This window comes from Budorcas taxicolor, chromosome 4 (assembly GCF_023091745.1).
Source record: "Budorcas taxicolor isolate Tak-1 chromosome 4, Takin1.1, whole genome shotgun sequence".
Lineage (NCBI taxonomy): Eukaryota > Metazoa > Chordata > Mammalia > Artiodactyla > Bovidae > Budorcas > Budorcas taxicolor.
Genome location: NC_068913.1, coordinates 103,800,584 through 103,929,656, shown reverse-complemented (window position 1 = coordinate 103,929,656; position 129,073 = coordinate 103,800,584). Strand labels below are relative to the sequence as shown.

The following is a 129,073-nucleotide window of genomic DNA, read 5'->3' as shown; positions in this document are numbered from 1 at the left end:
AAAAAAAGGTAAGTATAATGTGATTTTTTTCCCTAAATGATATCTGTAGTTGAATTATAAAAGTACTATTGCACTGTCAGGTACACAATGCAATAGTGTACCTGTCAGACCCTTAATTCCTTATTAAAGCTTTTAGTGCCAGATAGCTGAATGTGAAGACTTAAATGTATTATCTATTCTTTCTCCAGCAAATTAAATGAAGATCTGCAAATCTGTGTTTACCAAAGAAGAAAAATGTATTTTCATCTTCACAAAGAACTGTGGCACACTTAAGAACACCTGGTTTAATTTTGGTATACTACTTGGTAGTTAAGAAATTGATCATGTATTTTTGAAAAACAAGAGGATGAAATAAGTTAGCTGTATATATAGTCTCTTAGGGAAGACATCAATACAGAAGTTTCATAAAATATACATTAAGGTAGGGGAGGGAGAAGCTGGCTTTCATTGCTTGGCATCAAGTCTGTTCATGTTTATATGTATAAGTAATAAGTATCAGACAAAACCTATACTTGATATTCTCCCTGAGGTATACAGCGAAAGCTGTATTAAAATTTTGTAGCTAACAGTGTCAGACTTTATTTTTCTGGGCTCCAAAATCACTGCAGATGGTGACTGCAGCCATGAAATTAAAAGACACTTACTCCTTGGAAGAAAAGTTATGACCAACCTAGATAGCATATTAAAAAGCAGAGACATTACTTTGCCAACAAAGGTCCGTCTAGTCAAGGCTATGGTTTTCCCAGTAGTCATGTATGGATGTGAGAGTTGGACTGTGAAGAAGGCTGAGTGCCGAAGAATTGATGCTTTTGAACTGTGGTGTTGGAGAAGACTCTTGAGAGTCCCTTGGACTGCAAGGAGATCCAACCAGTCCATTCTAAAGGAGATCAGTCCTGGGTGTTCACTGGAAGGACTAATGCTAAAGCTGAAACTCCAGTACTTTGGCCACCTCATGCAAAGAGTTGACTCATTGGAAAAGACCCTGATGCTGGGAGGGATAGGGGACGACAGAGGATGAGATGGCTGGATGGCATCATGGACTCGATGGACGTGAGTCTGAGTGAACTCCGGGAGTTGGTGATGGACAGGGAGGCCTGGCGTGCTGCGATTCATGGGGTCGCAAAGAGTCGGACACGACTGAGCGACTGAACTGAAGACATGAGTTTGAGGTGGTATCATTAAGCCTTTCAAAACAAATAGAAGTCATCAAATTTACAATTAGCATACTTAAATTGTGACCTCCATACTTTATAATGAAAATTACTTATTCATAAAAGAATGTGCTTTAATTCATTGCAGTCTTGTGTATATAATAACCAAAGTCGCTGGGAATAAACTTTTTCCCAGACATTCTATTTTGACTCTAATTTCATTACAGTATAGCAAGCTTTTCTACATGATGTAATTATATGCCATTTGGAGAACACTCACTTGCATGCATATCATACCTGTGCACACAGGTATGCTGTGGAAGAAAAACACCCATGTTTTTACATTTAGTCTTTTGTTGCTCTTTGGATTTATGGTAGACTTCTTAAAAGAGGAATCGATACCCAATGACTTGACTGCCCTACTCCTTCCACCTCCATTTTGCAATGGAAAAAAGAAAAAAGAATTTCTTGCTACAATGATGAAGTGTCCCTGCACTAGCGAACTATGTATATGCAAATCATTCCTATTTGAACTACAGGCACAAATGGCTTGAAGTCAGGAAACTGACTATAAAGGGCCAGAGAATAAACATTTCAGACTCTGAGCTACATATGGTCTCTGTCAACAGCCCTCGCCAGCCTTTAAAAATGTTAACATTATCAGCTCTCAGGCTGTATAAAAGGAGGCCATAGGCTGAATTTGGCTAACAGGCCATAGTGGTTTTTTTGAAGTAAGTTTGAAGGCTCAAGATGGAGCCACTCCTGCCCAGGTGCCATGTCAGCAAACCAAAACTTAAATAGCCTTCATGTCCCTGTAAATGGTCTGCTTGACCAGAAACATGGTACAGCCAGTTGGCCAGACACCAAGCCAAGTGTGGCTCTCTACTTACCTCCTTATTCCTTAATTTTATCCTCCTGCCTTCAGCTTCCCTTTGCAGTATTTTGGGCCCCTGCAAGTGGAGAGTGCCTGCTTCAAGTGTCAAAGTTTGTTTGGATTGCCTAAATCGTCTTCTTTGATCATCTCTAACGGTCTTTGGAGGGGAGGATGGAATCCCAAGCTGACTTCCAATGGCCTGTGGGGCAAGATGCATAGGCAAAGAGCCCACTGAACCCTTTGTGTTGTTTTTCTCATCATAACCAAGGGCAAGCCACTTAGGGATTTGAGCTCCGACCCCTTGTACACAGTTCTGATCCAAACAAACTTTATGTAAGGGGAAAAAGAAATGTGTGTGTGTATACTTCTCAGAAAAGTTCCAAGACAGCTATATTGGGAACCTACAATGGGTGGCAGCAGTTAGGGAATGCATAAAGAGAAGTCCACAGCAAAAAGTGTGGGGAGACTTGGAAAATAAGAAATTACAACTGTTTGAACTAATGGCACATCATCATCTAAGCAGCACAAGTCATACTATTAAAAGTCATTAGGGCGACTGCTGCTTTTATAAAGAAATCTTCTCATTTAAAGATTAAATAGATCAATTGTTAAGGGGAATCTTGAATCCAAAGATGTAAAACTGGTAAGCATGGATCAGCACTTAAAAGATTTTAGAGTGCTTCCCACCTAAATCTAAGACTCATGTGCTAAGATGGTCATAGACTGGGTTAGATTGACACTGGGCCACCTGACAACCTCAAAAAAATTTCTGTGCAACAAAGTACACTGTAAAATACCACCAGATCCCCAACCTAGCAGAGTACATCCCTCTTAAGTAGTAATTTGGTTCCCAAAGACCCAAGGCTTACCTAAGACTCCTTGAGATCCTTGAGTTTCAAATAACTGAGCAGTCCACCTTCTGGCACACCTGCTTATTCTGTCATAATAATTGTGGTCCTGGAAACTGCAGACAGCTACAGAAAAGGCAAAATCTAAGACAACCTAGCATTGCAATGGCCATCATCAGGGACATTCCAGTTAGACACATTGTTTATTTAAGAACCACCTGTGAAAATATTCCCAAATCAACCAGAATGGGATATATTTTAATTGCTATGCAGAAGACTCCAAAATGCTGCAAAATTCCAAAACAGCTTCATTGAAAGATTCAATGCTAAAGGCTATTGAAAAATCAGAGAAAACAAGACAAATGTGGCTCCAACAACTATTTTTCTTTACCTGAATACTGTCTCCTAATCCTAACTGAACTGCCTTTCCACTTTGAAGAGCCAAGACCAAAAACATTCACCAAGTTGGTTTTAAAACTGCAACAGCTCCAAGGCCAGATAACTAAGGTAATAAAACCCCCTCCCTCCTGAACTTGAATACCCCCTTATCTACTCTCAAAGGCCGGCCCTTCCAGGGTGAATAGGACTCTGAGGGATTTTCTGATAAACTCTTAACAGTTATTCCCTTAAACAGCCAAGGGGAAACTAAAACAAATGGAAAACCTTGTAAAATCCTAGTAGGTGAGAACTTACATTCTTTACTGTAAATTCTGTTCACTGGAATCTGTAGATGGGGATCTTGGGAAAACCCACAGAAGCTAGCCAAAAGTGAGAATTCTTACCAAAGTCTGCTCTTGCTGGTCCCTGGTTTCTGGTCCAGAGAGAAATTTCACATCCTTCCCTTTCCAAATGAAGACTTTTGGGAGTCTGGTTTGGGGAACTCATTGGTTATTGATCCTTTCTCTCCCAGGAATAGCTATTGCCTTCTTGTGTCCTGAGAACTTGGCTGGCCTTTCTGCCTGCTGACACATGGGAGTTGTTTGTTCTTGTGTATGGAGGCAGTTCAACTATCAGGCCACAAAATATGGCTGGACAGAAATGTGGGTTCCATCCCATTTGCAGCTTACCAACTGTTGCCAGCTTCTTTGGAAACTGTCCAAGTACTTCCTTCTTTTGGCTCTCTTTGGGAGTGACTCTGGATCTAGGGAGGGTAGTAGCTCTTGGTGTTTGTTCAGTACAGCCAGGAACAGTCACTGTCCAGTCTGAAATTTGATGTTGGGTGGATGGTCCCCTTCGTATCTTTCAGGTTATAATCCTGTATTCCAATCCTATTTCACAAATTGAGTCTTTGTAAGAGCAGAAAAAGTTCACCTATCCTTTTTACTAATCAGAACCTCTCCCCTATCTCACAAGGTTTGTGAAAGTGAAAAGTGAAAGTGAAAGTCGCTCAGTCATGTCCGATCCTTAGTCCATGGAATTCTCCAGGCCAGAATACTGGAGTGGGTAGCCCTTCTCTTCTCCAGGGGATCATTCCAACCCAGGATTGAACTCAGGTCTGCCGCATTGCAGATGGATTCTTTACCAGCTGAGCCTCTAGGGAAGCTCCAAGGCTTGTAGGTATTGTAAAAATGCAGGCTTCAGGTAACATCTTTCTTGGAGGAAGCTGCATCTTTGTTGATGCCTGTGAGATAGATGTTTAAGTGTCTTTGCTAGAACTGAGGTTTGTCTCTTTGGAATGCAAACTTCAGGGAGGAAATTTTTTTACAAAAAAACGGGGGTGGGCAGTATTTGGAAACTAGGTAAATGAAAAAAATCTTAAGTCTTCTCCACAGATACTAGTAAAAAAGTTTAAACTATCTGAGCAAGTAACCTTAATTCATTCCATCTGCCAGAAACACAATTTGGATCCAACTGTTTTTATAAACTAGTGAGTTTTGAATTATCATACCCATCTCGTGGCTAAAACTGTAAAACAAGCTGTAAGATCAGTATACAGATCTTATGTCTACATGTATGTCACAGGTGTGTGATTTTGTTCTTCTGGATGGTGTGGTCAAAATTTGTGAAGAGCTCCATTAAACTGACTTAAAGACAAATAGAAGTTTATATAAATCAAATAAACTCTCAGAAATATAGAAACTAAGCCAAATATTTTTCAAGTTCATGTGATCTAGGATAATCTTAGGTTAAAAAAATTAGTTTAAGTTGTGTCTGTTTAATTAAAATAGACACATCTTTAAAGTTATCAACATTAATGTAATGTGGACATACAACTTTTATTCTATCTAGGCTTACTAAGTGGCTTCCTTCGTAGCTCATTTGGTAAAGAATCTGCCTGCAATGCAGAAGACCTGGGTTCGATTTCCTGGGTTGGGGAGATCCCCTGGAGAAGGAAATGGCAACCCACTCCAGTATTCTTGCCTGTAGATTCCCATGGTCAGAGGAGCCTGGCAGGTTATAGTTTGTGGGCATGCAAGAGTCAGACATGACTTAGTGACTAAACTACCAGGATTACTAAAAGTCAAATAAGTTCATGTTATTTCTTTTACAGAATTTGTCAGCAAGAAATTAGATGAAGATAAGTGGTTTAAAGTCTCATGAAATTTTCATGAGTAATCCAAACATAATTGTTAACAAACATAAATAAATTTATAAAGGAGCTTTTCAACAATAATCATGTTTTATGGTATATCTGCTTAAAAATTGTTTCCAAAATATTTTTGGCACTTGAAACCTTAAAGTCATACTGAGATTAAATGATGGATATTTATTGAATCATTTACAAGTAAGAGAAAATTCTGAAATATTAATTACTGAGCATAGACTTACAGAAAAACTGAAAGATATTTGGAACATCTTTTGTGTAATGCTGAAAAGTTTCCTGCGAGGAAGAATATACTTCCAGAAATTATTGCAAAAGCATTATCTGATAAGAAGTGATACTTAATTCTGTTAGGTTATTTGTGTGGGCATATGTTATTAATATGTTATCAAGAAATTATATTAAATTTCAGATAATCTGACATTCTAGTACAATGGTATCAGTCATAATTCCAATTATCTTAAAATGTTAGATATCTATTTGTAGCTCATAGAAATAACCACATTTTTATTGTCAATTCCATAACTGAACTCTTGTCAGCTCTCTAACCACTAGTATTTTAAAGTCTTGTCATTTATAGACAGTTATTATTTTACTCTGATCCTTTTACAAAAATGAGATTCATGCAAAGTACCCTATCAAGTACTCTTGACCACCAACACTGCTGTTAACGTGTCAAACCTTTTGTCCTTATTTCATAACTGTGTAAACATGGAAGACCTCAAAAACTGAGGAGGAGGAGAAGTAGCCCACATCAAGACAGACTGCTTTCTCCCAAGAATGCTATTACTCATATACCTCAGGCCATTTCAAATTGAACATAATCCAACTTCCAACTGTTAGATTTGTGGTGATGCTGGTGATCCTGTAGTTAGTTATTTTTGCCCATCATAAACTTCCCCCCTGTTTTCCAATGACTGTCTTTGGAACAATCTCACTTGATAAATACTTCTGGAGAAGTATAGACCAATTATATGAAACACATAAATAGACCAACTGGCTTTGAGAAGTATCCCCCACATCCATATTTCTTGACTTATTTGATTCTAGTTAGTTTTGGACATGGAAACCCTGGTTCAGGAATACTTTCCAAACCATGGGTATTATTTTGATGCTAATAATTTTTGCCTCCCTACTAGGCTGTGTACTCACGAAAGCTTTAAATGCATGTGGGGTAGCCACTGACCAGCTAACAACTGTCTGACCAAGACGACCAAAGAGAACAGAACATAACGAGTTCCAAGAATACAAGCCTGACATCTCTTCTGAACATTACACTAAGACTCAAAGTGGAAACAGTAACTGAAAATCATACTAGGACTGATATTTTTAATTGAAACTCTCAACTGGTCAAGAGAATGATCCAAAGGTGGTACCAGGCCTATTCTAGGACCAACATGAAGCCACTTCTGGTGGGGGTGCTATGTACACAAACTAAAACTTACTAACTTTCATTTCCCAATAAATGCTCTACTTGACCAGAAATGCCATACATCCAGTCAGCCAATCATCAAATGCCAAGCAGTTTCTGGTCTCTGTACTAAATTTCTGGTTCTTTATTCTTTACCCGATAAAACTTCCTGCCTTCCATACCATTTTGTTGTTCTCTGAACCATTGCCTTCTTCATGAAGTGTTGAATAAAAGTTTGTTTGGATTACCTAAATTGTCATCTTTAATACTTTTAAATAGTTTGTAGACCTTAGTCTAGTTATTAGAAAATTTTAGACCAAAATATTTTTGATGCAACTGTGTCTTGGCTACACATGTAGGGTTAGCCAAATAACCCTAAGTGGTTCAGTGGTTAAGACTCCATTGGCCAATGCAGGGAATGTGGGTTTGATCCCTGGTTGGGGAAGATTCCACAACTAGGGCAGTTAAGCCTGCACGCCACATCATGAGGCAGCCAAAAAAAAGAACAACCCATGACAAACTGTAACTCAAAACCCTAACGCTGACCTTAGCAGTAAATAATACTTAAAATCAAAGAATAGCAGTGACTGAAAACCAGTGACAAAACTGATGCTTAAGCACCTTCCCAAGGATTTCAGGAACTTTCAATGTGGTGGTATCCAAGCTTAAGATACTATACAATGTTGTCTAGAACTGTCTAGTACTCAAGCTTCCTAGAAGACACTAAATTAGTCTACAGCAAACCCTGTCAACATAATTTCAATTCAAATACTGAATTTCAGAAATCTTTTATAAACTCATAAATATTGCTTACCTTAATCGTTTCAGGCACTAGTAGAAATGGAAGTCAACAAAGGTCAAGTCATTTAAAACTTTTAAAACTTTTGGATTGGTTTCACAGTCCACTAAAAGATAATACTAGTTGAGGTATTAACAATAGTAACATAACTCTAGTCTCTGTACAAGCATATTTTGCTTTATGCAATGAGACAGAGGTTGAATTTCTGGATCTATAGTTTTATGTATAGCAGAGAATTTGATTTTTTAAAATCTCTTCAAAGCACAGTTTACAGTGGCCAAAAAATCCTCCTGTAATATGAATGTCAATGCCTTTATTTGGGATCTATTATATCTTGAGCTTTCTTAACATACACCCTCATCAGTAAATGCTTTCAACGACTAGATTAGAGAAACAGCATCATTGCCAAAGCATGGCCCTTAATGGCTCACCGACACCCTCTTCTTCCGTCCCATTTGCCAAATTAATTTTGTTTATCTTTTAAAGTCGGTGAAATCCCTGTGTTAGAGTTTTGTTTTTGTTTGTTTAAAAGTCTTCCTATTGTTTATGGACTAGCAGCTATGGTCCATAGGGTTGCAAAGAGTTGGATATGACTGAAGTGACTTAGCATATACAGCTCATCCCTAAATGGACCGATTTTATAGAGGAATATACAAAGGACACAAAGGAGACCCACACTAGTTAATGTTCTACTGAATGACAAACAGTAATTTTTCCATTAAAAATTCCTTGTTGTGGTAAAATATTCACAGTAAAAATTCATCAAAGCTGATTTTTATTAAAATCAAAGCATTAGTTGACTCTCCCAAATTAAAAACAACAACAAAGACTACTGCCTCAGATATCCTTCACAATAAGCAAAACCTTCATGAGGAGAGAAACTGTGATCTGATTGGCTAGCATTATTCTCTTTCAAGAACATGAGCCATCAAATGTGAATTTTAGATAATTCACATCCAAGATGAAGAGATAATATACATAAAAAGACATGAATTCTTAACTTACATGATATTATAAAAACTTTTTAAAAATATGTATGTGCATGGTTATTTTAAAGGAGGGCTTCTTAAAGATCCCCTGGAGAAGGGAAAGGCTACCCACTCCAGTATTCTGGCCTGGAGAATTCCATGGACTGTATAATCCATGGGGTTGCAAAGAGTTGGTCGCGATTGAGCGACTTTCACTTTCTATTTCAACAAGCAATTAGATGGTTGAACTCATGGTTATGTCCATAATTTTAATGGCCAATCAGATCACTCAGTTTCTCTCATTCATAACAGATACAGATGAAAAAATAAGAACATATTCTATTTAAATTTAAAAATCTTTTGCTCCCGTGAAGCAACCTACTGCTGGGATTCACATTCATCTGTAGATCAAAAGGAGTTAGTTCCTCCTTTCACTGTCTAACTAGTCTCTCCATGTAACCTAAATTTAAAAGTTTAAGCAGTGTTAACAGCAAGAGAAAACTGAAATGCAAATTCATATACTCACCCTTTGATTGCGGAATGAATCTTTTTAGAAGCAGTCCTAAATTGTGTTATGTCTACACTATTGTGTAGTAGTAAAATGTGGAACCAATTCTTTAGCTTGGAAAAGAAAGTAAAGCTACCAAAAGAGGACATTTTCCTTCTAGGAACTTCCAATTTCCTACCCTTCAATTCAGAAAAGAAAAGCAGGGCCTGTTAATTCAAAGGGCAAGATAATTGTATTGCCAGATAGTATCTGGAATTTAGTATTGGAGAAGGAAATGGCAGCCCACTCCAGTATTCTTGCCTGGAGAATCCCATGGACCGAGGAGCCTAGTGGGCTATAGTCCACGGGGTTGCAAAGAGGTGGATACAACTTCACTTTCACTATCATGGTATACATTATCCTTGTAAGTCACTGACTGTGTATTGGGTTTTCTTATTGATGGGAAAGATCAGATGCTTGGCACCTGGGAAAACTTTTGATGAGCTGGACTGAGTCAGTTCTAGGTGCCATATGGCCTGTTCATCATGTGATCCCCCTTCAGCATTGGGAGTCCTGCAGATATGACATGAGGCTCTTGGTTCTAAATATAGAGGGCAATCTCCAGGAGTTTTTGATCAGAGGTAAAAACTGGAGTTTTCAAAGTTTAGGTCAAGGTTGCTTGAGTTGCACTGACCTTTTGAAAGAAATGCTCTCCAAGTGGCCATGAGGTATAGTCAGGCTCTTCTGATAGCTAATTTCTATTATAATTTAAGGACTACTTTGCTGGGATCTTCCTGGACACATAGGCACCTGTTAATAAGGTCAGAGGACTTTAAAGACTGTTAAGAAAATGCTATTTGGAGAGAGAAACTCTTCTAATATATGTGGTTGTCAAGTGCCTTTCATTCAGCAATATATATATATGTGTGTGTGTGTGTGTGTGTGTGTGTGTGTGTGTGTGTGTATGTGTATGTATATATATATAAAGGTGAAAGAAAAATATTGTTTTAAACGATTCATATGGCACTGAATATAACAGTGAAAGTTCTGGGTACATTAGTAGACATTCTGGCTCAGATGCATTTAGGAAATTATAATTTTTCACTCTTAAGTGCTACTTCCCTTTGTGATCATCCTCAAAATTTATCTGCAGTGCCCTCCTTTAACTAAGGAGACAAATGTGGAAGAAGAAAATGTCCTAAGGAACTATTCTAACATAAAAACAATAAACGGATTAGCAACAGCTCCATGGCTGCTGTGCTAAAGACGCTGGAGCAAAAGAAGACAATCAAGTGGTAAATGCAGTATTACCGAAATCTGTTTGTTTCTGGAGGATAAATGGCAAATACATACTCAAAACCATACAACAACAACTTCCCTGAAACACGTATTTGGAAAAGTGAATTACGGTTTCTTAACCTTTAATACATAATTGACATATGGACTAAGTCTACACAAAGTGAGATGCTCTTGCCAATAAATAATCAGTATTTTCTCATTTTATCTTCAGCAGTACCTGAAAACCCAATGACTTAGCCACAAGGCATTTTCAAATTATCCATTTGAAGAAATAATGCCATGTGGATAAAAGTAAGTCCTCTAGGTTTAATTCATGGGACCTGACACCATCCAAAGGATAAAATTCTGCCAAGTCAGCTATATTTTTATTCTTCTGGCCTAAGAGGAAAATATCCTCAGCCAACTGATGTTTTATAAATAAAGGTTTACTTTGGCAAACTAAAACATTTCATGTATTCTGTCAAATGTTAGATTAGGAAATGGCACAACAATTTTCTTCTATCTTAATCTAGTTACATTCCTTGATACTGAACAAGTAAAAGGAATACATGAAAGTCAATTAAACTAGCCAAGGCTGACCCAGGAAGAATATGCTTGCCTTCAGAAGGTAGGTTTTCTCTCTCCATCAAGAGAATGAAAATGAAGCCCAGATTAAGTCAGAAAGAATCAATTTGAGGTTCTGATTCTGAAAAATAGATGCTTTAGAAAAAATTTAAATTTCACTATAATTCCCTCTAACTGCCTGCTTCTAATGTCCACAAAAGACTTTCATTCCAATTTATAAAGACAGATGAAAACCACAAAAACTGGTCCCTTTCAGGGGAATTTGTATTTAATGTTCCAAAGGGTATAAGTTGAAGAACCTTTACATCAAATATGGCACACACTGCTGTATTTCATATTCTGGATGGCTCCACTAAAAGCCATACTGCAGACAATGAGCCTTGTTATAAAAAGGTCATCTGCACAGTTAAAATGCAAACACCAGTCCACACATAGACACACAGCAAAACCAAACAAGTACACTTACTTCCTTCCCTGGTGGAAGAAGGAGAGGTTTTAGAAACATATGAAACATGGCCTTGAAAACCTGCTATATCAAACACCTCTACAGATAAAAAAAAAAAATCAAACATTTGTTTTCCTTTTTCTTTAATACAGTTGCCATCTTACATGATATGCTTATTAGGCACCTTCTTAAACAGCATCTAGTCTACTTTCTTGGTGCACCAGTGGGCATTCTAGGATAGAACTCTTATTACCACTGACATTCATGGAGTACTGTACTTACATGCAGTACACCTAACTCATGTTGGTCCATAATTGAGTAGTGGTATTTTCTAAAAATGGATTAATGCACACATCCAGACCACATTAAATTTTCAACTTAGAGTTCATACAAAGTCCTTTCTATAGTAGCTGTCACTCGGGACTGCAGTTTGAAATCCAGGAAGTGGGAAGAGTGTCTTTTTATTTTGTTGTTGATGCTTCTTTCTTCCTTTCTCCTTCCTTCCTCCCTCTTTTCCTTTCTTTCTTAATAAGAAGGTTAAAAGAAATGGGTTATTAAGGAAATCAGAGTCTAGTAAACATTGAAAACTTAAGATGGTCACAAACTCTTCTTGGTAATGATGTTAAATTAGTGGCAAAATGTATTCTGAAAACAAACAAAAATCTAAAAACCAGCACAGGCCGGTGTGCTTATTTAAGCAACTGGCGTTCCTCTATGCTCTTGAGGCGTTTCTTCCGGGGCTGTACAAAGTCATCATCTGAGTCATCACTAAATTTATTATCTTCTGAGTCATTCCTGAATTCTAGTTTAGGAAACCTTTTTTCTGGATAAAGATTCTTCAGAAGTTCTTCAAAATAGCTTTCAAGTTTTATACCAGCATTGGCTACTTCTGAATCAGGCTGTTGAATAAAAATATGAATTAACAAAATGTTTAGTCAATAAAACTGTAGATTTCTTATATTTTGCTCCCTTTTACCTCAAGATTATGAATATCAGTGGATTGTTTAGAAAGAACTGTTTACCTATAGCTTTGATGTAAAGTAAATGATAGTCTGGGGCAAGACAAAGTCTTGAGCAGAGCAGATAAGAAGTAAATAAAGGCCTGGACTCATCTAGATTACCAAAAAGATATCAAAGAGATGCTGTAATCAGAATCCAGTAACAGGTATTTTTTAGAACAAACATAATATCTACCTCTGGAATGAGTAACCGATACAAAGGACAAACTATCATCAAAAAGCTTTAAGTCTGATAGATGTTTAGATGATAAAGTTTTTGAGAAAACTCTTAATTAAGAATTATTTAAACCACATTCTTAATATTTCAATATCACAAAGACTAAAGTCTGGAAATGCCATATTTCAAGAAATAAAGGTGAGAATGACAAAGAATGCTTCTGGGTTAGATAAAAATATTTTCTAAACTGTTTTTGTCAACAGTAATTTGCATTTCCACTCACCATATAATAAACCTTTGACTATACATGTGGATAAGTGAAATGAAGTTGTTCAGTCGTGTCTGACTCTTTGCGACCCCGTGGACTGTAGCCTACCATGCTCCTCTGTCCATGGGATTTTCCAGGCAAGAGTACTGGAGTGGGTTGCCATTTCCTTCTCCACAGGATCTTCCCGACCCAGGGATCGAACCCAGGTCTCCTGCATTGTAAGCAAGATGCTTTACCGTCTGAGCCACCACATGTGGATATCATTTTCCTAATAACCTCTTTTCATTCCTTGACATAGACTCGAACTTTTGAAAATTTATGCTACCACAGATAGATATCTTCATCTCCTTTGTTGGTAAGGTGTTTGGTTTAACATTACTTTCACATTGCTATTCCCCCGCGCCCCCTTCTCACCTCATTGAATTCAGCACAGTTCTGAAAGATCAATCTAAAATCAGCTACAAAATCTTCAGGCTTTGTATACATGCAATAATCTTCTTGTAGTCTTTTCTTGATGGTTGACAAGTCCATTGGATTTTTAATTATTTTGTAATAATCAGGCACCTTTCAAAAGAAATGTGATGTTATAATAAATAAATTCTACCTGGTCCCATATAAATTCTTTAAGTAGTATATAATTCAGATTGTCCTTACTGCTTTTCTCAGTTCTATTTTGTCACTGGTAAGGACATATATTCAGCAAAATCTGCAAGCACCTACATGTTTCCAGACATCGTGAAATGTTTTATGTCACTTTTATCAAAAATTTTCATCAGTTATTTTTAATGAAAAAAGCCTACTACATTTACCCTCTTACTATTCTCCTTTTTTCATTATTAAACAAAAAAGGTAATCATTAGAAAAAGTATTACTTCTAGTTAAGATTTGACATGTTTTTGCTGCATGTGTTATAGCAAGTGGGCTCTGAATCTGGGTTTGAACTGCAGTTCTGCTTCTCAATAACACTCTCCTGGGTATGTTACTGGGTTCAGTCATTTCACTGAAGCTGTTTCTTCAAGTTTCAAACAGAAATAATTCTACCATTCTCATAGGATTTTGGAAAGACGAAATGAGATAATATATATTAAGGGGGCCTATTTTGCTGTTGCCGTTATTCATGCCAAATGTAACAGTAGGCCAACATTAGAAAAAGCACCAAATTCTAGGTCACATTTTTAAGTGAATTAACTTTTTATTGGCATATTTTTGCCCTGCTTCTTTTGGGCACAAAGGGCCTTCCACCCCAAAGACTATAGTGGATCCTTGAACTGTGCAGGTACACTTATACACAGATTTTTTCCCATGAAATTCATACAGCAATACTATAAAATCTGTGATTGATTGATGCTGCAGATACAGAAGGCTGACTGTAAAGTCACATGAAGACTCCACTGTGCAGAAAGTTGGTGCCCTCAACCTCTGTGTTGTTCTAAGAGTCAACTGCACTTCTTTTTCCGATCTTAACTTCTCAAAACTTGTTTACAAGGAAAGAAGTTCACTGCTTCTCAGCTCAGTGTTACTTGGCTAGTTTTCTTTTCTAATGTTGCATTCATTAAAAAAATTTTTTTAACAAATCTATTAGCTTTTTAAAGGAAATTCAGACATCAGAGAATAGAACATATTTTGAGTAGCAAGTTCTTTCCAGCACCTTACAATAATGCACTAAGTGAAAGTGAAACGGAAGGTTGCAAAGTCCTGTTTGACTCTTTGCAACCCCGTGGACTATACAGTCCATGGAATTCTCCAGGCCAGAATACTGGAGTGGGTAGTCTTTCCCTTCTCCAGGGGATCTTCCCAAATCAGGGATCGAACCCCATCTCTCACAATGCAGGCGGATTCTTTACCAGCTGAGCCACTAGGGAAGCCCATAATGCACTAAAGTCACATAAACTTGAAATATGAAGCTTTTGAAGTCAATGATAAGCACACACACACCTCTTCCTCTATTGTTAATGTCTACTTCTTAAGATATACCCATTTGAATGCAGAGTTCCAAAGAATAGCAAGGAGAGATAAGAAAGCCTTCCTCAGTGATCAATGCAAAGAAATAGAGGAAAACAATAGAATGCGACCAAGGGAACATTTCATGCAAAGATGGGCTCGATAAAGGACAGAAATGGTATGGATCTAACAGAAGCAGAAGATATTAAGAAAAGGTGGCAAGAATACACAGAACTGTACAAAAAAGATCTTCACGACCCAGATAATCACGATGGTGTGATCACTCACCTAGAGCCAGACATCCTGGAATGTGAAGTCAAGTGGGCCTTAGGAAGCATCACTACGAACAAAGCTAGTGGAGGTGATGGAATTCCAGTTGAGCTATTTAAAATCCTGAAAGATGATGCTGTGAAAGTGCTGCACTCAATATGCCAGCAAATTTGGAAAACTCAGCAGTAGCCACAGGACTAGAAGAGGTCAGTTTTCATTCCGATCCCTAAGAAAGGCAATGCCAAAGAATGCTCAAACTGCCACACATTGTACTCATTTCACACGCTAGTAAAGTAATGCTCAAAATTCTCCAAGCCAGGCTCCAGCAATACATGAACTGTGAACTTCCAGATGTTCAAGCTGGATTTAGAAAAGGCAGAGGAACCAGAGATCAAATTGCTGACATCCGCTGGGTCATGGAAAAAGCAAGAGAGTTCCAGAAACACATCTATTTCTGCTTTATTGACTATGCCAAAGCCTTTGACTGTGTGGATCACAATACACTGTGGAAAATTCTGAGAGATGGGAATCCCAGACCACCTGACCTGCCTCTTGAGAAATCTGTATGCAGGTCAGGAAGCAACAGTTAGAACTGGACATGGAACAACAGACTGGTTCCAAATAGGAAAAGAAGTACGTCAAGGCTGTCTATTGTCACTCTGCTTATTTAACTTATATGCAGAGTACATCATGAGAAATGATGAGCTGGAGGAAGCACAAGCTGGAATCAAGATTGTGGGGAGAAATATCAATCACCTCAAATATTCAGATGACACCACCCTTATGGCAGAAAGTGAAGAAGAACTAAAAGGCCTCTTGATGAAAGTGAAAGAGGAGAGTGAAAAAGTTGGCTTAAAGCTCAACATTCAGAAAACTAAGATCATGGTATCCGGTCCCATCACTTCATGGCAAATAGATGGAGAAACAGTGGAAACAGTGGCTGCCTTTATTTTTGGGGGCTCCAAAATCACTGCAGATGGTGATTGCAGCCATGAAATTAAAAGACGCTTACTCCCTGGAAGGAAAGTTACGACCAAACTAGACAGCATAATAAAGCAGAGACATTACTTTGCCAATAATGGTCTCTCTAGTCAAGGCTATCGTTTTTCCAGTAGTCATGTATGGATGTGAGAGTTGGACTATAAGGAAAGCTGAGCGCTGAAAGGAGATCCAACCAGTCCATTCTAAAGGAGATCAGTCCTGGCTGTTCATTGGAGGGACTGATGTTGAAGCTGAAACTCCAATACTTTGGCCACTTGAGGCGAAGAGGTGATTCATTTGAAAAGACTCTGATGCTGTGAAAGATTGAGGGCAGGAGGAGAAGGGGACGACAGAGCATGAGATGGCTGGATGGCATCACTGACTCAATGCACATGGGTTTGGGTAGACTCCGGCAGTTGGTGATGGACAGGGAGGCTTGGTGTGCTGTGGTTCATGGGGCCGCAAAGAGTCGGACACGACTGAGCGACTGAACTGAACTGAACTTATTACTTGAAGTCTGCACCTATAAATCAAAATGTGTACAGAGATGGGGGGTGGGCATGGGGTGTCTTTACCTGAAATGGAAAGTTTCTTTCTCAATAGCTTTAGGATATATATACCTAAACTCCTGAGAGAAACAATTGATTTAAATCATCCCAGAGAATAGTAAGTAAAATACATGAGGAAAAAAGAATACATGAAAATAGAACAGAAGTTTTTGGGCAGTTAGTTACCATTAAAATGTAGTCAAGATTAAAGCATTCAGTATGTATGTATTAATAGGGCTTCCAAGGTGGCTCAGTGGTAAAGAATCTGCCTGCCAATACAGGAGATGCGTGCTTGATTCCTCGGTTGGGATGATCCCCTGGAGAAGGAAATGGCAACCCACTCCAGTATTCTTGTTGGAGGAATCCCATGGGCAGAAGAGCAAGGGGAGTGACTAAACAACAACAATGCAGTAAGTTTTAAGATTTTGATTAATTTAAGAAATTTACTGTTGAAAAATGGTACAGAAACTAGATTCTCATAAATCAAGTTTCAGAAAAACCATCCCACTGTACAAAAATGCATTTTAATACTTTAATGTACCATTAATACTTACGGTCAGAGGAACTGGGTCTTGAAAAGCCAGGCTCATTTCATGGCAGTAAAGAAATAAAAGTAGGCGTTCACACTTCTAAGCATAAATAAATAAATAAGAAATAATCAAGTCACAACTAATTTTTAGTAGCAATATTAATAGATCTAAAAGTACCAGAATGGAAATTAAAGCCAGATGAATACAAAAAACAGTGATACTTAGAGCTTTGATGTCCTTTCCAATCATCTGCTACAGTGTACTGTTTGACATTTTGGGATCCATGTAACATATGAGAGCAGTCTTCACAGAAATAAAACAGTATCACTAGAAAACTATCTGAAGTTTTTATTTCCACTTATCTCTGCAGTTTTTATACTGAATTACTCATAGTCAATAAAATGACGCATAATCAATAAAAACCATCCAGGTGTTAAGCGATCCAGAGGTGGATCTCTCCATGGGGTGTTGGGTCCTAAGGTCCCTCTCTGCATGTAGGTGTTTATATCATGCACTCTGCTATTTCTCTGCTTACAAGTCTACCCCAGTAACCACCGTGTCTCAGTGATAGTGCATGTTTCAGCCCTCTCTTGCACGACAACTTTCACACTGACTGTTCTACTTAATAAATTAGCAAAGGAGCTTCTTTAGTTATAAATAAGGTTAAATACATTAGCTGGCTTTAAGGTATAAATCCAGTACCACTGGGTGAAAGAATGAGTTATTTCCAGGAAGAGTAAATAGAAAACCCATCTTTTTGCTGCCAATTCCGAACAAATTCCAAGGAAGAAAACATATCTGTAGTAGAAAATATAACTGAAATTTATTAAAGGTAGGTTAAATTTAGAAGTCCAGACCATATAAAGGATATGTAGTCTACTGTGTTCAATTACTGTATTTTAAGCTTCTAGGAAATGTATATATAGCATTGCTATTTTACTTCATTAAAAAAGTTGTAATTGCCATTATTTAAGATTCTTGTATTCTGCGGAAGAAAAGTTCACTTCTTTGATGACGGCACAGCTGCATTACAATGATGAGGCGTCTAGCCAAAACAACTAAGTTTAACAGTCTAGGCTGGAAACTTACCCTTTTATCTATTGGTGTTAGTTTGACAAGGCCTTCAGTTTTCCTTTTTTCTGAGTTGTGAATGGGAGCATCACAATCATATTCAACTTCAGGTTTAGATAAGTCTCGGCAGAAAGTGCAGATCCATTCTCCACTGTTGGGGGAGGAAGTATCTGACTGAGTTCCTGTGGCATCACTCCTCTCCTCACCACCTCCCTTTCCCACCCTGCTCCGTGCCATCTGTAATGCAGAATTATTTATTTGGTGTAACTGTTAATCACTGAGGATTTACCACCTATCTCCTATGTACATGGCACCGTGCTGAGAGCTTATCAACAGAAATACAGTTCATGGGCCTAAGGGGTGTGTTAGTCCAGTGAAGGGGGCATGAAATATACACACAAAAGAAAACAAACAAAACACACACATTAAACTATGGCTGATGTGAGGCACGAATGGCATTTTCCCCCAAATGATTCAAGAAAAAGAAACACTCTTGGTACTATTAAGTTTGAAATTATACAGTGGTTGTTCTGTATTATTATCATCTCATAAGGTCTAAGCATTTACTGGAGATATTTATAAATAATAAAACTCAAATGCCTGGCAAATAAGATGCACTAAATTATGACAGCTGTACACAAGAACCATTGTTCTTCATGGTAATTTCCTTGTAATAATTTAAAGGGCCAGATGTTTTTTTCCTTGACATAGCAGACTAGGTTTTTGAGAGATGAGAGAAGCAAACGAAATGGGAGACAAAGTATGGAAAACCCTATGCTGAACATTTTGGCGTATAAATTTATGCCAAGTGGATTTCTATTTAAATTTTTACAAAGGTTTTGTGTTTAAAAAAAAAAAAGGTTTTGTGTTACAGGATCAAATGTCATTGCTATTATTATTTATAGTGAAAAACTGTAAGCAAGGGAAGCAAGTGCCATCTTACCTTGGAAAATTTGCCAGAGTGGGCACGTGACAAGAGAGATGGAATACTTTGGGACACTTTTCACAGCACAGGAGTTCCCCTCCATTCTGACAAACTGCACACCAGTCCTCATTGGGGTCATCCTCTTTCCTCGTCTCCCCAACATGAAGAGGTGATTTCTGGGAGGCATCTAGCCACTCAGACTTTCCATTTGAAGAGTTTTCCTGGTGAAGTCCAGGTTGATCTCCTGTGCTGTCAGGGGCATCAGATCTCAACACAGACTCCTCAGATGCAGAGCTCTGACTGCTATTTAGGAGCAGGGAGGTGAGTATGCTTCTTGGATAGTTGGTCTGCAATGGAAAGAGTTAACTATGTGTATGGATTTCTTAAACTGCCATTCTTTATCAGCACTACTGCAATTCTGGATTGCAATTTGCTTACTCATGAGCACCTGGTTATTTCAAATGAGCACATGAAACTGCAGGAGAGCAGACTGTGTTTACTGCTAACTGGCCCTAATGGTAAAGAAGACATGGGCCTCTACTGAAAAACATCTTCCAAACAGAAGATCAGCAGCAGTAAGGGGGTGTGGATAATACAGGAAAAATCTTATCAGTGGCTTCAGAAGTGGCAGAATAGGTGGTTAATGTAGAAGTCAACCATGTGAACTGTAAATACATTTTACTGGAGACGTTAATTCAAATTATACCCAAACACAAAACATTCCTACTGTAGATTTTTTAAAATCATTCATAGAAAGGTATACTGCTTTAATTCCTATCGATAATTTCACCTCTCCAAGTGCTATTAATATCATCAAGTTGAACCTAAATTTTATGTTGGAGCCTAGAATGGTGAAAATTTAAAATTAAGAACTAAATCTATTATTTCCTTTAAATGTTAAAATAAACTCTTAAGTAATAAAATGCAGATTCAGTTAAGCGCATGGTTATTCTAATATCATTCTTTGGAGGTAATTATTTTCAAATTATTTAGTTTTCTATGCTAGTTCTATATTTCTAAAGAGTATGCTTATACTGTAATTTTCCAGATTTAAATTTTAAACATTTTCTATTTTATTACACATGTATATATTTTTCATACTATGCAAGATTAGATTTTTCCTTCCTGATTCTCCATATCCTCCTTATACTTAACACACCATTTATGCCATCTTCTTAACATAGTTTTATTAAGCACTGATTTCTTTTTAGTTGGCAGGGGCAAGTACAACTGTTATAAGCAGCATTTATTCTAACTGGTCAGTATCAGTGCTGTACTAAGTATCCTGAAAAATCAATTTTTGGTCAAATGCATGTTCAGGTTATATTTTGATTATATAAAGTTCTTATTTAAATTTGTTATTTCAGTGTTTATTTATATTATTATGACTATATACTGTTCATTGCATAACCACAGTATGTACTATGATCACTTCCTCTTTTGTCTAACTTTTTGTTTTTTACTATGAGTCAGTAATTGTTGTTGGTCAGGTCAGTTAAGTCATGTCCAACTCTTTGTGACCCCATGAATGACAGCACACCAGGCTTCCCTGTCCTTCACTATCTCCCAGAGCTTACTCAAACTCATTTCCATTGAGTTGGTGATGCCATCCAACCATCTCATCCACTGTCATCCACTTCTCTTCCTGCCCTCAATCTTTCCCAGCATCAGGGTCTTTTGCAATGAGTCAACTCTTTGCATCAAGTGGCCAAAATACTGGAGCTTCAGCTTTAGCATCAGTCCTTCCAATGAATATTCAGGGTTGATTTCCTTTAGGATTGACTGGTTTGATCTCCTTGTGTCCAAGGGACTCTCAAGAATCTTCTCTAACACCACAGTACAAAAGCATCAATTCTTTGGCACTCAGCCTTCTTTGTGGTCCAACTCTCACATCCATACATGACTACTAGAAAAACCATAGCTTTGACTACACAGACCTTTTGTCAGCAAAGTGATGTCTCTGCTTTTTAATACACTGTCTAGGTTTGTTATAGCTTTAGTTTCAAGGAGCAACTGTCTTTTAATTTTGTGGTTGCAGTCACCGTCTGCAGTCATTTTGGAGCCTAAGAAAATAACATCTGTCACTGTCAATTACCTTACTCTAAAATTTAATCCATTTGCTTCTTTTTCTAGATATCTAAGTTATTCTCAGAATCTCCAACAGGGTTATAAAATGCTTCTCGATACTGTCAAAGTTTTTTTCTCCCTCTTCACACATCCCTAATGGAGTCTTCTGTTCCCCTATAGGGTATACAAGAGGAGCTGTTGAACTGGGGACTAACTATCCTTTTCTTTGCCTCTTTTCTGTGTTAGATTCTATTTCTGGAATTCTATGTCTTCCTCTTTCTGGGTTTACTTCATTTTCGATGAAGCATATCTTCCTCAGAATGAGTATATGGAATTAAATTTTTGAGACTCTGCATGCATGTCTAAAAATGTTTATTTCATCTTTATACATAATCATTTGAATGGGTACAGAATTCTCCCTACAAAATATCTTTCTTCACAATTTTGATATTTCTCTATTGGTTTCCAGCTTTGAGAGTCTGTGTGGAGGACTTGGTGACATTAAAATGTCTGATCCATTATGTAAGGTGTTTTTCTCCTCTGGAGGCTTTTAGAATCTGTTTAGAATACTGGCATTCTAAAACTGATGATGGTATATATGACTTGCATTTTTTTTTCAATTACTTGTTCTGGTACTTGCTAGGCCCTTACAACTCAGATGCTCATGCCCTTCAGTTGGGCTTCCCTGATAGCTCAGTTGGTAAAGAATCTGCCTGCAAGGCAGGAGACCCTGGTTCAATCCCTGGGGTGGGAAGATCCCCTGGAGAAGGGAACGGCTACCCACTCTAGTATTCTGGCCTGAAGAATCTCAGGTAGCAAAGAGCTGGACACGACTGAGCAGCTTTCGCAAAGAGTTGGACACGACTGAGTGACTTTCACTACTCACTAGTACTGCCCTTCAGTTATAGGAAGTTTCCATGTAGTATTGCTTTGACAGTTACCTTCCATGTAGTTTACTCCATTCTCTCTTTAAAATACCCAACCTCATTTAATAAGCCTCGTTTTGATCTACTGAGAGACTTCCTCAAAGTTTTCAACCTTTAAGTTGACTATTTTCCTGCCTTTATACTATTTAAATAAATTTCCTACAATCTATTTAAAAGTTCCTTTCATCTTATCCCTCAAGTAGGAGTAGTACTGCAATCATAATTACATTTTGAGCCCTGGATTCTTCATCTGATTCTTGTTTCACTATTACAACAGGAAAATCGTAATTTTCAGGTGGTCCACTGTTTTCTTGTTTTATTCGAATTGGCTCCAACATGACCACTGGGACTTTGTGTGTAGAATCAGCTCCTGCTGGTTTGCTGGAAGAGCCAGAGCTAGAAATATAAAAAAAAAGGAAAGAAAACAAAATCTAAGAAAGCTATCTTAAGTATCTTAAAAAGAGGTATAACAATAGCTTTATGGGAATAATGCTGTATCTTCATGGCAGTGATAACTATGTTATATCAGCAAAAATGATACAGAACTGAAATGCAACTGTTGTATGCAAAATAGTTTATGTATAAAAAATGTTCTATGTGTTAATTTACCTAAATAGTTACATTATATACCTGGAAAGATACTTAAATACATTTAAATAAATTCTGAATAAAACTGACTTCAATATTCTAAGGTTCTAAAATTAGGCAGCCAGATCTTAGAATTAGCAATTTTTTTTTTAGTCTTTCCCATTTCCTTCTCTAGTCAGTGACAAAGAACTCTAGGCTCATATTAATGATTTACTGTCACAAAGAGTGAAGATAATTAACTAGGGTCATAATTCATTTGTATGAGAGAGTTGAGCCAGACATCCTGGAATGTGAAGTCAAGTGGGCCTTAGAAAGCATCATTATGAACAAAGCTAGTCGAGGTGATGGAATTCCAGTGGAGCTATTTAAAATCCTGAAAGATGATGCTGTGAAAGTGTTGCACTCAATATGCCAGCAAATTTGGAAAACTCAGCAGTGGCCACAGGACTGGAAAAGGTCAGTTTTCATTCCAATCCCTAAGAAAGGCAATGCCAAAGAATGCTCAAACTACCACACAATTGCACTCATCTCACATGCTAGTAAAGTAATGCTCAAAATTCTTCAAGCCAGGCTTCAGCAATATGTGAACCGTTAACTTCCTGATATTCAAGCTGGTTTTAGAAAAGGCAAAGGAAGCAGAGATCACATTGCCAACATCCGCTGGATCATGGAAAAAGCAAGAGAGTTCCAGAAACACATCTATTTCTGCTTTATTGACTATGCCAAAGCCTTTGACTGTGTGGATCACAATAAACTGTGGAAAATTCTGAAAGAGATGGGAATCCCAGACCACCTGACCTGCCTCTTGAGAAATCTGTATGTAGGTCAGGAAGCAACAGTTAGAATGGACATGGAACAACAGAGTGGTTCCAAATAGGAAAAGGAGTACGTCAAGGCTGTATATTGTCACCCTGCTTATTTAACTTATATGCAGAGTACATCATGAGAAACGCTGGACTGGAGGAAGCACAAGCTGGAATCAAGATTGCTGGGAGAAATATCAATCACCTCAGATATGCAGATGACACCACCCTTATGGCAGAAAGTGAAGAGGAACTAAAAAGCCTCTTGATGAAAGTGAAAGAGGAGAGTGAAAAAGTTGGCTTAAAGCTCAACATTCAGAAAACAAAGATCATGGCATCCAGTCCCATCACTTCATGGGAAATAGATGGGGAAACAGTGGAAACAGTGACAGACTTTATTTTTTGGGGCTCCAAAATCACTGCAGATAGTGACGGCAGCCATGAAATTAAAAGACGCTTACTTCTTGGAAGAAAAGTTATGACCAACCTAGATAGCATATTCAAAAGGAGAGACATTACTTTGCCGACTAAGGTCTGTCTAGTCAAGGCTATGATTTTCCCAGTAGTCATGTATGGATTTGAGAGTTGGACTGTGAAGAAAGCTGAGTGCCGAAGAATTGATGTGTTTGAACTGTGGTGTTGGAGAAGACTCTTGAGAGTCCCTTGGACTGCAAGGAGATCCAACCAGTCCATTCTGAAGGAGATCAGCCCTGGGATTTCTTTGGAAGGAATGATGCTAAAGCTGAAACTCCAGTACTTTGGCCACCTCATGCAAAAAGTTGACTCATTGGAAAAGACTCTGATGCTGGGAGGGATTGGGGGCAGGAGGAGAAGGGGACGACAGAGGATGAGATGGCTGGATGGCATCACCGACTCGATGGATGGTGAGTCTGAGTGAACTCCGAGTGTTGGTGATGGACAGGGAGGCCTGGCGTGCTGTGATTCATGGGGTCGCAAAGAGTGGGACACGACTGAGTGACTGAAATGAAATGAATGAAAATGAATTTTTAGGTAGGTTGATAAGAAGTCTGGGGTCCTGAGGAGGAGAAAGGGGTCTGGGGCTCCTGAAAAGAAAGAAAAAGACAAATTTTTTTTTCTACATTTCTGCATCTTTGTCACAGAAAACTTTTGTGTGTGTGTGTGGTGGAGTTTTATTAAAGTATAAAAAGGGACAGAGAAAGCTTCTGATACAGACATCAGAAGGGTGAAGGACAGTGCCTCCTCACTAGACTTAGCAAGGGAGTAGTATACTTTTTCAATTGGTTATTACAGTCAAGGTTGTAAAGGTCTTACCAGACCCACTCCCACAATTAACATTTTAAGATGACAGGATTAGAACTAACAGAATACTATACAAAAAAGATCTTAATAACCCAGATAACCAAGAGGGTGTGATCACTCACCTAGAACTATTTTTTTTCTTTAAGCCCAGAGCTAATGATTATACAACAAAACAACTCATCTTGCTCAAGGTTATGTTTAAAGCATCTGCCTGCAATGTGGGAGACCTGGGTTCGATCCCTGGGTTGGGAAGATCCCCTGGAGATGGAAATGGCAACCCACTCCAGTATTCTTGCCTGGAGTATCCCATGGACAGAGGAGCCTGGTGGGCTACATTCCACGGGGTCACCAAGAGTCAGACACGACTGAGCGACTTCACTTTCACTGTACCAATAATTATATAACAGTGTATCCTACTGGAGGACATGTTTCTCCCTCTTAAGAACCTCTGACTAATCCTGTCATCTTGAAGTGTATGTTGTGGGAATGGGTCTGGTAAGATCTTTTTACTGTTAGTTCTAATCTCATTATCTTAAAATGTAAATTGTGGGAGTGGGTCTGATAAGACTTTTACAACCTTGAGTCAGTCTTTTGATTGTCTCCCCTTCAGAGTATGTTTCCGCCATTAGATTAGGAAAGTAAGAATTGGGCTCGCTATTGATGAGAAATTTGCAAGCAGTATGAGTGGTGTGTAACGGAAATTAAAACACAATTTCAACAACTGTAAATTCATTTGTTTTACAGCAAATTCAATGCAAGGTATTTAGAAAAGTCAGAACACCAATTGTAGTATAAAATTATTTTTTTTCCCTAAGTTTTTATTTGTGCATGTCCCTATACAGTGCAGTGTGTTATACATACATCATTTCTGCTTTGTCCTTGCTATTATGCTAAACTCAAATGTATTTTCTAATTTTCAATACATGCACAAATCTTTTTCTATCTTTGATTCAAAGATTCAAAATTTTGATTCAAAGATACAAAATTGATTAACCATTCATTGATTTCATTAACATGTAATATATAATTATTATACACTGGACAGTAAGTTGAGTCAGTTTACCTTCCTCGGCTCCCAACGCTGGAGGCACTAGGTGAACGTATTGGCGGATGTACACTTGTCATAGTAACAGGTCCTGAGGAGGAAGAAATTATACACATTCATAAAATGAATATCTGTATTTAATTCCTATTGAATGTTCTAGCTTAGTACTACACTGAAACTGGAAACACATAATGAAATTATATAAAACAAAACATAGTTGCTGAACTCCCAGCAGAGCTGGAGTGCCATGAAGTAGCAGGGCTGTTCAACCTCAGCACTACTGACATTTTGGGCCAGGTAATTCTTTGATGTGGGAGCTGTATGTGCATTGTAAGGATGCCAAGCAGCCCCCTTGGCCTCGACCAGTTATTAGATGCCAGTAGCATCTCTACATACACAGCATCTAGGGGTGTAAGAATCAGAAATGTCTCCAAACACAGTTCAGTGTTCCATATGAGAGTAACAAGGGTAGGAGCTTAGTGAGGACACTAATGTCAGCAAAAGCTGCAGAGACAATAAAAAGTTGGTCAGGCTGATATAAAAGCAGTCCAAGAAAGAAATCGACACAGACACTAAATAATGGAAGACACTGGAGCAATATGTAGAAGGTACGTTGCCTTGTGCTGGACACAGAGTCAGTACTGAATAAAGTTAGCTTTAGTAATGGTGCTAAAATGGCTTCCAGAAATGTGTTAAGTTATATTCCCACCAGCAATGTATCAGAGCATTCCTCCCATTATATCCTTATCAATGAGTATTTTCACTGTTGAAATCTTGCTTATTCAATAGTTAGAAATCATGTCTTTTGATTTCATAATGACTACTAGTGAGATGGAACCATGCATCTTTCTTCCTCCCGCCCCTTCACTTTAGGGAGTTATCTACTCATGGAGAAGGAAATGGCAATCCACTTCAGTATTCTTGCTGGGAAAATCCCACGGACAGAGGAACCTGGTGGGCTACAGTCCCTGGGGTCACAAAGAGTCAGACAGGACTGAGCATACACGCTGCAGGGTCCTTTGGTAACACTGTGTGCTTTCCTTATTCATTTGTATGAACTTGCTACATAATTCAGAGAAGGCAATGGCAACCCACTCCAGTACTCTTGCCTGGAAAATCCCATGGATGAAGGAACCTGGTAGGCTGCAGTCCATGGGGTCGCTAACAGTCGGGCACGACTGAGACTTCACTTTCACTTTTCACTTTCCTGCATTGGAGAAGGAAATGGCAACCCATTCCAGTGTTCTTGCCTGGAGAATCCCAGGGACAGCAGAGCCTGGTGGGCTGCCGTCTTTGGGGTCGCACAGAGTCGGACACGACTGAAGTGACTTAGCAGCAGCAGCTACATAATTAAACAGCTTTTCTGCCATCTTTTGTCAACAATTTCCTTTCAGTTTGTTTATGTTTTAAATAAGTACCTCTCTTAAAATTCTAAAACTGCTTTATTATGTGGGACTAGTGAATGGCATAAGAGAGTCTCTTCTTTCCTTATTTGGTCTAAGGCATCCAATTTGCTAAGGTCTCTGGGAGTAGCAGCATTAGTCAGAGGGCTTCTCTCTTGGAGGAAATAAGTAGTTCTGTCCAAAATTCTTAAAATACAAACACCAAACCAGGGTAGGAGCAATCAACAAAAAGAGTGATTGTTACTGAGACATTTTAACTCTAGGCAAATTCTACAAAAAAAGGGATAATACTATAGGCAACTTGTCTAAAAGAGAAAGTAAAATAGCAATTTCCTCCTACGAGTGTGTGCTATGGTGCCTCTAAGTTCTGTTGAAAGTGAAAATGTAGAAAGGCTTAACTTTTGCTTTCCACTTTGAAAGTACACTAATTTCAGAGACTACCTGAAACATAGGTCCATTTTAATCATCCGAGAGAAAGAGGGAAGGTGGAGGGTGATCCTTTTATTATTATTAAGTAAAAAACTAGTAAAATTTTTACAAGTCCACTTTACCTGCAAGGCCTGGAGATGGCACTGATGAATTCGGTGACTGGACAGTTCTGTTTGAGGGTGGTCGTGGCTGGCCATGATCGGTACTAGTATCTTTCCTCACAATGTTGTCCAGCATAATAGTACTTGAACAGTCAATCTGGTAAGAAAAGAAATTATTTCATGGCATTCTGACTTGGCAAGTTAAAAGCGACTTTAAATTTATAAGGAAACTTTAGTAGATGCAAATATCCTTTTGAGAAGTTCTGATGTGTATTTTCCCCATAAACAATCTTAGAAAAAAGCTCTCATACTTCTTAATATTTCATCATAGTAAATATACCAAGGTCACACTATTTCACAACTCATGAGCCAGGAGAAAGGAATACTGTGTGCTACGTCCTTAAAAGTGAAAACAAAATTATATTTAAAATTTTACTTAAAGATAATAGAAGTACCAATTAAAAAAAACCTTGGTGAGATGAATAGCACAATTTCACATTTTAAAAATTTCTTTAGTGTCTGGCTTAATAACAGCCAAATGGAATCTGATATATTTTCTCAGTCTGCTCAGATGTGTGACTGTGGCTAAAGAATATGAAGAAAATCTAGTCTTACACAGGGAGGACCTTGTAGAGCCTCTGAAAAGGTTGTACAGACCCTCATGTTCCTGGCCCACACTTTGAGAACTCATGCTCTGGTATGCACTAGATAGATGAAACAAGTCCACACATCACATATTTCGAGAACATTAACTTCATTTAAATACATTATTAATGTTTGGTAGGAAAAATCTGATCCCCTGTAGATTCTTGCTTTAAACATGTTTATAAGTAATTGACTGCTAAGCCAAACTACCGATAAACTTCTACTAAGACTTTAATACTTTAGATTCAAAGTTTTTAAATTTTATTTTTATTGAAGTATAATTGAATTACAATGTTTTGCTAATTTCTGCTGTACAAAAAAGTGATTTAGTTATACATATATACATTATTATTCATTCTTTTCCTTTATGGTTTATCACAGGATACTGAATATAGTTCCCTGTGCTACAGTTCTTTGTTGCTTATCCTTGTTGCTTGTGTATTCTATATACACCAGTTTGCATGAGCTAATCCCAAACTCCCAATCCAACCCTCTCCTACCTCTCTTTGGATGCAAATATTTTTAATGCTTAAATATACCATATGTTTCCTAAGAATGTCTTTGTGATTAAAATCCAGCTTAATAATAGTTCCAGTCTTTCTCAATCAAGATTCTTCAGGAAAATTAAGTCCTTCATTCCAAGGGCATAGACTGTATATAATGAATTTACTTTCTTGCCTCTGCATCTAGAATGGTACTAATTATGAACAAACCTTGGAAGGACTGAGGAAACAGTCACTCAAAGCAGTTTCTTTCTTTTGTGGTTCAGATGAGGAATCTCAGTTGAGAAAGGCTGGTACACAAAGGGTCATCTGTATTTGAGGGCTGTAGAGGAAATTTTACTTTCTGTGGGTCCTCTTTCAGTTGGGCGAGGAGGGAAGTAAATGGGGTTCTTTTCCTTTAATATTCTTTGGGCACTACCTTGGCCAATACAATGCTTATGGCCAGAGTGCAATAAGTACTGGATTGACTAGATTTGTTAGATCTTAACGTAATAAAAGTTATTTACACTGTGGAGGAATCCTAAAAGCTAAAATAAAATTATAGGAATGAACAAAAGTTTTCCTATCATCTACGCATGAAAATAAAATACATATATTCTACCCACTAAATTACATACAATTATTTAAAAAATGAAGTAACTCCAGTAAGGTTAATGATTCAACTTTTAGGAAATATGAATTGATCTCAGTAATTTGAAAAAGTAAATAATATAACATTTTAGATTTCCTTCACAATCCTACAAGATTTCTTAAAAGTTCTTAATGTTTGCATGAGTGATTACCTAAGCTTGTAGGATGAAAAAAGGTAAAACAAATATCAACTCTTGTGTAACTGATTTGTTTCTTCAATGATATATTTTCTGTCTTGAAAAAAAAAGTTTTTTTGGAGCCATGCCACAGGGCATGTGGTATCTTAGTTCCCTGACCATGGATCAAACCCACAACCCCTGCATGGGAACTGCAGAGTCTTAACCACTGGACTAGCAGGGAAGTCCCAAAACTGACTGATTAAAAAGTCATACTGACAACCAGTTTAGAGGTAAATGTATTTAATTTAAATAAAAAAGAAATCAGAGGTAATACTGCACTTGTCAGTAAAATGTTATCATTTCTCTATTAAACCTGCCTCCAGTTCTTCTGATGTCTTAAATGTTAGCCTCGCTCTCTAACCTTATTCCAGTGAACCAAGTTCCAGCAATTCTCCTCCTGTGTTTTCACTCCCCTCCTTCCCTAGCTTACATTCCATAATTAATCACCATAATCATTCATTTACTAACACATTAACTCCAGTGCCCTGAAAGACATTCTGTAGTATGTTTAAGTGTTAATACTAATCTTTTTATGATTCCTGCTGTTACAATATTTCTAAAGGATAAAAACAACTTCCAAACACAAACACACAGCCTATAATCCAACATACCCATGGCCTTTCACCAGAATCAAGTTCACTTAAAATTTCTGAAACAGATTCTTTAGTGGAAGTTTTGTGTTTACTTACATCTGGAAGAGAAGGAAGATTGTAGGGACCTCCCACCGGTGAGCTCAAATCAATCACAGGTGAGCCGAAAGCCTTTGCATCATACCCTGCTGCACTAGTAATGGTGGGGCTGGAGGGAGTGGAGGACGTGCTGTTGGCAGTCGAGGGGGCTGCATGCCCACTGCTGATCTGCCACTGCAGTAGCAAGAAGGAAGAAGAAAGGTTGCCTATCAGCAAGCCTGTTACATCAAATGTCCATCTAAGCCCTGTTCCAGGTACAAGACAAAGTAAAAGACATCTTCTACTATTTGAATTCAACTGTAATTTTCATGGAACGGGGAGAGGACACTGGTGCATATAATTTTCAGTAATTCTCTACAAACATAAATAATAAAAAGCACTGATTTCTCCCAGAAGACAACAATATACACCAAAAAACCACTGCACCCAATCTTGGAAAACGTATATATTGAAAAAGAAATCTAAACTTGTACATAGCAACTACAAATAAAGACGGAGGACTGAAAACACACATTTCCTTTTGTCCCTACCTGATATATCTGAAACTAAAATGACAGTCAGTTTTTCTTTTTTTTTTTTTTTTAAAAAAAACAACACATTGACCCTAAAGACAAAGAACTAAAAACAGGATGATCGTTGAGTCTGTTTAAGGATCAAATCTTAGTTCCTTTCGTACTCTAGCTACCCCAAAATAATAAGGACTTCCTTCACCTCCACAGAAGAAGACTGGAAATTAAGTTTCCAGAATAGGTAAAACAGTGTCTTTGGACTCATGGGCACCAGGCTCAGTCGAAGGCAGAAGTATTACACTGAAAATGAAAATTAAGAAACTGTACACACACTGAATGCTGAGCTTCAACGAGCATTAGGCCCTGCATTTCAGGCATGAAACAAAGAGATCTTTTGGGAACTGAGCCATTACCTAAAGACAGTGACATCAGTAACTCTAATAAACATGCCAAGGAGCCCTCACACAAGAGCAAAATTCAGCATTAAACATTAGCCCCATATCCCAGCTTTCAGTTTTTTTAAAAACACCCATTCCTTATATACAAACAGGCAACTAAGCATCAAGAAACATCTGAGAAAATTGTTACAGGCTGAGATAAACAAAATGAAAGTGAAGTCGCTCAGTCGTGTCCGATTCTTTGTGACCCCATGGACTGTAGCCTACCATGCTTCTCCATCCATGGGATTCTCCAGACAAGGGTACTGGAGTGGGTTGCCATTTCCTTCTCCAGAGGATCTTCCTGACCCAGGGATCGAACCCAGGTCTCTAGCATGGTAGGCAGACGCTTTACCTGAGCCACCAGGGAAGTCAGGCTGAGATAAACCTATTAAAACTAGGAATGCTATAGAATACAGAGATGAACCACCCTGCTGTCTAAAATTTACTTTGAAATCTATCAAAAGTAAGGTTTGACTGATGGATGAATGGATGAATGGATATACAGATAACAAAGGAGACAGCAAATAGAGCAATCTGTCCGCTATACAACTCTCTCAACTAAGTTTGAAAATTTTATGATAAAAAGCAACCAAGAGGTATCTTAAGACTATGCGGAGGAAAAAACTCCCAAACACAGTATCATTTATATGGGGATGACACAATACAGAGTGACAGTGACAGAAATATTCTAACTTTGAAAAACCTAAATTATATTCTCCACTGAAAAAACTAAGTAAAAAACTCTGTGAATATGAATGCCAACTTAACCACCTACCACCCACCCCTCACGCCTATCCATCCATCCATCTCTCTCTTCTTCCTTCCCATCCCAGAACAAACACAGTTACAGTTCATGTGTATCTTTCCAGGTTTCTTCTATGTATATGAAATTAAAACACACACACACACACACACACAAATTTGATGTTTCTTCCCATATATACTTACAAGATCATATATAGATTACTGCCTTTTCTTAATAGCTAGAAAGCATTTCCATTGTACCAGTATAATTTAAGCGATTCTATTAAAACAAACTCTCCCCTATATTTTCCTCCTAGTTTGTTCATTTATTCATTCATGTTTAGACTTTGACCAGAAAACATTTTTAAAAACATTCTTAGAGTGTATCTATCCATTAAAAATAACAAATCGAGGGTTTCCCTGGTGTCTCAGTGGTAAAGAATCTGCCTGCCAGTGCAGGAGACACGGGTTTGATATCTGATCTGGGAAGATCTCACATGCCGTGGAGCAACTAAGCCTAACCACAACTATTAAGCCTGTGCTCTAGAGCCCAGGAGCCACAACTGCTGAGCCTATGTGCTGCAGCTACTGAGCCCACATGCCCTGGAGCCTGTGCTCCACAGCGAGAGAAGCCACTGAAATGAGAAGCCCACGCCCTGCAGTTAGAGAGCAGCTCTCTCTCCACAATGAGAGAAAAGCCTGAGCAGCAGTGAAGACTCAGCACAGCCAAAAATAAACAAACAAGTACAATTCTACATATACAGAGGCTCAGTAGTTGTGGCTCCTGGGCTCTAGGGCACAGGCTTAATAGTTGTGGTGCGCAGGCTCAGTTGCTCCAGTGCATGTGAGATCGTCCAAATCAGGGATCAAACCCGTTACATAGCTATGAGGTAGATAAATATGAGCACCCAGAATGTGCTAGGTGTTGTTATACACACTACCATCTAAGTCTCAGCACAACTCTGCAAGGTACGAACTCGTTTTATAGTAGGGGCAAATGAGATTTGAGAGAGTAAACTTGTACAAGGCCACAAAAGTATGAGGAAAATAATCAGAATGTAAGATCTAACTGTAGCTTGGTCTCTATTTACCTCATCTCTAATGATAAAAGAGAGATAGGTATAAATTTTATTGAAAATAATTAAAATGTCATTTTAGAAAATTTATATCACAGTAATTATAAAAACACACAGACATAGCATGTGTACTTTTAGAATATTACTTTAAAATAATTGATTAAAATGAACGTTACAGAATTATGGGGAATAACATCATATTCTTTATTTTGGTCTTGGCAAAAAACTAAAATCAATCTGCTAGTTGTAAGCTGGGAAGACACAAGTACTTGGGGAAGACAAAGTGCTGGGGGAACTTTAGCTTTTTAAAACAGTAATTCCTAAAAAACATATGACCTGAAAACATTAAGAATATAAATATTAAACCTTCTAAAATATAATGTATAACCTTAAATATTAAGCTTTATCAGGTGTATATGTACTGTATCCTGTTTACTACTGAATACAATATAGTCTTATATACAGGTATATATATATATATATATATATATATATATATATATACTGTTTAATGCTTCATATTAAAACTGTGTGATACTAAGTTTGTTTCCAAGAAGTCTCTTTGAAACACTCTGAAGATTCACTCATTGGTTTCTTTTGAGGTATGCCATCTGTATTTGTTAGAATACTTCCATACTCACCTAAAAGCTACACACATTAATACTGAAAAATTCATACCCATGACTCACTGATTATTCTGGGCCTTTACTTCTGTATAAGTAGCTTGATTTTTTTTTTTTTTTTTGTTAATTACAAAGCATTGAGATCCTTTCTCCTAGCTTTGTCTCTTTAGGTCTGTATGTAATAAACTTTGTAATTCACATTTATTAAAAAAAAGAAAACAGCTTACTCTTGCTCTTCATCACTATTGCTCTATCCATAAATTCAATATGATTTGGAAGCAGAGAGAAGTAAAAGCACCTGTGGAGAAGGAGACACACATACCTGTTTTATGGCTTGTTGAGCCAAGAAAGCCATCTGCAAGGGGTTGGGCTTCATTGCTTGTCGTGGCGTATTCTGGTTTGATGGGTATCTTAGCTGTTGATGATGAGGAGGGAGAACTGGTCCATTGGGCTTGGGGCTATGATTCTGAAAATTTATCAAACGTGGAGGAGGTTGCTGGAAAAAAGACATTGTATCAATTCAGTGGCAGTCAGCTCCTGAAAGATGAATTACAGAGAACTCTATTTTATAACTTTTATAGAAAGAAAACAATTCTGCCACAGATGAATCATTTATTAATATTACAACAAGGGTATGGGGGGAGGGGACAGCTGCCCAGAATGTGAATAAGCATTTAAAGTAAAGAAATTTTACTAGGAAAAGACCCTTGGGAGAGGATTTTCCAAACAGAGTTAAATCTAGACCAAATTGGGAAATAGGGATTCCCTAAGTCCCTGATGACTATCTTCTGCAAAGAATTGCCCTCTTCAAATCTAAAATGATAGAATAATAATTACTGATAGTTACTGAGTAGTTATCACATGTCCAGTACTAGTTAAAATGCTTTACATGTGTTAACTCATTTAATCTTCACAAAGATCCTCCTCTGAGGCAGGGATTCTCTGTTTTACAGAAAAGGAAACTTGTACAAGATTACCAATGATAGGAAGGAATGGAGCTAAGATCTGAACTCAAGTCCTCTGGCTCTAAGGTCTGTGCAGACCTCTAAGGTCTGTACTCTATGCAGATATTAATAATGAAAACACATGATATTAACAACATTTAAAAATGAGTGAATTTTAGATCTTATTGAGATCAAACTACATGTCAGGCATTGCGATTGGCGTTTTATATGTTATCTCGTTATTACTCCCCTCAGTCAGTTCAGTTGCTCAGTCATGTCCAACTCTTTGTGACCCCATGGACTGCAGCACGCCAGTCCTCCCTGTTCATCACCAACTCCCAGAGACCACCCAAACCCATGTCCGTTGAGTCAGTGATGCCATCCAACCATCTCATCCTCTGTCGTCCCCTTTTCCCGCCTTCAATCTTTCCCAGCATCAGGGTCTTTTTTTCAAATGAGTCAGTTCTTTGCATCAGGTGGCCAAAGTATTGGAGTTTCAGCTTCAGCATCAGTCCTTCCAATGAATATTCAAGACTGATTTCCTTTAGGATGGACTGGTTGGATCTCCTTGCAGTCCAAGGGACTCTTAAGAGTCTTCTCCAACACCACAGTTCAAAAACATCAATTCTTTGGTGCTCAGCTTTCTTTATAGTTCAACTCTCACATCCATACATGACTACTGGAAAAACCATACCTTTGACTAGATGGACATTTGTGAGCAAAGTAATGTCTCTGCTTTTTAATATGTTGTCTAGGTTGGTCATAACTTTCCTTCTAAGGAGTAAGTGTCTTTTAATTTCATGGCTGCAGTCACCATCTGCAGTGATTTTGGAGCCCAGAAAAATAAAGTCTGTCACTGTTTCCCCATCTATTTCCCATGAAGTGATGGGACCAGATGCCATGATCTCAGTTTTCTGAATGTTGTTTTAAGCCAACTGTTTCACTCTCCTCTTTCACTTTCATCAAGAGGCTCTTTATTACTCCCCTACCCCTGCCATTTTACAAATCAGGACACTAAACATTAAAAAGCTGGGATAACCAGAAAAGAAGTCACATGACTCATTAAAGGCAGCACTATGGTTTTAATCCAACACTAGTCTGCCATTGCATTAGTCAAACATGTTCTGGTGTTTAACTGGGGGTTGAGGTACTAATCACAGTTTAGAGGATGAGTTTCTCTAAAAGAAAACAGATTTTTAAAGGAAACCCTTCAAGGACAGCATTGGTTGATTACAGGACAGGGTAAGGACAAGCTTAGTTTGCTCACAAATGCTATCCTTAGAAATTGACACCAGTGTTCCACAAAAAAGGTAACCTTGGTTACCAAAGTTCCACAAAAGGTTGGCAAATTATTGCAAAGTAAATACTTATTTTCAGGCGTTAACTGTATATGACCAGAACTTCTCAGAAAGGGAACTATTAACCCCCATATTCAAAGTGGTGGTGGTGGGGGGACAAATAATGAACTTATAAAGCTGAAGTAGCAATGTCTTAAGGCGGACAGCTATAAAGTATAGCCCTGCCCTCTTTTTGTTCTTTTCTTTCTCTCATTTTTGGAATTTATCTCCTTTCCTGGGAAAAGGCCTTCTGTTTCTCCTCTCCTGCAAATTAGCTGGCACTGGGTTCACACTTAGTAACTTACAAGAGTGACCAGCAATTACAGACCTAATGAAAAGTAGACTTAGACACTATTTCAAGATCAAAGGAAATTCTGTGGATGAAGAATAGAAAAATATGAGAAAAAGAGAAAATGCCAAAATTTCACAGAAGCGTGAAGCCATAGCAATTCTTTTTGGTTCTTCTATTAAAGTTTTTCACTGGAAGGGTTTTATATCACAGAAACACAAACAAAAAATAATTGGGGAAGTATAGTGGAAAACTTCTAAATTCATCCAAAAGACTATTTTTTAAAAAGTGGAAAAGCACTCAAAATGATCCTTAAGGGAGAACAAAGGCAGTTAAAACTTTCGCCTACCCTACTGGGATTTATATATTGATTCAGTCAAGAAATGACATTCAGGGAAAAAAGAAAAAAACGAAGTGACATTTGATGCCAGTGTACTATACTCCTGTAAGAAATCAGTGTGGAACTGGATGTTCACTCGCTCATCAAGGAATCCCAGTGTAGAAAGATCTAAGGTGATTGATTTTTATCTCCTCTCCTAAACTGTTATTGTTGACTGAGTTAATTTCTAAGAACCCCATGACAGGAAAAGTAACTTGAAAGAACAGGACTAGAAACTATTTATGAACATAAAAGAAATAGCAAAACCAATGCTATTTTAATTAAATGGAATTAACTTGCAAGAAGGAAAAAAGGGAGAGAATAGAGAAATAATTGAGAGCTTAAGTAAAGAGACATATATTCATCATTATCCTTACCCTCACTGTAAATACTTTCATTATTATAGGTGGTAATTTTATTCTAGGTCAGTATAACCATGAAGGATAGCAGATGTCCTTCTAACATCCACTCACGTTTAGGAAAATTAATATATACATATAAATGAGAGTATCTCTGCAGAACAGTAAATCTGGCCCAGCAGTGAGAACCATAAAGTATACAATAACAGACTTAGATTTAACAAACTTCGAGCTGTCTACTGCAGTACGACAGAGTATACTGTATACCACTCAACAAAGAGAGGCAGAGTGTTTATTAGTTTGTACCACACAGTCATGTAACTACGTAGTCTATCTGTGTATCACCCAGCTCTTTAATCATTCAGATTCCATGGCTACTTTCAGAGAAAGAAGAAACAGGGAACTCCTGTGTAAGTGATTTTTAGAGCAGGCGTTTAAATTGACCTGTATCTTCAGGCTACAGGTAGAGTATGACAAAGAGGCACACATATACACCTGTCTACAAACAGATATTTTACCAGATGTACGTGCAAATAAACTGCTAGAGAACTAAGAAAGCAGGTAAGCAGGGCAGTGTAAAAGTTTAAAGAAGAGGGAAAAAACTGTTGAGTGAAAAATGTAGAAGCAGATATTTGGTAGAGAGAAGATAAAAATGAGAGATGAGAGTACTAGAAGAGGGTTCAGGGGTCACTGAGAGGAGACAGAAAAAGAGCAGTGTGTGAAGTAATGACATAAAGATGAGAAAATTACAGCTGATATTCTAACAACACGGGTTTAGACTGCAGGTCCACTTAGACAAGGATTTTTCTCAATAGTGAATACTTCAGTACTGCACAATCTGTGTTTAGTTGAATCCTCAGATGCAGAGCAGTGGATGTGGAGGAACCATGGTGGGTGGCGGGGGGTGGCTGACTATAAGTCATATGTGGATTTTCAACTATATGGAGGGTCAGTGCTTCTAACCCCTGAATTAATTGTTCAAGGGTCAAATGTGTTGGTAAGTGGGAAAATTAGGCTGTATAACAAAGATTGTACATTATATATATATATATATATATATATAATACAGCAGTACACCACAGAAAGAAATAATAAGATCAAATATAAATTTCTGAGATAAGCAGGCTAAAGGCTCTATCGAGGTTACTTCTGTTTGGTTACTGTTTCTATAAACAGCTGTTTCTGAGAATGTGACTGAGTCACACAGAATCTATTAACTGCCTCAGTTCCTCACTTTTCAATGAAAAGGGAATTAATGCAAATGATGGATTTATCCTGTTTCAGGTTAGTTAAAGTAATAAAAATCACTTTACCATCTTTCAGATACTTAAGATAAATATTAATCGTGTAAATGCTTAGCACTAGTCACTCAGTAAGTATTTTCTCTCTTTTCCTCATCAAATATATGTCCAAAACAATTTGGGTGCTCTGCAGTCTATCCGCAATATGTTACTCTGCAGTCTGGGTGGGGAGTGACAAAAGAATTCCTCCATATTCTTAACAAAATTTCAACTCTGCCAGTGGCACTCCTGGGATCAAAAGTGTATACATCTTTTCTCACAGAACACTCAACAAACAAACACCTCTTAAATTGCTTGCTATTTACTTCCTTTAAAAACCTGGGTTAAAACAAAGTTCGAGAGCAATAATCAACTGGTCATACTAATTAATATTCTCTTGGATTTGACATATCTTCTTAATCAAATTACCAGACAGCCATAAATCACAAATAAAATCACCTCAGTCCTACACAGAAGCAATTTAACAAAATCAGGATTCACACAGGCCCATAAGTCTTATTCAGGGTTGAAGCAAGTCTCCTATGAAGAGTCTTGTATAACCGCTACCAAAACATGCTATTATGCCATTTAATTGCTTTTTCATAAAAGAACTGCATTATGTATGCATTCCTCTTAGTGCTAAAAAAACACTGGTAAAAAATTTCTCTAATGATATGTTTCCTTTTAATCAAGTAATAGATATTATTCCTGATTCTTTGGTTGATCAAAAACTGAGCTAAGTCCTGTTCTCAAGCATAATGAGAATTCTTAGTCTAGTTCTGCATGCTTTGAACATTACTAATACTTATTAATCCCTGTGCCATTTCATTTGAGTCACTTACTGTAAATCAGTTCAAATTCTGAGAAACAGGGAGTATAAATTAATAAATAAAAGGAACTGAAAATAAAGAGACAATTTTTGTGCATTAAAATAAGAATGGTGCATGGGGGGATAAAAAGAGACTTGCTCTAAATGGAGTGGATAGAAGCTTCTTCTATAACAACAGCAGAAATCTATACTAATATTGCAGCTGTTTGTTCTTAACTAATGCACGGTAATTAATCCACAGGATCATGATTTTGATTCATGCTCTGAACTTGTTACTGTATTGTTAGTACTGTTGAGTTTATGACTATATGAACACGTCTAGACTCCTCCACCCACTCTACATCACAAGTAGAATTTACATGCAAATGTTCTTCAAACCCTTTAGAGGGATAAGTAGAAAATAAACACATGCTTTTCCCATTTCTTCACCAGTGACTGAAATCTTTGTTAAGAATTAAGAAATAATACAAATAAAAAGATGACAAAACTGAAAAAAAAAAAAAAAAAGAATGGTGCCTGGAACATTTGCTCAGAAATAAAGTTTGAAAAAGGCAGACTTCTAACAAACCACACCCTTACCCTTTTCTATTTCATTCTGTCCTAGTTTCTAGATGCAGTGGGTTTTCTAAATGCTGCATCTTCATAGAGGACAGATACGTGAAGCATCAGTCATCCTGAAGCACTAATGTAACAATTATGAGTTACAGGTACACAACTTTCCCACCAATCATATGCATGGGTTATTCAGGAATGCAATCATTTATCCTCTGTTACAAAGATGACAAAAAGCAGATGAGACTAGATGTCCCAGCTGAATAAACCATTAATTTCTTTTTCAGAAGGGCTAAGAACTAGAGTTAAATTAGGGACCCTTGATGAGACAAATTTTTATAAATTCATATATTTAAATCATGGAGGAAGGACACCTTGGTTATTTTAGGAGCTGCTGAATACAACTGTACTATAATTATCTAAGTTAGGACAGGCCTGCTTCCAAATTTACCTGGTGAGAGATGGAAGGTTGCTGGATGGGCCCCTGCATTCTAGGGTTTGGTAAACCCACAGGTGCTGGCCTCCGTTGCACCTGTTGCCTCTGAGCCATTACCTGTTGCTGCATATGCTGGAGTCGTAACTGAGCTAGGCTGATCTGGGTTGGAAACTTGGATAACTGGTTTGAAGATAAACCACCTGGTGGCTGTGAATTCTGTTCCACGACAGGATTCTGCTTAGGCATTTGTGGTTGACTCTCTTTATCTTCAATTACTAAAGAACCTAATCAAAGAGAAAAAGTTAAGTTCTGAAGATTTTCTGATAGTAACATACCATATTTTGTAAAAGGCTATCTTTGCTCATTTTCAGGATTTCCAAGGAACTTCTTTTTGTCTTAGGAACCCTTTACACACTTAAAGATAGAAACTCCGAAGAGTTTCTGTTTATGTAGGGTCTATCAAACAAAATCTACCTTATTCAAAATTAGAAATGAGAATTAAAAAATATTTTTCCATACTAATTCATTTAAAAGTGACAACCCAGAGTAACATATTTTTCTGGAAAAAGAAAACACACACAAAAAACCTTATTTTTATTTTCAAAAAAGTTTAGTGAAGAATGGCACTATTTTACATTTTCAAACAGTTCTTTAAAATGTCTGGCTTAATAGCAGTAACTGTTTCTGCATTATCTAATATACTGTTTAAATAGAAATACATGCAGAAAACGCAGCCACGTATGGGTATGTACTTGGAAAAGGGAGACCTTTTATCACCTGAAGGAGCTTCAGACTACACTGTGAGAACTGCTATTGTATAATCAAAACAAAACACGCAAACCTGACTGTTCTCACTGGATGTGAGAACAATACCACAGAGTATTTCTGACTCAGTTATCTCTCTATGACGTAGCAATTGAATGACAACAACAGCTAGTTCTTTACACCTTCATGGCGCAAATTGTGTTAGTTCTCTGATGGCGAACACCATGCTTTATAACTACACTGTTAAAAAAGAGATTAAAGGTACCTCTTACAGGTCTGGTCCAAGAATAGGGCAAAGCTTGATTTCTTCAATAGCAGAGACTCAGTTAAAAGTTCCTGATTTACTAAGCATATGCATCCTTAAAGATATGGTTATCATTCATTAAATACTTACTCCACATTAGGTACCATGACAGGAGATCTATGTATATTGTTAAAATCCTTCGTACAGATAAGGGATCTAAGGTTCAGAGAGGCCAAACAACTTATCCAAAGTCACAAAGACACTAAACTGAATATGCGTCCAAGACACTACTTTTCCCTTGCACTCTTCTATAACATGTTTCTCAGAAGCCATAAATAAACAAGTTTGGGAAAGTTGTATCCTTCTTAGAAGATTTAAAACGTCAATCTCACTTTAAATGACAATTTATAGAGCTATATATGACAGCTCTGAAAAGTCCTACAGTAAAGGATACTGTCTTACAAATTCCTCACAAACAGGAGGTATTTTTGTTTTTGCTGATTCAGATTTACCTAAACTATATTCACTTATGTGCGTACAGTTACATATTTTCTTAATTTTACCTATGTCTGCATCATGTGGACTATGTTTTAAGTGATATGCTTATAAGTACATAAAAGTCGACATGATTGTTACTGTGGATATAAAGCTGTGATAGATTCTCTGTATAGCTACATATGTGGTGGAGGGTAGAGTAGGGTAAGAGATAGTTATATACATGCTTTGTATTAAGATGCTTCTTTTTAGTTATATAGATGAGAATATGTATGATACCAGCTGCTGGCTATGTTTATCAATCAATAAATATGTACTTCTAAACTGTGCTGAGGAGTCACCTTATCATTTCTTCAAAGGGTCACATTACCATTCTTACTGTTCTCACATATGGATGAGATTTATGTAAGCCTATTTCTTCCTTTCTTGGAGTGTTCTGAGAGCACTGGCTCTCTTTCCAGCCAGTTCTTTCTTACCCAGAATCTAGCTTAGAGAAAGAGAGAGCAACCCCATTTGATGATTTTGAAACAAAGTCAATAAGCCCCAAAACTGCCAAAAGGTGGTTAATGAAGAATGTATATGAAATTCTTATTTTTGTTTCTATAATTTCCCTGTGAGAAATTAAGAAAGGAGGCAAAAATTGAAGATTTTTTTTACTAGTACATCATGAAACAAGGACTGCCTGCAGGGATATGTGATGTTACCAAATGATACTGAAATTCCCCCTTTTTGATAACTCTAGTACTTCAAATTTGGGCAGTTATCTATATGCATGATACACTTCAATTAGGAGGTTAAAAATTATTTAATTATTACATAAAAGGAAAAACAAAAACAAAACACAGAGAGAGAATTCCTCCCTACCAAGAAAAAGCAAATAAATGAGCCATTAGTACCTGACAACTGGGTCTCAAGAGTGAGTAAGCCAAGAATTGTATGAGAAATACTGTTTTAACAGAAAACATTCTAAAAAGTACTATATTAATGGCAGACACATGTAAAGAGTTTTAACAACTATTCTGATAAATATGTCACTAACAGCACAAGCAAGATTCTACTTGCTTGAGGAAGAAAAACAACTCCTAAATCCAGAAATCTAGACACTGAGTCAATAAAAGGATGTTTCATATCACCCACATATTTATATGTGTGTTTATATTCATGCATGTGTCACAAATATACACACACTAATGAAATACCAGGAAAATTCCATGTCTTTAAAACAAGATAATAAAAATACTTAGGGGGTAGAAGGGAATACATTTTCAACAATCTCATAATCATTAAGAGTTCCAGAAACAAATGGCACTTTGAGAAAATCTACATAACAGCCTACCTAAATTGATTATATTTTGAGCCCAGAAACTAGGATCACAGTGAAACTGGATGGTATTGTTGGTCACTGGGGAAGCATCACACCTTGCTCGAAGGAGGTGCCGTAACCGGTATGTAATCTAGAAGAAAGCAGAGAGACAACTAAGCATCCAAGTCTTTCTTAGGCAAATAATTTATCAAGTTTCCAACAAATACATAAAAAATGCTCTCTATCACATATATGCCAACACAAAACAAGTGTTCATAAGTAAGTTATAAAAAGTGGACAAACAACACAGTTTTTCTTCAAAAATGCGTTAGAGGTTTAAGTACAATTAGTTTTACTGTTGAACACAAAACAAACCTTTCCTAAAGTGACAGGTTAAAGTTAGTTCACTGAATTACAGAAGTTTCACAGATGTACCAACCACATATTTGTAAAGTAAAATCACATACTGCCTAGAGATTAGGGGGCTAATGGATTACAGAAAATACAAATGAATCTCTGCTCAGGACATTAAGTGCAGCCTTGACCAGGCCTGCTAGTAGGACGGCCCTTCTTGCTCCTGTGCTGTGAATCTCAGTCATCACACCATCTCCCACCCTCCTCCACACTGCAGTCCTCAGTGAATGCTCAGTCATTCTCTCAGTCTTTGAAGAGTTCAGCTCTTGGCTCATAATCACCATCTCCAATATTATTCCTGCCATAATCCTAGATGGGCCACAGGACTGGAAAAGCTCAGTTTTTGTTCCAATTGCAAAGAAAGGCAATGCCAAAGAATGTTCAAACTACCAGACAACTGTGCTCATTTCACATGCTAGCAAGGTAATGCTCAAAATCCTTCAAGCTAGACTTCAACAGTACATGAACCGAGAACTTCCAGATGTACAAGCTGGCTTTAGAAAAGGCAGAGGAAACAGAGGTCAAATTGCCAACATCTGCTGGATCATAAAAAAAGCAAGGGAATTTCAAAAATAACATCTACTGCTGCTTCACTGACTCTGCTAAAGTCTTTGAACTGTGGAAAATTCTTAAGGAGATGGGAATACCAGACCACCTGATGTTTCTCCTGAGAAACCTGTATGCAGGATAAGAAACAATAGTTCCAACCAGTCATGGAACAACTGACTGGTTCAAAATTGGGAAAGGAGTACATCAAGGCTGTATATTGTCACCCTGCTTATTTAACTTCTATGCAGAGTACATCATGAGAAATGCCAGACTGGAGGAATCACAAGTTTGAATCAAGACTGCTACGAAAAATATCAACAACCTCAGATAAGCAGATAATACCACTCTAATGGCAGAACGTGAAGAGGAACTAAAAAGTCTCTTGATGAAGGTGAAAGAGTGAAAAAGCTGGCTTAAAACTCAACATTCAAAAAACTATGATCATGGCATTTGGTCCCATTACTTCATGGCAAATAGAAGACGAAAAAGTGGAAATGGTGGCAGACTTTATTTTCTTGTCTCCAAAATCACTGTGGACAGTGACTGCAGCCATGAAACTAAAAGACGCTTGCTCCTTGGAAGAAAAGCTATGACAAACCTAGATCACATATTAAAAAACAGAGACGTCACTTTGCCGACAAAGGTCCATATAGTCAAAGTTATGGTTTTCCAGTAGTCAAGTATGGATGTGAGAAGTGGACTATAAAGAAGGCTGAGCAATGAAGAACTGATACTTTTGAACAACGGTGCTGCAGAAGACTCTCGAAAGTCACTTAGACTGCAAGAAGATTAAAGCCAGTCAATCCAAAAAAAAATAAAATAAAGCCAGTCAATCCTAAAGGAAATCAACCCTGAATATTCATTGGAAGGACTGATGCTGAAGCTCCAATACTTTGGCCACCTGAAGTGAAGAGCCAACTCATTGGAACAGACCCTGATGCTGGGAAAGACTGAGGGCAGGAAGAGAAGGGGGCAACAGAGGATGAGATACTTGCATGGTATCACGATCGATGGACATGAGTTAGAGCAAACTGTGAGAGATAGTGAAGGTCACAGAAACCTGGTGTGCTGCAGTCCATGGGGTCACAAATAGTCAGACATGACTTAGCAACTGAACAACAAATTCTGGATGATTTTAATATACAATTAGATGACCTTTCTTTCCAGATTGTTTCCTCTAGTGCCCACATCCCAATAATCCTACAAACCCTAAAGGTCCTATGAACTTTTGCTCTTAAAATTTTTCCTGTCCTTTGAGTTTATCTTACCTCCCAATCTTACAATATCCATCTGAAGTGAAGTGTTAGTTGCTCAGTCATGTCCAACACTATCCATCAATGTCTCCTTATCCAGCTTAAATCCCAGGAGTAATTCTCATAATCATTTCCTTGCATATATCCTCAACACCTTTCTCTCACATGTCAAATTAGACACACTCCCTTCTCCTCAACCTTTCTCTGAAACAACAACCAACAAACAACACTGGTTAAATCTTTTCTAATGACTGTAATTGGACTGGTAAAGGGATTGATCGGACTTCAAAAACACAGCCTATTTACTAAGGTTGACAGGCTATCATATGACATTCTTCTGGTCCTTCACATCCGTACTCTCCTAAATGACTATTTCAAATGACTCTCTTACCAAACCTCCAGCATCTCCTGAAAAAAACACAGGGACGATCAGAGACCTTCTACAAACTTCCACCACCCACCAGTACTAGTGGTCCCTCCTGTCACAGTGGATTGACCAGCCAGGCTTCCAGCTAGAGCGAACCATGCACTCGTGCAAGTGCAAGTGTTAGTTGCTCATTCGTGTCCAACTCTCTGCAACCCCATGGACTAGAGCCCACCAGGCTCCTCTGTCCGTGGGATTTTCCAGGCAAGAAAACTGGAGTGGGTCTCCATTTCCTTCTCCAGGGATCAAACCTGGGTTTCCTACATTGCAGGCAGATTCATTACCCTCTGAGCCACCAGGGAAGCCATTACACTAGGGCAACAGGGCCTACCATCCTCGCCGATTCAAAGACGCCACTCAGCAATTTTCTCCCCTCAGGCTTTCAGTAGCTTTTCACACAGGTGATCACTTGGCCCTCATGGAAGCGAAGCATTTTCTTCACTTGGCTTCTAGCAGACTACAGTCTCATGGTTTTCCCCTTATTTCACCGGCTGCTACTTTTTAAGGTCACTGAGTATAGGTGTGAGTTCCAGTGTCACATCTCAGTCTCCGGTGTTGGTTCCTCCCTCTCTCCCACACCAGAGTGTCTTGCAACTGCTCTTTCTTCTCCTACACCCAAGTACTTTTGAGAGATCTCATCCAGTCTCATCATGTATACAACTCAAATTTGCATCTCAGTACTTACTCATCCTACCGTGTGTTCATTCACTGTGCCCCTCTTAGGCCTCCTGGTCCATGTCACAGTAGCTCCCATCTCAGTCTCTCCCTTGCCGCCTGTGCCTGTTCTCTACCTGAATACTCTCTGCGAGTATGTGCCTGCCTTGCTCTGTCACCTTCTTCAGGTGTGAGATCAAATATCGCCCTCTTTAGGCAGAATTCCCTATCTGAAACCACAATCCCACCCCAACGCTCCCAGATTCTTCCCTTAATTTACTGTTTTCCCTACAGCACTCAACACCATGCAATGGTCTATATATTTTACTTGTTTTGGTATTGTCTATCTCTCTTTATTAAAATGCAGCTTTTTAAGGGCAGATATTTTGCTTTGTTTTCTGTTCCCTTAGTATTTGGAATACTTCAATAAATGTTGAATAAATAAGTTTGCCTCCTTTAATTGCTAAATTATCTCAAATAGCTATACTAAATTCTGAGTAAAAAACATTTATTCTGGGACAATGTAGAGTACATGGCACAGTGTTTGGCAAACAGCACTCAACACAATGCTCTTTTCTCTAAGTTTTTCTTGCTTCCTTAATTCTTTGCATCTTAGCAATTCTCACTATAAAACATTCTCAATAAGATGCTAATCAAAAGAATGATGACCCCAATTTTTCCTTTATAAAGTCCTTATGCTTTATCATTTTCAAAACTGAATAATTTATTTTGAAGTAATTTTAAAATTGGAGAAAAATAAAAATAACCCTTCACTCAGATTTCCCAACTGTTAATAAGCACATTTATTTCAGGGCCCACTCAGGGATTCCTGTGCACAGACACTACTATTACCAGTCTTTTTACAAAGCTTCGGATAGCAAGCTGAAGACATATAGGTTCTGTCTCCCCTAAACACTCCAGTGACTATATTCTAAATCAAAGATCCTCTAGCATAAGCAACAAAGTACAAATTCAGAAAGCAGCTCTGTTGCAACATGACCATTCAACCCAGAGAATTCATTCTAATGCCAACTCTTCCCACAGTGACTCTTTCCAGGATGCTCACTAGGAATATAGGTTGTATTCAGTTGCCATGTCTCTTCAGTCTTTCCCTGACATGTATGTCTTTGATGATTTCAGGCTTTACATTCAGTAGGATGACTTTCAACCTGGGTTCGAGTGTATTTCCTCCAGTATAGGTAAAGTATTCTTGTCAGGAAAACCACACAAGTGATAATGTGCACTTCTCAGGGCATCATATTGAGAAGCTCAGGATATAAACTGTCCAGCCATTGATGATACTAATCTTCATCACCTAGTCATTCTGCTGCCCAGTTTCTCTACTGTAAATTCACCACTGTTTATAACTGATCAATATTTTGCAGAGAGGTATTTTAGGGTTATACGAAAACCCTATTCCTCACAATGCTCTATTCACTATGTTAGTACCCAGCGAGAACTCCTTTTGAATTTCTTCTAAGACAGTGGGTGGCTCAGCTAGTAAAAAATCTGCCTGCAATGAGGGAGTCTAAGGTTCAACCCCTAAGTTGGGAAGCTAGCCTGGAGAAGGGAGTGGTAACCCACTCTAATATTCTTGCCTGGGAAATCCCAACATAGGCAGAGGAGCCTGGCGGGCTACAGTCCATGGGGTCAAAGAGCTGGACACGACTGAGTGGCCAATGCTTTCACTAAGACAGTGACCAAATGTGCTTCTTTAATTTCACTATTCTTTCTCTACTTATTTATATTCTCACCATAAATTCTTCCCTTGTCATTTGCCTATTTTTCTCATCATGGGCTCATTTATCCCTACTTAATCCAATGTGTTGTAACTCATTGTTTATTTAGTTTCAGCCTCAAATTTGTGGGTGTGCCCAAGGTGACCCACTTAGGCTGGATCCTAATCTTTTTGACAAGTCTTCATCATTTCATCAGTTCAAGATATTCTGGGTACAACCTGCACTTTCCCTCATTTTGTTTAATATTTAGAAACCCACATCTGGAAGGACAGTGGGTTCACTGCTACTGAGCATAGCAAACATACATACATACACATACATACTTACACACCTAAAATTACTTCCAGATCTGTATATATGCATAAAACTCTGTTGTTTAGTCACTCAGTTGTGTCTGACTGTTTGTGGCCCCATTGACTGCAGCACACTGGGCTTCCCTGTCCTTCATCATCTGCCAGAGCTTGTTCAAACTCACAGCCATTCAGTCAGTGATGCCATCCAACCATCTCATCCTCTGTCGTCCCCTTCTCCTCCTGCTTTCAGTCTTTTCCAGCATCAGAGTCTTTTCTAATGAGTCAGCTCTTCACATCAGGTGGCCAAAGTATTGGAGTTTCAGCTTCAGCCTCAGTCTTTCCAATGAAAATTCAAGGTTGATTTCCTTTAGAATTGACTGGTTTCATCTTCTTGCAGTCCAAGGAGCTCTGAAGAGTCTTTTCCAACAACACAGCTCAAAAGCTTCAATCCTTTGGCACTCAGTCTTCTTTACGGTCCAACTCTCACATCCATACATGACCACTGGAAAAACCATAGCTCTGACTATACAGACCTTTATTAAACTCTGAGTTCATAATTATACCTCTATCTTAGGGATCTTTATAGCTTTATTCTTTCTTCTATGTTTCTAAATATTTTTTCTAGGAGGGAAAAAAACCCAAACAAACCAAAACTTGGCTGCCATTGCCCTCAATATATTTACTTACTTGCTCAGTCCATTTAGTGATACTCTGTTGCTTAATGTAACCAAAATCCAAATGACATTCTGCTTACTACCTCTGTGTTCCCCACTCACCACTTCATGCCTTTGGCTGGGGCTGCCTCTATGTGGTCCCCCAACCCTCTTCACTACACTGTGTCCTCATAGTCACCATGCTAAAGGCTCCATGCCAGGAAGTAGAGTTGATCATTCTTATTTTAACAATCCTTTTTGGCACACTATAGTAACTTAGCACTTCAAATTTATGAGTTTTAGTTTGGAACTTGAAAAATAAAGCTTTCTTGCCCCCCCAAAATTAAGTCAGAAACTTAAGCACTTCCTTAGATGGTAATCAGCTTTAATCAGAAGAACTATGAGGCAAATCACTTGGAAACACTATATTTTTCCTTTGAGGTACTATGCTGTAAATTCCTTCTTTTACTGATGAGAAACTAGAAGACATGGAATTTATTTTTATCTCAGATAACTAGTACCTATTCGCTAATTAAGTTGTGGCATGGTCTAAAAGTAATACTAAATTTGGCCAAACTCTGTTCCTTATCTTACTGACATTCAATGTAAATATATAAAACCTCTTGTCATATTATATTACCCATCTCAAATATAAACCATTATACTTATTGAAACCCTTGATGCATGTTTGAGATAATTCTGAGAAGTCATAAACCTTGACTAGTGTAAAAGATAAATAATGAGTCATTAAATGTATTTGTTGATGTCTTCAGATGTATCTGAACTTAAGTAAAGTCAGATTTCACACTGAAAACTTAGCTACTGTTCAAAAAGCAAAAGACAAAATTAAAAAAAAAATGAAAGATGTGTAAAAAGCTTTTGAAATGGCAATACTGTATACTGCCTTTCTACTGAAGTTAAAATAAACAAAGAAATTTAGTATTTGAGTTTCCAATCCTGTAAAATATAACAGAAAGTTTTACCTATATTTATTTATTTATTTATTTTTAATTTATTTTTTTGAACCATAGTAACTTTTTTTTTTTTTAGTTTTTTATTTTTTTAATCTTAAAATCTTTAATTTTTACATGTGTTCCCAAACATGAACCCCCCTCCCACCTCCCTTCCCATAACATCTCTGTGGGTCATCCCCATGCACCAGCCCCAAGCATCCTGTATCCTGCATCAGACATAGACTGGCGATTCAATTCTTACATGATAGTATACAAGATAGAATGTCATTCTCCCAAATCATCCCACCCTCTCCCTCTCCCTCTGAGTCCAAAAGTCCGTTATACACAGCTGTGTCTTTTTTCCTGTCTTGCATACAGGGTCGTCATTGCCATCTTTCTAAATTCCATATATATGTGTTAGTATACTGTATTGGTGTTTTTCTTTCTGGCTTACTTCACTCTGTATAATCGGCTCCAGTTTCATCCATCTCATCAGAACTGATTCAAATGAATTCTTTTTAACGGCTGAGTAATACTCCATTGTGTATATGTACCACAGCTTTCTTATCCATTCCTCTGCTGATGGACATCTAGGTTGTTTCCATGTCCTGGCTATTATAAACAGTGCTGTGATGAACATTGGGGTACATGTGTCTCTTTCAATTCTGGTTTCCTCGGTGTGTATGCCCAGCAGTGGGATTGCTGGGTCATAAGGGAGTTCTATTTGCAATTTTTTAAGGAATCTCCACACTGTTCTCCATAGTGGCTGTACTAGTTTGCATTCCCACCAAAAGTGTAGGAGGGTTCCCTTTTCTCCACATCGTCTCCAGCATTTATTGCTTGCAGATTTTTGGATCACAGCCATTCTGACTGGTGTGAAGTGGTACCTCATTGTGGTTTTGATTTGCATTTCTCTGATAATGAGTGATGTTGAGCATCTTTTCATGTGTTTGTTAGCCATCCGTATGTCTTCTTTGGAGAAATGTCTATTTAGTTCTTTGGCCCATTTTTTGATTGGGTCGTTTATTTTTCTGGAATTGAGCTGCATAAGTTGCTTGTATATTTTTGAGATTAGTTGTTTGTCAGTTGCTTCATTTGCTATTATTTTCTCCCATTCAGAAGGCTGTCTTTTCACCTTGCTGATATTTTCCTTTGTTGTGCAGAAGCTTTTAATTTTAATTAGATCCCATTTGTTTATTTTTGCTTTTTTTTCCAGAATTCTGGGAGGTGGATCATAGAGGATCCTGCTGTGATTTATGTCTGAGAGTGTTTTGCCTATGTTCTCCTCTAGGAGTTTTATAGTTTCTGGTCTTACATTTAGATCTTTAATCCATTTTGAGCTTATTTTTGTGTGTGGTGTTAGAAAGTGATCTAGTTTCATTCTTTTACAAGTGGTTGACCAGTTTTCCCAGCACCACTTGTTAAAGAGATTGTCTTCACTCCACTGTATATTCTTGCCTCCTTTGTCAAAGATAAGGTGTCCATATGTGTGTGGATTTATCTCTGGGCTTTCTATTTTGTTCCATTGATCTATATGTCTGTCTTTGTGCCAGTACCATACTGTCTTGATGACTGTGGCTTTGTAGTAGAGCCTGAAGTCAGGCAAGTTGATTCCTCCAGTTCCATTCTTCTTTCTCAAGATTGCTTTGGCAATTCGAGGTTTTTTGTATTTCCATACAAATCTTGAAATTATTTGTTCTAGTTCTGTGAAAAATATGGCTGGTAGCTTGATAGGGATTGCATTGAATTTGTAAATTGCTTTGGGTAGTATACTCATTTTCACTATATTGATTCTTCCGATCCATGAACATGGTATATTTCTCCATCTATTAGTGTCCTCTTTGATTTCTTTCATCAGTGTTTTATAGTTTTCTATATATAGGTCTTTAGTTTCTTTGGGTAGATATATTCCTAAGTATTTTATTCTTTTCATTGCAATGGTGAATGGAATTGTTTCCTTAATTTCTTTTTCTACTTTCTCATTATTAGTGTATAGGAATGCAAGGGATTTCTGAGTGTTGATTTTATATCCTGCAACTTTACTATATTCATTGATGAGCTCTAGTAATTTTCTGGTGGAGTCTTTAGGGTTTTCCATGTAGAGGATCATGTCATCTGCAAACAGTGAGAGTTTTACTTCTTCTTTTCCAATCTGGATTCCTTTTATTTCTTTTTCTGCTCTGATTGCTGTGGCCAAAACTTCCAGAACTATATTGAATAGTAGTGGTGAAAGTCGGCACCCTTGTCTTGTTCCTGACTTTAGGGGAAATGCTTTCAATTTTTCACCATTGAGGATAATGTTTGCTATGGGTTTGTCATATATAGCTTTTATTATGTTGAGGTATGTTCCTTCTATTCCTGCTTTCTGGAGAGTTTTTATCATAAATGGATGTTGAATTTTGTCAAAGGCCTTCTCTGCATCTATTGAGATAATCATATGGTTTTTATTTTTCAATTTGTTAATGTGGTGAATTACATTGATTGATTTGCGGATATTGAAGAATCCTTGCATCCCTGGGATAAAGCCCACTTGGTCATGGTGTATGATCTTTTTAATGTGTTGTTGGATTCTGATTGCTAGAATTTTGTTGAGGATTTTTGCATCTATGTTCATCAGTGATATTGGCCTGTGGTTTTCTTTTTTTGTGACATCTTTGTCAGGTTTTGGTATTAGGGTGATGGTGGCCTCATAGAATGAGTTTGGAAGTTTACCTTCCTCTGCAATTTTCTGGAAGAGTTTGAGTAGGATAGGTGTTAGCTCTTCTCGAAATTTTTGGTAGAATTCAGCTGTGAAGCTGTCTGGACCTGGGCTTTTGTTTGCTGGAAGATTTCTAATTACAGTTTCAATTTACGTGCTTGTGATGGGTCTGTTAAGATTTTCTATTTCTTCCTGGTTCAGTTTTGGAAAATTGTACTTTTCTAAGAATATGTCCATTTCTTCCACGTTGTCCATTTTATTGGCATACAACTGCTGATAGTAGTCTCTTATGATCCTTTGTATTTCTGTGTTGTCTGTTGTGATCTCTCCATTTTCATTTCTAATTTTATTGATTTGATTTTTCTTTCTTTGCTTCTTGATGAGTCTGGCTAGTGGTTTGTCAATTTTATTTATCCTTTCAAAGAACCAGCTTTTGGCTTTGTTGATTTTTGCTATGGTCTCTTTTGTTTCTTTTGCATTTATTTCTGCCCTAATTTTTAAGATTTCTTTCCTTCTACTTACTCTGGGGTTCTCCAATTCTTCCTTTTCTAGTTGCTTTAGTTGTAGAGTTAGGTTATTTATTTGACTTTTTTCTTGTTTCTTGAGGTATGCCTGTATTGCTATGAACTTTCCTCTTAGCACTGCTTTTATAGTGTCCCACAGGTTTTGGGTTGTTGTGTTTTCATTTTCATTCGTTTCTATGCATATTTTGATTTCTTTTTTGATTTCTTCTGTGATTTGTTGGTTATTCAGAAGTGTGTTGTTCAACCTCCATATGTTGGAATTTTTAGTAGTTTTTCTCCTGTAATTGAGATCTAATCTTAATGCATTATGGTCAGAAAAGACGCTTGGAATGATTTCGATTTTTTTGAATTTATCAAGTTTAGATTTATGGCCCAGGATATGATCTATCCTGGAGAAGGTTCCATGAGCACTTGAAAAAAAGGTGAAATTCATTGTTTTGGGGTGAAATGTCCTATAGATATCAATTAGGTCTAATTGATCTAATGTATCATTTAAAGTTTGCGTTTCTTTGTTAATTTTCTGTTTAGTTGATCTGTCCATAGGTGTGAGTGGGGTATTAAAGTCTCCCACTATTATTGTGTTATTGTTGATTTCCCCTTTCATACTTGTTAGCATTTGTCTTACATATTGCGGTGCTCCTATATTGGGTGCATATATATTTATAATTGTTATATCTTCTTGGATTGATCCTTTGATCATTATGTAGTGGCCTTCTTTGTCTCTTTTCACAGCCTTTGTTTTAAAGTCTATTTTATCGGATATGAGTATTGCCACTCCTGCTTTCTTTTGGTCTCTATTTGCATGGTATATCTTTTTCCAGCCCTTCACTTTCAGTCTGTATGTGTCCCTTGTTTTGAGGTGGGTCTCTTGTAAGCAGCATATAGAGGGGTCTTGTTTTTGTATCTATTCGGCCAGCCTTTGCCTTTCGGTTGGGGCGTTCAACCCATTTACGTTTAAGGTAATTATTGATAAGTATGATCCCGTTACCATTTACTTTATTGTTTTGGGTTCGGGTTTATACACCCTTTTCATGTTTCCTGTCTAGAGAATATCCTTTAGAATTTGTTGGAGAGCTGGTTTGGTGGTGCTGAATTCTTTCAGCTTTTGCTTGTCTGTAAAGCTTTTGATTTCTCCTTCGTATTTGAATGAGATCCTTGCTGGGTACAGTAATCTGGGCTGTAGGTTATTGTCTTTCTACCTATATTTATAGCTTCTGACAGTTGATATTATCTAATACCGTATTTATTTACTATCAATCTTTCACTGAATTCCTATATATCAAGCACTGGGTAACATAAAATTTCTACCCTTAAAGAAGTAAAAAGTCAGACTTCTCTGGTGGTCCAGTAGATAAAAATCTGCCTGCCAATGCAGCGGACATGGGTTTGATCCCTGGTCCAGGAAGATCCCAAATACTGTGGAGCAACTAAGCCTGTGTGCCACAACCACTGAAGGCCTGTGTGCCTGGAGCCTGTGCTCCACAAGAGAAGCCACAGCAATGAGAAGCCCACACACTGCAAAAAGAATACCCCTGCTCACTGCAACTAAAGAAAGCCCACAGCGATGGAAACCCAGTGCAATCTTAAAGAAGGGAAAAAAAAAAAAGTGAAGGAAATTCAAAGAAAAATATGCAAATATAATAACAGTAGATAAAAATAAGTAACAGTATGATGGATACATGCATAAGGGCTTTGTAAACACAGGGAAGGTTAATCCAACCCAGTGTTGATCATGGAAGGCTGCCAAAAGGAATGGAAGACAAATCTAAACTAAACCCAGTAGTCTCTAAAAAGAAACAGCATCCTAAGGAAGGGTAACAGTAATCCAGGCAAAAGAACATGATATATTCTGAGCACTGAGGACTAAAAGGAACTGCAACGAGATATTTAAGAAACATAAAGAAGGTCTTTGAAGGTTAATTATATAGGCAGACAAGGGAAAGGGAGTAAAAAAGCTTGTGGAATCCCCTTTTACTACGTATATACTCTAACCACTTTACTACTTATATATTCTAACAGTTTCTTAGTCACTAGTATTACAAAAATACCTATTGCTAGTACACTCTCTTGGTCTCTTTTGTCAGTATTTCTTACCTTTCTTCTAAATAACGTAAGGATAAACTGAATGTTTAACAGATGAGAGAAGAACCCTAGGGAAATACTGTGAAAATGTTTTCAAATATATTTAAAACTGGACTTCTGAAAGGATTCTTCTATTCCAATACATTTGGTCTTTTACTGAGTATAACTCCTATTGCAAAAAAAAAAAAAAAAAAAAAAAAAAAAAGAACTAAGAATCTCAAGTTAAGCTTGAAATTTCAGGCCAGTAAGACATTTCTTTTTAATTTTCAAGTATATAAAAGCCATTATTTAAAAAATAACCTGAGAAAACATGTCTATATTTATGAAGCATGGAAGCTCTAAAGGACAGAGTTGCATAATATAGTGATTTTCAAATTTTCTTAGGATAAAAATCCTTCTAAATGTTTACAAGTAATCACAAGCTTTAGCTCTGCATTCATCACAGGTAAGTTATTTTACTAGCTGTATCTGCTGCCAGTGATGCAGCAAGGCCCACCACAATTCAGTGAGTCAGGAAGCTGGTAATACTGGTTCCTTATGCTTCCTTGTGTCTATTTTCTCCCGTGTATAATACAGAGAACAGTCTCCCTCTCTATTTCAAGAGCTCATTGTGCAGATCAAGTAATCCTATCCTCTAACTTTACTGTTTTATTATAATCACAAACAAAATCATAGAATAAAATTACGGAAACATTATTAAACTGATAAGGAGACTATCTGTGCAAATATGTTTTCTTATGTACAAATAAAAATATTCATTATGGGTCTAGTAGAGAAGAGGACAATTCTCTCACTTTCTCCGTTAGCCGTGTTTTGTTTGACTTATAGGAAAATATAGGTAACAGAAAAAGTATGAACTGCATAGAAGCTGTTTTTCATTAGACTAATGAAGCAGTAAAAAAAGAAAAAGAGGCTCAAGAATGAGAGAACATATCATTGATAATTATAAAAGAAAAAAATCTTAAGAGTTGAATATAATTCATGGTTAGGAACAGTTTTAGATATAGTTAAAATCAGTTTTCTAGTAAGTCACTCAATATTAGAACCTAGTTTACACAAGTTTATCCTGAAATCCATTTCCTTATTTCAATATAGTCATAGAAAATTTCTTCCACAAAACAGAGTAGGTGAACAGAAAACAGATTTGGATGTCATAATTTGATTTCAAAATATAAATCTCTGTGGAATCTTTAAAATGAGTAGAGCAGGAGTTTTTAAGAATGCTTACATAGTGTGACTCCCACGGCTAAATTTCTTCTACATCCTTGCTACTAAAGATGTGGTCTATAGACCAGCAGCATTAGCATCACCTGGGAGCTTGTTAGAACTACAGATCACATATACTGAACCAGAATCCTCAGGTAATTAGTATGCAGTAAACACATTTTCTGTAGCAAGGTTCTAGACTATTCTGAAAATAGCTGGGCAAATGACAGCCACTTTTCTGTAGCAATGGGGTTGAAATATCCAGCACCACACATCACTGACGGGGTAAACAGTGCAGTGTTGACAAGAGGAACAAAGCCTCTGGGCTCCCATGTCCAAGTTAGAATTTTGGGTGGTCTTATGCTAATTCGTGCTTTGGTTTCATCACTCATACAATGGGGGTGGATAGGTACACCCATCTCATAAAAATGATGTAAATGTTTAAATAAAATATTACATGAAATGCTTAGAATTAAGTGCCTGGTACACTACAGGTAATCAGGAAATATTTACCATTATTGTTATTGTTAGTAAAAGTTCAGTTGTCATTAAGGGAAAATCTGGAAAAGAACAAAATAGAAGTGACAGTGGCAGAATAAACTGAAGATACACCTAAATCATGGGAGTTTAAAGATTTTTTTAAAACCAAAATATTTTGATTGATAATAATTAGAAAAAGGTAAAAAGCATTTAAGTATAGATTACTGAACATTTCTAAATTTTGAGCATTCTAGTAACTCCACTGTATCTCTGTATATTAAACCACACACTTGATCTTACCAGTCGCTTGCTATAAAGTAATGCTGTGCTGCTGCCACTGGAAACGGCCCATTTAGAAAAATGCATGACATGTTCCAATTGTTTAGAAAGTCCAGCCACTTCCTGCTGCTGCTGCATAAGTTTCATTCGATGATCTTTTGCAAGACTCTGAAAAAAAGTTTCAAAATTAGTTTGTTCTGCATGTAACACATTTTAATGGTCATTTTCAGATTACCAAATTAAAATACCCACCACCTCTAAGAACCAAGTGACAGTAACCTATCACTTATCCCTAGGTACAAAAGATCACTTTAACTGAAGTAAAAATCATGTCTCCAGTGTCACAGTCACCTCCCCAACTCCCTTCCGATGCTACCTCATCTCTGCTGCCCAAGGCCTTGGGTTGGGTTTCACATATTCTGGGATTTAGGTTTCTGTTCATCCATCTTCCAGTATCCAAAAAGGCACAAAACCATGGATTAGCTATCTTTGTGACCCTATGGACTACAGCCCACCAGGATCCTCTGTCATGGGATTCTCCAGGCAGGAATACTGGAGTTGGGCTACTATGCCCTCCCTCCAGGTGATGGTCTTGACTCAGGGCTCAAACCCACGTCTCTTATGTCTCCTGCATTGGCAGGGGGGTTCTTTCCCACTAGCGCCACCTGGGAAGCCCTTTAACAAAGCAAGTGCCCATTAAATTCAATACTAAAAAATAAAATAGGTGTACCACCCAGCAATCGAGTAAAGCTACCAGATCACATGATCTACTCAAACACATGATTTCCCCCTTCAGGCACTCTTATCCTGATTGCAGCTACTTAGTGCCAAGTCATGCCACATGGTAGACAACATTTATGCTTTATATGTAGTAAGTAAAAAAAGGGGGAAGCATATAATTTTTGTCTATTGAAAACTGCCATGAACCAACAGATACAGTGACTAATGTAATGAATTCACTCTCAGAAAAGCCACAGAAAAGCAGACTACAGAATTTCTCCAAAGGAAGTACACAAGCAAGAACATAGGTCAGTCCAGAGTAGAAGAAAACCCCACTAAATGTGGGCTATTTTAAAGGTCTCTATCCCCAAGGTCTCCTTTACCTGGCAAAGAAAGGAGGAGAAAACAGGACCTTCCACTAGCTCTAAGAAATATTAAGTAAAATTGCTATACTCCAATATGGAATTATATTCTCAATAGAAAAAGTGAACCTACATCTTTGCCCTAGTTGGTTTCAAATTTGGAAAACACATACATGCTAAACTGAATTAGAGGCTTCCCTGGTAGCTCAGATGGTAAAGCATTTGCCTGCAATGTGGAGGACCCGGGTTCGATCCCTGGGTCGGGAAAATCCCCTGGAGAGGCAAATGGCAACCCACTCCAGTATTCTTGCCTGGAAAATGCCATGGATGGAGGAGCCTGGTGGGCTACACAGTCCATGGGGTTGCAAAGAGTTGGACACGACTGAGACTTCAAACTGAATTAAGTCACTGTAGTGACTGATGGCTTTGTTGTGTCTAATCTTAAGTTCAGAGATGATTTGCTAGGCTCTTTCTGACCATGCAAAACATGTTTCTTTGGAGACATTCTAGAAAGAATAGAAATTCTGTTGACTTTTAGAGATGTTGCAAATTGAGAATCACAAGCCCAAATTTCTTGGTCTTCTATAGTAATAACTATTTGGCTGACTTTTTTTCAAGTTATTAGATAACACTGATTACATTTATTTGCCTTAAAGGAGGATCCTATGAAGCAGGAGAAAGGGTAGGAGAAAGGGTATGAAGACTGACAAGAATACTTAAAAGTCGTTGTAAAAATTGTAAGTCAATATATAAAGTTGATTTAAAATAATACTGATGACCAGGTTCACTTTCAGAGATTTGACAATGTGGTCATCTTGTGCTCTTTCCTGGATTTTTAAAAAACAAGCAATCCTGATTTACAGTGAAATTTGGAAACAGCTATGGCAATATGTACACTATTCACTGAGAAAGAAAATCGATGTGACATCTGATTTTAAGTAGAGCTCTGACATCTTTTAAAATAGTTTAAATGCTTCTAGCTAAACAAACCAACAACCCCCAAATGCACCCTAGAACCTTGAAAAGACAGTTACTACAAATGGGGTCTGATTCCTCCCAGCCAGAAAACTTTTTCATTATGTATTTGTTTCCAAAAGGAGAGAAAATCATTTTGGTCTCTGCTTCCTGTGTTTGATAAACCAGGGGAATGATCATGCTTTTCCAAGAGGAAGAGATCTTGCTGACAAAGACCTTATAATTTTGTCAACTATAGATAAAGAGGTTGAACTAACTTATTTCTATGAGCTTTCTTCCCCTTAATAGGATTCTTTTATTCTCTTCTTAATTTGCTTCTCTACTCTTAAATTCCTTTTGTACCAATATATTAAAAGAATACCAAAATATCATGCAATTATTATTGCATTAAGATACCACGTAGAAGTTGTAGCTTCATTTTATTTGAGTCAAACATTAACTCTGGATCTTGACCTTTTATGTGTGTAAAAAAGCTGATTAAGGCAGTAATATTTTTCTTACCTGCAGTGAGAAAAAACTATCCTAAGTGCCTTGAGCATCGTTCCCTGAGTATTGCTTTCACAAGACTGTTGAGGGGAGGAAACACATCCTTTTATCTAATTTCTCCTAAGGTTAAATGTATATATTTGAGATTTAAATATAGCTTAGGGTAACTTACTGAAAAACTTTGCTGCACTGCTTTGGGGACCCAAAGCTGTCAGTTCAATGAATCTCTAAAACAGTTCATCTTGTTTTAACATTTACTAAGCTCCTCCTTCAAGCAAAGCATTATGCTTTGTGCTATGAAGTAAACAAGAAGAATTAAGACATTCCTAGTGTATTTTAAAGTCTTAAATTGTCAGTTACAAGGTAGAGCCTAAAATATTACTGAATCATAAATGAAAACAATTATATGAAAAAGGCTGTGATTCCAAATTCACAAATACATAAGAAAACACTTAACATAATCACCACATTTCGTCCCATTAACAGTAACTTACCTCGAGCTGATGCAGTAAAGCTTTACCTTTTTTATTTATTTCTACCATCAATGTAAATATGGCAACTTTAATATCCTGTTCCACCTGCTTCTGATTCTGATTTACTTCAATTATCCTGAAAATTAAACAAAAAGGGAAAATCTAAAATCTAAGGCAGATTTGTTTTACAATATGCAATATTGATTTTTTAATGTCTAAATTAGACCAGAAAGTTTTCAGCTCTTAAAAGCTTGCCTATTCCTAAGGGTCCTTCAGTTTAAATTGACTTTCTTCAAGATGAGAGAACAAAAATAGAATTCTTTCAAAAGATAGTCACTTCAGTTCAATCTTAAAATAAAAATGTATAAAACTGTAAAAGAATGAACACATTTTAAGGAAATAATATTCAGAAAAATGATGACACCTAGAAAAATTCTCAGCCTTTAAGGATGGACCAAAAAAACTGATTTACAAACAAGATAAGGAAAATCATGACTCTGAGTTCTACTGTATTCACTGCAACTAAGAAGTAGAAAAGCTTAAATGTGTCACAATTATCTTAGTCATCTGAACTGCTGCCCACACATTATATCTGAATAAAAACCAAAAGACCATAATAATAGTTAGCAACTTTTAATAACACATTTATCTTGAAATAAGCAGCCAAATAACTACTTTATGTTTTTACAAACCACAATATCTATTTTTTCCTTTGACCAGAGAAAATGTCTTCATGGAGATCAAGATGGATGAGAAAAAAAATACACAGCATCAAGCCAGAATACCTTACAGAAGCAGATAAAAATGAGGCATCAAACATTATGAGGTAAATAAAAGGCTTCGTTTCTTCTGTCTGCTTCTCCCATAGTTATCTTCCAAAACTTAAGATCAAAGGGGCAGGCATTTTATTCTCTGTTGGAAATTCTTTTTTTTTAAAAATTATAGTTGATTTACAACATTGTATCAGTTTCAGGTGTATGGTAAAGGGATTCAGTTACACATACATATATATATATTATCCAGATTGTTTTCCCTTATACATTATTACAAAATATTGAGTATAAGTTCCCTGGGCTATTTATTCCCTGCCATGTTGGAAATTCAAGATAATTACTGAACATTAACATTGGCTATCGGATCAAGGAAGTAAACAACGTCAAAAAATAAACAAAAATCTCATGATAGAACAGAATGAAAACAGGGACAAGTCACGCCATGTTTGCACATGAATAAAAATGAATTAATAGCGAAGTCAGTCCAGTAAATTTAACCTTTTTATAATCAGATAGGCTATAAAGATATTAACAATTAGCAGCTAATTTAAATTCTTACCATTCAAAAAATAAAATCCTTCCATATCATAATGTATTATTTTTAAAAAATAGCATAAACAACTTTTAAAAAAAGTAAAACAAATTTGGAAAATTCACACTATCTGATTTTAAGATTTACTATAAAAAGCTCTAGTCATGAAGCAAGTGTGGTATTAGCAAGAAAGAAAATGGAATGAAATGGAAAGTCCAAAATAATCTCATACATATACGGCCAAATGATTTTTTACAAAGGTGACAACTGAGTTTAACAGCAACAGGATAGTCTTTTCAACAACTGAAACAAGTGTTGGAATAAATGGATATCTTTTTTTTTTTTTTAAGTAAACTTTGGCTCAGAATTCATACCATATACACAGTGAAAGAAAAAAAGTCAAAAGGGTGAAATTTTATCAAGGGTGAATAGTTTATATAAAAGTAGTTATTTTACAATTGCTACTCTTTGTCATTAGATGGGAAAAACTATCCTTATCATTCCATAAATATTCATTATATATTTTCCATTATTCAAATACAAAAATTTTAAACCCACCAGTTATGTCAATTTTGCCAAATACAGGACTTGATTGGAATATGGCAAAGAAAACAGTATTTGGTCAACTACAGTTTTTACATGAAAGAGAAAGGTAAAATGAAATGAGAGCTGATAACTTTTATTACTACAGTGTATAATAATAAATAGATATAATAACACCACCACCAGGTTATCGAGAAAAGGTTAAATCATACTTAAAGTCTCCTGTAAGAAAACCAGGTAAATCAAGGAATTTCTTGGAAAAAAGTACCAAATGCCCCATCCTAGCCATGTTGCAAAATGATCAGAGTAAGAGATTGTGACAACTGATCTTAAGGAAGATGAACTATAAGAGGGCGATATATTTTTTCCCTGTGAACAGCACTGAAAACTCCTGCAAGGCCTCTCTTATTCAGGCTCTTTCTTGATCTGTTTAAGCAGTGACATGTTACTTCTGTGTGCACAACAACAAAGGAAAGGAGACATGGAGTTTCACAGATGCTGTAAAATGTCAGTGTGGGTCCCAAATGGGATAAAAAGGGGTACCAGACAAATTCCCTCTTCCCCACAGAGGTCAGTGGTTTGCTCCCCCAGTCACTGAACTGTAAGACATGGACAGCTGATGATTTGATCCCTTGGAGGACAAAAGTATAACAGATAATATGTAGAAACTGTTTGAAGTATTATACCTGTTAAATAAAAGGTATGTGAAACAGTTTAACAAGCCCTGTCTCCTGATGTTCTATGATATGTTCTTCTTCCTCAAGGTTGCAAGCATTTATCTAATTGTTAAATATTTTATAGCTTCTATATCCTGGCATTTCTTGGGAAATTGGAAAACAGCAAATAATTAAAAATTATTATTAATACTTACCTGATAAATGAGCTGTTAATAACAGTTCTGAAATTTCATGGCTCAGAAGAATACTCTCAAACTTTCCAAAAATTCAAAGTTTCTGGACAAGTCTTATCAAACTCTGTTATTAGACCCATCTGACAACTCACTTGGATGTACTTCACCATGAGTTGAGCAAACTGTCTGTTCTTAAAATTAATATACTTAATACATTGTATATAAAGATGATTTAAATAATACCACAAATATAAATTTACCTGTTTTGGATCTGATTTCCTGTGAATTTTATATATTTTGTTTTTTCCATCAGTTTGGTGATTAGTGTATCTATGATCACTTTCTGATTCTGAAAAGCTTCTTCTATAAATTGGTATCTGAAAAAATAATAAGCAAATTATTTCACACAAATATGTCTAAAATGAGGGAAAGCCCCAAAGCAAACAAATAATAGAAGACTAAGATAAAGGGTACGCTTAGTTGCTCAGTCGTGTCTGACTCTTTGCAACCCATGGACTGCAGCCTGCCAGGCTCCTCTGTCCATGGGATTCTCCAGGTAAGAATAATGGAGTGGGTTTCCATTTCCTTCTCCAGAGGATCTTCCTGACCCAGGGATCGAACCTGAGTCTCCCATAAGGCAGGCAGATTCTTTGCCATCTGAGCCACTAGGGAAGCCCACTTGGATGATAATGGGTATAAAGGATGTAAGCAATAACTTAAAAAAAAATATCAAATATATCCATAGAAGGTAGCTTTTCCCTTCATTATCCCTTAAGAAGGAGGGATTCTTTATAGATATTACTAAATTAAAGGACTATTTTAATCCAACTTTTCACTATGACTATTTCATTAATTTCTGCATCGTATCTATCATATCCCTTTTGCTACTTACTTTGGGTTTAATTTACTGCTTTGTCTAACTTGAGATAAACGTTTAATATATTTACTTTTATCCCTAACATAGAATATATGCATTTAATGATAATTTCCTCTAATTATGGCTTTAGCAGTATACCTCAAGGATAATATTTTCATTATCATTCAGATAAAAATATTTTCTAATATCTATTGGAACTTCCTCGATGCTTTATTTAAATTGATTTCTAACTACTTGGGCTTCCCTGGTAACTCAGCTGGTAAAGAATCCGCCTGCAATTCAGGAGACCCCAGTTTGATTCCTGGGTCAGGAAGATCTCTTGGAGAAGGGAAAGGCTACCCACTCCAGTATTCTGGCCTGGAGAATTCCAGATTCTCTGCTTCCTTATTAAGCCTGGAATGTTTTAATTTGGAAACTTTTATCCATTCATGTTTATTATAACTACAAATATATTTAGAGATCTACCAACCTATCAAAGTATTATTAAATCCCACTTGCTCTTTGTTCCTTTTTTCTTTAGTCTGAGTTTAGACTAATTATTAATTTTTCCACTTCCTCTGTTATCCTGATAATCATATTGACTTTTACTACTCTTTTAGTGACTACTTTCTACATTAGAAAATGCATATTTTGACTTATCATCTAAGATTAATTTATATTTACTACCATCTTCCTAAACAATGCTAAGGACATGAACTCCATATCCTCCCCTAACATGTCTGCTGTATGATATATAACACACACCTGACACACACCAAGACATTACTGTTAAGTCAACAATTATTCTGATTTACTCATACTTATTTTAACTACTACTCTTTCAATCACTCATCACCTACTGTTTTTCTTCTGCTTAAAGTGCTTTTGTGAGTGTTTACCAAGGATATATTCTCTCAGTTTATTTTGTCTGAATATGTCTTTCTCATTAACTCTCATTTCTGAAGAATATGTTCACTGGGTATAGAATTTTAGTTTTATAGTTATTTTCTTCTTACACTTCAAAAATATTACTTTATTTTTTAATTATCCTGCTGAGGAGTTATGAGGCTTCTTGAATATGAGCTAGATATCTGCACATTACAAAGTGCTAAGCCATTATACTCTGCTCTCAAATGCTGCTTCCTTCCCATTCTCTCTCTCCTTCTTGGAGCCTAATTACACACTGTGTTACATCTTTTTGATCCATTTTACATGTTTTCTTAACTTTCTTCCAGTTCATGAATTCTCATTTACTGGCATGTCAAATCAGCTCTTAAACCCTTTACTGAGTTAATCAGTTATTGTAATGTTAAGTTCTAGACATTGTTCACATTGCCTAACATATTTGGTTATTTCTAATTGTGTGCTGAACCCATTTTGCAAAACTCATTATTAAATAGATTTGAGGTCTAGGGTGATGTCTTCTTCCAGGGAGGATTCACATTTTATTCTGCCAGGTGTCTTGAGGCACAAGCAGTATGATTTCAATTTAATCCAACTTTAGGTACTGGGAAGATCTGATTCTGTGTTTTAGTTCCAGTGAGGAACTATTTACTAACTAGTTGATGTTTATCATAATAGTGTTCACTTTCAGGATCCCAAAGTAAGGCAAGGAGAAGCCTTTAACCCTTGTGACCCCAGAACTCCAATCCCTGTCTTTCAGCTCTGAGAACTTGTTAAAAGCACCTTTCAACCTCTAGGCAAATGCTTCAAAAGGGGAAAAAAGCCTGTACCATTCTCTGTTCCCACTGCAAACCAACTCTGGTCTAGTAATTATTGTTGTTGTTCAGTTGCTAAGTTGGGACTGATTCTTTGTGACTCCATGAACAACAGCCTGCCAGGCTTCTCCTGTCCATGGGACTTCCAGGCAAGAATACTGGAGTGCATTAATAATTCTTTATTACCAACTCTAAAATATCCATGGTTTCTATATTTTGTGCATGTTTTCTAGTTACCTTCACCAATATAGTGAAAGTGAAAGTTGCTTAGTCATGTCCGACTCTTTGCGACCCCATGGACAATACAGTCCATGGAATTCTCCAGGCCAGATACTGCAGTGGATAGCCTTTCCCTTCTCCAGGCGATCTTCCCAACCCAGGGATAGAACCCAGGTGTCCCACATTGCAGGTGGATTCTTTACCTGCTGAGCCACCAGGGAAGCCCCTGAGCTACACTGGTATTGAGCTCACTGGTATGGTTGGTCCAAATTACCTAGTCTGACACTACTGGAAGACTAGACTTTTTTAAGCCAATTGTATTTGTATCAGTGTATCATAATCTTACTGTTTAATTCAGTTGTTGCTAGCTCAAATGCCGATGGAGGACAGATGTAAAAGTTAGCTGTAGTAGGAACTATGATGAATTAGAGAAGTATGACCATTTTGAAGAGGACTAAAGTCACCAACCTAGATTCACTTCAGTTCAGTTCAGTTCAGTCACTCAGTCGTGTCCAACCTAGATAGCATATTCAAAAGCAGAGACATTACTTTGCTGACTAAGGTCCGTCTAGTCACGGCTATGGTTTTTCCTGTGGTCATGTATAGATGTGAGAGTTGGACTGTGAAGAAGGCTGAGTGCCGAAGTATTGATGCTTTTGAACTGTGGTGTTGGAGAAGACTCTTGAGAGTCCCTTGGACTGCAAGGAGATCCAACCAGTCCATTCTGAAGGAGATCCTGGGATTTCTTTGGAAGGAATGATGCTAAAGCTGAAACTCCAGTACTTTGGCCATCTCACACGAAGAGTTGACTCATTGGAAAAGACTTTGATGCTGGGAGGGATTGGGGGCAGGAGGAGAAGGGGACGACAGAGGATGAGATAGCTGGATGGCATCACGGACTCGATGGACGTGAGTCTGAGTGAGCTCTGGGAGTTGATGATGGACACGGAGGCCTGGTGTGCTACGATTCATGGGGTCGCAAAGAGTCAGACACGACTGAGTGACTGCACTGAACTGAACTGAAAGTCAATTCCAGTCAAACGCTGACGTGAAAATATATGGCACCAAGGGCTACAACAGGTTCAATTTTCTTTAAAAACAAAACAAAAAACCAAAATGAAAGACCTACAAATTTTTTAAAAGTAAAATCTCATCTACAATGCTGGCAACGAATTCTCTATATTTTTAAAGTGTGCAGGCCAGTGGTTTTCAACTGGCGTGATTTTCCTCACCAGGGCATTTGGCAGTGTCTGGAGACATTTTTAATTGTCACGGTTGGGAGAATGCTACTGGAATCTAGTAAATAGAGGTAAAACATCATACCATTAAACACCATATAATGCACCAGATAGGCCCTACAACAAAGAATCACTTGACTCCAAAGTCAATAACATCAAAAGTTGAAAAATCCTTTAATAGGTCAGCATACTACTAGCCGAACAAAACATTTACAGACTGCCATTTTGCTATGATGCCAGCAGTCATCTAGTCCTCCTAAAGCTATATTATAAATCTATGTATATAACCAAAGATGCAAGTACCTATGTTCTTTATGTTCTAGTAACTGGCAATCCCGACACGTCAGTTTGTCACATGTTTCACAGTAAAGCTTCAGCTGCTCCTTCTTATGAAAAGGACAAAATACTGGTCGTTGACTGGTCACACCAACTGCCTCTGTAGAGACAAGGGGGAGGGAGCAAAAAGAAGAAAATTAACATAATTAAACAGTAAATAATTATTAGAGTGTTCGTTTAAATTCAAATCCACAGAGATGTAAAGGAGGTACAGCTTCATCCACATCACCATTACTACTAGGTTTTACAGATAGTAAAATATCAAGTATTTTTTCATTTCTAGAGGAAAAGATAAATAAACTTTTCACTTTAGAATGTTAACATTAAAATTAATTCATGAGAAAAAGAAAGTGTGTAGCTTAAAAGATGCTTTATGAAAAGTTACGACCAACCTAGACAGTATATTAAAAGGTAGAGACATTATTTTGCTAACAAAGGTCTGTCTATTAAAAGCTATGGTTTTTCCAGTAGTCAAGCATGGATGTGAGAGTTGGACTCTATAGAAAGCTGAATGCCAAAGAATTGATGCTTTTGAACTGTGATATTGGAGAAGACTCTTGAGAGTCCCTTGGACTGCAAGGAGATTCAACCAGTCCATTCTAAAGGAAATCAGTACTGAATATTTGTTGGAAGCTGAAACACCAATATTTTGGCCATCTGATGTGAAGAACTGACTCATTTGAAAAGATCCTGATGCTGGGAAAGACTGAAGGCAGGAGGAGAAGGGGACAACAGAGGATGAGAGGATGATGGCATCACCAACTCAATGGACATGAGTTTGAGTAAACTCCGGGAGTTGGTGATGGACAGACAGGGAGGCCTGGTGTGCTGCGGTCCATGGGGTAGCAAAGAGTCAGACATGACTGAGTGACTGAACTGAACTGATGAAATAAAAGAAAAAAATCTTAGGAAAATAGCCCAGATAAATGAATGAAACCAACTGGAATTCTCCTTATTGCAAATGTAGGGTTTTTTTAATGTGCAATGCAGAAAAATCTAATAAAAATGTATAAAAGAGGTGATGGAAAAATTATTTCCCCACTTTTGCAAAACTCCTAACAGAGGATACCCATTGACACAGAGATAATCATAAAATGCATGTTATTACATTGCAGTCATCCACATAACTTCTTAATTAGTTATCTAGGGTGGAGATAAGACCAGTTAATGCTTATGTTACAATATTAAATGGAAACGCAGAATACAAATAAATAGAATGACTGATTAAACAATACTAAGGTAAGCTGAGTGGAATTAAAAATAAAATTAATGAACTACAAATATGTGGAGGGCAATTAGATAAATTTAGGGATAAACACAAAAAGGTAAACTACTGTCTAGTTTACTGTCTAGTTTAAAATTCTGGGGGGGGGGCGGAAAAAGGAAATTAAATAACCAGATAGAGAAAGTTAGCAATGTATTAAAAGAATTTTAAAAGCACACACAACAAGACCAAATGGAATGAATCCCAGCAAAGCAAAGATGGCTCAATAGTGTCATAGCTTCCCCACTCCCGTCTCCTTGAGGTTCAAGTCATCTGGGCACCACAGTAGATGATGGGTAGTCAGACATTCTTGCTTGGCTTGGGACATCCTGGTTTGTGCCTGCTCTTCAGGAATAATTATATTATTATAATACCTGATTTAGATAATTAACATGTCACCCATTTATAGACTTCTTTTATTTATGAGGAATTTCGATTCTGACCCACAGTCATCCTCCAAGCCCTAAGTCTCATCATGATCATCCTGGATGATTGAGAAGTCTGCACAGAGCACCACATAAAGACAAGCCTCTAAGACTTTTTCATCTCTAGAGACCTATACTTCATTTTAGCTGCTTATTCTGTTTCATATACATCATGGTCTCACCCTAGATTTTCTACTGTCTGTTACTATTCCATTTCTGTAATCATAAATTCAAATATCCCACTCTTAATAACTTCTACTTTCTAACTTTCCAATTCTTCAACTATTCTCATTATACCTCACTGATATCTCCAGTCACTAACTGCTTCTTCTATCCTAACAACTTCACTTTATTTCTACAGTTAAAACCCCAAATCCTTCATGTCAACACATGCCATTATCTGTATCATTTACCCCTAAACCCCAACCATAAATAGTTCAATTCTTCTCTATAACCACCAGACTCTGGAGGACTGACAGAGGAAGTTTTAAGTGCTATATCAAATGCAACCTTGATGTTACCAAGTAATTTTATTTCCAAAGCTAGAGCTCTCTTTGAACTGAAGTTATTTCAAGTATCCTCCATGTCCCTTACCTTTTAAGTCCTTAATGCTTCTAATCTCTTTTTCAATAGACATTGGACTTCACAGAAAAACAAGTCTTTCTAGTACTAATCTATTAAATTTATCTGAGACTATTTTCTCTTTTTTCTTCATTGGTGTTCTTGGAAATTATATCCCTTTTCCCGTGTCTCAGCACTCCTAGCTCCATCCCTTACTACTCTTCTTGCATCTTACTCTCAGGTACAATCAATGTTCTCCCTCTGGAAATTTGTGCATGTGCTACGGTTTTCCCCACCCTTCTCATTTATGTGATGAACTTCTATTTACCCTTGAAGTCCCAGATGTGGCTTTCAATGTAAATCCCCAAGTCTGCGTTTGGTACTCCTTTCATGTGCTCTTACAGAACTTATGAAGTTAAACTATGATTGCTAATCTGTTCATAGTCTTCATCATACTGACACCTCCTGGAGGGTGGGAAGTACCTGTTTTACTCGTTCATCTCTTTAATCTAGCAAAGTTCCTGGAATATAGAATAGACATTCAAACCCTTGTTGACTGAGTGAATAAAAAGCAGTGAATTAATTTTTAAACAAAAATATATTAATGAGCCATAAAGATGAATGAAGAGCTGATAAATACTGCAACACAGATAAAACCTGAAAACACTGAGGTAAGTGAAATAAGCCAGACATCAAAGGACAAACACCATATAATTTCACTTGTATGAGATATCTAGAGTAAGCAAATTCATAGAGATAAATCATAGTTGAGAGGTTAAAAGGGGCTGGAGAGGGGAATGGGCAATTATTATTTATTGGGTACAAGTTATTTTGGGGGTGCTAGGAAAGTTTTCGAAATAGTGGTGATGGTTGCATAACACTTTGGATACAATTAATGCCACCAACTGGTACACTTAAAAATGGTTAGAATGTCAATTTTTAAGTTACATATTTTACTATAATAAAAATGTATTAGTCAAGTTTACATTACAAGCAACACAACAAAAATGCAGAAACCATCATTACATTTTAAAGAGCAAAGCTTCTTTAGTTACCTACATAATAAATATCATGAAACAGGTTTACTACAAGAATATCAGTGAGAAAAAGAGTTGTAAAACTTCTTTTAACTTACCCCTTATCATCTTAAAAAGAAAGAGATAGAGAAATTTTAAAAGCAATTTTTTTTTCAGTTGTACATTCATTCCAAATCAAGGCATTTATAGGAGGGTTATGAGTATAAATAACGCAGAAGAATTCTAAATCTACTCAATAGTTACTTACCAACATTTACAAGTATTAAAATTCAATTACAATAGACTTTCTTGTATTAAAAGACAAGAGTATATTTAATGTTTACAACTGTATCAAAACAAGTTAATATGGGAAGGGAAGAATGACCTGGGAAGAACAGAGAAAAAATGAGATTTAGAAACTATTACCTGGAGATACTTCCTCTTTTTGTCTCACAGTGTGGTCTTTTGTGAATTTCACCCTTTGATGAGCTCTGATGCATGTCTTGCAGAGCCATTCAACACATTCTACACAAAACCCATTAGCTTCTGCATTGTCCTCACAGCTTGTACATACCTAATAAAAAGAAACATGTCCCATCGATTTTTAAGAATAAAGAAAAGGTGGTCTCACAATTAACCACACATAAATGAACCCACAGTTACTAGTTGAGTAGTCTTAGGCAGGTTACTTAGAAGGCTCATCTTAAAATAATGGCAATAACATGAATTTTACTAAGTGGTTATGAAGAATAACATGGGGGAAGTCAAACATTATTGGAATAATCACTCTAATATGAAACTAGACATTGAAAAGTGCCATAAAGGAAAGGTATGAGAAGCTACAAAAACATATGATGGGAGAAAGTCATCTTTGAGTAGGGTTGAAGTGTTGGGAAAAGTGAGGAGAGATCACCCAGGCAAGGCTTTCTCTAAAGAGATCATATTTGCACCACGATAAGAAAGCTGAGTCATCAATTACTGGTGACAGTCTTCTAGACAGAGAGAACAGCATGTACCAAAGCCTCCAGTAAGAACACGGCAGGTTCAAAGAACTGACAGAAAGCCAGTACACTGAAGTGGAGAGATCAAGAGGAAGACTGGCAAGAGAAGGAGCTGATGGCAAGGCAGGCAGAGGCCAGACGATCACATGACACTGTTGGTCTTTGTCTGAAGAAGTCTCCTAAAAGCTTTTGAGTAAGTAAGTGACGTGGCCAGAAAGTGCATTTTTAAAATCACAGAAAGTGCATGACTGCCCCTGCAATGTAGAGACCAGATCAGAAAAAGGGCAAGTACTTCTGCACAGAGGGAATGCAGTGCTACAAGTGGAGATGAATGACGGAGATTTGGGAAGTAGAACTGACTGGTTTGGAGGATGCACTGGATATGCCAGATGAAGAGACAGCAAGAGATAGTACCTTTTTCCCCAGCTTGTATAACTGTGTAGATGTTGGCCCTATTTTCTAAGAACAGATATTAAGGTTACACAACACATAAACAGTCCTCATAACACCATTTATGATTGGGAAAAAATGTTTTCCCTTCAGTCAGTGGTTTACATTAGTCAAACTCCAAATATCTGGATAATACTTCCATAAACCCAAACTTGCTCTTTCTCAGTTCTTGCCTTTCACTTTTCTAACATCATTTGATGCCACTCTTATGTCCTAGAAACAATTTGATTCCATGACACTTCCACATCCTCTTATCTCCTAGATTGCCTCTCTGGATCCCACCACTACTCTTTCTCCTCTGGATTCTGTAAATTTTTGTTAGGTTTAAGGACTGGTCTCATCCATTTCCTCAGCTTCAACTATCACCTCTATAAGGATGTCACCCAAAACTTAATCTCGACATTCTGCAGCAAAAACGAGTAAGGGATTTCTATACATACTTTTAGGGAAGGATGTCCACTATAAAAAGTGAAACTAGAAAAGCAAAGTGTTAAAGCATACCATACTACTGCTTATCTAAGAAAGACGCAGATGAACTAGAATGACTTATTTGCTTAAATCTTTAAATAACGTAAAATTACTTATAAAACAATATTAAAAGTGCAAGGATAAACCACAAAAGAAATCAAATGGTTAGCTGTAAGATAAGAGAAAAAATAGGGTAGGTGAAGATGGAGATAGAAGTTTGAGTTCCCTGAAAACATTCTGTTTCATAGATTTTTCTTTGGAACCAGTATATGAATATTTTATATGTAGTTTCACAAATTTCAAATGAAAAAAAAAAACTAAGTTCAGTTCAGTTCAATCACTTAGTTGTGTCTGACTCTTTGTGACCCCAAGGACTGCAGCATGCCAGGCTTCCCTGTCCATCACCAACTCCTGGAGCTTATTCAAACTCATGTCCATCAAATTGGTGATGCCATCCAACCATCTCAGCCACAGTCTGCCCCTGGTCTCATTTTTCCTGACTGTATAGAGCTTCTCCATCTTTCACTGCAAAGAATATAATCAATCTGATTTCAGTATTGACCATCTGGTGATGTCCATGTGTAGAGTTGTCTCTTGTGTTGTCGGAAAAGGGTGTTTGCTATGACCAGTGCATTCTCTTGGCAAAATTGTTAGCCTTTGCCTTGCTTCATTCTGTACTCCAAGGCCAAATTTGCCTGTTACTCCAGGTTATCTTTTGACTTCCTACTTTTGCATTCCAGTCCCCTATAATGAAAAGGACATCTTTTTTGGGTGTTAGTTCTAGAAAGTCGTGTAGGTTTTCATAGGACTGGTGATCTTCAGCTGCTTCAGCATTAGTGGTTGGGGCATAGACTTGGGTTACTGTGAAACTGAATGGTTTGCATTGGAAAAGAACAGAGATCATCTGTTGTTTTGAGACTGCATCCAAGTACTGCATTTCGGACTTTTTTGTTGACTATGAGGGCTAGCCATTTCTTCTAAGGGATTCTTGCCCACAGTAGTAGATATAATGGTCATCTGGGTCAAATTTACCCATTCTAGTCCATTTTAGTTCATTGATTCCAAAAATGTCGACGTTCACTCTTGCCATCTCCTGTTTGACCACTTCCAATTTACCCTGTTTCATGGACCTAACATTCCGGGTTCCTATGCGATATTGCTCTTTACAGCATCAGACTTTACTTCCATCACCAGTCACATCCACAACTGGGGGTTGTTTTTGCTTTGGCTCTGTCTCTTCATTCTTCCTGGAGTTATTTCTCTACTGTTGTCTCGTAGCATATTGGGTACCTACCAACCTAGGAGTTCATCTTTCACTGTCCTATGTTTTTGCCTTTTCATCCTGTTCATGGGGTTCTCAAGGCAAGAATACTGAAGTGGTTTGCCATTTCCTTCTCCAGTGGACCACGTTTTGTCAGAATTCTCCACCATGACCTGTCCATCTTGGGTGGCCCTACATGGCATGGCTCATAGCCCTAAAAAAAAGCTAAATTAAAGCCCTAAACAAAACCATAAACAAAAGCAAAATGAAACAAATGAACCTATCAAGTGGGTGACTTAACTATAGAGAAGAATTACTTAAGTAACCTTAAAACGTGATGATTTGGTTGAATATCTCCAGTACATACATTTAGTAATTGTTACCTTGTCTTCTGTTTTGACAGAGACAATTCTATAATTTCTACTTTCAGTACCAACTTTATTTGTCTTCACTCTTACTCTGCAAGCCTCATTTATGCTTAATGAGCTGGTTCCACATTAGATTCTAGCAATAGGTGGTACTGGAGGAAGACTGCAATGCCAGAGGAAAAGATCATCTTAGTTGGCTTCCTATTTGCTCAACTTTTCATCTACAATTCTAGATTTGACTTAAAAATGTCAATATATCCTTGATATATTTTTCCTTTTTCCTTCCTCTTTTAAAAATAAAAAGCATTTGCTGAATCAGTTCTCTTGAAAATCATAGAAAAATGGCCAACAAAGTGCTCAGGAGCATCCATATTGTGTTCTCTACATACCATTTCAGACTAAAGGGAACCAAGGTTCTCAGAAGAACCAACTCCTGCTGGCTGTAGGTATAGAACAGAAAATGAACAAGATCTTGTCAAAATAGAAAGCAAGGGAGATAGCAACGACTACTGGGATTGTGTTGGAAGGACTCAGGAATCCTCATTGCCAAGATGGCACAAATTGAGCACCAATAAGAGTAACTACAACACATTTCATGTTAAAACTCCATGAGTTAGTTCATAACAATAAGCACACATACCACTTGTTAGTCACCTCTGAAGAATGCAAAGAAAATAAATCACTACTCTAAAAATTAGCAACTCAAGGGAAAGAATTGAGCATTTATCTACCTTTCCTGTAAACCTAAGAATAAATGGAGGATGCTTTTCTCTTCCTATTCCAGTTGAGAAATAAAGGAGAATGACAGAATGAAAATGCCATCCTTTTTCAAAGTCCGAGTGAAATATGGAATCCTGGCAGTGATCACTGATGGCCGTTAACATCAGAAAAAAGACAACCAAGCATTACAATCTTTCTGCTTGAAAGACACACAGACATACGGATGGAAGTGTTCTTACGTCCTCTCACCCAGTGGGACTCAAATATAAACCAACCTCTACATTTTTATCACCAGTTTACACAAAATACAGCAGAGAGGGAAGCATGTCAAACGACTTAAGAGGTGCACAAAATTCAGAATAAGGCTAATTTTACCGGACTAACAACCCAGTTTACCCAGCAAATACATTAAAAGGGAGGAGAAAGAAAGCCAAGCAGGGAGAAAGGATAATTTGAAATTAATTAAAGATATGCTTGAGACAAACCAACAAAATGCATAATAAGTTCTGCAGTATTCTAGGCTGTTGCATTAAAAGGAAGCAAGAGACTCAAGACTTAATACACTTACCTGATTAGACTTTTCTACTGTACTGCTGGGAACCTCAGTAGTGTCCTTCACAAAAAAGTTATCTATGATGTGTCTCTCTGCACACTCTTGGCTGCAAACGGGACATCGAATGACTCCAACTAGGAATGACAAAATTGTATTTTTAGTTTTATTTTCATTGACACATAATTGACATAACACATTAAGTTTAGGCTGCACAACGAAAGGAATCAATGTCTGTATATATTGCAAAATGAAAACCACAAAAAATTCAGTTGAAATCTGTCATTGTTCACAATTATAAGTTTGGTGGTGTTTTGGGGGGTGAGAACTTAAGATCCACTCTCCTAGCTCCTTTCATATATGTGATACAGTTTTATGAACTATAGTCCCCATACTGTACATTACATCCCTATGACTTACTCATTTTATAACTGAAAATTTGTAACTTTTGACCCTTTTCACCCATTTTGCCCACCCCCAACCCCTATCTCATGCAACCACCAATCCTGTTTATATCCATAAGCTCACATTCTAAGTTTTAAAACAAACATATGGAGTCCCTAACCCAACACATCTCATCCAAACTGTGAATGGGTTCTTTTACAGGTCCACGATCTTCAAATTCATACCTGTTGTTACTTAACATAAAGCAGTTCGCTTTTATGTACACATATGAATTTCATACGCGTGTGCACTGTGTGTTTATGCATACAGTGTGTGTGTTTATGTGTATGTCCCACACTAGTATATTAAATGATGAAAAAATGCTCATAACTTTAAATGAGATGCTCTTCTAAATAAATATCCCCTTGGGCTATTCTTTTTATTGTTTAGCAACTTCTCTGAGAGAGATGTGCAGAATCATATGGACTCTCCTAAAGGAATTAGAGTTCTGGTTCTCTCTGGACCTATAAGATCAGGATTGCTAAAAATGGAACACAGACACACTTAGTTTGTTTAAAATACCCATGGGAAGTCAGAAAACACTAAATTTGCTTCCTTTAAGTGCAAACAGCGTTCCTTTGGGGGAGGGGAGATCTTTCACAGTGCTTGTCCTGTGTCCCTTTCCCCTTTGTGGGAGTTGTGAAACAATAAATGAATAAATTAAAATCTAAATTTTTAAAATCTTAATTAAAAAAACTAAAACTATTTCACAATAATAACAAAAATATATTAAGTACTTAGGAGTAAAGTTTTGAAAATGTGTAAGGGCATTGTGTAGAAAAATGTTAAGCTATATTTAGAATCATTAACAAAAAATACCTAAGTAATGAAACCACCATGTTCTTGATGGTAAGATGCCAAGTCTCTCCAAATGTATCTGTAGATTTAATGAAGTTATGCACATGACAGATGTGGCACTAGAAATTGGTGGGAAAGGGGAGGAAAACTTTTCATGGTGCTAACAGCTCTCTACAGTGGGAGAGGGATGAAATCAGATCCCTACTTGACTTAATTCAAAATTTTGGATAGGACAGATGAAGAAATTTAAAACTTTCATGAGGAAATATAGGAAAGTATCTGTGTAACCTTAGAGCTGGAGTAAGTTTCTTACTCAAGAAAACAAAAAGCAAGAGCACAAGGGAGAAATGAATGAATTCAACTTCAGTAAAGTTAAGAACTTCAGTAAAGTTAGGCAAAAGATTACCACGAAGAAAATGAGAAAATAAGCCTTCAATTGGGAGAAGGTATAGATAGAACACAGAACTGACAAGAAATCAGTAATCCAAATCTGTAAAAATGTGGCAATGCACTTCACAGAATAGAAAGATTGAATAAACATGCTTTTCCTAATTCCAGATAAGCACAGCTAGAGAGTCTACACATTCTATACAAAACTGAGAAAGGCAGAGAGGAGGCAGACTGTCTAGAGACCTCAGGACATGAGGAATGACAATGGTGAGTTTGCTGGGTTTTCTTTTAGCCTCATATATGCTAAAGTGGGAGCTCATGAAGCTGTAGTCTCAGAAACACCAAAAGGTAGTTAAAAAAAAAAAATCCACAAAAGGGTGCTCCCTCTATTCAAAGGACCAGGAACAGGGCAGTTTGGCAAGACAGAAAACTGCGGCTAACCACCATAGAAAAAAAGTGTTTCCTCTCCCACCAGCAAAGGTCCAGTGGGAAGCTTCAGCTTCTACCCTGGCCAAGCAGAAACCAGCTGCCCCAACCATTCCCTGCTGCTTGTGTCAGAGAAGCCTGGTGGGGAGCTAGGGCTTTGGTCCTCACTGGGTGGTAACGAGGCCCCCAGCAGTGTCCATGGAGATGATGTGAGGAGCCTGAGCTTTTACGTCCAGAACAGTAATCAGTTACTCCCCTGCCTCCAGGCTGAAGGCCTGGTGTTAAGTCCAGACTTTCATCGGTATTTATCAGTAACCTCCCTCACCCCTATATCCCTTCTCCTTTGATGTGTCAATGAAGAACACATGAGAAACACTAAACAGGCACTCACACCCCTACCATCCAGGGAGGTATTAGCAGTGCCCAGTGAGAGCATCAGCTTCCACACCACTGACCAGGGAGGAGGAAGATCTCTCACCAGGGCATCAAAGGATACAGCGAAAGAAACTTAAGACTTCAACTTCCACCTCACAGGAGGCAAGAAATAATAAATGTAAGAGCAGAAATCAATGAAATTGAAAAACTGAAAGTAAATTCAACAAAAAGTTTGTTATTTGAAAAGGTCAATAAAATTAACAAACCTCCAAGACTGATAAAGACAAAGGAGAAGATACAACTCACCAAACATAAGGAATAAAAATGGGGATATCATTACAGACCATAAGACAGCAAAAGGATGACAGGGAAATACTAAGAACACTATTCACAACAAAATGACAATATAAGTGAAATGGACCAGTTTCTCAAAATGTACAAACTACTATAAAATAATTTGGACAGCCATTTAATTATATGGAAATCAGCTCTAAACAAAATTAAATACTAACAAACATGTGTAGTACTAGTATGCTGAAAACTACAAAATTTTAGAAATCAAAAAAGATCTAAATATATGGAGAGACAATGTTCATGGATAGAGATAATCAATGTAGTAAAAAGTAATGTGATCTACCAGTTTAACAGAATTCCTAATACAATCCTAACAACATTTTCTTTTGCAGATACAGACAAGATTGTTTTAAAATTATATTAAAAGGCAAATGCACTATAATAGCTGAATGGATAAGGGAAAGAAGAATAATAAAGAATTACTATCCAATTTCAAGACTTACATAGCAAGAGTAATCAGGAATGTCCGTTATTGACCATAGGATAGACACACAGATAAATGAAAAAGCATAGACTTGAAACAGATCTACACAAGTAGGGCCAACTGATTTTTGACAGAGGTGTAAAAGCATCTTTATGCTGATTAACTACAAAATGTTGAAAAGAGATACTGTTCATGGATTGAAAGATTGCTGTTGTTCTTGTTCAGTTGCTCAGTCGTATTTGACTCTTTGCGACCCCGTGGACACCAGGCTTCCCTGTCCTTCACCAACTCCTGGAGCTTGCTCAAACTCGTGTCCATTGAGTTGGTGATGCCATCCAACCATCTCACCCTCTCTTGTCCCCTTCTCTTCTTGCCTTCAATCCTTCCCAGCTTCAGGGTCTTTTCTAAGGTGTCAGCTCTTCACATCCAGGTGGCCAAAGTATTGGAGCTTCACCATCAGTCCTTCCAATGAATATTTAGGACTGAGTTCATTTAGGATGGACTGGATGGATATCCCTGCAGTCCAAGGGACTCTCAAGAGTCATCTCCAATACCACAGTTCAGAAGCATCAGTTCTTCAGTGCTCAGCTTGCTTTTACAGTCCAGCTCTCACATCCATACATGACCACTGGAAAAACCAGTGAGACAGACCTTTGTTGGCAGAGTAATATCTCTGCTTTTTAGACAGGATGGTATTGGCAGGATACATGCATAGATGAATGGAATAGAATAGAGCAATAAGAAATACACCCACACAAGTAAGTGCAACTCATTGTGAAAAAAGTGTGAGAACAATTCAGTGGAAAAAGGAAAGACTTTTCAACAAAAGGTTGAAACAACTGGGTACTCAGGAAAAACTGGACTTCAACTTAACCTTCACATTTTATATAAAAATTAACTCAAAGTGGATCAGTTTTAAATATAAAACATAAAACTAAAATTCTGGAAGAAAACAGGAGAAATCTTGAGAACATAGGACTTGTTGAAGGTCTTAGATATATCAAAAACCCAATCCATAAAAGAAAAATGTGGATGAATTTGATTTCATCAAAATTTAAGACTTTTGTTCTGCAAAAGACCTATACAGAAGATGAAGAAACAAGCTACACACTGGGATAAAATATCTGCAAACCACTGATCTGACAAAGGATTCACATCTACAATGTATAAAGAACTCTCCCAACAAAAACAAACAACCCAATTAGAAAATGGACAAAATACATAGAGGATACGCAATACCAATAAGGATATGCACATGGCAAATACGCACGTGATAAAATGTTCCACATCAATAGCCATCAGGTAATAAATACAAATTAAGATCATGATGGGTTATCAGCACAGAGCTATTAAAAAATGTTGAGATATTAGATCCCTTACACATTCCCATTGAGAGTGTGAAATAACACAGCCATTCTGGAAAACAGTCTGGCAGTTTCTTAAAAAAACACTAAACATAACATTTATCACATGAATCAGCAATCTCACTCCCGAGCAGAAATAAATTTAGGTTCACACAAAAATCGGAACTGCTACTGCTGCTATTTAGTCACTAAGTTGTGTCCGACTCTTTTTCGACCTCATGGACTTCACAATCTTAACTGTTATTCATACGAACCCCAAACTTGAAGGACCCAAATCTCCTTTAATAAGCGAATGGTTAAATAAACTGTGGTACATCCATACCATGGGATAACAGTTACAATCAAAGGGAACTAATTATTGATAGACACAGCAAACTGGATGGATCCTAAAGGCATTAGCGTGAATTTTTTAGAGTCAATTTTGAAAGGTCTTATGAATGATCTTACATAACATTCCCAAAATGACAAGAATATAGAGATGCGAAACAGATTAGTACTTTGCCTGAAATTAGGGATAATGTGGCCTGGGGAAAGAGGGTATGTTTGACTATAAAGAGGTAACAAGAGGGAGAGCTTTGGTGATGGGATTGTTTGGAACTGTTGTGCATCTTGACTGTGAGGTTATATGAATCTAAACATGTGATTACTTTGTAATCATTACTTTGCCAACAAAGGTCCATCTAGTCAAGGCTATGGTTTTTCCAGTAGTCATGTCTGGATGTGAGAGTTGGACTGTAAAGAAAGCTGAGCATCGAAGAATTGATGCTTTTGAACTGTGGTGTTGGAGAAGACTCTTGAGAGTCCCTTGAACAGCAAGGAGATCCAACCAGTCCATCCTAAAGGAGATCAGTCCTGAATATTCTTTGCAAAGACTGATGCTGAAGCTGAAACTCCAATACTTTGGCCACCTGATGCAAAGAGCTGACTCATTTGAAGAGACCCTGATGCTGGGAAAGATTGAGGGCAGGAGGATAAGGGGACGACACAGGATGAGATGGCTGAATGGCCATCACCAACTCGATGGACATGAGTTTGAGTAAACTCCAGGAGTTGGTGATGGACAGGGAGGTCTGGCGTGCTGCAGTCCACGGGGTCACAAAGAGTCAAACACGACTGAGCGACTGAACTGAATTGAACACGTGATTAAGTTGCATTAGAACTATACTCACTATTGTAACAATGTTCATTTTCTGGATTGATATTGCACTGTAGTTATATAAGAAGTAATCACTGGGGAAAAAACTGGGTGCAAAGGACCTCTAACTTCCATCAATATATTATTATTTCAAAATAAGAAGTTAAAAAAAAAACAAAACAAAATAACTAACCTTTATTTAGTGCTCTTCTTGTATGTAGTGTTTTATCCTGATACAGAGGAGGAATGAAGATCAGAGACTCGGATTACATTGACCTAGGTCACACAGTAGTGGGGTTGTGATCTGAACCCATGGCCAAGTGGCCACAGAATTCAGGCTCTGTACTGCCATACTTTACAAAAAGGCCATAGAAAGCTATGGGGTCACAGACTGCATCACTGTGACAGATAGGACATTAATCCATGAATTAAGAACCCCATTTGTGTATGGTGGTGAATTTAACCTACGTAAATTTAAAACCAAGTAAATGCTACCTCAACAATACTTTGTTACCCATAAAAAGTTAGCGGGTAAACATAATTGCTATTCAAGTCTGAGCACACTTAAAGCTCCTCTGTACAGACACAGATGCAGAGAATGGACTTGTGGACACAGTGGAGGAAGGAGAGGGCGGGACAAACTGAGAGAGCAGCACTGACATATATACACTGATGTGTACAACAGAGCCAGTGGGCAGCTGCTGCCTAACACAGGGAGCTCAGCTTGGTGCTTCGTGATGAGCTAGAGGGGTGGGGTGAGTGAGAGGCTCAAGAAGGAGGGGATGTATGTATACTAACAGCTGATTCAAGTTGTTGTACACCAGAAACTAAAAACACTGTAATGCAATCATCCTCCAACTAAAAATAAAATAAAGTTCCTTTATACAGACTGATAGAGATCAGTATCTGGAATATATCCTTCCAGAAATTAGAGTGATTAAAATCTGATTAAAGAAAAATAATTCTGTGAGAAGTGTGGAGATACTTTCTTTAATCATTCATCACTGTGTGCTTAATGGCCATAGTTGTTTCTTTCTGGTATTTATAAGGTTGAAAAAGTTGTAAATAGTGCATAGATTCCTGTAAGTCTGTTTCAAATATTGCCTTTGATGACGCCTGCATGCCTCCCCGCCCCCCAACTCCCTGCACCTTCCTGCACAAGAAATTCCCCCAATCCTGCTCTGATTCTTCTCTCTCGGGCAGCTATCCTTCTGTTTCATTTATATTTATTATTTATCTTCTGGTTATTGCAAGTAAAATGTAAATCATCTGCTTAGTTCACTGATATTCCAAGCACCTAAACATGTACTTCACACATAGCAGTACTCGATAATATTTAGTGGATGAGTGAATGAACTCCCTTAGTGATGCACACGTCTTGTGATTCACACTTTCACCATGGAGAAACTCTTCAGCACTGGGAAACATGTTCAAAAATGTTCACAGCACTATTTTCATAAAAGTCCACAATGACAAACAATCTAAATGTCCATCAACAGTAGAACAAAAATACTATAGTATATACAAATAATAGAACACTATACAAGCTGGAATCAAGATTGCTGGGAGAAATATCAATAACCTCAGATATGCAAATGACATCACCCTTATGGAAGAAAGCAAAGAAGGACTAAAGAGCCTCTTGATGAAAGTGAAAAGGAGAGTGAAAAAGTTGGCTTAAAACTCAGCCTTCAGAAATCTAAGATCGTGGCATTTGGTCCCATCACTTCATGGCAAATAGATGGGGAAACAATGGAAACAGTGACAGACTTTATTTTCTTGGACTCCAAAATCACTGCAGATGGTGACTATAGCCATGAAATTAAAAAATACTTGCTCCTTGGAAGAAAAGCTATTACCACCCTAGACAGCATATTAAAAAGCAGACACATTATTTTGCCAACAAAGGTCTGTCTCACTGGTTTTTCCAGTGGTCATGTATGGATGTGAGAGCTGGACTATAAAAGCAAGCTGAGCACTGAAGAACTGATGCTTTTGAACTGTGGTGTTGGAGAAGACTCTTGAGAGTCCCTTGGACTGCAAGGAGATCCAACCAGCCAATCCTAAAGGAACTCAGTCCTGAATATTCATTGGAAGGACTGATGCTAACGCTGAAACTCCAATTCTTTGGCCACTTGATGTGAAGAATTGACTCACTGGAAAATGCCTTGATGCTGGGAAAGACTGAAGGCAGGAGGAGAAGGGGACGACAGAGGATGAGATGGTTGGATGGCATCACTGACTCAATGGACATGAGTTTGAGTAAGGTCCAGGAGTTGGTGATGGACAGGGAAGCCTGGCGTGCTGCAGTCTATGAGGTCACAAAGATTTGGACATGACTGAGTGAACTGAACTGAATTGATATAACAATGAAGTCAATGTATGTAAACTACAGATGGCTGAATTCCCAAAATTATGTTAAGTGAAGAAAGTCCCAGAAGAATATATATTATACTGTATGTTGCTGCTAAGTCGCTTCAGTCGTGCCTGACTCTGTGCGACCCCATAGAAGGCAGCCGACCAGGCTCCTCTGCCCCTGGGATTCTCTAGGCAAGAATACTGGAGTGGGTTGCCATTTCCCTCTCTCATGCATGCATGCATACAAAGTCGCTTCAGTCATGTCCAACTCTCTGCAACCCTATGGACAGCAGCCCACCAGGCTCTTCTGTCCAAGGGATTCTCTAGGCAAGAATACTGGAGTGCCATTTCTTTCTCCAATTATACTCTATATCAAAGTTCAAAAATACTATTTAGGAAAGCAAGTATAGCTGATAAACTATAAACAAAAACAAGAGAATGATTAACACAAAATTCTGGATAATGGCTATGCCAAGGAAGGAGGAAAGAATAAGCAGCTCCCCTGCAATACTAATTTTATCCCATCTAATCTTTAATGAACCGAACCACTTTGAAGGCCTAAGAGCACATGGAAATAAACGAGTGCAAGCCAATTAAACTTCATGTCCAGTCTAGGGATGAGAGCCTGAGGACTAGTAACCCTCACAGCTACCCAGCTCTAGTGTATTAAGTATCACCCCAGTGTACAAATCAGGAAACAGAATCATGACTTGCCTGTGGTCATTCGACTACTAAGAGCCAACTGCAGAATTTGAAATCTGCCTGAGGATACATCTTGCGTCCATTCTACACAGAAAATATTTAAATGAAAAGGATATGCGTGCATGCTAAGTCACTTCAGCCATGTACGACTCTTTGTGACTCAATGGACTATAGCCCACCATGCTCCTTTGTCCATGGGATTTTCTAGGCTCCAGATAAGAATATTGGAGTGGGTTGTCATGTCCTCCTCCAGAGGATCTTCCCAATCCAGGGATCGAACCCGTGTCTCTTATGTCTCCTGCATAGGCAGGCAGGTTCCTTACCACTAGCACCGCCTGGGAAGCCCATGGGATATAGCTCAGACTATAAAGCTATATGCCCTATATATTATTCCTCTTTATTGACTTTTATATCCCAGAAGCAATTTTTATGAGCCTCTATTTCCTCTTCTGTAAAGTAATAGCAGCATGATAATCATAACAATGGTTACCATATTGACAATTTGTGCTTGTTGTTGGGCTAAATATTCCACGCTCAATAGAACAAATCTGAGGCAGAACTGTTATGAACATTATATTAATAAATGTATAAAAAGGACCTAATGATGTTGGGCTGGTACCTGGTGAACCTGTGCATCACACTTTGTGCTCCCAATTAAAATGAGATTAATAGTTGAGTCCTTCTAAAAGGCCCAGCACAATATCACCTACCTCATTCCCTCAGTCACAGAAGTACCTCAACCTAAAACAAGAAACAGTAAGGCCAAATGCTGGTGAATCTCAAATTTGCGTCTTTACCCACACTTCATTCCGAAGCTTAAGATGTACCTTGTCAGTATAAGAAAAAAAACAAAACAAAACAGGCATTTTGTATTACACAGTAAGTACCTGAACACTTATACAAAGAAAGGTTCAGTTCAGTTCAGTTTAGTCGCTCAGTTGTGTCTGACTCTTTGTGACCCCATGAATCACAGTACGCCAGGCCTCCCTGTCCATCACCAACTCCTGGAGTTCACTCAGACTCACGTGCATCGAGTCCGTGATGCCATCCAGCCATCTCATCCTCTGTCGTCCCCTTCTCCTCCTGCCCCCAATCCCTCCCAGAATCAGAGTCTTTTCCAATGAGTCAACTCTTCGCACGAGGTGGCCAAAGTACTGGAGCTTCAGCTTTAGCATCATTCCTTCCAAAGAAATCCCAGGGTTGATCTCCTTCAGAATGGACTGGTTGGATCTCCTTGCAGTCCAAGGGACTCTCAAGGGTCTTCTCCAACACCACAGTTCAAACGCATCCATTCTTCGGCACTCAGCCTTCTTCACAGTCCAACTCTCACATCCATACATGACCACAGGAAAAACCATAGCCTTGACTAGACAGACCTTTTTAAGTAATGTCTCTGCTTTTGAATATACTATCTAGGTTGGTCATAACTTTCCTTCCAGGAGTAAGCGTCTTTTAATTTCATGGATGCAGTCACCATCTGCAGTGATTTTGGAGCCCAAAAAAATAAAGTCTGACACTGTTTCCACTGTTTCCCCATCTATTTCCCATGAAGTGATGGGACTGGATGCCATGATCTTCGTTTTCTGAATGTCCACTCTCCTCTTTCACTTTCATCAAGAGGCTTTTTAGTTCCTCTTCACTTTCTGCCATAAGGGTGGTGTCATCTGCATATCTGAGGTGATTGATATTTCTCCCCACAATCTTGATTCCAGCTTGTGTTTCTTCCAGTCCAGCGTTTCTCATGATGTACTCTGCATATAAGTTAAGTAAGCAGGGTGACAATATACAGCCTTGACATACTCCTTTTCCTATTTGGAACCAGTCTGTTGTTCCATGTCCAGTTCTAACTGTTGCTTACTGACCTGCATACAGATTTCTCAAGAGGCAGGTCAGGTGGTCCGGTATTCCCATCTCTTTCAGAATTTTCCACAGTTTATTGTGATCCACACAGTCAAAGGCTTTGGCATAGTCAATAAAGCAGAAATAGATGTATTTCTGGAACTCTCTTGCTTTTTCCATGATCCAGCGGATGTTGGCAATTTGATCCCTGATTCCTCTGCCTTTTCTAAAACCAGCTTGAACATCAGGAAGTTCATGGTTCATGTATTGCTGAAGCCTGGCTTGGAGAATTTTGAGCAGTACTTTACTAGCATGTGAGATGAGTGCAATTGCCTTCCTTTGGGATTGGAATGAAAACTGCCCTTTTCCAGTCCTGTGGCCACTGCTGAATTTTCCAAATTTGCTGGCATATTGAGTGCAGCACTTTCACGTATCATCTTTCAGGATTTGAAATAGCTCCACTGGAATTCCATCACCTCCACTAGCTTTGTTCATAGTGATGCTTTCTAAGGCCCACTTGACTTCACATTCTAGGTTGTCTGGCTCTAGATGAGTGATCACACCATCCTGATTATCCAGGTCGTGAAGATCTTTTTTGTATAGTTCTTCTGTGTATTCTTGCCACCTCTTCTTAATATGTTCTGCTTCTGTTAGGTCCATACCATTTCTGTTCTTTATTGAGGCCATCTTTGCATGAAATATTCCCTTGGTATCTCTAATTTTCTTGAAGAGAGCTCTAGTCTTTCCCATTCTGTTGTTTTCCTCTATTTCTTTGCACTGATCGCTGAAGAAGGCTTTCTTATCTCTTCTTGCTATTCTTTGGAACTCTGCATTCAGATGCTTATATCTTTCCTTTTCTCCTTTGCTTTTTGCTTCTCTTCTTTTCACAGCTATTTGTAAGGCCTCCCTAGACAGCCATTTTGCTTTTTTGCATTTCTTTTCCATGGGGATGGTCTTGATCCCTGTCTCCTGTACGATGTCATGAACCTCTGTCCATAGTTCATCAGGCACTCTATCTATCAGATCTAGGCCCTTAAATCTATTTCTCACTTCCATTGGATAATCATAAGGGATTTCATCACACTATTCTGGAAAGGATGGGAATACTGCAGAAACATAATACAACTCCCATTTTTGAAAAGGGAAAATTTGAAATCTGAAAGGCAAGCAGGGAGCCAACTTTAATTCAAGAGAAATAGAAAGCAAACAGACCAGTACAAATTGCTTCTCTTTGCTGATACCAGAATATGTGCTAGGTACAAGCTAAACAAAGAAATCACCTATTTATTAATCAAGTTGAAACAAGTAACATTTCTTTATCTGTGTTTTAAAGAAAAAGGACTGTTGAAGATATTATGTAAATTTTTGTGTTTGCTAAAAAAACATCATGAAAGATGTTTAGACTGCAAGGAGATCAAACCAGTCAATCCTAAAAGAAATCAATGCTAAATATTCATTGGAAGTACTGATGTTGAAGCTCCAATACTTTAGCCACCTGATGTGAAGAGCCAACTCATTAGAAAAGACCCTGATGCTGGGAAAAACTGAAGGCAGGAGAAGGGGACGAGAGAGGATGAGATGGTTGGATGGCATCACCAACTCAATGGACATGAGTTTCAGCAAGCTCCAGGAGATGGTGAAGGACAGGGAAGCCTGGTATGCTGCAGTCCATGGGGTCACAAAGAGTCAGACATGACTGAGGTATCAAACAACAACAAAGGTCACAAAAGAACATGGCTGATATAAGAGATTAATGGCAGATCATAAAGAACACATTTATAAAAGCAGCTGGATTTAAGCTTTAGTATCTGGTTTTATTCTTTTCTATGGAATAAATGTTTACAGTTTGAAGACATAAACTCCATGAAAGAGATGAATGTGGATTCAAAGCCTCTTACTGCACACTGGATCACAGACGTAAGTAAGCTGAAGGTTAGGACCACATCTCACTGGTGTCAGATGGATCACACCAGTCAGGCATGCATGGGAGAAGAGATCTATGTAATGGAAAATGGTGCTCTGTCCAAGGTCCTGTCAATACTATTGATGGCTTGCTACTTAAGCGTATGAATGTATATATAACAAAAGATCCAATTAAAATGCTACTTACAAGAAACCCAATCTAAATATACATACAGGTTTAAAAAAAATCAAAGTATGGAAATAGAAACATATTCAAATAAAAAGCACATGAAACCCGGAGGACTGTATAATTTTATGACAGAGTAGACTACAGAACTAGAACTATTATTAGATATGAAGTTAGGACAGTGTATAATGATAAAGAGCTTGGTCCTCATGAAGACACATAATCTTGAATGCTCAAGTACCTAAATAACAGTGTCAGAACACGTAATGTAAAAACTGATACCGTAAAGTGAAAGAAAACAAGTCCACAGGATGGTTGGAGATTTTGACTTATACGGATGGCTAACAAACACATGAAAAGATGCTCAACATCACTCATTATCAGAGAAACGCAAATCAAAACCACAATGAGGTACCATTTCACACCAGTCAGAATGGCAGCGACCCAAAAGTCTACAAGCAATAAATGCTGGAGACGGTGTGGAGAAAAGGGAATCCTCTTACACTGTTGGTGGGAATGCAAACTAGTACAGCCACTATGGAGAACAGTGTGGAGATTCCTTAAAAAAAAGCAAATAGAACTGCCTTATGACCCAGCAATCCCACTGCTGGGCATACACACCAAGGAAACCAGAATTGAAAGAGACACGTGTACCCCAATGTTCATCGCAGCACTGTTTATAATAGCCAGGACATGGAAACAACCTAGATGTCCATCAGCAGATGAATGGATAAGAAAGCTGTGGTACATATACACAATGGAGTATTACTCAGCCATTAAAAAGAATACATTTGAGTCAGTTCTAATGAGGTGGATGAAACTGGAGCCTATTATACAGAGTGAAGTAAGCCAGAAAGAAAAACACCAATACAGTATACTAACACATATATATGGAATTTAGAAAGATGGTAATGATAACCCTCTATGCGAGACAGCAAAAGAGACACAGATGTATAGGGCGGACTTTTAGACTCTGTGGGAGAGGGAGAGGGTGGGATGATTTGGGAGAATGGCATTGAAACATGTATACTATTAGGTAAGAAACGAATCGCCAGTCTATGTTTGATACAGGATACAGGATGCTTGGGGCTGGTGCATGGGGATGATCCAGAGAGATGATATGGGGTGGGAGGTGGGAGGGGGGTTCAGGATTGGGAACTCATGTACACCCATGGCTGATTCATCTCAATGTATGGCAAAACCAATACAGTATTGTAAAGCAAAATAAAGTAAAAAAAAAAAAAAAAAAAAGAATATAGCATAACAAAAACAAAAATCAATAGAGCAGTAGACAGAAAATCAATACAGATTTGAACAAAAGAATCAAATAACTTGATCTGATTGATGTTTAAAAAATACCCAATGTTAGTAGAATACATATTCTTAAAGTGATATAATACATGCTGGACAATAAAACAAGTATAAAAAATAAACACACACAAAATATGTTCCATGTGAGAAAGCTAATTCTTAGGTAGGTTGATAAGTCTGGTGTCCCCAAGAAGGAGAAAAGTGTCTGGGCTCTCTAGGAGGAGAAAAGGACAAACTTTTTTTTTTTCTACATTCCTGCATCTTAGTCACATAAGACTTTTTTTGTTTAAGCCCAGAGCTATTGATTGCATAACAAAACAGCTCATCATGCTCAAGGGTATGTTTTTCCTTAAACTCTGTACCAATGATTATATGACAACAATGTATCTTTCTTAAGAACCTTGACTAATCCTGTCATCTTAAAAAATATATATATGTGTGTGTTCATATATATATATATAACACACATATACACACACACACACACTTTTTGGGGGGTGGGGGTACTGCTATGGGTCTTAGTTGTGGCATGTGGGATCCAGTTCCCTGACCAGGGAATGAACCTGGGCCCCCTGCGTTGGGATTGTGGAGTTTTAATCACTGGACCACCATCATGTTAAAGTGTATGTTATGAGAGTGGGTCTGGTAAGATCTTTCTGTTGTTAGTTCTAATCCCATTATCTTAAAATGTAAATTGTGGGAGTGGGTCTGGTAAGACCTTTACAACCTTGAGTCAGTCTTTTGATTTATTGTTAATAACCAATTAAAAAAGTATATAGCTCCCCTGCTAAGATAAGTGACAGGGCACTCTTCCTTCCCCTTCTGATGTCTATCTCAGAAGCTTTCTCTGGCCTTTTTCACTGTAATAAAATTTCTGCCACATAAAAAAAGCTCTGAGTGCTCAAGCCTGGTCCCTGATCCTGAAGCTAAATCATCTTCTTCAGAGATCACGAATCCAACATCATTCATGGTAAGCTACCACATGAATACAATGAAATAAACTTAAAAATCACTAACAGAAAACTGAAAAACTCCCAAATGTTTGTAAACTGAACAACTTACTTCCCATCAACCCATGTGTTAATGGAAAAAGGTCTAAAAACCAATGATCTAAGAATTCTCTTCCAGAAGCTAGAAAAAGAAGAGCAAATTAATCCCCCCAAAAAAGCAGAAGGAAGGAAATAATAAGGAGCTGAATACAATGAACAGGAAAATGGGAATAAAGAGCAAAAAAAAAAAAATCAATGAAACCAAAGACAGATTTTGGGGTGGGATAAAATTAATAACTAACCAAGAAAAATGACCAAAATGCAAAGTAAAACAGGCCATTTCTACAGAGTTCATGGAGCTTTAAAAAGTAAGGGAATATTATCTGTGGTGACCCAAGGATGAAAGAGCAGATAAAATGAAGGAGGGTCTTGGAATGCAGGAAGGAAAAACCAGGCCCTTATTGTTCTTGCCTCCATGTTGTAACTATTAATGGATTTCAGGTCCTCCTGAGTAGTATAACCTGTCTCCCCTCCTACCCCACAGGAAGAAGGTAATTGCCCTACTCCTATGCGTGTCTCATCCAATCAGCAAACGACCTACAAGACCCTATCCCACTCCTTGTACGCTGGGTATAAAAGTGGACTAAGGAGCCCTGTTCAACGTCGGTTCTCTCTTGAGCTAGCCCACTGTTCTAACAGCGTCTCCCACTCTAATAAACTCTATTTCCCTCTCATTCTGTCTCATGTCTGGAAGTTCTTTTCCAACCCATTCCTGGATCATGACATTATCAATCCAATTAAATAGGTTGATTCTTCAAAAAACATAATTATCAGAATCTTCTCAAAAAGAATCAGAAAACCTGAATAGTTCTATATTAAATTAAAAAATTGAATTCATAATTTAAAATTTTCCCATAAAGAAAGTTTAGACCTAGAAGAGATCATTGGATTCCAAACATTTAAAGATAATTCTAACTCTAAACAATTCTTTTAAAAAATAGAGGAGGGGCACTGCCCATCTCATCTTATAAGCCCAATATTACCTTGATACTAAAATCAAGGAAAGAAAAGTACAGACCAAAATCTCATTAACGAAATACAGAAAATCAAATGCAGAAATACGTATAAATAATAATATATCATTTAAGTAGGGTTTATTACAGAAATGAAGAGTTGGTTAAGCATCCAAATCAATTAAAGCAATTCACTATATTAATAAAGGAGAAAAATCATATCTTCCAAAAATTCAATACCCACCCAAGATAAAAAACAAAACCTCTCAGCAACCTAGAAACAGAATGAAACTTCCTCAACCTGATAATGACCATGTATTAAAATTCTGCACCTAGCATATTTAATGATGAAATACTGAAATACTGTTTTCTGATGTGACTTGGAAGGAGGATGTAAGGTGTCCACTCTCATAAGTTCTATTCCAAGCTGTTTTAGTTTCTTTAGATAAAGATAATATTTGTTTTTAAAGTTTACTTTTAGTATAAAATCATTTTTGAATATGTAAACCATTTACTCATCAAAAGTAAAAAAATATATTAGAAAGTATACCAAGTTTCACTTTTGTCCTGATCCCTCTATCCATTGCATTCCATCTGCACCACTTCCCTATAGGTCACCATTTTTATTAAACCTTTTTTGTGGTTAATCCCTTTAAGTAACTTTTTCACTCCATAGAAGTTCCTTTTGCAAAAATTCTTTTAGAAAAAAAAAAAAAACAACAAACTAGCAAACTACTATATACATAGTGTATAGCATCTTCTTTGCCTAAAAAAATTAAACCTGATTTTAATCAGTTAAACTTCTATTTGAGGGGAATTACCTGAAGAGCCTATGAGGGAACACCACACAAATCCAGAATGCAAAATATTTTACAATCCAACTGACTGCTTCTCTCCAACGTGTACAAAATGAAGACAGGAGAAAATAAAAGACAGGAGAGGGACCTATTCTAGATTAAGAAAGACTTAAAATCTGTACGCAGGTCAGGAAGCAACAGTTAGAACTGGACATGGAACAACAGACTGGTTCCAAATAGGAAAAGGAGTATGTCAAGGCTGTATATTGTCACCCTGCTTACTTAACTTATATGCAGAGTACATCATGAGAAACGCTGGACTGGGAGAAACACAAGCTGGAATCAAGATTGTGGGGAGAAATATCAATCACCTCAGATATGCAGATGACACCACCCTTATGGCAGAAAGTGAAGAGGAACTAAAAAGCCTCTTGATGAAAGTGAAAGAGGAGAGTGGACATTCAGAAAACGAAGATCATGGCATCCAGTCCCATCACTTCATGGGAAATAGATGGGGAAACAGTGGAAACAGTGTCAGACTTTATTTTTTTGGGCTCCAAAATCACTGCAGATGGTGACTGCATCCATGAAATTAAAAGACGCTTACTCCTGGAAGGAAAGTTATGACCAACCTAGATAGTATATTCAAAAGCAGAGACATTACTTTGCCCACTAAGGTCTGTCTAGTCAAGGCTATGGTTTTTCCTGTGGTCATGTATGGATGTGAGAGTTGGACTGTGAAGAAGGCTGAGTGCCGAAGAATGGATGCGTTTGAACTGTGGTGTTGGAGAAGACCCTTGAGAGTCCCTTGGACTGCAAGGAGATCCAACCAGTCCATTCTGAAGGAGATCAACCCTGGGATTTCTTTGGAAGGAATGATGCTAAAGCTGAAACTCCAGTACTTTGGCCACCTCATGCGAAGAGTTGACTCATTGGAAAAGACCCTGATGCTGGGAGGGATTGGGGGCAGGAGGAGAAGGGGACGACTGAGGATGAGATGGCTGGATGGCATCACTGACTTGGTGGAAGTGAGTCTGAGTGAACCCTGGGAGATGGTGATGGACAGGGAGGGCTGGCGTACTGAGAATCATGGGGTCGCAAAGAGTTGGACACGACTGAGCAACTGAACTGAACTGAACTAAGAAGTATGACATCCAAACATGATGGCTAATCCTTGACTGCTTTGTGGTTTAAAAACAGCTTAAAGCAGGACTTCCTGGGTGGTTCAGTGGTAGAGAATCCATCTGCCAATGCAGGTTTGATCCCTGATCCAGGAAGATACCATAGGCTGTGGAACAACTAAGCCCATGTGCCAGAACTATTGAGCCTGTGCTCAACACCAAGAGAAGCCACAACAGTGAGAAGCACATGCACCACAACTACAGAGTAGCCCCCACTTGTCACAACTAGAGGAAAGTCCACACAGCAACAAAGACTCAGCACAGCCAAAAAATTAATTAATTAAAAAAAAAAAAGCACGAATAGCTTAAAGCACATTTCTAGGGGGTAAATGTGAAGACAGACTTGTACCAGGAAGAACACAAGGGAATAATAGCTAGTTTAGTTGTCCATGGAAATTATATTGGGATTATCAAGGTTACTTATTTTTTTGGGATGCAAGTTAAACTATTTCAAGGATGAAATGCCAAATCTGTGATTTACTTCAAAGTAGCAAAAATAAATTTAAAAAAATTAGTATTAAAAGCAGGAAAAATATGTTGCCAATTTTTAAGGCTTTATGCATGCTTTTTCTTAATTAAAAACAAACAAACAAACAAACTGGATCTCGTTACAACAGAAATGGAGTGACTCACGTCACTACCAGGTGGTAAAAAATCTACCTGCCAATGCAGGAGCTGCAGGAGACATGGGTTCAATCCCTGGGTCTGCAAGATCCCCTGAAGGAACTGGCAACCCATTCCAGTATTCTTGCTGGCAGAATCCCAGGGACAGAGGAGCCTAGTGGGCTGTAGTTCACGGGGTCACAAGAGTCAAACACAATTGAGCATGCACATACAACAGAAAAAGGCATACAACATAGAACATGATAAAAACTGAACTCCCCCAGGAAAGTCCTAAGAGATGAAATAAACACACCATCAGTTTTGGTCTGCATCTTGAAAGGACCTACTTTATCTACATTGTAAAATTCCTCTCTCCTGCCCTTTAGATTTTATAATACTAAACCCATTATAAAATCCAGCACAATGTAGCACCCTCAGAGCAACAACAGCAACAGATATTGTCACATATATAAGCCCTGTTTTTCTAAATAAAGATTTACAAAAGGAAAAAAGTAGCAAAAAAAGCAGCAAAGAATGTCATTAAAAAAAAAAGGCAGCCATCGGGATTGGTTTCTCTACCAAAACAAGCATTAAGCTGGAAAAAATGATCAAAATCAACTATCCCAGAACTATGAAACTGGTTCAGACATTTACAGCAATCAAGGAGGAGCTTAATGAAGGAAGGGGGCTGCTTAGGCAGGAGAGCTGCTTGCATTAACTAGCTACCATGCCCACGTATCTTAAATTCTGCTGCAGAGCAGGGACAGCAGCCCCCATCCCTGGGGTGGCTGCCTGGTGTGGGTGGTCAGTAAGGATCTTGTACTCCAAGATGTGGGGGCTATGTGATTTAGTTAGCATGGCGGTTTCCTGATGGTCAGCTGAGATGCTTGACTTTATTCAGCTCCCCTGCAGCAGCTTCTCTGGCAGTACACATTAGAACATTTAAAAAGGAATACACACTTTTAAATCTACACATTGAAGAAACCTCTGAGAGGTCACAGGCTGAGATAACAGGTCAATAACACATACAAGTAAGGCTTTGCATAAATAGTTTGGAAAAGTTGCTATACAGATAGATACCTGAAGACCTCAACAAGCAACAAAATCAATCCCTGAGGAGAAGAACTTGATTTCCAGAGTTACCACAATACTCAAAATGTCCAGTTCTCAACAAAATATTACAAAGAAATCAGGAAATATGGGTTCATTCATAGGAAAAAAGAATTTGACAGAAATGGTAGAGTTAAAAAGGCAGAAAAAACAAACATCAGCAAAGCTGAAGATATGGCTATTATCTTCCAGTCTGAGGAGTAACAATGAAAAAAGAATGAAGAAATGCTCATTGCAGCACTATTTACAATAGCCAAGATGTGGAAGCAACCTACATGTCCATCAACAGATGGATGGATGGCTAAAAATGTGGTACATATACACATGGGATATTACTCAGCTGCAAGAAAGAATGAAATAATGACACTTGCAGTCACATGGATGGACTTAGAGACTGTCATATTGACTGAAGTAAGTCAGATGTAGAAAGACGTATCATGATGCTGCTTAAAATATATGGTACAAATTAACTTATTTACAAAACAGAAATAGAGTCACAGATATAGAAAACCAACTTATGGTTACCAAGGGGGTAAAAGGAGGGAGGGATAAATTGGGAGATTGGGATTGACAAATATACAGTACTATATATAAAATAGATATTTAATAAGAACCTACTTAGAGCACAGGAAACTCTACTCAATACTCTAATGATCCATGTGGAAAAACAATCTTTACAAAGAGTGGATACATGTGTATGTATAACTGATTCACTCTGTACAACAGCAACTAACACAACAATGTAATCAACTATACTCCAATAATATTTTTTTTTAAGAAAAGAAAGGAAAAAAAGAATAAAGTGAACAAAATTTGAGGGACCTGTTAGATACCATCAAACAAACCAATGTAAACATCATGGCACTCCCAGAGGAGAAGAGAGAGAGAAAAGAACAGGGGTAAAACTGTGCAGAAATAGTGATTGAAAACTTCCTAAATTTGATGAAAGATATGAATCTATATCTTTAAGAACCTCAACAAACTTCAAGCAGGATAAACTTAAAAAAAGATCTTGTTAATAAACATAACAATGGTAACTCCAGAACTCTATAATTTTTCTACTCCTCAAGGATTACTAAGTTTTACTCACTGATTGCTAGAGCAGTCCATTTGTGACTTTTCCAAACCATTTTGCAAAGTATGTACGAATTTCTTATGAAGTGTCTGTCGTCTGTTCCATACTAACTAGTGGCCAGCCAATAAACTGACAAAAATTTCCCTAAATGCCTGAATCCAAAAGGAGAGAGGTACCACGTCTAAATCTCAGCAATGCAGAGTCCAGCCCTCTAGTCCTAAAGGATCCATGAGACTGATCAAGACACACAAACTTCCAAGTTGTGGAGTCCTCTTACCATTCTGCAGCAGGCTCTCCCTTTATCAAGCACTCCCCTGGTTCTTTTGAGTGTTTGATCAAGGTCCAGAGTCTGAAACTGCTGATTCTAATAATTTTATTTTTAGCTTTTTTTAAAAAAATTGTTTCAGTGGAGGGACTGACCCCTAGAGAATCCTGAAGTGTGCATAACTCTAAAGGAAATTTCATAAAAGTAATATAAAAAAGAAAAATCACAGGCCACCTATCTTCTAAACTTAGAAGCAAAAATCATAACAGTAGCAAACCAAATCCTGCAATGTGTCAGGAGGATAATTTAACATTATCAAGTAGACTTTGGCCTGGGAATGCAAGCTATTCTACCATTAGAAAATAAAATCTTTGAATTCATCACATAACAGAAAAGAAAAAATTATTCTCACTAGATGCAAAAAAAGTGTTTGATTTAAAAAATCTACTCACAATTAAAGAAGAAAACAAAACCCAAAACCGTTTGTACATAATAGCAGTGAGGAGTTTTAAGGCCTAAATGCAAGGCTTAATATATTATGCTGCCTCAATTCTGGTAAAATTGGAAGTGCCTCAGATAGCTTAACTTCCTCAGGAATGGCTCAGATAGTAAAGAGCCTGCATGCAATGCAGGAGACGTGAGTTCAATCCCTGGGTCGGGAAGATACCATGGAGAAGAAAATGGCAACCCACAGTATTCTTGCCTGGAAAATCTCATGGATGGAGGAGCCTGGCAGGCTATGGTCCATGGGGTCGCAAAGAGTCGGACACAACTGAGCCACTTCACAGACAGCTTAACTGCAAGTTTCCCTCTGCATTCTACTCCCACTGGTAAGATCCCCTAACAAACCATTCCTTCCTAATCAAAGGGATCAGACAGTTTCTGCTTATCTTTGAACAGTGGGTTTCAGTTCCTTGTCAGCTTATAGAACTATTCAAACATGTCAATCACATCCTCCTGTGGGAACCAGGGGACATCCTACTTTCAAAACAGTACATACAAAGCCTGCCTCCTACAGTATCTGGTGGCTGACTCTGTCCTTATGTGGCCTTGCATGGCATGTGGTAGAAATTCATTAACTATTGTATTAATTCTCTACAAGAGATGGGAATACCAGACCACTTGACCTGCCTCTTGAGAAACCTGTATGCAGGTCAGGAAGCAACAGTTAGAATTGGACATGGAACAACAGACTGGTTCCAAATAGGAAAAGGAGTACGTCAAGGCTGTCTATTGTCACCCTGCTTATTTGACTTCTATGTAGAGTACATCATGAGAAACGCTGGGCTGGAAGAAGCACAAGCAGGAATCAAGATTGCCAGGAGAAATATCAATCACCTCAGATATGCAGATGACACCACCCTTATGGCAGAAAGTGAAGAGGAACTAAAAAGCCTCTTGATGAAAGTGAAAGAGGAGAGTGAAAAAGTTGGCTTAAAGCTCAACATTCAGAAAACGAAGATCATGGCATCCGGTCCCATCACTTCCTGGCAAATAGATGGGGAAACACTGGAAACAGTGTCAGACTTTATTTTTCTGGGCTCCAAAATCACTGCAGATGGTGACTGCCGCCATGAAATTAAAAGACGCTTACTCCTGGAAGGAAAGTTATGACCAACCTAGATAGCATATTGAAAAGCAGAGACATTACTTTGCCAACAAAGGTCCGTCTTGTCAAGGCTATGGTTTTTCCAGTGTTCACGTATGGATGTGAGGGTTGGACTGTGAAAAAAGCTGAGCGCCGAAGAATTGATGCGTTTGAACTGTGGTGTTGGAGAAGACTCTTGAGAGTCCCTTGGACTGCAAGGAGATCCAACCAGTCCATTCTGAAGGAGATCAGCCCTGGAATTTCTTTGGAAGGACTGATGCTAAAGCTGAAGCTCCAGTACTTTGGCCACCTCATGCGAAGAGTTGACTCATTGGAAAAGACCCTGATGCTGGGAGGGATTGGGGGCAGGAGGAGAAGGGGACGACCGAGGATGAGATGGCTGGATGGCATCACGGACTCGATGGACTTGAGTTTGAGTGAACTCTGGGAGTTGGTGATGGACAGGGAGGCGTGGCGTGCTGCAATTCATGGGGTTGCAAAGAGTCGGACACAACTGAGTGACTGAACTGAACTGAGGAAAGTGACTATCTATGGGATGGGAAGGGATAATGGGAAAGAGAGACACAGGCAACTTCTGGGGTACTGGCAATGTTCATTTCTTGATCTAGGTGGTAGTTAAATGAGTGTTCACTTGAACAGTTAATTGCATGTGTGTTTTCTTCATAATTTTAAAAAGTTTAAATGTCCTAATTTTGGGGGAGAGGGGGAACCTATTCAACAAAACTGAGAAGTAAGAACAGTGAGGAAGTAGCTGAAATAATCCTAAGAAATAGAGAAGGCCTGATCTAAGAGGATTAATAAAAAAGGGAAGAGATTTCTGATAGATATGAAAAGAAAGTTGACATAAAGTCAAGGAAGAAGCTTTAACTTTTAGCTTAGTACTTTTTAAATGCATACTGAATATATAGGAAAAGAGAACACAAAAATAGTGGATTGTTTCACAATCAACTGAAATATTTAAACAAGTTGACTTTTACTAACTAAATAGTGCCACAGGTATGATTTTTGAGAGACTTTTTCTACTTTTAAAATAATTTAATTTGCCATGACTTATTAATCATCATGTTTTTTAGTTTTTTCCTTTAATTCTGCTAATACATGACACCAAGTATTTTTAAGTTGTATCAGGTTAAAAAACAGGAGGCCCCTGCCCAACTGCACAATGGAAGATGATAGATAAACCCCCCAAATTCTTTCCCTCTATCACCCTAACATTTCTATTAGTTTTCCATTAAATCAAAATATGAGCAGTTAGTAATATTCACAACTGAGTCACAGAACATATTACATTTATATTTCTCAGTTTTGCTGGATGTAATCAACAGTTTCTACATTTTATAATTTGCTTAGTTTTTAGGTACTCATCACTAAATCAGCCCCAAACTTTCCAACAAATCCCTTTCAATATGTTCAAGTATATCAAGTAGTCTATGAATTTCACTTTTTTACTCAGATGTATCCTGCTCTGAAGTCTTTCTCCAGTTGCTCCCTGGTAGCTCAGTGGAAAAGAATCCATCTGCAATGCAGGGAACTCGATCCCTGGGTTGGGAAGATCCCCTGGAGGAGGAAACAACCCATTTCAGTGTTCTTGCCTGGAGAATCCCATGGACAGAGGAGCCTGGTAGGCTACGGTCCATGGGGTTTACAAAGAGCTGGACACGACTGAGCAACTGAACACACATACATATGTAAACAGACACAATCTTCCCTCAAGTCTGCTGCAAGCTACCATCCTGGACTTTCCTTCACTATATCCTGGAAATTCCTTGGCCTGATTCTATTAACATAATTATCTATTTGCTTTATGCCAATGAAACAGGGAGTTTCAAAGTATCTATGCCAGAATAATAACTAATAATAAGCCACAGAATGAAATACAAATTTTATTTTTCTGTTTATATAACAATACAGTTAATGTGGTGATTTAAAATCAGCTGAAAAAATCGATTAAGACACCTGGCTGATTATATTCATTTGTTCAGGGATGGGATTTTTTTTTGGGGGGGTAGCTAATACTTCAGTTATTATTATATAACACATTTATATTGTTTCAAAAATCAATACTGCAATATAAGTTACATTGACATGGATCTGGTTTCATCCCTATCCCTTCCCTATATCCTCTTGCCTCCATCATCAGTAGCCATTTTTAGTTTATTATTTCTTTTAAAAATATAAGCATATATTTTCTCTTTTTTCTTCTCACTTATTTATCTTCCCCCTCCCCCACTTATTTCTTTTTAAAAACATTATTTATTAAAAAAAAAAAAAAGTGTGCCTTACTTACAGCACACAACTTGCAGCATGTGGGATCTAATTCCCTGATCAGGGATAGAACCTGGGCCCCGGCATCAGGAGTGTGGAGTCTTAGCCACTGGACTACGAGAGAAGTCCCTCTCTTGCTTATTTCTTATTGTTACTGAGATACTGCTTTTAGGCCACCACAGTGGACAGAAGTAAGAAACACACACTAACACATCTCACTCTATTTCTTGAATGTCAGTATGACACATACTTTAGCATCTTGCCACTTTCCACTCGACAATATACCCTGGAATTCGCTCCACAGGAAACTTCCTCACTCCTTTTCTACATCTGCACAATGACAGGGTATTCCACTAGTTATCTACTGCTAGTCACACCGATTTTTCACTATTGCAAACACTACTGCAACAACTCTGCACATACCTAATTTCATACGTTTGCAATTCTACCTTTGGGATATATTCCTAAAAGTGAATATTGCTAGGTCAATGAGAAAATGCATTTCCCATTTTGCTAGATGTTGTCAAAGTCCACACCACAGGAGCTCTACCATTTTCACATTCCCATCAGCAATGCTGCTGAGTGTCTTACTTTCTCCAGTTTCATCCAACTAGTATAACTTTTTTTTTTTTTTTGGCCATTTTATTCAGCGAAAACATGGTGTTTCACTATAGTTTTAATTTGTATTGCTACTATTATGAGCATATTGTCATGCTTACATGTATTACTTCTACTTTTCTGTTAGCTAAAACCCACTCTTTATTAAATCTTTCCTTCTGCATTCTTTTCCTTTGGTGTCTTTCTACCTTTTGAGTATTCACTGTTTGTCATTTTCACTGATGTAAACATTTTATGCTAAGAATTTTCTATTGATAATAATAGCTTTGGCTATAACCCAGATGTTCATGAGCCATATCCAGTCTGTCACCTGTTTGTATAAATAAAGTTTTGTTGGAACAGCCAGATAAACTTATTTATATATCATCTTATGACTACTTTCACACTACAATGGAAAAGTCTGAAAGTTGCAAAAGACACCATATTACCGGGGACCAGTCCCAGTTGGATCAGGGTATCTGAAGCGTGGAGAGCATAGGTGATGAGAGATTTATTTATTTAGAGATACAGGAGGAGATAAGGATTTATTTAAAGATATAGAGAGAGATAAAGAAAGAATGTTGCAGTTAAGAAAGTGGAGGAGAGAAAGAGACTGATATTCCTTGGTTTACGCAGAAAGCCAATAAAGTCTCAAACAAGAGACTTGCTCTGTTCACGTAGGCCACAGGCGCCCTCTTGAATAGTGGAAGATGCCCTGCCTTGGGCTCCCTCTCGCTTGGGTCTTAGAAGCCCGGGCAGGAAAGTGAACTCAGAGGGCCTCTACGCCCCAGGGAGTCAGCCTGAAAAGAAGATAAAGAAAGAAACGAAGAAAGACACAGGGAGACCAAGCTTCAGTAAGTGAGGCCCCAAAACTTTATTTTTCCAGGGAGCTTATATACCTTAAGCTGTACATAGAGAATAATGGAAAATAAAAAGTCATGCAGGGTCAGCAGCCCTGGCCCTTATCGAGACCAGGCTTTCTCTCTGCATACCTATCTGTATACACAGGTCTTAGGTGATTTATATCATCTTCTGGCCAGGAGGCCTATTAGCATTTTATGGCCCTTTTCTGATAAGGGTCCCTCACCAGAAAACTTATTTGCCCTAAAAGTGTTGTTCTTTCCAAAGTCTGGTGCCACTCTCAGAAAGCACTAAATAAAGTTACATTCTTACATAGCAAGGATACAATGATTTATAACAAAGAAAGAGGAGTACAGTGATTTATAACAGAGAAAATTCATTAACTCAAAAGTCTAGTATTGCTAACATCAAAACTACTATATTCCTATTTCTGCATCCCAATTACATTGATTAATATCCTCCCAGGTGCCTAAAAGATAAAGGATATGGAGGCCTGGCAGCAATCATTAACTCAACAATGAAACCCTTCACCAATATAATTCTTAGCTCTTTAAAAAGACTCTATATCTTTAAGATGTTTTAAGCTTCCCGTGCCTCTCACAGTTGGGAGGCTGTAAACAATCACATGCATAGTTGTAAAAGTCCGGGGAAAACTGTCAGGCAAGTTAGACAGACATCAGAGAGGTTTGAGCTGAGATACTCCTTTTATATGCGGGAGACTAACTGGAGCTCTAAGTTAACTTTTTCCAGAGAAAGGCAGTTGGGGATAGCCCCTGTTAATGTCAGAGGAGTTGGTGAAAGTCATGAAATAATAAAACAGATAGATTCTGGTTTTGGGGTAGTCCCTCGAGACCCGACTCGCCCTGCCCGCCAGGTCTCTCCACATGACCTTGTCATGGGTGGGATCTCCCGTGCTGGCTCCCAGCACCATATGATCCACAAACTATTGTTCTTTTTTTTTTTTTAAAGTTTACCAGCCCCCACTATAATGCCTTAATTCTGACGTATTATGTCAGGAAACTCAACAATTTTATTGAATTTTCGTTTTAAGCCAAGAGTTGTTTGGCAATATGTTTGTTAGTTTCCAGGTAGAAGGGTCTTTTCCAATGTTCTATACTGATTTTTAGTCCAAAACCGTGGTATCTATTTTGGGGATGTTTTTGGATTGTTTTGTTTATACATCAATGAAAAATCATTTTTTTCATCAATGCTCCACATGCATTTCCAAGATGATGCATTCTCCCACATGTAATATACAGACATGAGGTCCGCCTTTTGGTTGTGTTATTTAGGTCTTCAGTTCAGTTTAGTTCAGTCACTTAGTCGTATCCGACTCTTTGGAATCCCATGAATCGCAGCACACCAGGCCTCCCTGTCCACACCAACTCCTGCAGTTTACCCAAACTTATGTCCATCGAGTTGGTGATGCCATCCAATGATCTCATCCTCTGTTATCCCCTTCTCCTCCTGACCCTAATCCCTCCCAGCATCAGGGTCTTTTCCAATGAGTCAACTCTTTGCATGAGGTGGCCAAAGTACTGGAGTTTCAGCTTTAGCATCAGTCCTTCCAATGAACACCCAGGACTGATCTCCTTTAGGATGGACTGGTTGGATCTCCTTGCAGTCCAAGGGACTCTCAAGAGTTTTCTCCAACACCACAGTTCAAAAGCATCAATTCTTCGGCACTCAGCTTTCTTCACAGTCCAACCCTCACATCCATACATGAACACTGGAAAAACCATAGACTTGACTGGATGGACTTTCGTTGGCAAAGTAATGTCTCTGCTTTTCAATATGCTATCTAGGTTGGTCATAACTTTCCTTTCAAGAAGTAAGCGTCTTTTAATTTCATGGCTGCAATCACCATCTGCAGTGATTTTGGAGCCCCCCAAAATGAAGTCTGACACTGTTTCCACTGTTTCCCCATCTATTTGCCATGAAGTGATGGGACCAGATGCCATGATCTTCGTTTTCTGAATGTTGAGCTTTAAGCCAACTTTTTCACTCTGCTCTTTCACTTTCATCAAGAGGCTTTTTAGTTCCTAGTAACCTAATAACATTTCTGGTCACTTGACCCATTTTCAACTGAGATTTTTAAGTCTTCTTTCATTAATATGCTCTAATTCTTACTTGTTGGGAGCCATATTAGGCATTGCTGACGAAATGGAGGCATGGCCCCAACTTCCTCTCCTCATCCCGCAGGCATGGTCCTGGGACGAAGAGGTAGCTCTTGTGATTCTGACTTGTTTCTTCCTTTCTTCGGTTGAATTGGCTAAGAAAGAATGTTAAGGTGCTTATTGTTCTTGAGAGGAGCATGAGAAAGCACAAAGCCTTCTGCAGTTGTGCCCAGAAAATAATCCATAAAGTTAACCACTGACATTTGTTCAAGGATCTTTACAAAGAATGTTCCAGGATGAGCAGCTGCAGCTTGAGGCCACGGGAAGGATTATTATCTGAGACCTATTTGTGAGGGGAATGTTTATGGCAAAAGAAGTTTGCTGAGCTTAGGGTTAATTAAGAATAGCTAGAAGCCTTTTTAGGAGATAGTGAGCTTAGGATGCTACGGAAAACAGGATTTAGAAAGATAAGAAGAAATAAGTTTAAGAAATAAACTGAGGAATGTGCCATGAGTTACAGTGTAATCACAAATTAAGTATAGAACACATAAGAGGAAGTAGATAATAGATAGTAAAGCTGATTCTAAGAGAATCGCTGAAGCAGGAACTCTGTTTGTAGGGCAACAATGATTTCTGGAGACAATAAATCTGTGTGGGGAAACTAAACATGTCAAACCTCTGACCTAATGCTTTTGTCAAAGTATAAAAGAAAACCTGAAGCTAACATGTAGTCCCGTACTTTGAGTCAGAGGCTACATCATCCCCTGCCGACACTGCTCACCCCTTCAGGCTGATTCCCTGGCTGCTGGAGCTGGACTCTGGCATTTACTGACTCCTGAAACTTAAAAAAAAAATCATCAAAATTGTCATCAATATCAATCTGTCCAATAATATATTTTCATTAAGACTTGCAGCTTGTAACTTATGTTACTTCTTCAGTGAATTTCTAGTCTGAGTTCTACTTTGCACAACATCAAAATAGTGACCTCTGTCTTCTTTGATTTGTCTGGCATATCTTTGTCTAACCTCTCATTCTTAACTTTTAGTTTTGTCATTATATCTTTTGCATACATTACAGGGGTACATTTTGTTATGTAAATTAACTTCAAAATATGTTTCTCTTAAGAAGCCAGTTAAGCTCATTTAATGATTTGCCTGATATGGTCTCAATTCTGTCACAGAGTCAGACTAAATTATTTCACTGTGTTTATTTCCTTTTTTCTTTTTTTCCCCTTCCATACTTCTTACTGTCTATTGATTCCTTAGTATAAGTAATATAGAAATTAGCTCTTTTCCCCTCTCATATAATCTCTGCACTGAATCCCCCAGTATCTATTTAAAGTAATATTCTTTGATGCCCTGGTGAATTTCTATAAGGCAATCAATGAGCCTATAAGATCATTTCTTGGTTGCCTGAAATTTATTCTCTAATTCTGCAGGAGATCAGCCCTGGGATTTCTTTGGAGGGAATGATGCTGAAGCTGAAACTCCAGTACTTTGGCCACCTTATGTGAAGAGTTGATTCATTGGAAAAGATTCTGATGCTGGGAGGGATTGGGGGCAGGAGGAGAAGGGGACGACAGAGGATGAGATGGCTGGATGGCATCACTGACGCGATGGACACAAGTCTGAGTGAACTCCGGGAGTTGGTGATGGACAGGGAGGCCTGGCGTACTGCGATTCATGGGGTCGCAAAGAGTCGGACATGACTGAGTGACTGAACTGAATTGAATAGCTTCCTCAAGACAGATTTACATGAACTATATTCTTTATGTTCTTGAATAATTGTATTATGTCTACCTTGTTAGAGCATGTAACAAACAAGTACATACTACTTTGTCACCCCTTCTCCCTGTTATTAATATTAAATTCAGTTCTGCAGTTAGACGTAAGAATTTCCTGCAGAACATCTTCCCTGTTGTTTTTTGGCATAAGATCTTTTGACAGTAATATACAGTCTCAACAGCATAGTACTGGCATAAAAACAGACAAATAGATCAATGGAATAGAACAGAGAGGCCAGAAATAAATCCAGACATACACGGACCACTGGCACTTGACAAGGGCAGTGCAGAACAAAAGAACAGCCTTTTCAACAGCAGTGGTGGAAAAATTAAAATATCCATATGTAAGATGAACTTGGATCTGTGCTTTATACCACATATCAACATTAACTGAAAATAGATCATTGACCTGAATGTAAAACATAAAAGAAACTTCAAGGAGAAAACATTGGTGGTAAGTAAAGATTTCTTAGATACAGCACACAAGAAAATAAGATAAATTGTACTTCATCAAAATAAGGAATCAAGGATCCTTGGGGAAATAACTAAGGCTGATATAGAAAAAGTATGAGACAAATCTAGAAACTCTTTGTTTTATCATAAAGTTCAAAAATCAACAAGTCTGTGTCAAATAACAGGAAGTTGACTTGAAGAGGTCTGTACTACCCAAATAGGAACAATATGATTATTAAAATAAAAAGGAAATGGATTATAACATATTAAATAAAAAATTAGAGAAGCCCCTAATAATGATAAATAAATGAAAAAGGAAAATGTCGTTGAAGCAGTAAAATGTCACTGAGTAGTAAATTATCAACCAATAAGCATGGAATGACATAAAAAAACCACCATTTTGCAACATCACATCAACAACTGATAAAAGCATGAGTTAGCAGTGCATGTCCATCTAAGGATTTGGGGAACTGAATATTCACAGATCCCCAAACTCACAGGAAGTATTAACTACAAAAGGGAGAAAAAACAAAATCTTTTGGGTGAAGAAAAGCATTCACTACCTTAAACAAGTGAGTAAACTTGTTTGACCAGAACTAATAATCAGAAGAGAAACTAAAGGCAAAGGAAAAAAGGAAAAATATAACCATTTGAGTGCAGAGTTCCAAAGAATAGCAAGGAAAGCCTTCCTCAGTGATCACTGCAAAGAAACAGAGGAAAACAATAGAATGGGAAAGACTAGAGATCTCTTCAAGAAAATTAGAGATACCAAGGGAATATTTCATGCAAAGATGGGCCCAATAAAGGACAGAAATGGTATGGACCTAACAGAAACAGAAGATATTAAGAAGAGGTGACAAGAATACACAGAAGAACTGTACAAAAAAGATCTTCATAACCCAGATAACCACGATGGTGTGATCACTCATCTAGAGCCAGACATCCTGGAATGTAAAGTCAAGTGGGCCTTAGGAAGCATCACTACAAACAAAGCTACTGGAGGTGATGGCATTCCAGTTGAGCTATTTCAAATCCTAAAAGACGATGCTGTGAGAGTGCCAAACTCAATATGCCAGCAAATTTGGAAAACTCAGCAGTGGCCACAGGACTGGAAAAGGTCAGGTTTCATTCCAATCCCAAAGAAGGCAATGCCAAAGAATGCTCAAACTACCACACCATTGCACTCATCTCACATGCTAGTAAAGTAATGCTCAAAATTCTCCAAGCCAGGCTTCAAGAATACGTGAACCATGAAGTTCCAGATGTTCAAGTTGGATTTACAAAAGGCAGAGGAGCCAGAGATCAAATTGCCAACATCTGTTGGATCACAGAAAAAGCAAGAGAATTCCATAAAAGCATCTACTTCTGGTTTATTGACTACGCCAAAGCCTTAGACTATGTGGATCACAACAAACTGTGGAAAATTCTTTAAGAGATGGGAATACCAGACCACCTGACCTGCCTCCTGAGAAATCTGGATACAGTTAGAACCAGACATGGTGAGAGACTTCATTTTGGAGGGCTCCAAAATCACTGCAGATGGTGACTGCAACCATGAAATTAAAAGACGTTTGCTCCTTGGAAGAAAAGCTATGACCAACCTAGACAGCGTATTTAAAAGCAGAGACATTACTTTGCTGACAAAGGTCCATCTAGTCAAAGCTATGGTTTTTCCAGTAGTCATGTATGGATGTGAGAGTTGGACTATAGAGAAAGCTGAGCACCAAAGAATTGATGCTTTTGAACGGTGGTGTTGGAGAAGACTCTTGAGAGTCCCTCAGACTGCAAGGAGATCCAACCAGTCCATCCTAAAGGAGATCAGTCCTGGGTATTCATTGGAAAGACTGATGCTGAAGCTCAAACTCCAATGCTTTGGAGTCAGAAGAACTGACTCCTTTGAAAAGACCCTGGTGCCGGGAAAGACTGAAGGCAGGAGAAGGGGACGACAGAGGATGAGATGGTTGGATGGCATCACCGACTCAATGGGCATGAGTTTGAGCAAGCTCTAGGAGTTGGTGATGGACAGGGATGCCTGGCGTGCTGCAGTCCACGGGGTTGCATGAGAAATAAAGAAAACACAGCAAAATCTGGTATCCTTATTAAAGGGATGTAAGGACAATACTCGCTAAGTTCTTACATGTAGCCTTTATGCTTGAAAATCAGTTGGCTGGATATAGTCTCTACATTGGCAGGCAGATTTCTTTAATGCTGAGTCACCTTGGATATCATTTTTCTCACCTTTTCTTCCCGTGAAAATCTCAAAATTTTTACAGTCTTCTAGACTCTAATGTTGATGCTGGAGTCCAATGATAATCTGACACTCTTTGCATTATAAGTGATGTAATCTTTTTGTATAGATGTCCAAAATGTTTTCTTTAAAACCCTGGAACATGTTTCAGTGGCGGCTGTAGGTACATGGAAGCTCTTTCAATGTAGATGTTTATCATACTTTCAGCGACATTTTCTTGGAAAGTAATTTTTTCCCCCTGTTCCTTTATTTTAGTACTCTTCAGGTACAGGGAAACCTGGTGTGCTGTGGTCCATGGGGTTGCAAAGAGCTGGATATGACTCAGTGACTGAACAACAATTATAAATGTTCATATATTTATGGGTATGAGAATAGAAGATCTTCTTGTCTTTTTCTCTATGAATTTCTTTGATCTCATTCTCTACTTGTTTGATTTTTCATCTTTTTCTACCCTTTACTTCTTTTATGGTAGTTTTTAGAGTGTCTTGGCTTCCCAGGTGGCTCAGTGGTAAAGAATTCACCTGCCCATGAAGGAGATGCAGGAGACGTGGGTTTGATCCCTGGGTAGGGAAGATCCCCTGGGGAGGAAATGGAAACCCACTCCAGTATTCTTGCCTGGAGAATTCCACTGAAAGAGGAGCCTGGTGCACTGCAGTCCATGGGGTCACAAAGAGTCAGACTCAAAACTGTGGGACTGAGCATGAGGACAAGAGTGTCTATTCAAGAACTTTCTGTTTTAATTTCTGAAATACTTCTAATTTTATTCCTTAACTCTCAGTTTTTCTTTTCATGACTTCTGTATCACAGTCATCTCATTTCTAAATTTTGTAATTCTGGTTTTTTTTACATAACATTCTGTTTTATTTGTAGAAATAGTTTTCATTATATCTCTACTTTAAAACTAAGGTGCAATGCTATCTCCATTTCTTTAGATCTGTTATTCAGAGAGATGTTGTCTTTTTTTCTTATATCTTTGAAAGGTGTAAAACCACAGTAGATTCCATAATTCATATTATGTTGTTTTCCTAAATTTATAAGAGAAGTTTCCTATGTATTAGTTGTAAACAGGCTAATCTTTTGTACTGAAGTTATCTCAGGATGTATGCCTTGGGAAAGGGTCTGGTGGAACTTTTACAACCCTGAGGTGTTCTTTTTATCTATTTTTAGCAGCCAACTAAACAGTATATAATGTTCTGCTCAAATTAACAAAGTGGGTTACTCTCCCTACCCCCTTCTGATATCTATGTCAAAGGTCTCTGCTCCTTTTCAAAAAACTTCCTTGCTGCAAGCCTCAAGTGGTCTCTATTATCTGCTCAACTGAGTAAAGGAATTTTTTTTCCTCACAAGAACTGTGAGCTCAGGTACAGACTACACTCCGTGGCTACATCACATCAGAACCGGTTTCAGTATCACTATAATTTTGATCTTTAGCAGCAAACATGATCTATAATCATAATACATTTTACTGGGAAACACCATCCACTTTGAGGACACACAGAGAAACCTTCTATGCCTTTTCTTGCCTTCTCTCCTGTTCACAATAAAGAAAATGTTTCTTCTCCTATCTAGTCACCAATGTCTCCACCTATGCCTTGGATCAAGCCTACTCTGCCTTCTCAGAGGCCTCACACAGTCACACATCTCTTTTGTATGTTCAGTAGCTCACTTGAGTGGATCCCAAAATAGATCTACAATATGACCCAGCAAACCCACTCCTAGTATGTATCTGAAAAGAACAAAAATGCTAATTCAAAAAAGATATATGCACTCCAATGTTCACAGCAGCATTATTTATAATTGCCAAGATACAGAAGCAACCTAAGTGTCCATCAACAGATAACCGGATAAAGACGATGTATGTGTGTACACACACACACACAGGAAAAGTACTCAGCCATAAAAAAACAAAATTCTGTCATTTGCACCACCATGGATGGACTTGGAAGGTGTTAGGCTAAGTGAAATAAGTCAGAGAAAGACAAATACTGCATGATATCACTTACCTATGTGGAATCTAAAAAAAAATACGATAAAGTAGTGCAGAAAACAAAAAAAAAGCAGGTTCACAGATACAAAGAACAAACTAGGGTTAACAGTATTTGTGTGTGGGGGTGGGTGGGGGGGAGGTGTCAATATAAGGATAAGGGGGAGGAGGTACAGACTGCTGGGTGTAAGATAATATTGCACAACACAGGAACCATAGCCAGTATTTTGTAATAATTGTAAAATGAAGAGTAACCTTTAAATATTGTATAAACAATAAACAAACATGCTTAAGTCTTTCCAACTTACAAAAAGAACAGATATTCCTCAATTCCTTTTTTCTTCCCAGGTATTGCCTTATCCCTTTCCTCTCTGACCCAGAAGTAAACTTTTTTCTTTTTACAAACTTGGTAATTTTCCATCTATGTCTGTTTGTCTCCTACTCACTCTAACATGGTTTTCCCTTTTACCTCTCTACCAAAACATACTTTTGCAAGACCTCCATGTTTCTAACCCTAAAATCCTCTTGGCATCTCTTACTAGCCCTTGCAGGAGCTTGCCACCATGAACCACTGCTGCCTTTGTTAATGCTTTCTCTCTTTCACTTTGATGATACTATATTTTTCTGGTTTTCTCCTACTTCTGTCTGTCTCCTTTGCAGGTTCATCCTTATCTAGTAGACATTCAGTTCAGTCACTCAGTCATTACCAATTCTTTACGACCCCATGGACCATAGCATGCCAGACCTCCCTGTCCATCACCAACTACTGGAGTTTACCCAAACTCATGTCCATTGAGTCAGTGATGCCATCCAACCATCTCATCCTGTGTCATCCCCTTCTCCTCCTGCCTTCAGTCTTTCCCAGCATCAGAGTCTTTTCAAATGAGTCAGGTGACCCAAGTATTGGCCCCCTGCTGGCCAAAGTATTGGAGTTTCAGCTTCAACATCAGTCCTTCCAATGAACATTCTGGACTGATCTCCTTTAGGATGAAATGGTTAGATTCGCTTGCAGTCCAAGGGACTCTCAAGAGTTTTCTCCAACACCACAATTCAAAAGCATCAGCTCTTTAGTGCTCAGCTTTCTTTACTGTCCAACTCTCACATCCATAAATGACTACTAGAAAAACCATTATTTTGACTAGATGGACCTTTTTTGGCAAAGAATGTCTCTGCTTTTTAATATGCTGTCTAGATTGGTCATTGGAGAAGGCACTGGTGACCCACTCCAGTACTCTTGCCTGGAAAATCCCATGGGTGGAGGAGCCTGGTAGGCTGCAGTCCGTGGAGTTGCAAAGAGTTGGACACGACTGAGCGACTTCACTTTCACTTTTCACTTTCATGCATTGGAGAAGGAAATGGCAACCCACTCCAGTGTTCTTGCCTGGAGAATCCCAGGGACGAGGGAGCCTGGTGGGCTGCCATCTGTGGGGTTGCACAGAGTTGGACAAAACTGAAGTGACTTAGCAGATTGGTCATAACTTTTCTTCCAAGCAGCAAGCGTCTTTTAATTTCATGGCTGCAGTCACCATCTGCAGTGACTTTGAAGCCCCCAAAAATAAAGTCTGACACTGTTTCCACTGTTTCCCCATCTATCTGTCATGAAGTGATGGGACCAGATGCCATGATCTTAGTTTTCTGAATGTTGAGCTTTAAGCCAAATTTTTCACTCTCCTCTTTCACTTTCATCAAGAGGCTTTTTAGTTCTTCACTTTCTGCCATAAGGGTGGTATCATCTGCATATCTGAGGTTATTGATATTTCTCCCAGCTCCATCTTGATTCCAGCTTGTGCTTCTTCCAGCCCAGCATTTCTCATGATGTACTCTGAATATAAGTTAAATAAACAGGGTGACCATATACAGCCTTGACGTATTCCTTTTCCTATTTGGAACCAGTCTGTCGTTCCATGTCCAGTTCTAACTGTTGCTTCCTGACCTGCATACAGATTTCTCAAGAGGCAGGTCAGGTGGTCTGGGATTCCCATCTCTTTCAGAATTTTCCACAGTTTATTGTGATCCACACAGTCAAAGGCTTTGGCATAGTCAATAAAGCAGAAATAGATGTTTTTCCAGAACTCTCTTGCTTTTTCCATGATCCAGCTGATGTTGGCAATTTGATCTCTGGTTCCTCTGCCTTTTCTAAAACCAGCTTGAACATCTGGAAGTTCATGGTTCACAGGCTTCATTGCTGAAGCCTGGCTTGGAGAATTTTGAGCATTACTTTACTAGCGTGTGAGATGAGTACAATTGTGCGGTAGTTCGAGCATTCTTTGGCATTGCCTTTCTTTGGGATTAGGATGAAACCTGACCTTTTCCAGTCCTGTGGCCACTGTTGCGTTTTCCAAATTTGCTGGCATATTGAGTGCAGCACTTTCACAGCATCATCTTTCAGGACTTGAAATAGCTCAACTGGAGTTCCATCACCTCCACTAGCTTTGTTCCTAGTGATGCTTTCGTAAGGCCCATTTGAGTTCACAGTTCAGGGTGTCTGGCTCTAGGTGAGTGATCACACCATCATGATTATCTGGGTCATGAAGATCGTTTTTGTACAGTTCTTCTGTGTATTCTTGCCACCTCTTCTTAATATCTTCTGCTTCTGTTGGGCCCATACCATTTCTGTCCTTTATCAGGCCCATCTTTGCATGAAATATTCCCTTGGTATCTCTAATTTTCTTGAAGAGATCTCTAGTCTTTCCCATTCTATTGTTTTCCTCTATTTCTTTGCAGTGATCCTGGAGGAAGGCTTTCTTCTTCTTGCTATTCTTTGGAACTCTGCATACAAATGGGTGTATCTTTCCTTTTTCCTTCTCGTCTTTTCACAGCTATTTTTAAGACCTCCTCAGACAGCCATTTTGATTTCTTACATTTCTTTTTCTTGGGGATGGTCTTGATCCCTGTGTCCTGTACAATGTCATGAACCTCTGTCCATAGTTCTTCAGGCATTCTGTCTATCAGATCTAGTCCCTTAAATCTATTTCTCATTTCAACTGTATAATCATAAGGGATTTGATCTAGGTCATACCTGAATGGTCCAGTGGTTGTCCCTACTTTCTTAAATTTAAATCTGAATTTGGCAATAAGGAGTTCATCATCTGAGCCAGATATTGGAGTGGATAGCCTTTCCCTTCACCAGGGGATCTTCCCAACCCAGGGATGGAACCCAGGTCTCCTGCATTGCAGGCAGATTGTTTACCAGTTGAGCCACAAGGTAAGCCCAGTAGTCGTTAGACATAAGAATTCCTAAAGGCTTGTCCTAGGTGTATTCCACACTCTATTTGCTAAGAGCAGAAGAAACAGAAGACAGCAAGAAGATCAAACAGGAAGGGTCAGGGAAGTGGGAGGAGAACTTGAACAACAGGACCAGTCTAGAAGTTTGATGAGGAGAGGAAGAAATATTAATCAACATACATCAGTATAGAGACAGACACTAAAAATATCAAGTGCTTTAGGCTCTCTTCCTGGCTAAGCTTAGTGTTGAGGATATATAGTTAAGAGATCCCAGGGAGCCTATCCATCCAATATCAAAATAAATATTCTGGTAATTATGACTCCTATTTAAGAATTTCTATTAAGAACTCCTATTAAGAATTAAGTTTTAAATAATACTATTTAAGAACTTCTTTTAAATTTTGTTGTACCATAATATGAATACCTATGAACTATTTTTATTAAAGGAAATCAAAACAAAGTTCTTTGAGGAATAGGATTGTTTTGTAACTTTAAAGAGAATGTGAAAAATGTTTTTAAAGACTAGATAAACATGCAAAAACATTGAGATAATTCAGCTGATAGTCATGTTCATGCATTATTTTAAACACAAATGTTTGAATAAGCACCCTACATATTTATTATGTATATATGCTAAAAACGACTATACCTTGTACATAATAAATCACAAAAATATAAGATATTTTTAAAGAATGAAATACTCTTAAATGTATTGCTAATCATGGAAGCTTCATACTGTTATGAAGCTTGGCTAATACCATTAGCTTGGCTAATGGTCCAAGATGTAATATACACTTCAGGCGTAGCTCATCATTAAAATAGTAAATGTCAATTTCAAAGAATCTTTTTATTAATTTTCAAACTTTCAGGTCCCCTTCTTGTTAGACCTAGATAGTCACTGCTGTTAACTTCCTAATAAGACTGATGAAGAACCTAAAAATGTGTCAGTTCGGCTATTCTAATGTTATACTTGCAAAATTAGTATTATCTTTAAGATAGCTGAAAATGATCTTTCAAACAATTTAAGCATGGTGGGAAAACTCACACCACCATCAACTCCATACACCTGATAAAATTAGACACAAAATAAGGCAGCAACCAGGCAGTAACAGTTATAGCTTTCTACACAACGTGGATCTCCTCACCAGCTAACTCACCACTGATTGCATATTCAGGTGTCAAGAACAACAAGTATCTATCCCTCTACAAAACACTGAAGACATCATCAAATATGAGCAGTCCTGATTTCTCAGAGCTCAGCTTTCTGTCACTGGGGAAGAAGCAAGTCAACAGTACCCAATCTTGATTATAGATTTAACTGGAACTATCTCTACAATTTTAATTGGAATTGGGGATCACTTTATTTTAAAAAGAATTTATCATTTTTTAATTGAATGAAGTATAGTTGATTTACAACATTGTGTTAGTTTCAGGAATACACCAAAGTTGATTCAGTGTTTTTTTATATACATATATATATATGGGAGAAGGCAATGGCAACTCACTCCAGTACTCTTGCCTGGAAAATCCCATGGGTGGAGGAGCCTGGTAGGCTGCAGTCCATGGGGTCGCTAAGAGTCAGACATGACTCAGCGACTTCACTTTGACTTTTCACTTTCATGCATTGGAGAAGGAAATGGCAACCCACTCCAGTGTTCTTGCCTGGAGAATCCCAGGGACGGGGGAGCCTGGTGGGCTGCCGTCTATGGGGTCACACAGGGTCGGACACGACTGAAGCGACTTAGCAGCAGCAGCAGCATATATATATGAAAGTGTTAGTTGTTCAGTCATGTCCGACTCTTTGTGACCCCATGGACTGGAGCCTGCTAGATTCCTCTGTCCATGGGATTTCCCAGACAAGAATACTGGAGTGTATATATATAAAATATATATTCTTTCCAGATTCCTTTCCATTATCATCATTATAAGAAATTGAGAATAGTTCCTTGCTCTATACCGTAAAACCTTGTTGTTTATCTATCTTAGAAATAGCAGTGTGTGTCTGTTAAATCCCAAACTTACCCTGCTGCCCCCTCACCATTCTCCCTCTTTGGTAATGGTAAGTTTGTTCTATATCTGTGAATCTATTTCTGTTTTATAAATAAGTTCATCTATCAGTTTTTTAAGATTATACATAAAAATTATATATGGCATTTGTCTTTCTCTGACTGACTGACTTTGTATGATAACCTTAAGGTCCATCCATATTGCTACAAATGACATTATTTCATTCTTTTTTGTGGCTGAGTAATAAGCTGGGAAAGATTGAAGGCGGGAGGAGAAGGGGATGACAGAGAATGAAATGGTTGGATGCCATCACTGACTCGATGGACATGAGTTTGAGTAAGCTCCGGGAGTTGGTGATGGACAGGGAAGTCTGGCATGCTGCAGTCCATGGGGTCACAAAGAGTTGGACATGACTGAGTGACTGAACTGAACTGAGTAAGATTCCATTCCATTCACATCTTCTTTATCCAGTCCTCTGTCAATGGACACTTAGGTTGCTCCCATGTCTTAGCTAATGTAAACAGTGCTGCTATGAACACTGGAGTGCATGTATCTTTTCAAATTACAGAGTTTTCACCTTTTCCAAATATAGGCCCAGGAGTGGAATTGTAGGATTACATGGTATTTCTATTTTTAGTTTAAGGAACCTCCATACTCTTCTCCACAGTGGCTATACCAATTTATGTTCCCCCCACCAGAGTAAGAGGGTTCCCTTTTCACTATATCCTCTCCAGCATTTATTATTTGTAGACTCTTTGATGATGGCCATTCAGCATGAAGTGATACCTCATTGTGATTGTTATTTGCATTTCTCTGATATTTAGCCATGTTGAGCATCTTTCCATGTACCTGTTGGCCATCTGGATGTCTTTGGAGAAATGTCTTTAGGTCTTCTGCCCATTTTTGATTTGAGTTTAATTTTTTTTTATTGAGCTATATGAGCTGCTTATGTATTCTAGAAATTAATCCCTTGTCAGTCACATTGTTTGCAAATATTTTATCCCATTCCTTGGGTTACTAGTTTCCTTGTTTATGGTTTCCTTTACTATGCAAAATATTTTAAGTTTAATTAGGTCCCATTTGCTTATTTTTGTTTTATTCCCATTACTCTAGAAGACAGATGCAAAAAATACTGCTATGACGTGTCAAAGAGCATTCTTCCTAATGTTTTCCTCTAGGAGTTTTATAGTATCCAGCCTTATATGTAGGTCTTCAATCCATTTTGTGTTTAGTTTTGTATACGGAGTTAGAGAATGTTCTAATTTGATTCATTTACATGTAGCTGTCCAGTTTTTCCAGCATTACCTATTGAGGAGACTTCTTCTCCACTGTATATTCTTGCCTCATTTGTCAAAGATGAATTGATCATAGAATCACTTTTTATGGCTATGGCGCATGGACTCTGGAGACCACGGGACTTTGAGTGGCATCCATATGCCACTAGGAATGGAGATTAGAGGGTTGTACACCAGGATCCTGGTAAAGGCCTACCATGACCTTCAATCTTTGACAGTTAAAGTCCATAAACTTATCCGAGCACATGTAAATTGTGTTACAATTTGCAGGAGAAAAAAAAACACAATAGGGTCTGCAGTAGAGAAATCTCATCACCCCTAAGACAGCTGTGTAGTTTTGTTTTTGTCTTTTGCTTTTATGAAAGATTCCCAGGTCTCAATCTAAGTCTCAATCTTCCAGGGCTCTGCTGCTGCTGCTAAGTCACTTCAGTCGTGCCCGACTCTGTGTGACCCCATAGACGGAAGCCCACTATGCTCTAAGCACAACTAAATTTGGTTGGTAGGCAAGGGAAGATTCAGATACAGCACCAGGGATTGCCTAATTTAAAAGGGCAAATGACGATTATAGACATACCACTTGCTAAGCCATGTATCCCCCAGGTGCTACATATGCCAAGAAAAGCCTTATTGCTAACTCACACAAAGGTACCTTTTGGGCTTGCAGCAACCCTGACTTCTCTTCAGGATACGATATGTGCAACGCAGCCAAGTGGCATGCTTATTCATGAGACCACAGTAATCTATACAACCAAGTACTTCCAAATTAAATTTATGCAAATAAGTTCTAATGTTTTCCCTCTCCTCAGTAGGTATTTCATTTCATAATATGGCACACATTCCATTTTAGAGACTACTGGTCTAGTATATACTTGAAAATATACAAGTAAAATTTGAGAAAGGGATTAGGTTATAGGAAGATACAAGAGACGTATGCATCTATGTGACAGTTTAAACTGGTGCAATCTCCGAATTAAAGGGAAAAGTCTGGAGATCTAAGGACCAAAGTTTGCTGATTACCACATTTGAGTAGAGGGGGAAAAAAGCAATGTGATTAAAAAATGGTCTTCTGACATCCATTTTCAATCAGGACAGAGTAACTAATAGCAGGACAAGCTTGTCTGACATGAATAACTATATGTAACTGGGAAGAATACATATGAAGTTAACTGTTTTCTGGCACTGAACAACAGAAATGGATGCCAGTGATCCCTGAAAAAGGGAAAACTCAAGAAGTGAGCCCCTATAATATCTTGATTCTCTACCTGGGAACTATATTCTGGCTGTGGTGCAGGGAACTAGAGCCTAAGCAGGACACAGATTAGAATCCAGAGGAAAATTTGGGTGGTGAAATAGGTAAGCACTCGAGAGAAGGGAACTGCACAGAGGAAGGGTACCGGCAGTCTGTGAAGAGTTTCTCTGAATCCTCGGCTGAAGGCTGCCATGCACGTGCAGGGTGAGACTTACAGAAGCTTACCAAAGAGCAGCTGCTAAGGGATTGAGAGAGGAGAAGATCCACTAGAGGCCCACAGGGAAGAAAAGGAAAATGAATAAAAAGATGGCATTCTTAAACCGGATCATAATAATAACTTAAAATGTAAATACATTAAACAATTAAAAGTAAAATTTTACAACTTGGATTAAAAGCAAGACACAATCATACACTACCTATAAGAGATAGAATATAAAGGTTAAAAGGATGAAAAAAATACACAATTTAAACACAAAGAAAACGGATAGCTATAATAAAATAACAGGAGTACATTAAGGCTGGATATTGTCACCTTGCTTATTTAACTTCTATGCAGAGTACATCATGTGAAATGCTGGACTGGATGAAGCACAAGCTGGAATCAAGACTGCTGGGAGAAACATCAATAACCTCAGATATGCAGATGACAGCACCCTTATGGCAGAAAGTGAAGAAGAACTAAAGAGCCTCTTGATGAAGTTGAAAGAGGAGAGTAAAAAGTTGGCTTAAAGCTCAACATTCAGAAAACTAAGATCATGGCATCCGGTCCCATCACTTCATGGCAAATAGATGGGGAAACAGCGGAAACAGTGACAGACTTTATTTTCTTGGACTCCAAAACCACTGCAGATGGTGACTACAGTCATGAAATTAAAAGAATGCCGGCTCCTTGGAAGAAAAGCTATGACAAACCTAGACAGCATATTAAAAAGCAGAGACATCACTTTGCGGACAAAGGTCCATTTAGTCAAAACTATCGTTTTTCCAGTATTCATGTATGGATGTGAGAATTGTCAGTAAAGAAAGCTGAGCACCGAAGAATTGATGCTTTTGAACTGTGGTGTTGGAGAAGACTCCTGAGAATCCCGTGAACTGCAAAGAGGTCAAACTAGTCAATCCTAAGGGAAATCAACCCTGAATTTTAACTGGAAGGACGACTGATGCTGAGGCTCCAATACTTTGGCCACCTGAAATGAAGAGCCTACTCATTAGAAAAGGCCCTGATGCTAGGAAAGATTGAAGGCAAGAGGAGAAAGGGATGAAAGAAGATGGTTGGATGGCATCACCAACTTGATGGACATGACTTTGAGAAAGCTCTGGGAGATGAGGAAGAACAAGGAAGCCTCATGTGTGCAGTCCGTGCAGTCGCAAAGAATAAGACACGACTGAGCAACTGAATGACAACAGGCATCGTGAAATAGTATGAAAGATAAAGAAGAACATTTCATATTGTTAGGGCAGGCAATCCATCAGTAAGACAAAGCTTCAAAATACCTATAACAGAAACTAACTAGAAAAAAGGAATTAAGTGATAAATCAGCAATCATGATTGAAGATTTTAACACTTTTTTCCATAACTGATAGAACAAGCAGAAAAACAAAAACACAAACCTGACAAAAAACAATACAAATATAACATATTTTTACACTAACAACCAACTTGACCTAATATACATTTACAGAACACTACGCCCAGCAAACAGGGAATTTAAATTCTTTAAGTACACATTCATCAAAACAGATGATACGCTAGGACATAAAATATCTCAGTTCAGTTGCTCAGTCATACCCGACTCTTTGCAACCCCATAAATCACAGCACACCAGGCCTCCCTGTCCATCACCAACTCTGGGAGTTCACCCAAACCCATGTCCAACAAGTTGGTGATGCCATCCAACCATCTCATCCTCTGCTGTCCCCTTCTCCTCCTGCCCCCAATCCCTCGAAAGAGTCAACTCTTAGCATGAGGTGGCCAAAGTACTGGAGTGTCAGCTTTAGCATCATTCCTTCCAATGAACACGCAGGACTGATCTTTATATGGACTGGTTGGATCTCCTTGCAGTCCATGGGACTCTCAAGAGTCTTCTCCAACACCACAGTTCAAAAGCATCAATTCTTCAGCGCTCAGCTTTCTTCACAGTTCAACTCTCACATCCATACATGACCACTGGAAAAACCACAGCCTTGATGGACTTTTGTTGGCAAAGTAATGTCTCTGGCTTTTGAATATGCTATCTAGGTTGGTCATAACTTTCCTTCCAAGGAGTAAGCATCTTTTAATTTCATGGCTGCAGTCACCATCTGCAGTGATTCGGGAGCCCAAAAAAATAAAGGCAGCCACTGTTTCCCTATCTATTTCCCATGAAGTGATGGGACCAGATGCCATGATCTTTGTTTTCTGAATGTTGAGCTTTAAGCCAACTTTTTCACTCTTCTCTTTCACTTTCATCAAGAGGCTCTTTAGTTCCTCTTCACTCTCTGCCATAAGGGTGGTGTTATCTGTATATCTGAGGTTATTGATATCTCTCCTGGCAATCTTGATTCAGCTTGTGCTTCTTCCATTCCAGCTTTTCTCATGATGTACTCTGCATAGAAGTTAAATAAGCAGCATGACAATATCCAGCCTTGATGGACTCCTTTTCCTATTTGGAACCAGTCTGTTGTTCCATGTTCAGTTCTAACTGTTGCTTCCTGACCTGCATATAGGTTTCTCAAAAGGCAGGTCAGGTGGTCTGATATTTCCATCTCTTTCAGAATTTTCCAGTTTACTGTGATCCATACAGTCAAAGGCTTTGGCATAGTTAATAAAGCAGAAGTAGATGTTTTTATGGAACTCTCTTGCCTTGTCCATGATCCAGCTGATGTTGGCAATTTGATCTCTGGTTCCTCTGCCTTTTCTAAAACCAGCTTGAACATCTGGAAGTTCATGGTTCACATATTGCTGAAGCCTGGCGTGCAGAATTTTGAGGATTACTTTACTAGCATGTGAGATGAGTGCAATTGTGCAGTAGTTTGAGCATTCTTTGGCATGCCTTTCTTTGGGATTGGAATGAAAGCTGACCTTTTCCAGTCCTGTGGCCACTGCTGTGTTTTCCAAATGTGCTGGCATATTGAGTGCAGCACTTTCACAGCATCCTCTTTCAGGATTTGAAACAGCTCAACTGGAATTCCATCACCTCCACTAGCTTTGTTCGTAGTGATGCTTTCTAAGGCCCACTTGACTTCACATTCCAGGATGTCTGGCTCTAGGTGAGTGATCACACCATTGTGATTATCTGGGTCATGAAGATCTTTTTTGTACAGTTCTTCTGTGTATTCTTGCCACCTCTTAATAGCTTTTTCTGTTAGGTCCATACCATTTCTGTCCTTTCTTGAGCCCATCTTTGCATGAAATGTTCCCTTGGTGTCTCTAATTTTCTTGAAGAGATCTCTAGTCTTTCCCATTCTGTTGTTTTCCTCTATTTCTTTGCAATGATCGCCGAGGAAGGCTTTCTTATTTCTCCTTGCTATTCTTTCGCACTCTGCATTCAGATACTTATATCTTTCCTTTTCTCCTTTGCTTTTTGCTTCTCTTCTTTTCACAGCTATTTGTAAGGCCTCCTCAGACAGCCATTTTGCTTTTTTGCATTTCTTTTCCATGGGGATGGTCTTGATCCCTGTCTCCTGTACAATGTCATGAACCTCCATCCATAGTTCATCAGGCACTCTATCAGATCTAGTTCCTTAAATCTATTTCTCACTTCCACTGTATAATCATAAGGCATTTGATTTAGGTCATACCTGAATGGTCTAGTGGTTTTCCCCACTTTCTTCAATTTAAGTCTGAATTTGGCAATAAGGAGTTCACGATCTGAGCCACAGTCAGCTCCCGGTCTTGTTTTTGCTGACTGTAAACTTCAAAAGATTTAAATCCTACAGAGCATTTTTTTTTTCACTCTAATGAAATAAGCTATCTAGAAAGTCCCCCATACATCTACAAATTTAACACACTTCTAGGCAACCCATTGGTCCAAAGCTGAAACATCACTCAGCTCCTGAAGAATGTTATGAACAAACTCATGCCAATAAATGTACCAATTAGCAGAATCATATACTTTAATTCACACAATTTACTGAAATGGATTCAAGAAGAAATATAAAAAATCTGATAGCCATATTTCTATTAAAGACACTGAATTCCTAATCAAAATCCTCCCCATAAAGAAAACTCCAAGCCCATGTGGATTCACTAGTGAATTCTGTCAAATATTTAAGGAGACATTAACAGTAATACAAACACTCTTTCAGAAAACAGAGATGGAGGGAACACCTTATATCATATTTTGAGGTATTACCTTGATGCCAAAATTAGGTAAGAACAGAAGATAACCATATCACCAATGTTCCTCATGAATATAAGAAAAAAAAAAATCCTTAAAGTATTAGCAAATCAAATCTAGAAATGCACAGAAAGGACAACACACTGTGACCAAGAATTCAAGACTGGTTTAACATATGAAAATCAATGTAAGTCACCACAGTCACAGGAAAAAAAAAAAGTCCACCACATAACCATTTTAATAAATATAGAAAATGCATTTGACCAAATTCATCATTCATTCATGGTAAAAACCCTCAAGACATTTGAAATAGAAGGAAACCTGTTAATTTTTTTAATAATGGGCAGTTATAAAAAACAAAGAAGCTAACATATTAATGGTGAGCAACTTAATTTTTTAAATTGGAGGATAATTGTTTCACAATGTTGTGTTAGTTTCTGTCATACCATAATGTGAATCAGTCATAAGTATATATATGCACACTCCCTCTTGAACCTCCATTCCACTTCGCTAGATTGTCAAAGAGCATGGGGTTGAGCTCCCTATGTTATACAGCAACTTCCCACTAGCTGTTTTATGCATGGTATGGCAACCCATTCCAGTACTCTTGCCTGGAAAATCCCATGGCCGGAGGAGCCTGGTAGGCTGCAGTCCATGGGGTGGCTAAGAGTCAGACACGACTGAGGGACTTCACTTTCACTTTTCACTTTTATGCATTGGAGAAGGAAATGGCAGCCCACTCCAGTGTTCTTGCCTTGAGAATCCCGGGGGTGGTGGAGCCTGGTGGGCTGCCGTCTATGGGGCCGCACAGGGTCGGACACGACTGAAGCAGCTTAGCAGTATGTATGTTTCAATGCTACTGTGTATGTTTCAATTCATCCCACCCTCTCCATCCCTTGCTGTGACAGTGTCCCATTTAATATTTTATCCCTAAGATCAGGAATAAGAAAAAGAATGTCATCTCTCATTTAATATTGAAATTAACTAAACTTCTCTTCAATAATGTACTGGAAGTCCTAGCTAGTGTAAGAGAAGAAAATGTCATGAATTATAAAAAAATGAAAAGAAATAATTAAAACTACCTGCAACCAACATGATAGTCTATGTTGAAATTCCTAAGGAATCTACAAAAAACTACTAGATTTAATTGAATTTAGCAAGAGAATGGGATACAATCAATACACAAAAGTCAATTGTATTTCAAAGTGTAAGCAACAATTGGAAATGAAAAATTTTAAATACCACTTTCAATATTATTAAAGAACATTATCATAAAATATTTCAGAGCAAACTTCACAAAAGAAATCAGCTCCCAGAATTGATGGTTAAGTGTTACAGACTGCCAGTTAATAAAGAAAACTGATGGACTCATATTTTACTCTCTCTTTGACAACTAAAGTGACCCCTTTCAAAAGTGTGCTCAGTCTTCTTTAAAAATAGCTCTTAGAGCTTGCTACTCTTTGGCTGAACAGTACATCCACACTATAAAATATTGTATAACATTGTAACATTTCACAACATTATAACATTTAAGATCAGTTTGTCTCCTGACTTCATGTACCATAATGTATCTAAAGAAAATATTTTCCAAGTTCTTCCCCCTTTCCTGGACATTACTGCATACTAAGAAACTAAAAGTCTTGTGGTCACTCATTTTCTAACTGGTAGCCATACAAAATTTAAACAATGTTCTCAATATGGGCTTGGTGACAAAACATGAAATGCGTCTTAGCATTTACAAAAACTGTATCTTTGTTGTTACAAATTAGCTTTGTTTCTTCTTTACAACAATCAAACCATTATGTCCATTTTTGTAAAAAAAAAAAAAAAAAAAGTTAGAAAACACTTTCTATAAAGTTCATTTAGGATAACAAAGGGAGCACCAAAACACTTAACAGAAAGGGAAACTAGGTTTGATGGTGTTGAGAACATTATACTTTTGAATTTGGTCTTCATTTTCTAATGAATCCTCTTTGAGCAACTGTACTTTGGAATAATACAGCTTGAACTAAAAAAAAAAAAAAACCACACACAAAAACAAAATAAAACCAAACCACTAGGGTTTATGATTATCTAGAACTCTGAACTAAAGCTATGACATACTGAGCTCTCTTGAGTGAGAGGTCTAGAAAACTATTTGCAACAAGCATACCAGGTGATTCTAGTAAAGTGAAAATTTGAAAATACCTATCTAAATTTTTCCGTTTTCTTTATAGTCCAACTCTAATATCCATACATGACTACTGGAAAAACCATAGCTTTGACTAGATCTAAATCTGAGTATGAACTGCAACACATGTGGCCTCAACAAAACTAGTTTTGTTTGGCCTACAGAAAGGGTCCACACTGAGTACGTGTTAATTACTTGCCAATATCTAATACTAGAGAAATGTTACATTTCTCCAGACCTCAGACTTCTCATTAAAAATAAAAGATCCTCCAACCCTGGCCCTGCTCTATCACAAGACAACCTGCTGGAGCTAAGTAGAGTTTGCTCCCCTCCTTTCTCTCCCACCATTCCCTATTATTGTACCCAAGCCTTCTAGTTCCCCATCTATTACTTGCTTAGCTCCTGACAGAACTGTAGTTTGACCTTTGATGCCTGTCCCCACAGGTTCATTAGGAGAAGAAGAACAGAGATAATGAACCTTATTTGCAGTTGATCCTTGAACAAGCTGGGGGTTAGGGGTGTTGACACTTGCGCAGTTGAAAATTCGAATATAACTTACTGTTGCCCTTCCCCATCCCAGTTCTGCATCCTTGGATTCAACGCATGACAAATCATGTACTACTCTAGTATTTACTGTTGAAAAAAATCTGTGTATTAGTGCACCCTTGCAGTTCAAACTGTGCTTGTTGCGAGCGAAATGACACAAAGACAAAACACACGAGACACACAAGAGACAGACAATACACCACTCCGGCCGGAGGAAAAAACTGATAGCAAAACTAATTGCGGTTTCTTTTTATAAAGCCCCCTAGGCAGAATTCCAGACTGCATGAATAAGCCTTTTCAGTACAGCGCAGGTGCATACATGTTATCATACAGCAAGGGGAGTGAAATCCCTGTCTACTGCAGTCTGTCCAGAGCCGCTTTTCTTTCTCCTTATCACAAGAAGGGAATGTTCCCTTGTTTGCAAGGGACCATTAAACTCAAGGCTGTGTCCAGACTCCTCAGCAGAACGCCTCATTTGCAAGCACGTTCAGCCCGAGCAGAGAGACCCGTTTGCAGGCACATCTCTGCTACCCTATTGTGGCTGCATTAACCCTTCAGTGCTGCTTAAGGGTTAACTGTGGTTCTGAAATAAACTGTCTAGTAACTTTTGTTATAGCTAGTATTAGAATAAGTCTGTAAGGAGAGAGGAAGGGAGAAAATATTCAAGATATTAAGACTCAACATACTATTTTTAATTTATTGAAGATAATCCTAACTTTTAGAGATATATGTGGAAGTATCGTTGGTAAAAGACATCTTCCTCAGTATAAAAAAAATGAAAACATTACCTTCCAATTTAAAAGCTTTCCTGAACTCTGGCTTACAATACAAACAAAGATAAAAAATATCTGGAGACTGCAACAGTTTGAGAACTTTATAATTGCAAACTTGCCTCAGAATTGAGGTTCAGAGCTTTTATTACTCATGTTCTCATTCATTCAGATCTAAATGTCATGCCCTGGAATATAATACATCTTTAATTCTAGAATTATGCAGAATTCAGATCCTAATTGGCTTCTGGCTGTTTTAAACATTTAAAATATAAATAAAAGAAACCCTTAAATGTGTCTAAAAATTAAGAACGAAAATTTAAGTTTCACCTGTACTAACTTTCCAACAGGTGGGCCATGTCAAGAGCAAATTAGGGTGAAGGATCTGAGATTTCTACCCTTCTTGCAAACTAACAAAGTATTAGCTTACCATGGAAGCTGGGAGAAGGCATGAGACTGGTGAATTGGAGACAAAGGGCAATTTATTATTACTTCCAGTAATAACATAAGCCAAAGCATCAACACTTTAGCGCACTGGTTCCCAGAGCCCCAGGTTCTCACCTGGCAAGGTGAAGAGGGTCAGTTGACACTTGCTTAAGCAACGCAAGCAATGGGCTGCGTTGCAGGAGAGGAAGCCCAAGTTTAGGGAACCCTAATCTTTTATGATGGGCAATAAGCATGCCTGCCTTCTACCCCAGGAGACACTGATCTGTTACCATTGTACCATATGCATGGTTCCTCTTTGCTCTGATGGTAGACACTGTCTCTACCATCCAAGGCTTTTCCTTATACAAACATCCTTTAAAAACAGAAACAAAGGGCAGGCAGTCAGTACCTCCCCTGGCAAGCTCTGCAGAAACAGCCAGATCCATGGAAAACTGTCTCTCAACTAGACACTGTTTCTAACATATAAATAAATCAAGAGTCTAACACGGCAACCTATTTAAAAGCATCAATTTCATGTGTTCTTTGACCTCGCTCAATTATTTAATTACCAATTTTTCTCTACCTACATCCACTAGTCCCTTTTAAAAAGGCAGTATATGTAAAACCGAATTATTTCCGGTTACTTTGTCTTTTTTTAAAGAGAGTTGCTCAAATATTCGCCACGTAAACGTTTAAAACCTCAATTATTCTACCACAAACAATTTACTGTGCTTACTTCAACTTTGTGTTTCAAAACCTGTTAACATTAGCAATGGGACCTACCTGTCAAAAGTCTCATTATACGGTAACAAACACCACAAAGACAACAGTAACTTCAACATTTCCAGCTGCTGTCCACAAAATCCAAGAAAATGCTGCACTCCAAATCACTTTTTTCTATTTGTCTTTACCATTTACCGTCTCAAAACAAAATCTCCCAAAGAGAAGCACCACGAAACACCGTCTCTTAGTTCCTTTGTCCCCATTGGAGAGAACTGATGGCTCATTAAGGTAAATAACCCAAAACATGCAAGACAAAACAAAAAACAGAATCCGATATGTAACCAAAGAAAAGTCCCCACCGCCTCATCTTCATCCCTCCCTTCCCCTCGCCAGCTCAAATAACGTGGGTACAGACGAGATGATGAGTATCACCTGGACAAAGCTGCGGGGAGGCAGAGGGTAGCGGTTAACTAGATGCAGCCGGCAAAGGGCCGGAGATAGACAACAGCGCACTCCAACAGAGGTTTTCAGAAGTACGGGTTGCACGGGCCACGCAGCCCGGAGGAGGAGGCTGGGGGGCGGGGGGGTGGGAGCGGCAGCTCGGCCAAGTCCACAGCGCCGGGGGAAGTTGCTCGCGGGGCGCGCGGACGCCGCAGAGCGCGCGAGCCCTGCATGTCACCGCAGCCAGCACAGACCCTCCTCGCCCCTCCCCCGCCGAGCACCCCGGGCGGCGGCGACGTGACAGCGGGTCGCCGCGCCGCCCCGGGGCGCCGGCCTCCTCACCCCACCCCACCCTCCCGCCACTCACCTTGGGTAGCGAACGGCGAGGAGCCGCTGACCGGCGAGCCGGGGGCGGGGACGGGCGGCGGGGTTTCGGCGGAGCCCAGCATGGGCGCGGGCAGCATGAGGTAGCGCTGGGGCGCGGGCAGGCAGCGCTGGCAGAAGGAGTGCAGGCAAGGCAGCAGCTTGGGCGCCCGGCTCTGGATGTTCTGGTGGCACACGGCGCAAGTGTCCAACAGGTTGAGCCGGGCCGCCTCGCCTCCGCGCTCCGAGTCAGGGCCCTGGCGACTCTCGGCCTCGTTCTCCCCGCTCGGCGCCGCCGAGGGCCCCCCGGCGGCCGCCGCCGAAGCGGCCGCGGCCGCCGTCGCCGCCTTCTCCACAGCCACCTCCATTGTCCTGCCCCCGCCGCCGCCGCCGCCGGGGAAGGGGGAGCGCGTTCTCTGCCCGCCGCCGCCCGCGACAGACCTCCTTCTCCTCCTCCTCCTAGGCCGCTCCGGTGACCCGCAGGAGAGGGAGGGACGGAGGCTCGCGCCGAGGAAGCCTCCTCAGGCCCCGGGGATCCGCCTCCCGGGTGGCGCGGCCGGAAGAAGAGGATCTGTCAGCGGGGACTGCTCTTCGCATCGGGGAGGCTGCGCCCGGTTCGCTTCGCCAACCGCCGCGGCGCTCGTCAAACCCGCCGAGCCCGCCCTCGCCTCCCTGCCTTTCTCTGGGGCCCGCGAGCCCCACCTCAGGCCACGCCCCCGCCGCCGCCCTCCCTCTCCCAGCAACCGAAGCGAAGGCAGGGAGAGAGCCCTCCTATCCAGTCGCGTCTGATCGGCGGGCGGGGCCTGCCGAAGCCCGCGAGGCTCAGACAGCCGCGGCTGGAGGCTGGGAGGTGGGAGGGCGCTTGCTCAGCCCCGCCCCTCGAGCTCCGGGAACCACGGCCTCTGATTGGTCCTTTGTGTGTGTTTAGCTCCCCTAAAAAGATTAAGCGTTTATTTGTTAACGATCGACCACATAATTCGGTCAAACTGTGTTAGCTCCTCCTATGGGGCGGGGCTTCACAGTGTCTACCCAAAGCTGTTAATTAACTGCTTCGAAAAACTCTCTATTTACTACTGCGGACCGAGGTCCTGTAGGAGGAGTAAATGTGGTGGGGAGGGTCTAAGAATAACGAAGTCGAGTGAGGGAGCAAAGGGAAGAATTTTTCAAAAAGGGAAAATGTTGTGGAAGTAGCATGGATTTTGCCACCTGGATTTACTAATCT

At 38.4% G+C, this 129,073-nt stretch overlaps 1 protein-coding gene across 1 annotated transcript; it reads right to left on the bottom strand.

The window, feature by feature from the left end:
- Positions 1–11,252: 11,252 nt before the first annotated feature.
- On the bottom strand, positions 11,253–128,219 carry TRIM24 (tripartite motif containing 24). Its single transcript, XM_052638597.1, has 19 exons — positions 127,856–128,219; positions 75,376–75,494; positions 70,966–71,113; positions 67,241–67,373; positions 63,167–63,283; positions 60,230–60,344; positions 57,214–57,360; positions 43,025–43,142; positions 40,200–40,468; positions 34,102–34,275; positions 30,388–30,561; positions 27,763–27,898; positions 25,827–25,899; positions 22,319–22,487; positions 19,117–19,445; positions 18,192–18,324; positions 17,127–17,201; positions 13,247–13,396; positions 11,253–12,287 (listed from the first exon to the last, which is right to left on the bottom strand). The coding sequence occupies exons 1-19, from the start codon at positions 128,217–128,219 to the stop codon at positions 12,078–12,080; spliced, it is 3,153 nt and encodes a 1,050-aa protein (XP_052494557.1). The 3' UTR covers positions 11,253–12,077.
- Between the last annotated feature and the right edge of the window lie 854 nt (positions 128,220–129,073).

Coding starts and splice junctions, on each gene's coding strand:
- TRIM24 (XM_052638597.1), bottom strand. CDS start 128,219: ATGGAGGTGGCTGTGGAGAAGGCGGCGACGGCGGCCGCGGCCGCTTCG. Junction 63,284..67,240: donor CTAGAACATAAAGAACATAG/GTACTTGCATCT, acceptor TTATTTTTTCAG/ATACCAATTTATAGAAGAAG. Junction 27,899..30,387: donor ATCTTCCTTCTCTTCCAGAT/GTAAGTAAACAC, acceptor TTTTCTTACCAG/ATTGACTGTTCAAGTACTAT.